Source organism: Manis javanica, chromosome 15 (genome assembly GCF_040802235.1).
Source record: "Manis javanica isolate MJ-LG chromosome 15, MJ_LKY, whole genome shotgun sequence".
NCBI lineage: Eukaryota > Metazoa > Chordata > Mammalia > Pholidota > Manidae > Manis > Manis javanica.
Genome location: NC_133170.1, coordinates 38958269 through 39081115, shown reverse-complemented (window position 1 = coordinate 39081115; position 122847 = coordinate 38958269). Strand labels below are relative to the sequence as shown.

Here is a 122847-nt window from a genome sequence, read left to right as displayed (position 1 = left end):
ATATGAACAGTTTAATAATTGTAATGTTGAATTATGTAACACAGCTCCAAAAACACTGCTCCAAATGTATAAGTAACAGAAAGGTTAAGAAAGATGAGTTTGGCTGGACCAGTATATACTGAAAACGGTCTGATTCTCAGCTGCATGCACATTAGAATCATATGGGGAGCTTTTTAAAGTCCAGTGCCCAAGTGTACCCTGCAGGAGGTGAGTGAGTCACTGGGGCTGAGAGCAGCATTTAAGCTTCCTAAGAGCTTCCCAGGCACAGCAGAGGTCGGGAATCACTCCTCCAACTTAACCGTCTTAAGAAAACCTAGAAGAAATGGACAACTTCCTAGAAGAGTACAACCTCTAAGACTGACCCAGAAAGAAACAGAAAATCTATAAACAGACCAATTACCAGCAATGAAATTGAAGCGGTAATTAAAAAACTACCCAAGAACAAAACCCCCAGGCCAGATGGATTTACCTCGGAATTTTATCAGACATACAGAGAAGACATAATACCCATTCTCCTTAAAGTTTTCCAAAAAATAGAAGAGGGAATACTCCCAAACTCATCCTATGAAGCTAACATCACCTTAATACCAAAACCAGGCAAAGACCCCACGAAAAAAGAAAATTACAGACCAATATCCCTGATGAACATAGATGAAAAAATACTCAACAAAATTTTAGCAAACCGAATTCAAAAATACATCAAAAGGATCATACACCACGACCAAGTGGAATTCATCTCAGGGATGCAAGGATGTTACAACATTCGAAAAGCCATCAACATCATCCACCACATCAACAAAAAGGACAAAAACCACATGATCATCTCCATAGATGCTGAAAAAGCATTCGACAAAATTCCACATCCATTCATGATAAAAACTCTCAACAAAATGGGCACAGAGGGCAAGTACCTCAACATAATAAAGGCCATATATGATAAACCCACAGCCAACACCATACTGAACAGCGAGAAGCTGAAAGCTTTTCCTCTGAGATTGGGAACAAGACAGGGATGCCCACTCTCCCCACTGTTACTCAACATAGTACTGGAGGTCCTAGCCACAGCAATCAGACAAAACAAAGAAATACAAGGAATCCAGGTTGGTAAAGAAGTCAGACATTTGCAGATGACATGATATTGTACATAAAAAACCCTAAAGATTCCACTCCAAAACTACTAGAACTAATATTGGAATTCAGCAAAGTTGCAGGATACAAAATTAGTACACAGAAATCTGTGGCTTTCCTATACACTAATGATGAACTAATAGAGAAATCAGGAAAACAATTCCATTCACAATGGCATCAAAAAGAATAAAATACCTAGGAATAAACCTAAGCAAGGAAGTGATAGCTACAGGACACTCTTAAGAGAAATTAAAGAAGACACTAACAAATGGAAACTCATCCCATGCTCTTGGCTAGGAAGAATATAGTCAAAATGGCCATCCTGCCCAAAGCAATCTACAGATTCAGTGTAATCCCTATCAAATTACCAACAGCATTCTTCAACGAACTGGAACACATAGTCCAACTTAACCGTTTTAATTTTCCTAAAACTGTGTCATTGCTTGGCTTTTTAGCAGCAAAAGTGGAATTATAATTTGAACTGTGGTAATTGGGGCTTAATTATTAGGATCCATGACCTTTATTGAAAATAACAAATGACCACTGCATTCCATGTTCTTCTTTAGGCAACATCAGCTTTTCTTATTTGAAGTCATAGAAAGCTAGACATTTTCTTAAGCCATTTTATTCCACTCAAGTTATTAAGACAAGTACAAAATAACCTTTTAGTTAGGATATTTTATCAGTCATTAAAAAAGGAGAAAGCACTACAGTATGAAGGTTTACAAATGACTAAAATATACAAGCTGTGTCAGAATGGACAACTTGAAATGGTGTTGCTTTTTTCTTTCAGAAATGTGGTTTTCTTAACAAAAAAGGCTAAGTATAATACAGTGCTTTGAATATGTGTAACCATGAAAACAAAGAAAAGCAGTTTTAACACTACTACTATTAGCATAACAGAATCCATTGCTTCTATTTAACAGCCTTTGCCAACACATGCCTATACTCCCTTTCCTAGCTTCAAGGAACAATTTCCTCTAAGAAATACTAGTGCAACATAACTCTTAAATGATTTCTTCATGCTCTTTCTTCTTTTAGAATGAGTCCCCTTGGCTGGTAGGACAAGGTTTATGTTACAGAATCTTCTCTCCCACCACCATTTCCCTTGTATGATATGTCCCTGGCACCCTCATCCCCACCCAGTTCCCACTCTGCCATTTTGCCTTTCCCACCCTGAAAAGTGCAGTTCATGATGACCTTTATAGAAAACGGTTTTAATGGGGGTCCCTACATACATGCTGTTTAAAAAGTCCCTCCTAAACACGATGAAAATGAATTGGGTACTTGGATTTTTTTGAGTCTTCACTGCATCAAAAGTCTATTGTTCTGAATATTTGTGTTTTGCTCTTCTTTTTTATTTGAATCCCCTGGGCTGTGAAAGAGAGAACATCTCCATTTTCCCAAATAGAGAGTGAGAAGGGGGGAAAGAGAAGCAGCTGCTGGCCACGGTGTAGCTTAGCTTCCCCACTGCTTTCCTGGCCCGGGTTCTCTCATAGGAACTAGTTGTCTTGTTCCCACAACACTGTCACCACTAACGCTCCACGAAGGCTGTGAACCTGGCCACAGGCCACTGCAACCACGGACCAGCTCTGAAACACCAGACGGCTCACAAGCTTCCCCATGAGAAAAATCTTCAGCCCTCAAGGTCACTGAAACTTCTTCCATTAGTGCAGTTTAGAGTAAATGCTTAAAATTTGGCATATGTTAAATGATTATTGGCACAATGTTCTCCATACAGTTCCATGTATAACTACTGATATACACTGGGGCCAGGGCCATGGGTGGATCAGCCGATCTGCACCATTTTTATGTCTGCAATAATCGCATCTCTTCCCTTCGAGCACTGGAGGGAGAGCTGTTTCATCCTGTTCTCCAAGGCCAGGCCCTCGCGGGAGGTGCTGCTCTGGCTCCTGCCACGGCCACCACTGCTGATGCTGAGACCCCGATTGTTGCTGGCTTTGTCACTCATTTTATTCTCTGCCCCTTCTGCCCGGTCTCCTACAGAAACATAAAGATTATTTAGTGAACATGGACAGTCCCAGGAGTCACTGGGGCTATCTGCCAGCTCAGCCCTCTAGAATCCAGGGTTGTCCAACCGCACGTCATAGAGGGCTCTCTACCCTGTGATCACTGACAGCCCTTATTCCTTAGTGCTTTATATATTCCTTATCTTTAGAGATGAAAGTTCTCATCCTCATAACAGCTGGGGATCAGCACCGCCCTAGGACGCACTGGTGGGGGGAACTGTTGCCATGAGACGCAGAGCCCACGCTGTACTTCAGAGCTGCTGGTCAGGAGCAGAGCCAGGGGCACCGGCATAGGAGTTGGAATCTCAGATACCAGCTCTGACTGCACAGGCAAAGATGCAGTCACACACACGGGGGGCTCTGAAACCTGGCAGGGGCCTAGAATGGCACAGATCTGGGTGCAGAGACCAGGAGCCCCCTGGTGAGACCACTTGCACTCACCTCGTTCTACCTCACACTCAGGGGAGGAGGCCCCACTGCATTCACTGCGAGGGCCCAACACTGGGAACATCATCCCAAACTCTGATAGGGACACGGGACTGGGAAGGTCCAGGTTGCCGGGCCTTGGCGCTGCAGGGAACTGGCCGGACATCTCGGACGGGCTCGTTGGTCCTGAACTGAAGCTGGACACAGACTGAGTTTCCGAGTCGTCTTCAGACACAAAGTTGTTACAGCTGTCGTCTTCAAAGGCCTCAGAGGCCACTAGGATGAGAGAACACCAGTCACACTGACAGGTAGCAGCCTGGTTGCTTAGATACTCTAGAAGGTCATCTGCTGGTAGGCAGGATGGCATGGGATGCAGAATCCCTACTGCTGTGGGCACCCCATGAAAGCAGTGTGACCATCCCCAGTCTGCATGGCCGGACCAGTGCAGCCAAAGGGAAGCAGCCGGATCCCCTGGACCTTCAATGGCCTCACAGTAGCTCTCAGCCTCTCCTGCCAGGCAGTGCCTCGAGGGGAGATGAATTCGGCCACAGGTCAGGGGCTTCTTCCTCTGTCCTCTGACAGCCCCCACCCCCACCCCACACACATACAGAACGAGTGCTGGCCCTTTCTGAGGCACATGGAACTTAAGAGGTTCCTTCTTCCATAAAAGCAGGAGCTGCCAGAAGAAACAGCCCCGCACGGAGTATCTGCTGGGACCTTTGCTATCTTCCAGGTAGCTTCTCATTGTGTAAAAGGCACACTCAGAGCCTGCCTCGATCACCTCACCACAATGGGACAAAGTCCCCTCGCGGTGCTCTGCACTTGTGCCTCCTTCCCTCAGTGGTGCAGTGACCAGGCCCAGGGCCATGCCGTTCTGGGGGCGGGGAAGCTGCTCCAGCCTTTAGCTATTTTCCTGTCAGCCTGCACACAACCTGCTGCTTCTTCGATCATCATCATCTACTCCCCTTTCTCCTTGCTCATCTTTACCAACAGCCCTGGCAGCCTACCCTAGAGGACTACAACAGATGAGAGGTAGTATCATGTGGGGACAGAAAAGGGGCTCAATTCAGAATTCAAACTCTACCTCTGCTCCTTGATGAGCAGCCCTAGTCAAGTTGCCTAACCTCTCTGTGCTTCATGTTCCTCTCCATACAGGCAGGGATTATGAAATAGCAAGTATTAAAGTACCTGACACATCGCTGATGCTCAAATTACACATTTTTTCCTTTAACCTGGCCTGGCAAACATTTGTTGGGTGAATCAAAGATGTCCTGAGGAAGGATGAGCCGATGGGTTATTCCCCAGGAAAGGCAGAGAAAGCTGGCATGTACAGCAGTGCTGCAGGGGCTGCCGTAACTAACGTGCAGGGGGCATATCAGACTTCCCTACCAGTAACCGGGGGCGGCCTGGGAAGAGGCCTCTGTGGTCAGTGGCCGTGGAAGTCACCCGTGTAGAGTGCTCGCTGGGTGCCAGCATTTCATTTACTTCTAACCACGCCTCTACACAGTAGGTCCTGTCAGACGCCTCATTTTACAGGTGAAGAGGCTGAGACAACTGAAACCTTGCCCACCTCATGTACTAGGGGAAGGTCAGGATTTGAATCAAATCTGATTCCAAAGTAAGTTTCTGTTCTTTGTTCTTCCCAGCAGGACTTCTCAGAGCCTTGAATGTTCTAATAGGTACTTTGGATGTGAGAGGGGGTAGCAGTGTGACATTTTCCAAACTTACTGACCGCAGACTTCTGACTTTGTGGAACACTCAGGAGCATCTAGAGGAACACAGTGGTCCACAAAATGTGGGAAGCCACCAGAGACACCCTCGGGCTTGCCCTTCCGAGACGCTGAGGTGGCCCAGGTAGCGGATGGCACAAGCGGGACCATCTTGCCTGCCCACCAGCCCTGCTCACCAGAAACCGCATCCGGCTCGGCCTTGCTCCCCAGCAGGTCCTCTGCAGCCCCACTGCCCTCGGCGCCAACGCCACAGCCCCGCGGCCCCATGGCGCAGGAGCGCCGCCGCTCGTGGATCTCGTCCGAGATCATCTCCAGGTTCTTCAGGGCCGTCTTGTACTCGCCTTTCGCCAGCGCCAGTCTGGCCTGCAGGTCGTCCACAGTCTTCTTGAGTTGCTGTTCAGGAAGACAGGAGGCGTGGTGAGTGAAGGCTGCCCCTCCTGGCCTTGCAGTGCTTCAGAATGACAGGTTCCCGCATATTTTCCACCCAGCTGCCCCAAAACCATTGCCGAAACATGACTGAGGACCCGACTGCTCTTACCGCAGCTCCACACGCCCGACACAAAAGCCGCCGCGCCAGCCCCAGCTCCGGCACCTGCAAACTGCCCGTGGCAGAAGACGCCCTCCGGCAGGCGGCACTATGGTGCCAAGCTCACACAGAAGTCCACATTCCGGCCATTTGTCCCCACCCAGGGCTGTTTCTCAAACTTGAGCTGGAGGCCTTTTTAAAACCCAGATAGCTGGGCTCCCCCACAACTTGCTATTTGTAGGTTGGGGTGAGGCCCAGGCAGTGCTGTTGGTCCTTGGAGCCACGGGGAACCACTGGCTCAGTGTTACATGGGCCGTGACAGGGCGGCACATTTAGAGGATTTCACAGGCCACTTGAGGCTGACCAAGACCACTCTGAGGCCTGTCTCCCCCCTCCTGCCACAGCGAGCACGCCACACAGACAGGCTGCTTCCACAGACAGTGGGGCTGCAAGTGTGGGGAGGTCCCACCAGTGATGGGTGCAAAGGCCGCACGTACCTCAAGCTGCACATAGTACTTTGCCTTCAGTTCAAAATAAGGCCTGTGGAAGACAAGGAAGGGCCATGAGGGTGGCGCAGTGCCGTGAATGCCACAGCATGCACAGGGGCCAGCAGCCAAGCTGGCCAGGCCACCCTTCCAGGGTTGTGTAAGCTCTGAGGAAGCTCTGAGACGGAGGAGATGTCTGAGCTCCAGGGCCCGACAGAGACGCCAGTTAGCGCTGAGCTCATCCAGGACTGAGCAGGCTGAGCCCATCTCAAGATACGGGGAACCCCCACCCCCACCTCACCCCACCCACCCCGTGTGCAGCTGAATCCTGGGAGCCCCTACCCTGGCTCACTCTCCTCTCTGGGGAGGCCGTTCAAGGCCACACGGGCTGTGTCCAGCAGCAGAGGTGGCCCAGCTTCCCTGGGGAGGTTGGTGCACCAAGGATGCAGAGCAGAGGAGGTGGGGGAGGGGCTGGCTCAGGTTACCTGGGGAAGGGAGCCATGCGACCCCTCACAGAGCACAGTGGGGCCTCCGAAAGAACGGGGCTCAGATGGGTGCTCTTGGACTTTCTAGCCTAGAGGTGTCACATCGCCTGCAGACCCAGTCAGATCATGGGCAAGAGAGAGGACAAGAAATGCCAATAGTCTACTTATTTGGGTTCTAGGTCAGGCTATTTTTTAGAACTTTGGTATCTGAGCATTTAGACCAGTGCTGTATTCTTGAGCCGTTCACCCTCCATGAAGCTCCCAGTCTGTCTCTGGCTGTGGTTTTAGGCCATCTCAAATCTTACCTCTTTTGCTAGGAGGCCCAGCAATTGTGAATGAAGCAGGGGGCTTGTCCCCAAGATTGTTACTGTACACACATATAGTAGTAGTAAGAAGAGCTTGTAAAAAACCTCCATTAAAACCAAATTTGCATAATATCTTCAGCTCTTGGTCCATAGAGAACATGTTTTGTGTATATACAGCTCATCCCTATTATGCTGATAGGTAAACTGAGAGTCAGGACTCATCCACACTGTCCACCACAGAGCCACAGGTACAACCTGAGCATCCCAAAGCCCAGGCCCTGGCCCCAACCAATGAGCCACACAGCAGTTTGCTTCTGCAATTCCTTTCCTGTGTCTCCCAGGCCTGTCATACGTGAAGCCTGGTCCCCTGAGGATCTTCTGCCTTAGAATATTCAGAGCTTGGGGGGCAGAGGGAGCCTGCATAGGAGGCTCTGGTGAAATGGGTCCCTGAGTGCACAGGCCCTGGCCCCAACCAATGAGCCACACAGCAGTTTGCTTCTGCAATTCCTTTCCTGTGTCTCCCAGGCCTGTCATACGTGAAGCCTGGTCCCCTGAGGATCTTCTGCCTTAGAATATTCAGAGCTTGGGGGGCAGAGGGAGCCTGCATAGGAGGCTCTGGTGAAATGGGTCCCTGAGTGCACAGCACATAAAAACTTGAGGGCACATGGAAGACAGTCAGTCATACAGCCCAGGAACCGCATGCCCAGACTTACTTGGACTTGCTGATGGCTCTCTTGAGTTTCTTCTCCAGCTGCCGCATGCGGCCCATGGCTGCATTGTACCTGGCCGCCGTCTCCTTGTGCACCAGCTCGCTCCTCGTCTTCGTCTGCTCCGCCTCCATGACCTGGGAATGACAGCAGACGTCCGCCTGGGCAAGCCCAGAATGGTCCCTTGTTGGCTCATGGCTCATAGCATTTAAAAACTATTCTTTAAGGAAATTAGTGAAATTAGGGCAGACTAAGATTAAACTAAATTCCAAATAGAATAGGATCACTTTTCCCTATTAATGTATTTTGGAAAAGTCTTAGGTAGTAGCCAAATTGACTATGGCAATAAGAAAACAAGGAAAAACAAAACAGAAAAGTATGAAACCAGTCTGATTCAACTGATGTCCACTTCCTTCTGCCAGGTCTCCTGGCTCTAAGCAGCCACCACAGGCTCCTCCTGCTCCTGCCCTGGGCCAGGGGCTTATGGTCAGGCAAATGCCAAATGGCACTGGCAGGAACTTAAGAGACACCAAGGAAGCAGGAGACCCAGCAAAACCAGGCATGGGAGCATCAGGGTAATAAGGCAACCGTCATCCCAGCTGTTTGGCCCTTTCCCAAATATCCTGAATTAGCTGATAGACAAAAAAGAATCCAGGACCCAGAGGACTAAATTTCACATTTAAACAAATTAATATCGAGTCATCCATATTAAGTATCAAGGTTCACAGAAATTCTGGACCAGGGGTCTGGTAAGAAATTCTGGAAGTAACATTTTATCAAGCCTGTTGATAAAAATGAGTTTCAAAACCAACAATCAAGGGCCCTCAATGGCCATAAAAACAAAACAGCTCAAAGGCACATTCCCAGATCTGTGGACAGTGTTGGTTCTTTCGTGCCTCACCAGAGGAAGGGCATCAGAACAAGACCTGCCTTGAAGGAAGATGATGACGGAGATGAACGGCCATTCAGGCTGCAGAAGCAGCTCACATTTGCTTTCTCATCTTCATTTTGAGGTTGGACTGGAGGCTGCACTTAGCTTCCCTGAGGAGCACGAGAGGAGCGTAGTGGGCCCTGGTCACGGTCCCACTCTCTCAGACCCCAGCAAGACCACCAAGCCCTTGACAGGAAGTTGAGGGAGAAGCCCGGGCGGGAGGTGCTGACACCCTATCATCCCCTCCAGGCAAAGGATTGGTTAAGTGTCAGGAAGAATTATGAAAGACTTTGAAATGAGCATAAAAAATTATGGCCTGTCCTAACATCCCTTTCAGGTTCTAGCTTTGGAGCTATTTTGTAGCTCTAAAAGTTGTAGAAAACTAATAGTAAAACAAATAATTTCTATTCTTAGAAATGAAGATTAACTGTGTCCCAGTAGAGGTACATTTATTGATTGCCCTGTAAATATTGACCAGTTTTAAATATATTTGTGAATTTATTTCAGCATTCTTGATTTTCTATATACATTTTTGAAATTCTATTTTTGAAATAATATTAGCTCCCTCGTTCATTAATAAGCTGAATAACATCTTTGAACATTTTATATTCATATTTATCAGTTGGGCTTTTACCTTCTTAAAACTAAGTATCTTTTAATAAAGGCTTCAATGCTTTAGATACCTTTAAACAACAGAATTAAAACAGGGAAGGAAAATATAAGGGAACTGAGCTAAGCTGGCAAGAGGTGACACATTTGCTAAAATGACTTTTTAACCAAGACCAAAAGGCTAGGAGAATCCTTTCCCTTTGTTCTAACACCAAAGATTACACAATGAAACAAAGTGCATAAACATTCTATACTCAGAGAACTAGCAGTAACTCTTCAGTCTTGTATTAAATCTTAAGCTTCAAGGATTTACTCATGTAACCTTTATGAAAACTCAAAATCTCAAGTTTATCAGATAAACAAAGGCAGCATTTTGGGGGAGATCTGTTCCATTACAGAAGGATTCAATACAGGGTTCACTTTTAAGGAACGGTCCAAAAGCATTTTAAATGGACCAATTTCTCTAAGAACTGGTTCTTTGAAAAGATAAACAAAACTGATAAACCTTTAGCTAGACTCATCAAGATGAGGACTCAAAATCAGAAGTGAAACAGAAGTTACAAATGACACCACAGAAACAGATAATTATGAGATTACTATGAAAAATCATATGCCAAATAATTGGACAACCTAGGAGAAACTTAAATTCCTAGACATATGTAATCGTCCAAGACTGAATCAGGTAGAAGACAGAAAACCTGAACAGACCAATTACTAGTAATGAAACCAAAGTGGTAATCAAAAATCTCACAACAAAAATGCAGGACCAGATGGCCTGCTTCATGGGTAAATTCTACCAAACATTTAAAGAGTTAATACCTATCCTCCTCAAAGTATTCCAAAAAATTGAAGAGGAAGGTAAGCTTCCAAATTTATTCTATAAGGCCAGCACCATCTTGAAACCAAAATCAAAGACAATACAAAAAAAAGAATATATCAATATCTCTTGATTAACACAGATGCAAAAATCCTCAACAAAATATTAGTGAACTAAATTAAAAAATAATATTAAAAGGATAATTCACCACAACCAAGTGGGATTTATACCAGGGATGCAAGGATGGTTCAATATTTACCTGCAAATTGTCAATGTGATATACCACATTACCAAAAGGAAGAATAAAAACCATATGATTCAATTGATGCTAAAAAAGCATTTGACAAAATTCAGCATTCATTCATATAAAAACTCTCAAAGTGGGTATAAAGGGGACATACCTCAACATAATAAAGGCCATATATGCCAAACTCACAGCTAACATCATAGAATGATGAAAAGGCTGAAAGCTTTCCCTCTAAAATCAGGAACAGGACAAGGAAGCCCACCCCCACCACTTTTATTCAACATGTGCAGGAAAATGAAATTGGATCACTGTCTTACACTATACACAAAAATAAGCTCAAAATAGATTAAAGAACTAAAGTCCTAGCCATAGCAATCAGACAGAAAATAAATAAAAGGCATCCAAACTGGAAAGGAAGAAATAAAATTGTCACTATTTGCAGATGACATCCTACCATATATAGGAAACACTAAATGCACCAAAAAACTTTTAGAATAAATGAATTCAGTAAAGTCACAGATATAAAATCAATATTCAGAAATCTGTTGCATTTCTATATACAAATAATGGAATAACAGAAAGAGAAATTAAGAAGCCCCACTTATAATGGCACCAAGAAGAATAAAAAACCTAGGAATAAATCTAAACAAAGAGGTAAAAGATCTCTATTCTGAAAACTTCAAGACATTGGTGAAGGAAATTGAAGACAATACATACATGCTCATGCATAGGAAGAATTACTATTGTTAAAATGTCCATCCTGCCCAAAGCAGTCTGTATATTCAATGTGATCCCTATCAAAGTACCAATGGCAATTTTCACTGAACTAGAGCAAAGAATCTAAAATTTGTACAGAACCAAAAAAAGACCTCAAATACCCAAAGTGATCATGAGAAAGAACAACAAAGCTGGTGGTATCACACTTGCTGATTTTAAAGTATACTACAAAGCTACAGCAATCAAAACAGTATGGTACCAGAGAACAAGAAAAAATTCACAAATCAATGGAACAGAATAGAGATCCCAGAAATAAACCCAAGTCTATATGGTCAATTAATACATGACAGAGGAGGCAAAAATAATACAATAGGGAAAAGACAGGTTCTTCAATAAATGTTGTTGGGAAAACTAGACAGCTACACACAAGAAAACTAAACTGGATCACTGTCTTATAGCATACACAAAAATAAACTTAAAATGGATTAAAGGTCTAAATGGAAGACCTGAAACCAAAAAACTCCTACAAGAAAACATATGCAGTACCCTCTTGAACATCAGCATTAATTTTTTTCTGGATACATCTCCCCAGGCAAGGGAAACAAAAGAAAAAATAAACAAGTGGGACTACATCAGACTAAAAAGCTTCTGCACAGCAGAGGACACCAATGACAAAACAAAAAGACAACCTATGGTACGGAGAATATACCCACAAATTGAATATCCAATAAGGGGTTAATATCCAAAAAGACAAAAAGAACTCACACAACTCAACACCAAAACAAATATTCTGACTTAAAAATGGGCAGAGGACCTGAATAGACATTTTCCCAAAGAAAACATTCAGATGGCCAAAAGGCACATGACAAGATGCTCCACATCACTTACCATCAGGGAAATGCAAATCAAAACCACAATGAGGTATCACCTCACACCAGTCAGAATGGCTAATATCAGCAAGACAAGAAATGACAAGTGTTAGTATGGGAGAATATATTCATAAATGACAGATCCGATAAAGGGTTGACATCCAAAATATATAAAGAGCTCACACACCTCAACAAACAAAAAGCAAATAATCTAATTAAAAAATGGGCAGAGGAGCTGAGCTGACAGTTCTCTAAAGAAGAAATTCAGATGGCCAACAGACACATGAAAAGATGCTCCACATCACTTGTCATTAAAGAAATGCAAATTAAAACCACAATGAGGTATCACCTCACACCAGTAAGGATGGCCGTCATCGAAAAGACAAACAACAACAAATGTTGGCGAGGTTGTGGAGAAAGGGGAACCCTCCTACACTGCTGGTGGGAATGCAAATTAGTTCAACCATTGTGGAAAGCAGTATGGAGGTTCCTCAAAATGCTCAAAATAGACTTACCATTTGACCCAGGAATTCCACTTCTAGGAATTTACCCTAAGAATGCAGCACTCCAGGTTGAAAAAGACAGATGCACCCCTATGTTTCACCCAGGTTGAAAAAGACAGATGCACTATTTACAATAGCCAAGATATGGAAGCAACCTAAGTGTCCATCAGTAGATAAATGGATAAAGAAGATATGGTATATACACACAATGGAATATCATTCACCCATAAGAAGAAAACAAATCCTATATCATTTGCCACAACATGGATGGAGCTAGAGGGTATTATGCTCAGTGGAATAATCCAGGCGGAGAAAGACAAGTACCAAATGATTTCACTCATATGTGGAGTATAAGAACAAAGGAAAACTGAAGGAACAAAACAGCAGCAGAATCACAGAACCCAAGAATGGACCAACAGTTACCAAAGGGAAAGGGACTGGGGAGGATGGGTGGGAAGGGAGGGATGCGGGTGGAGGGAGGAGAAGAAAGAGGGCATAGTGCGTTGGGGGGAACGGGGAGGGCTATGCAACACAGAGAAGACAAGTAGTTATTTTACAGCATTTTATTACACTGATGGACAGTGGCTGTGAAGGGGTATGTGGGGGGGACTTGGTGAAGGGGGGTGCCTAGTAAACATAATGTCTTTCATGTAATTGTAGATTAATGATACCAAAATTTTAAAAAAATAAAATAAAAACAGAAATGACAAGTGTTGGCGAGGAAGTGGAGGACGAACAGGCCTCCTGCACTGTTTGGGGGAGTGTAAACTGGTGCAGCCACTCTGGAAATCAGTATGGGGGTTTCTCAAAATGTGAAAAACAGAAATACCATGTAAGCCAGCAATCTCCCTTCTGAGAATTTACCTGAAGAAAACAAAATCCATGATTTGAAAAGGTATATGCACCCATTATCTCATCATCATTTATAACAGCCAAGATATGAAAACAACCTAAATACCTATAGATGAATAAAGAAGGTATTGCATACATATACAATGTAATATCACTCAGCCATTAAAAAGAATGAAATCATGCCATTTGCTGACATGGATGGACCTTGAGGGTATTATGCTAAGTGAAGTAAGTCAGACAGAGAAAGACAAAGAGCATATGATTTCACTTACACATAGAATCTAAAGTCAAATGAAACAGAAATAGACTCATAGAGAACAGACTGGTAGTTACCACAGGGGAAGGGGGAGTGAAATAGGTGAAAAGTGAGAAAAATAGAATGTTTGATATCTTGATCTGGGTGATGGTTACATGAGAGTATACCCATGTCAAAATTCAGGAGCTGTACACTAAGATTTGTGCATTTTATTGTATGTACCTTAGTAAAACAATAAAAAGTAAACAGATTCATAAAAGCTATCATCTGAGGCTCCAATTCAGAAAGGAGCTTCCTCCCCATAAGAAGCAGGGTTTTCACCAGCAGCCTACAGGCCCTCATCCGTCTCAGCCCCTCCTACTCTGCAAAAACAGGCAAAGTCTTTCTAAAATTAAAAGCTCCAAGCACTTGGCAATATTGCCAATGAAGACTGAGGGGGAAGCATGCTGCTGACCCCTGCTTTACCCCTTCTGGGCTGTGTCTACTATACCCTGTCCAAATCTCCCCGACCCCATATTCACACAACCTCCTGCCCTTGCAAAGTCCTACCCCCAACCCCCAGCTCCACTTTCTACTTCTGGGGAGAAAGTCACCAAGTGTGTCCCCACCTTGGCTGTATCTCCTGAGTAACCAAGGAACCCCTTCATCTGAAGTTTGCAGTTAGGCGTGAACTGTGTGGGTTGGGGGGTGGGGGGTGACAGAGGGTTGACGCAGGAACAGGGGCTCTGCTAGGGAGGCTGGAACAGGGGGTGCAGGCGAACACAGAGGAAAGCAAGGACATGAAGGCTTGTGGGGCCTCCAGGCACCACTGCCACTGGCCCAGGGCCACCCCTGCCTCCTCAAAGTCTGGGTTGAGACCTATTTGGTCTGGACTCAAATCTCTGCAGAGATGCCCCCACTGTATTCAACTCAAGAGCTGCACAGCTGATCACACAGCTATCGTGTGCACAGGGCACAGCGCCCTGGGCTGCACGGCCGTGGTGGCACCTGGGCTCCAGGCTGTGAGATGGGGCAGCACAGAGGGTGGATGGGGCAGGCAGCGCCAGGAAGGGTCCCTGCATGTGGCATTTGCGGTAAACAGTCTGAAAGGTGGAAGCACTCTGGCTGAAGCAGGTTTAGCACAAGCCCCAGCTCTCCCCTACGTCTGGCCACACGCCCTGAAGCCCCATTTGCCATCTCTGTGCAGTGAGCCTGCAGGACTCACAAAGGAAGACAGGGGCAGTGCTCAGCTTCAGCCTCCTTTCCTGGAGCTAGAAGGTTCCCAAAGGAAGTAACTGTTCAACATGCACAGCCTTGGTCTCCCTCACAGTGGATGAGAACCTTCTCCTCAAGGTCCCCAGAGGGGACCTGCCCTGGGATGACCCAATGGCTGTGCTAACTTCTGTGTGTGTCAGCCTACAGGACCAGGAACTGGGCATCCCTGGGGCTCCCAAGGCCTGCAGAAACACATGCCCGCCCCTCAGGCCTGCCCCAGGCGTGTCTGAGGCCCATTCAACCTGAATGGCCTCAGCCAGCACTGTAGGGTCTGCTCCAGCCACCGCTCCAAGCCCTGGGCAGGCCAGTGGGCTCAGGCCCGCAGGAGCTCACCTGCCACCTGCCCCCTGTGCACAAGACTCTGCAGAAGCCACAGGCCTCTGCCCCTCCTCCTCAGTTGGCAGGGCAGACATGTGGGTCCAAGAGCACTGGACAGTCCCCTCCTGGGAGCCCCGGAGCAGGCAGGCTGCTCAGTCCAAAGGCTCTGGGGACCTATGCACAACAGCATGCAGGGCACCAATAGCTGAAGCCTCCTGACACCGAAGGCACTGGGCAGAGGCGCCAGCAGGGCCGGGCACAGCCTCCTCGCGGGGCCCCATGCATGCAGAATGGCTTGAATGGGCCTGGACACTCCCACCTTGGTGTGGCTCCTCAGCCTGGGGCCTGGCTTTCTCCGGTCCTCCTCCTACTCTGAGGCGTCGCAGCCTCACTCACAGCCTCACGTCCTGGAGCAAAGATCAGGGCCCTACACTGCTCTCGGGAAGGCACCTTCGGTGTCTCCTCAGAACCTCAGTCGTTCAGGCTGGTTCTTGCATCCTGGGCGAGAGGGGCCTGGGAAGGTAGCTTTTCACCACTGCCAGGGGAGGGGTGTGCACATCGGGCAGGCAGAGGCAGCGCCATCCCAGGCCTCGGATCCAGGTGCCAGGCAATCCCCATGCCAGCTTCTGAGAGGTGGGGCTGGCTCTGCATCCCCTAGATGCCACCTAGATAGCTGAGGCCTACCCGTATCCAAGCCACATCTCCTCCTTCCTCTGTCAGGTCTCTTCCTCCCACCTGATGCCAGGCTTCCTCCCCCAGAGGATGAAGAGCTGTGGCCTTCCCATAAAGGCCACTGCAAGGTCATGACGGCTGAGGCCAGAATTGGCCTCTGCTGCCAGAGCCCGCTGGTCAGCAGCAGGGACTCCAACCCTGCCGACACACACACCCAGAGGCCCTCAAGGGCAGGTTCGCTGCTCTGCCTCACACTGAGGGCGGTGCCCGAGGCCCTCCCTGACCCCAGCACCAAGCAGAGCACTGCCCTTTGCTGGTCTGCGACATGACATGTGACCTGAGAATACCGGGGCCCCCTGCGGGGCCTACCACCTCCCAGTATGCTGGCTTCTGGCGTGGCGCCAGGGGCCGATGCCCAGTGCCACCAGAGGGTGTCCGAGGGTAGGGACTCTGGCCTTCTGCCATGGTGCTGGGGTGGGAGATCTTGCAGCCCAACCACTGCCATGTCCTCAAGACTCCTGGACCTCTCCGAGCTCTGGATCTTTGACTAGACCTTTTATGTAGTACTTTCTGTGGATGAAAGGTGCGATGAAGCACCCTTCTAAAGAAACAGGCTTCCCGGAGTATCCAGAAGTCAGACAAGAGAGGAGACATCAGCCGTGCCCTTCAGCACCTTCACCCACTGGCATTCAAGTCAAGTGAGCCAGGCCCACGAGGTTTGGGGAGCATGCACCATTTGGGGGAAATGCCAAATTCACAGGGTGGCTCACAGCCAGGCAAACACATAAGTGTCTGGCCCGTTCATCACATGCAGAGCGTGTGCCCTGTAGGCTGAGATTCTCAGAGGCAGAGATGTGGCTGTGAAGAGCTCTGCCATCAGCTCTGCCTCTTGCTGGTGTGAGTCTCAAACTCTCCTTCTCTCTCGACACTTCATGGAACAGCATTTGAGGCCTAGGCAACTGGAAAGGAATGTGGGAAACAGGACTGCAGCCCAGGGTGGAAATCCTGGCCTGGGACCCAGAACAGCTGCTAATCTACACTGGCTACTCCCATGACCAAGAAACAAACCTTCAGGGGCCTCAGTGAAGACACACAGCAGACGACCTTCCCTGGGCCCCAAAAGCTGCAGGTGACACCCAGGGCCACCCGGTACAGCCCTAGAAGTTGCACACCTCACAACCCCAAGAAGCACCATTTCCAAAGATGGTGGTATGAATAGTGCAGTCAGAGCTGTGCGATGGGTCCTTGGGGACACCTCTCCCTGACCAGCCAGGCACCATCCACAAGGGTCCTTCCTGACCAAGAAACTTTCCAGCGTCTACCTGGCGTTTCACCAGCTTACCCAGAACAGCTGCCCAGGCACCCCGCTGGCCCCCTCGGCACTGTGTCCGCTAGGGGGCAGGAGGCCAGAGGCCACACACAGGCTCCAGGGAGGCGGTCCAGAGCAGGTGAGGTCATTTATATGTTAGCCTCTCTATTTAAGGAAGCACAAGGCTGTCTTTAATTATCAGATCCCCCAGGACATGAGCCACTGTGGCAGATGACATTGAAAAGGGACAGGCTACTGGCATGAACTTCTGACTTTTCTATTCCAGCCCCACAGGCAGCCTCTCAAGGTGTCTAGACCAGGGATGCAGATCCCCAACCCTTCCATGGCCTCCATCCACGGCCTTAGTTGGAGCTGTTGAAGCCACGTGTCCTCTCACCCATCTACCTTGCAGAAAGCTGGCGAGGGATGCAGGGTGGGGGCACGGTGGTATCTAGAACCTTCTGTATGACTCCTAGGAAACCCAGCAGAGTTAGGTAGGAGTAATGAGTCCAGCTGGTCCAAGAAGCTGCCTCATCACTTCTGATTCTGAGCAATGTGGTCAGAGAGCAGGTCACTGGGGCTGCTGAAGAGCAGTAAAGGCATAACGAGTTCAGCACACAGCCTACTTCCTGCCCACATGCCTGCTCCCCACAGCCCAGCCCAGCTGAGGGCCAGATGTGCATGCCCTCCGGATGCTAGTCTTGTCCACCACATGGCAGTATGTCTGGGAGTCCACTTCCTTGGCCTGGGGAAACCCATGCACACAGGGCTCACCAGAAGCAGGGGTCATCCAAATCAGGGGTCAAGGGGAAAGTGAGGGGCGCACCCATACCCACCCACAGGTGCACAGCACCCCTGATGCAGATGCCCCCCACAACTGCAGACACAGATGTGTGCACACAAGGTCAGCACGGCCCCCAGGCGCACAGGCTGTGGCTCATACCCTCTGGGTGGCGTGGTTCAGCATCTCCTGCCAGGCCGAGTCAAACTGCCGCTTGTCATCCTCCAGCAGCCGCTGCTCGGCCAGGGAGATGGTTTCCTTGGCAGCACGCAGCACTTCTGTGGCCCTCTGGAAGTCCTGCGTGGCTTTCTGAGCTTCCAGCTGAGCCTGTGCAAGAAAGAACCATCATGAGGCCTCAGGAATGGCAGGGGCCCCGCTGGCCCACCACACCCTCCAGAAGGTGAGTGCCTGGCGGCTGGGACACGCACTGCCAACTCCCTCTCCGCTCTGGAACCTGGCCTGGAGCCTTCGGGTCCTTGTAAATGCTGGACAGGGGAGTGGCCACCAGGTGAGCGAGTGGACAGTTTTCACAGCCTGGGACCCATACTGGGCTAATTCCACAAATCTGACAGAGGTGACTCAGTGGTTCTCGTAGCAGAGACACCCAGTAGCACCCTGAGGAGCTGACACTTGTAATAGTATCAAAGAGGAAAATGTTAGCAGAGCTGGGTTTGAGCTGTAGGATGCAACACAAGACATTTAAAATATCTTCATGACTCAGAAACTAACAGCTTTCATGGTAACAGCTCTATGGACAGAATTTTAAAAGGCTGATGATGAATGGATTTGGTAAGTGACCTTCATTAGACATGGGCCTGGGGCCAGCAGTGACTAGGAAGCCCTCAGATACGTGTGGGCATCCCCCAGTGTCATCAGGGGGGGTGCGGCAGCAAGGCCCCCCACTGTCGAGGCTGCCAGGAAAAGGGAGTGGCCGCCCTCACAGCCATCTGCCTCGACCCCCTCCAGCCAGTAACTGATCTCAGGAACAGAACATCTGGACATTTGTGTTGGTTGCAAGCAAGTTCATGGACCATCTGGTTCGTCCTTCAGTTTTCAGGGGCCCAGAGAAGCACAGAGACTTGCCAAATGTCACACAGCTGTTTAACTTCTGGCCAGAGCCAGGAACCCAGGCCCCTGACCCTCGTGGGGCTATTTCTGCCCTACCAGGCAGTGTCTGCCAACCTGGGGGTAAACTCTGGCAATGGCATAACCGCTGGATGGCTGGACTGTGTGCCTGTAACTGAATGGAACTGTAGCAAGGAGAGCCATTCAGGGGCTGACGGTGGAGGGAATTCAAACTGCTGGATTGCTGAAGTCACCTGTGGCTCACGCGGGTGTCCCAGACACACCGCCAGGAGCTGTGGGCATGGTGAGGGGAAAGAGTCTTGCCACCTGGCTGCCCAAGGCCCTGCTCGAGCTGGGGCGGCTCCAGGCACAGAGAGAGTCTGAAGATGAGACTAACCTTGCACCTGACCCCTAGCAAACCTGTAAGAATGGAGACAGATGCTTGTAAGAAGAAATAATCATGGTAGTTACTGTTGGAGCACATTTATTCCGAGTCACATAATGTATATAAGGTGTGCTGAGTACACTGCCTCATGTAAGTCTCAAAACAATATGCTGCTAGTCAAGATGATGTTACGGTAGGTTTATGGAAAAAAACCAATGTATATACTCAGTGTCCATTTATGTAATGAAACAGATTTGATAAGGCCATAAAAAAAAAAAACACTATGCTACAAGGTAAGTCTAATTATCATCCCTGCTTTCTAAGGAGACCAAGGCTTAGAAAGGTTAATACATTTCCTAAGATCACAGTTAACAACAGTGGGGTTAAGATTCAAACCCTATTCAAAACAGAAGCCTTTCTTCCAAATTTATTAAATACCACCTGCTAGGGCTACAAACTCCTGACAAAGAGATCAAGCAAAGTTTGGTCGTCTTCTTCGCCCTAATCAAGGTCACACTGGCCACTGCTAAACTAACCAGGCGGGGAAGGGAGGTCACAGGGAGAAAGACTTCGGCCACCAAGGAGAGCACCGTGCACAGACATGGAGCGCCGCTGCTCTGAGAGCTGTGCTCACCGCAAGTAAGCTGAGCAGAGGGCAGGCTGGGGACGCCGGGCCTGCATGCTGAGCCTTACCATCTCTGCCCTCCATGCCGTGGCGCCCGCTCACAGGGGAGCTAGGGGATGAGAGACGCGGGGCAATGTGGCTCCTCCATCCACAAAAACCAGTCCCCCAAGGGGGCCCAGGGCCCCAACTGCTTCCCCCACTGCCTTCCCAACGCCCCCCATTACCAAAAACCCAGGGGACCCTCGGGGCTGATGTACAAGTGAGTGGGCTCAGTCTGCATGAACCTCCCAGTGCTTGATGGCAGCAATTATGGAGCAATAAGAGGCTTCCAGAAACCTGAAGACACTCAGCATGAAATGGCAGATGGGGGTGCCCCACTGTCCTCTCAAGAGGAAGGGAAAGCAGCAGCCTGGGTGAGGCAGCACCAGTCCCCCAGCAGGCCTGGGGCTGCAGGGCCCTGAGGACAGGGCACAGGGAGGCCTGGCTTCTCCACCGGGTCAGGCTCTGGCTGGCGGGCCCCCACCCCGCAGGGCTCGGGACAAGGTCCCTGCCGCACCGGGCAGCCCCTGGCGGGAAGTCCGCATCCCTCCTTCTCCCAACTCGGTACAATTTTGTCCTTGCCTCCTGACTGAGTGTGGGTGCTGCTGGGAAGACCCAACTTCCAGATGGAACTCATGAAGGAAAGCCTCCGATTCCTCTCCAAGCACCTGAGGAAGATCAAATACTCTGAACGCACAAACAAACCCCCTGCTGGCCCCAGTGGTCAAGGGCGGTCCAGGATGGACACATTCAGGCTCCTGGCTTCCTGCCTGTGTTCGGAGCAATCCTAGGGACCAGCAGTTGCCTTTCAAGTCTGCAAACGTCCTTATCTTTCCACATGTCTTTCAAGATTTTGCCTGAAGTTAACTGAAAAGCAGCCACAGATGGATACCAGCCATGCTGACGATGCTATTTGGCCCTGAGGATGTTTGGATACAAACATTTTAACCAGAATTGTACCAAAATAAATTCATTTTTATGTGAAAGCATTTTCTAGAGAACATTCCATCATGCCCATTAGTTCTTTGATCATTTTTCATGTCCACTCTTCCTAATTTTTTTCATTTTTAGTTACTGAAAATCATTTCTCATTAGGATTTTTAAAATTTCAAATCAATGGATTTGATCCATTGAACAGTTTTATCCATATCAACCTTTACTTATTATAGTTTGTGCCATAGAGTTTTTCATTATTTCTATCAAATGCACTTTTCCTGGATCAATTTTTTTGCAGATCTAAATGTATGTTGAACATATGGGGCATCAATTTTTACTCAGTCCCAATGTTATCATGGACAGTTTGAGTCATTATCAGTTAATATTAAACTATGTAATATACAATAGTAAATAATACATACTTATAAATAAAATAAAGGTCCATGGTGTGTGTTTATGAAAAGCAGGAGAAGGCCATGAGCAGTCTGGAGAGCTGTAATGTAGGGCCTGCAGCTGTTTTAGAAGACAGGTCACAAAACTCTTTAATATTATCACAGTGTCAAAAGAGCCTCAAGGGATTAGAAAAATCAAAGTCAAATAGTTCTGCTCTGTCTTGAGGTTAAAGATGAGCTGTTTAAAAATTAAAATTAAAAAGCTATTATCTGCTTCAAAATAACACAGCTAGAACTAAAAAAGGAGGGCGGGGGATGGGAGGGGAGGGTATGGATGAAATGAGGTCGGTCATGGGTCAGTGACAGTGAGGCCGGGCCTCCATTACCTTATTCCCTCTAGTTTGTATGTATCTGAAATGTTCAATAATAAAAAGTAAAAAGGGAAAAAAAACAATCATTTGCAATCAACTACTTATGATTTTCTAAAACTACACTAATATGGAGCCACTAGCCACCTGTGGCTCTTTACATTTAATCACAATGAAATAAAAATTCAGTTTTACATTTCAAGAGCTCAATAGCCACATGTGGCCAGTGGCCCCCATACTGGACCGTGTAGATATTGAGCATTTCCAACATCACAGAGTCCTGTGGGACAAGCTGCCTAGACAGTGTGCAGACTCTGGAACGGAGGCTGATAAACAGCATCTCCATTCCTGCCTTATCAGAAGTCATCGCACATGAAGAGGCCCCTAAGAGGGGCACCCTGAGGGCACAGCATGGGGAGGCTGTGTGTGGAGACGGCCTGGGCCACCCAGTCGGTTTGTGGCTGTGGCTTATTGCTGGCAGGAGGACCCCCAGACTCCCTGGTCACTGGGGCCTCAGACTGACAGGGATGGGTCTAACTCAAGGGTTTCAGGGAAATTAGTCTAGTCTACGCCTGCCCATCCTCTGTGCTCGGCATCAGCCTGAACTACCCTCTGGACGCAGGCATGAGCATCAGGCCACAGCAGTTCCCGGCCACTGGTACACCACTGGCTCCTCTGCCTTAGAAGGGCACCAGCTGTCACCTACAAATCTCCCCGACTCAGCCAAAGCTGCTGGCACGGGGTGGGCACAGGGTGAGACTTAGCCCAAACCAGCATGCTGAGGCTGGTGCTCCGCCCTCCTACCCACAATTACTGGCGGCTCACGTGGCCTGCCAGCCATGCACAGCGGGGTCTCCAGGAACAGCACATCCCCTGAGCCCCCAAATCAAATGCTGTTACCACAGGGACACAGCAGATGCCCAGCCAGAGGGGTGGCACCCACTTTCCTCCTAGGCATCCTCGTGCTCTCCCACATGCTGGCTGGGCTCGAAGTACAAGCCACTGGCTGCAGAACTACAGATTGGCAGGAGCCGGGGGCCAGGCTGAGGCAGAGGCTGAAGGGCCCCCACCAGTAAGATGGCAAACTTCCGGCTTCTCTTCGGGGTCCTCAGTTCCCGCTGGCACCACCTGAAGCCCAATCACCTCTCGCTCCCCTCCCAATCCCAGCACCTAGCCAACAGCCACCAGCCCGGTAGAAGTGACACCTCAACCAATTCATACCCCTTCCTATATAACCCAGCACCTTTCCCTAATAAAGCGGAACTCTCCGGTGAATTGCTGCTATGTGTCGCTCCTTTCCTTTCATTGGTGCTGAAACCCGGGAGACGGGACACCCCAACTGGGCCCCGTCTTCCCCCCGACACCAGCAGCAGCTTGCCCTCGTCCTCTTTTTCCGGCACTGGTTCATCACACTCACCACTCCTCTCTGGCCTTTAGGTAAGTTTCCCCCCCGGAGTGGGCCACTCTTCCCCAAGCTATCGCAGTGCCATTGACCGTGATGGTCTGGCAAGGCCCTGACGCTTGGGGACGAGGAGGGAACTCTCCCCGCCTCAGGCCTTCACGGCTGCGGTGGACCCTCAGGCCCCTCCCCAAACAGCCATAAATCCCCACCTCAAGCCTTTACAGCTCTGCGGCGGACGCTCAGGCCCCTCCTCCAACAGTCATAACGCATTCACCGTCCCTTCCATCAGTGCTGAAACTTTTTAAGCAAAATTTCCCCGGGGTGGGCCACTCTTCTCCGAGCTATCGCAGTGCCATTGACCGTGATCGTCTGGCAAGGCCCTGACGCTCGGGGACGAGGAGGGAACTCTCCCCGCCTCAGGCCTTCACGGCTGCGGCAGACCCTCAGGCCCCCCCCTCCAACAGCCATAAACGAGGTGACTCCTTTGCGGATGAGAACGCTCCCTTTCCCCGCCCCCTCCTCCTTCTGTTCCGTCCGCCGAAATCTGTTCTGTCTGCCAAAAATGCCTAGCGCTAGGTACCTCGTGACTCCGGCACTCTGCCTTCTTAGGGAAGTCTGGGTGACGACCCATACTTCCTAAGAAATTCCGACTCGTATAGGAGTTTCCGCAGACCACCAAGGATCATCGGGGCCGCTCTTTGTCTCCTTGCGGTCCGCTTCCAGTCCGAGGATCTCCGTTCGTCTTCCCCTGTTTATCTCCTTCTCTGTCCTTTAGCCATGGGAGCCTCCTCATCCCTCCCTGAAAGTTCACCTCTTGAATGCCTGCTTAAGCATCTGGCTACCCTCTCCCTGACGCCTGATATAAAACCAAAACTTCTCCGTAAATATTGCTCCCAAGATTGGCCGACATACTCCCTAGACAATAACAACCAATGGCCTGCAGGGGGAACTCTTGATCCTAACATCACTCGCAATCTCTTTAACTATTGCCAGCACCTGAAAAAATGGAAGGAGATTCCCTGTATCGACGCTTTCCGCCTCCTCCTCCCCCCGCCCCCTCCCCAGTTCTGCTAGCCTGCAAGCCGCTGCCCCCGCAGAAGCCTCCGAGAGTTCACTCCCTTCCCCTTCTTCTCCTACAACAGCCCTTCTCCCTTCCTCCTCAACCATCTCCTCCCCCATCTCACCTCCTCCACCTTCATTCCCTGCAGATTAAGCCTGAGCCTTTCAGCCCCCCTTTAACTAGGTCCCAGGGGCCTCCTCCGTCTTTGCCCTCATCACCTGTTTCTCCCCTGTTAGGGACTGCCTTTGTCTTCTCACATGTTTGTAGAGAGAATGGGAAAGCACCTTCCCCCATGTCTGAATGCAGCATGGGAAAGCACAAGCTAAAGAACAACCGGTGCATTCCTTAGAAGTTATCTGTCCACAAAAACATCTGCAGTCCTTAGAAGTTATCTGTCCACAAAAACATATCTTGCCAAGACTCCTCACTCTGAAAATAGGGAGACCTTGAAGATGTGTAGAAACACCGCCCCTGCTTCTAAATATGCCCTTCCCCCACTTGCAGATGTGGCAGGAATGGAGAACAAAGAACATTTTGTTTACACATTCCATAAGCAATTAACCGGAGCCCTGCTGTAGCTCAGTTAGTAGAGCATGGGACTCTTAATCTCAGAGTCATGAGTTCAAGCCCAACTAGAGCGGCAGAAGTAAGCAGCTGGGCTGCTAGCTGGTGACACGTGGGTCCGATTCTATCTTTCTTTATTTTCTTTGCCCCCCTTCTGCACTTCAGGACCTGCTCGACTAGGCACGGCTAGACCGCGTCACTCCACCACAGACTGAGCCAGAACCCTTCAGTCCCCCTCAGACTCGGTCCCGAGGGCCTCCCAAAATTATCGCCCCCCTCCCAGAGGTAGCAGGATCCGAAGGCATCGTGTGTGTTCACTTCCCTTTCTCCTTAAGAGATTTAGCCCAACTAGAGAAACGCCCAAGTTCCTTTTCCACTGATCCCACAACATACATCAGGGAGTTTCAATGGACCCTCCAGTCTTACAGCCTCACACATCATGACATTTTCATGCTCCTGGCCAATACTCTCCTCCCTGAAGAGCGTAGACGAGTTTGAGACTTCGCCCAAACGCACACTACCGAAACCCACAGGACTGACCCCACCTATCCTCCTGGCCCCACTGCTGTCCCGGAACAAGACCCACACTGAGATTATAACACCGCCATGGGTCTCTGCTCTCGAGATATTTTTGCCTCCTGCTTAATAGCAGGTCTGAAAAAGGCAGCTCGTAAAGTAGTCAATTTTCAAAAGCTCCAAGACATAATTCAAAAGAGAGACGAAACCCCCTCCGAGTTCTTAGACAGACTCACTCAAGCCCTATTACACTATACCAGCCTAGACCCAGAAACACCTGAAAGAAGACATGTCCTTATGACATACTTCCTAGCTCAAAGCTACCCCAACATTAAAGCTAAACTCAAAAAGTTAGAACAGGGCCCCGCTACCCCACAGACTGAGATCCTAACAGTGGCCTTTAAAGTCTTCCATAACCGGGAGGAGGAGAAAGAATGCCGTAAACAAAAGGCTGATCAGGCCAATTTCCAAATGTTGGCTCAGCTGATAAAACCACAACCTGGGCGCCCCTCTACAAACAAGCCCCCTCCCCAGGAGCTTGTTTCAAGTGCAGAAAAGAGGGACATTAGTCAAGGGCGTGCCCCTCCCCCAGATCTCCTACCACCCCATGCCCCAGATGCCACAAAAAGAGCCACTGGGAGTCTGATTGCCCAACCACCCGAAGGGGAGGCTGGACGAACAACCCCCATCCTAAGCCCGCCGTAGTGGGGCTGGCAGAAGAAGATTGACGGGGCCCGGGGGCTTCTCGCCCGACCATTTCCATCACCAAACAGGAGCCCAGGGTTACTTTAACAGTAGACGGTCGCCCCATCTCCTTCCTCCTAGATACAGGAGCCACCTTCTCAGTCTTGCGAGAATACCGGGGCCCTACCACGCCAGCCATTACTCCTATAGTCGGGGTAGGAGGTAAACAGATTTTCCCATTAAACCCCCCCCTTTTATGCACAATCCAAGACAATCCCATACCTTTCTCCCACTCCTTCCTGGTTATGCCCCAGTGTCCCATCCCTTTACTAAGATGGGACATCCTTTCCCTCCTCCACGTTTCCATAACTATATCCACTCCCACAACCCCCAGTACTCCCTTTCTGATGGCCCTCATAGCTGACGACCCCCCTCTACCCAATGAAAGCTCCGGTTCTGCCCTCATACACCCTGTAAATCCCAAAGTTTGGGACATTACAAGCCCCTCCGTGGCCCTATGTCCCCCTGCCTCTATCAAATTATGTGACCCCTCTCAGTATATCTGTCAGGCCCAATACCTCCTAACCACTTCAGCCCTCATAGGCCTCCAACCCATCATTCAAGATCTCTTAAACAAAAATTACCTCAGACCCACTCACTCCCCATTTAATACCCCCATATTAGCTGTTAAAAAAAACCAACGGATCTTTCCGCCTTGTCCAAGACCTTCGCCTCATCAACATAGCCATTGTCCCTATCCATCCCTTAGTTCAAATCCATACAGCCTCAGCATCCCACTTCTCAGTCCTAGATCTCAAGGACCCATTTTTCTATCCCTCTAGACCCCTGCTCCCAAGATTTTTTCATCTTCACCTGGACGGACCCATACACAAAACATTCTGAACAACTCACTTGGACAGTTTTGCCACAAAGCTTCCGAGATAGTCCCCATATTTTTAGACAGGTCCTAGCTCAGGACCTCAAACAGTTTCATCATGATCACTCCAAGTCCACCTTATTATAATACATAGACAATCTTCTACTCTGCAGTCTCTCGTGGAAACAGTCTCAACTTGACACTGCCTCCCTACTTAACCTTCTAGCTTCCAGAAGTTACCGAGTATCCCCCGTCAAAGCTCAAATCTCTTCCCCTCCTGTCACTTACCTCAGATTCCTTCTATCTCAACAAAGAAAGTCCATTACCTTAGACTGAAAATGGCTCCTCTCTGACCTGCCCATTCCCAAAACCAAGACAGAAATCCTTTCCTTTCTAGGCCCTTTCTAAGCCTGGCTAGATATTTTAGAACGTAGATCCCTAACTTCTCCCTGCTCCCTGTTGGCAAGACCCCTATAAGACCTCAGCAAGAGCCCCCCCCTAAAAAACCATTATCCTCCTCACCCCGACACTCCTTCATTAAGCTCTGTCAAGCCCCCCCAGCTCTCCATCTTCCTGATTTGTCGAAGCCCTTCTCATTATACATTCATGAGAGGTCCAGTCAAGCTCTAAGAGTCCTAGGCCAATATTATGGCCCCAGTAGCTTATCTCTCCAAGCAATTAGACCCCACAGTTCGGGGATGGGCCCCCTGCCTACGAGCATTAGCCGCTAGACAGCTCTTGCAGAAAGAAGCTCATAAACTGACATTCAGGGCGCCCCTTAACCATTCTGTCCCCACATCACCTAAAAGATCTCTTAACCTACAAAAGTTTATAGACTCTCCCTCCCTCCAGACTCCTGACCTTACTGTCCTCTTTCCTCCAAAATCCCGTTCAACCCCTTTGCCATCCATACCCGAATCATGACTTTTTCCTCCTTTACTGCTCTCTTGCTTTTTTCCACATTCTTATTGTCTTCCCCGCCACCCCAGCCTCCTTTGTATGGCGATTCAAAGTCAGACAGACTTAAACACAGCATCAAACAAAAGTTACTGCCCTCATTGCCACACCAGACTGCCCTCTGAAAAGCTGCTCTGAGCCTTTATACCTCCACTTTCCTCCCTCCACCAAAGTGTTCACTAGCAGCTACCCTTATTCTCCCTACCTCTGCTTCCTCTATGACCAAAAACAAGCCTATTGCAGGTGATAGCCAGACACCTACAGGAGATGTCCCTACTGGTCTTGTGCCATTCACTACATGAGTAACTTCCAGTACCCACAGTATTACTCCTCCAACCGTTTCATGAAATATCCTAACGGCTCATTCTCCTTGTCAATCCCAGATCCCTGGGGCTCTCGATGGGCTGCCAGAGTCACAGCCTCAGTTTACTACGGGGGGTTCCTCGACCCCCCACGGTACCCTTCATATCTCTCAAAAGTATGTTCCCTCTCATTCCCAGATCTCTCAAGTTGCATCAGATAGCAGACATTCTGAAAAAGTCATTATCCAAACTCTTCACGGCGCCTCTTCATCTTATCCCCGCCCCTCTTCTCATTTCTCCTACTCTTCGTTACAGCTCATTCAGGACACCACCATTTTTCTCAACCACACCCTTAACACCGCCAATTGTTTCTTGTGTGCATCACTACAGCGCCCACTGCTGGCCGCCGTGCCCCTTAATATTTCCAACTACTCCTTCCATGCAGAAAGACAACCCCTCTGCCCCCTGGCAGGCATACCCCTATGGGAACCAGAATATGCAGATAATCTCACCATCCACCACTGTGTAGGCCCAACTCCACCCCCTTCCAGCGCACTTCACTGCCTCTCTATCTACACCCCTACCTCCGGCTCTAAGACTTTTACACAACCGGGACACTTCTTTTGGTGTAATGGCAGTCTTTTCAATTCACTGCCTCTCAACTCCGATACACCCTGCATTCTCGTCACCCTAATCCCACAGCTTACACTTTACAGCATGGCAGAATTTCTTGAGCTCCAATCTCCCTTGCCCTGGCACACAAAAAGAGCTGCTTTCCTTCCCATCATGGTCAGTAGCTCTTTGATCACCTCAGCCATTGGGGCAGGGTTTTCGGGAGAAGCCTTAGGTCACTCTCTATAGGCAGTTTGAGATCTCAACGCCAAACTTGAGGGAGCCCTGACATCCACTGCCGATTCCCTAGCCTCTCTCCAAAGACAGGTCACTTCGCTAGCTAAAGTCACCCTTCAAAACCGGCGGGCCCTAGATCTGCTTACAGCCGAGAAGAGCAGCACCTGTGTCTTTGGGAAGAGTGCTGCTATTACATCAACGAATCCGGCATTGTAGAAACTGACATTACCAAACTCACTGACCTTGCCTCCAGCCTCCACTCTGCTTCCAATTCCAACCCATTCTCTTCAATACTAACAAACCCCCTCCTCACCTAGCTCTGGCCCATTGCAGGCCCCATAATAATCATTCTTCTTGCCTGTCTCTTCTTACCCTGTATAATAACGTTCATCAAATCCCAAGTCGGAAAAATCTCTAATCAAGCTTTCAACCAGCTTTTACTCAGGAACTACCAGCTTCTGGCCACAGAAGATCCCTCACCCTCACTTGAACTCCTCACCACACGCTGAGATGGACCCCTCTCTCCACTGGAAACTGTTCCTGGAAACAATGGCCGCAGACGCCTGGCTCCTGACACCCATATCCTCTTGGCACCATTGGAATCAACAGGTCCTCAACCTACAGTTATACTGAACCTTCATTGATTTCCAAACCTGAAGAGTCCACATCTACTCATCCTTACTGTGGGGAGTCCTATCAACCCTTTCCTCCCAATCCTCAAGCCCTCACTCCCTTCTCCACCCCTGTTCAGCAGGAAGCAGCCAGAGAGAAAGCAACGTCCACAATCCCATTGAGGAGAAAGGGGGGAATGAAGGGCCCCCACCAGTAAGATGGCAAACTTCCGGCTTCTCTTCGGGGTCCTCGGTTCCCGCCGGCGCCACCTGAAGCCCAATCACCTCTCGCTCCCCTCCCAATCCCAGCACCTAGCCAACAGCCAACAGCCCCGTAGAAGTGACACCTCAATCAATTCATACCCCTTCCTATATAACCCAGCACCTTTCCCTAATAAAGCGGAACTCTCCGGTGAATTGCTGCTATGTGTCGCTCCTTTCCTTTCAAAGGCCTTAGCAGCAGTGCCCAGGGGCAAGAGCCACGTGTCCTAACAGCACCTGGCCCACTGCAGCAAATCACGTCATGGAGTCCCTGGGCTCAAGGAGATGGAAACAACGTAGTCTAGCCACTGCACTTTATAGATGAAAACTCGAGAAGCTTCCAAGTAAAATGGCCTGCTTGGAGGGGCAGTCACCCCCGCCCCCATGTCTCACACTGTTTAGCGAGGGCTAATATGGAGAGCTCCTCTGCGGTACAGGACTTCCCCAAACTCAGCGCTGGACCTTCCTCTCTGCAAGTCCACTCAGATTGACTTCCATCTCCACCTTGGCCCAGGACACGCGAGGCATCAGTGCCTCCCAGTCTCAAGGCCAGAAGGACGCACATGCAGCCAGGAAAGCCATTCCAGCCTTCCCTGAGGAGCACTACAGGCCCAGCCCGGACAGGCAGCCTGACTGGTGCCCACTCTAGGGGTGGGGGAGGGCTGCTGATCCAGGGCAGGAGCCAGGACCCAGCAGCAGAAAGAAACGCGCGGGGTCATCACGCCTCCTGACGGCACTGTGCAGCCCAGGGGTCTCTGCTCGGCTCCCGTGAGAAGATGGGAGCTGAGAGCTGCATAATGAACTGGGATCCCAGGGAATAGTATGTCCCTCCCCTCAGCTGCAGCGGGAGTCAAGGACTAGAAGGCATCCGACACCGACACCCTCACCCTTGGGGCAGAGCTCGGAGCCCCTGCGGCTCTCCTGCTCACCACAGGGGCAGCCAGGGGGCCCTTGCCACTGCGTCTGCCTCTGAGGCACAGCCCCCTCCATCTGAGACAAGGAGGAAAGCGCCAACACGTCCAGGGACCACTCTCCAGAGATGGTCCCCTGTGCCCTGCAGACTAACGGGCCCCTGTAGCTCACCAATCCCTCCGACAAGCCCTGCTTAAGGCCTCCCAGCCCACATTCGGTGCCAAGGAATGAATGTGCTCAAGGGAACCTCCAATGATGTCTCTGGCACCACTTCTTACCTGGACTGTTTTAAAAGATTTCTGCCTGGTCTCCTAGATTTAATTTCATATGGCCAATTTAAACTCTACATGGCACAAGTTTAGTCTCACAGGATTTCATTTAGGATACGATACCTCATGATCATCTAAAGTGTATATTTGATGATGTCACTCCCCAACCCCAATACATTTGGGCCACAGCCAAGCCAAGGTTCTTACTTCTCATTAACCCAGTGGGGCCCAACCACCCAGTATGCCTTCAACACTCCCTGATCCTGTACATGCCACTCCCTCTGCCAGCAGCATCCACCTTCCTCCCTCATTGCTACCCAGGGAACTCCTACTCATCCTGTAAAACCCATCTCAAATACCTCATCTTCTGTGAATTCTTTTCCTACCACAGCATGCTGGACTCATTTGTTAAACAATCGTATCTTCTATCTTATGACATTCATAAGGCAAAAAAAAGTTCTTGCCATCCTTCAGTCTCTTCTTTGGAGAGAACACTCCAATTCTCCTCAGGGATTTCCCCCCTTTTCTGAATTCCCATTGGTGAGTTTCCCAGCACTAATAGACAATTCATTCAGATGGACTCTCACTGCTCAACAGCACATGAGCACGTGAGAATTTTTGTAGAACAAAAGCACAACAAAAGGCAGGAACTGTGGCTTATACTTTAGCACCCACAGAGATCAGCACAGAGATGAACACATGCTCACAACCAAAGCCACCTGCTCCTGCGTGCCATCACGCCGAGGCAGGCCGTGGCAGTGCTCTGCAGACACCAGGACACTGATTAACAGGCTGCAGGGGACTGGTTTATGAGCCACCCAAAACAATGACTCCAATGCCTTCAAATCACATTCTCACCACTAGGAACTAATACTATGAGGCCGACTGGTGTCAGAGGCAGACATCACAGGGAACCCAAGTCTCTGGGTCCAGAGCAAAGGGACAGCCAGGAGCCCTGAGCCTCCAGCCGTCCCCACCGCCTGCCCATTCAGCTGGATGTGCCCCATGTCAAGCTTTCACGAGCTAATCTTGGGCTCCACTCATCCCCATTTGGAGACTGCTTTATACCACAACTGAAATAAATGGGCTCAAAGTCATTACATTCCTCCTGCCTCTGAGAAGAAAAGGGAAGAAATCCTGGGAGTATCTGTCCACTGCCCCGACAGGACCAGGCTGGACTGCACACAGGAGCTTCTCACTGGGAGAGCCCCCTCCTGTTGGCCAGGACTACACCCCCACCAGCCAGTGCCTTACCCAACCGCTTGGTGTCACCCCCAAGAGGCTGCCACTACCAGAGGCAGGGGACACACCCCCTCGGGAAAGAGGACTTCCATTACCACCAACTCACTCGGCAATGGGAACGGATAGTTGGGAAAAGGGTTTCCCACTTTTGGCCTGTAAGCCAGGAGAAACCCACAAAGGGGCCCAAAGGGAGAGCATGGAGGAGAGGGACAGCAGGACAATGTGCCTCCAGGGCCACCAATACGTGCAAATGAAGAGTGACAGCTGGCTGGCCCCGGCCTGGAGCGGAGCTCCTGTGACCTCTGCCGCGCGGCCCAGGGAGCCTTATGAGAGCAGGAACTGTGCTACTGAATTTTTTAATTCCCAAAACCTAGCCTAGTGGTTGATACGCTGTAGATGCTTAAGAAATATTTAATTAAGATACCAAGCTAGGGTATAAATGGTAAGCCGCAAACTCCCTTGCGTCAGCCACCATAACACACCTTGGGATTTCTTTTCTCTGTGGCACACACCTTCAGATTAATGTCTCTCTGGGTGCACTTACCCTTGGAAATGCCCATTTACATGATGTGAAAACTCACCTGAATAATGGCCTAATTGCACACACTAAATTGTGGGGTGTGAGTACCATTTTCTCAAGATCTGAATAATTCCACTCCACCTCTCCTCCTCCAAACTGAATGATACATAACCCAGTAGGTCTTCAGGAAATTCGGTCCTGGGTGAAATCTTACCCTCTCTGAATTCACAGGACCAAGTTTCTATACTTCTTTCAGCAGTTTGCCACTTTATAAGAGAATGTAGGTAGAAAAGCACTTCAAAAACTGCCCACCAGAAGAACATACCGACATGCCTTAAATTACTGTACCATTCACCTCCCCTTCTCAACAAGACTACAAACTCCAGAGGGCAGTGACCATGTTATGGGAGTCCCTGCCAGCAGGATGGTGACGAATCTATGCTGACAAAGGTCCTCTGCTAAGCCCCACACCAGCCAGGGCCCCTGGCTGCCACTCCCGACTCCCCGGCGTTCAGACCTTCCTGACTTAGTTGGCACTACGTGCTGCCCGGCCCACGTAGGCACAGCCGAAAGAGCACTGACTCACTGAAATGTCAACCCCCTCCTCCAACCCATTTTCTGGCTATGGGTCCACATGATGAGGCTTAATTTTTACTACCCAGCAGACCTCCACAGGAACACGAGGTCAGGGGGACACAGATGAAAATGAGGGCTTAATGTAAGTAAGAGTCAGCCCAACATGCCTTACTGCTTAGCAGGGTCTGCGTAAGAGCCAAGGGATCTGTTGCAATCCAAGGGCGAAGATATGAGTGTGGCTGTGGGAAAGGGCAATGGGCACAGGGCACACACATCCCAGGCCCGTCTGGCCTCAGGAAGCAGCACCACTTTACGCCGGACCTCAGAAATAGATCTCTGAAATGACAGGAATGGCCTTGTGACAGGGCTGGAGGCAGGGCAGCAGCTGGGCCCCAGCTCAGGGAGGTGTGCTCAGACCCACTGGCATGGCAGAGGCTCGCCGAGAGAGCCTGAGCTTCTGGCACACCCCCACCTTTCCACTGGGCACTGCCAGGCAAAGCAGGTCTGAGGACTCGGGGGCCTGTCCCGCTCTGAGGGGTCACGAACAAACTGCAGCCAATGTAACTAAGAAAGAAAAAGGGTAGGACACCCAGGAGGAGAAGGCCAAGGTCCCAGGGCTGGAAGACTTTGCCATAAGCCTCCGCAGTAAGTCAGTGTTCCCCTTAGCTTTCCTCCTGCCGGCATGTGTTCCCCTTAGCTTCTCTCCACCCCATGGTCTGCAATGGTGAAGGCAAACCTCTGCCCTCAAGGAGCTCAGATTCCTGAGTTGGGTCCACAGACCCTGGCTCAGAGATAGGGGCACTGGCCTGGGACTCGGGCTGCTGGGTCAAGTCCCAGCTGGCCACTCATTAGCTAGGAGACCCTGAATACTTCTGTTCTCTGAGCCTCAGTGTCCTCATCTGCAAAATGCAGGTAACAACAGCTGCTGCCTCCGGGGGTTGCCTGAAGGACCAGTGAGTGAGCCCGCATACAGCGCTCAGGACAGGCATTGGTAAGCGGTGCAGAGGTGTCAACTATTCCATAAGTAAGCATGGATGGCCTTTCAGGAGAGCATGTGACCTCAACTCTGTTCATAATTCATGCACACGTGTGTTTTCATAGCACACACCTGTCATCAAATTCTCAAAGCAGCAAAGCTGAAGGAAAGCTTAGTGAGGGAGGGGTTTCAGGGAGGGGCTGTAAAGGGTCCATTGACCCTGCACCCTTTGTTTAATTAGGCGGAGGGTAAAGGCTAAGCGGTGCTGTCCAACAGACTATTTGCAACAACGGAAATGTTCTCTATCTAATAACAGCCATCAGCCTTGTGTGGACAGTCAGCGTTTGAAATGTGGGCAGCTAGTGAGACAGAAAAACTGAACTTTTAATTCTACTTAAGTTTATTAATTTAAATGTATGTAGCCATATATGGCTAACGGCTAACCATTCTGAACATCATAGAGTCAGTCCATCTGGGGAGGAACACATCACGGGCAGAGAACAGAATATGCCATGATGTCTGCGTACGTTGTGTGTGAACAACACGGCAGCCGCAGTGAGGAGTGGCAGGGATGGGAAAGCACCGTGGGGCACAGGACAGAAGAGTGCAGGTGCCTGTGGATGGTTCAGACTGGAAGGCCTTGCACGCTGCCCGCAGACCTGGGTTGTCACTACAGACGGCAGCAGGGCTGTGTCAGGTTCTCTGGAGACACAGAGCCAACAGCATGTGCCCACAGAGAGAGATGAGGGATAAGGAGCAACTCACATGGCTAGGGAGGCTGGCATGTCTGAACCACAGGGCAGGCCTGCAGGCTGGACACCAGGAGGGGACCAAGGCCACACGTGGGGTCTGACAGCTTCTGCAGTAAAATCCCCTCTTGCTCAAGGAGGCCCTTCACCTGGTTGGAGTAGGCCCACCCATATTACCGAAGTCAATCTGCTTTACTCAAATCCCATCATTTAAATGTAAATCTTGTAATAAACACCCTCACAGAAACCCAGTCACTGTGACCCAGCTGAGCTGACACAAAATTAACCATCACATGCACTGGAGTTTTTGAGCAGGACTTTCTGAGTACTGACCTTGGCAAGAGTCAGCTGGGAGGCAGAGGGGAGGGAAGGGCACGAGGCGGCAGGGATACCAACCGACAGCTATTTCAGGAGTCCAGGCCAGATTCGAGGGCTTCCACCCAAGAGGTGGCAATGGGAAATGAGTCATTTAATTAGCATTTGTTAAAAGCAACTGTGAAAGGATTGTGTGACTTGCGCACGTGCGTGCACACACACACACAGACACACGCTCATACCTTTTCCTCACTCACAGGCCTCCAACACAATATAAAGGATAGGAAGTTTTCCTCATCATAAAGGGAGGAAGCGATACAGCTGGTAGAGAGAGGGTTTACTCAATTCCCTACTCCGAGGGGTCCTGTGTCCAGTTCCCATCCAGAACCTTTCTAGAGGACAGGTAAGCCACAGCACAGTCAGTTACCTGCCTGCCAGTATCGATCCTCCCCTCCATCCTTAGAAATAACTGCTGCCACACCAAGTCCCCCGTGAGCTCCCCATGACTGTGTGACTAGGGTCTGGCAAAAACAGAAGCAGTGTGCTAAGACTTCCAAGTTCACTCTTTAAAATAAAAGGGGCATTATGTCCCTTCCCCCCACCTTTTCCTCCTTCTGTCTTGAAATACAGATGTGATGGCTGGAGCTCCTGGAGCTACAATGGACCTTGAGGTGACTTTGAGGATGGATGGGACTCACATCCTAGGACTGAACAATAAACAGGACACTGGGCTTCAGATAATGATGGAGTCACAGCACCAAATTAGCCTGCTTAAATCAGCCTGCTTAAGTCTTCTTTTAGGTGAGACAAGTTATCCTTGTGTGTTTTAGCAACTGTTTTTGAATCTTCTGTTACTTGCAACCAAATGCAATTCCTGGTGGGCCCAAGATGTAGGCCATTACTTCATGCACAGGGCATTGCAAACCTCAGAATTTCAGGCTACAGAACTTCATCTGCACATTTTCTGACAGCCTTGGGTACTGGGATAGGGCCAGACGGAAGAGAAACTCGCATCGGCTGACACAGTGTCTTACAGCCTGTGGTTTCCTCTCACAGCTGCTCGTCCCAGGAGCCCAGTACAGGCCTTCAGCCGCCCTGGGCGAGGGTCCGGGTCCATGCAAACGGACCTCCCAGTCTGCTCGGCATGAAGAGAAACTGCTCTCAGCTGGCCTGAGCCCAAGATGGAGACTTACATTCAAAGAATGAGAGAGCCTCAGAAGATGGATATACCACAGTTTTCAGAAACGAAAGGCCCACGGCCTTCTCTGAGGTCCAGTGCTTTGCCAGCAGCTGGGAAATGCACCTGACTGATGAATAACTAGTATCTTTATTTTACTTCTATTTACACCACTTCTTCAAAGTGAAACATACAGTGAGGCTTCCTAAACATAAGTGACCACTGCCTTACCTGGAGCAGAGGCACTCCTTCCTCTGTGAGAATGAATGCCTATGAGGCCCTCCCTGGCACCTAAGTTTTAAATGAAAACATGAATATGCAAATAGCTAAATGATTCAGCTGACCAACAAAGGCATTCAAGAATGGGGAAGAGGAGGAAGCTGGAAGGAGGCACATGCCAGGCAGCGCTGGGGACAGACATGGAAGAGCAGGTCAGGAGCCCCCACCCTGGAAGAGCCTTCAGAAGAGACCCAGTCAGCACGGCTCCCAAGACGCCCCACAAGAGTCTGTCTGGAGCCGGCCAGCTCTCAGCAGTCTCGCCAGGAAGGGTTAGAGGGGAGAGGAAAGGTCAGACTCCGCGCTCATCTTAGAAACCCCATTCTTCCCTAAAACACCAGCTTAGCAGCAGCTATGACAGTAGTGTGAGCACACTGAGTCCTCTTCACGTGGGCTGGACACTCCCACGTGCGCATTCACACATCCTGCCCAAGGCCACAGGCTGAGGAACAGCAAAGGCAGACCAGCACCTGCCTGAACTCCGCACGCGATGACCCCGGGAACCCTGGGCAGCAGCGGCTGACTCCAGGACTACCTTTTCCATCTGGTGGACACTCAACCACAGCTTCCTTCTTCTGCTGGGCTGCAAGACTGAGCAAATAAAATTACAGGACTCCCAGTTAAATTTGAATTTCAGGTAAACAACGAATAATTTTTACTTAAGCACATCCCAAGTAATGCATGGGAGAGTCATACTAAAAAAAAAAATGACCTGAAACAGATTGAACTGGCGTCCCGTGTTCTGCCTGCATCCCTGCCCCTGGCTCACACTCCGCGGGGACATCCCAGCACACGGAGGTGGATGTCCACCCACACCTGGACTTCTCAGCTCTCCCATCTCGGCGATGGGTGTGGGTCCCTAGCCCACGTCCAGAGCTCCTGTTGTGTGGTGAACCCTGAACTTGGGATCAGCAGTCTCCAACCAGGCCGAAGATGGTCCTGAGCAAAGGGAGTATTTTTAAAGCAGGACTACTTGAACACCCAGTGAGAACGTAAATCTCTAAGTCTCATCAGCCACCTGCTTCTCAGCATGAATACACCCACCGCATCCTGCAGGGCAGATTCTTGTGGAACAGGAGGGGCAGAACACGACGTCCCACTGGGAGAGGCCTGGCAGGGTGGAGAGGAGAAGGGCAGGAGGGCGGGCCGGCAGCGTGTCCCACAGGGGACAGAAAGGGGAGCCCGAACTGCGCCCAAGAAGCAGAGGCGTCACCATTTGCCCAGGGACCAAACCCTGTTGCCTGGCAACATAAAAAAAGCCTATTCATGTTGACAGAACTGGCGGCAAAAGTATATCCCTTACTCTGATATTCTTCAGCTGAGAAACCAGTCACCCTGGGGCTCCTTGCAGAGAACGTGGCAGGTGCACACGGGGAAGGAAGGGACGGTCACTGTCAATGCAACGACTTTACTGAAGATGGAAGAAAGGAAGGAAAATCAAAGAGAAACATCCAAGGAGCCTCTTGTTTTCGGGCACAGTACAGAAGTTCACCTCCCCTCTAACCACTAACCTGCAGCGACAAACCGTGTTATCTTCAGGAAGCATGTCACCGCACCTACCAGGACCCAGCCCCGCCTCAGGGGAAAGCAAAGGAGACAAGGAAAAGGGAACCGTCCTGACCAAGCTCCCAGCTGACAAGGTGGCGGGAAGCACCGCGAGCATGCCACACCTGGCCAGGACACTGCCTGGAACCTGCCCCCCATTCCCGGCTTCCTGACACCTGCCAGGCAGGGGAGGGTCAAATGCAAGCGGCCACTGCACCCAGCTGAAGGGAAAAGCTCAGGGCCACACCACTCCCTGCCCACCCAGCAGGGGACTCTGCAGGCAGAGCCAGTCAAGCGGGCAGAAGCCCCAAAGACGGCCTCTGCTCTGTCAGGAACACTTGCCCGGTCATCTCCCCACTGACCCCACCTCGATTCAAGAGTCTAGGCTTCCAAATCGCAGCTGCTGCCCCTACAGAATGCCCAAGCAAGGCGGGACATGGTCCTGCAGGCGAGGGAGGGCTACAAGTCCACTCCGCTTTCCTGCTGTAAATCACCTGGACCTCGGCAGTGGGACAGGGGCCCCATCACCCACATGCCTGCCCTTCCCGTGGGCGGCGGCTGACGCAGTTCCCAGAACTGGCCTGTGGACCCCCAGTGGGACGCGGTCAGGGCTGTGGGGACAGACGTCACTGAGCCGACCTCCTCAGCCCAGGCCCCAGCAGGCAGGCGGGCAGGGAGGCGTGACAAAGTCCCAAGAGAAGGGGGCTGGAGCGCCCGAGGGGAAGAAGCTCCAGAGGGCCGGCACTACTTGGAACAGGGGCCTCACAGTCACCCCAGGGCTGCCAAGCAGGGATATGATGGCACGGATGAGCTCAAACCTTCCCTCTGCCCCACAGGTCGGCCATCTCTCTCCCACCTGTTCCCCTAAGATGTATCAGACTCTCCAACAGTCACCAAATGCCTCCCGAGGGCCAAGCCCCAGGCAGCTGGAAGCAGGTGGAAGGGGAAATCTTCCCTCTCCTGCTCATGAGGGCTGCAAGCCGGGCCCGTGACCTCACCACCTTCCTCCCTGGGAGGACCGTGACAGTGACCCCTCGCAAAGCCTCACTGTACATGAGGGCCCTACCAGGACAGGCCCAGAGCCCAGCGGGCCCTCAGAGTATGAGGACTGAGGGGACCCTCGAGTCTGCTTCTTCCTCTGACTCCCGACTCCCCTCCCCCAGAGAACGCCTCTCACGCATGCGAAGCGCTCAGGGAAGTGTCTGGAGCACAGGGTGTTAAGCTCGGCCCCTCGTCTCCCTCTGCTGACTCTGACTCAGTTCTCCCCATGTTCCCTCCTCAGGGAACTGTTGCCTCCACGTGCTGACTCCAGCTCCCCACCTTCAGACTACCACGCTGCTGTGCCCACGGCCTTCCCGGAGAGGCACCCCGTCACAGCCTGACACTCAGGAGAGGAACCTCGCCACCTTTTCCCCAGGCCAGACCCCCACTCTTTCCACTCCCTATTGGCCATTCAGGTCAGACCCTGGAGTTCCCTGCAACTCACTCCTGACCTAGTTAACCCCAAGTCCATCAAAGTCTCCCTACATATTCTCTCAGCACCAGAACAGTTTTTGTAAAGACCCCAACTGTGGTCTTCAGGGCCTAAGAATAGTTTCCTCATCTGTAATATGGGGACAAAGGAGAGGACAGGCCACACCACGGCAGAGCAGCACACACAGGGCCGGCTTGGTGACGTCCCAAAGGCTGATGCTGCTCTCAGTGTAGGGACACAGGCCTTGGTGTCAATGCCTGAACCACTTCGCAAATGGCAGCCCCACACACGAGCCCACCGGGGCAGCTTGTTAGCTTGGCAGCCTGTCACCCCTGCTAGGGGCCAAGCTGAGGCTGCCAGGCCTCCATCGGCTCCTGAGCCCTGTAAGTACCCCAGTTACATGCTGGCTTCCTGAGGTCTCGGCTCTCTGTCCTTTCCACCCAGACTCTCTTGTGCTTTGGAGCTTGAGCGTGCCCTTCCCTTGGGCTTTACACACACAGACAGGATGTCCTCGCACCACTGGCTTCTTCCTCATACCACCCACCCTGTGCTGTGTTCGGCCCTCTAACAAATGAGCTCCCCAGGGCTCTGCTTGCTGAGCAGAGGTGACCCTCATCACTCAAGTTCTACATTTGCGAACTTGGCTACTCACTACCATTTACTTGTAACCCCCCCAAATCAATATTTACAGCACTTCACGGTTTCCAAGCACCCATACACACAGAGCAGGAACAGATTTTGAGTCACTCAACGTGTACCCTCCCAGCTGAGGTATATTTCAGCTCCCATACTGTTTACAACTGTCCGCCTCAGTCTGTTTAGTGCCACGTTCTTCACAGTTTTGTGCTTCTTGGTGATCCAGCTGTTTAAACTGGCCCTCAAGACAAGAGCTGAGTGCTGTCTGTTCTTAAGAGCAAGAAGGTTGTGATGTAACTTCCGGAGAAAATACGGGTTAGACAAGCTTCGTTCAGGCTGAGTCATGGTGCCATTAGCTGTGAGCTCAATGTTATTGAATCAACAGTTTGGTTCACCCAGAAAAAGGAAGAGGAACTGTGCAGATCCATACAAAAGGCCACTCCAGTAAGGGCTCAAGTCAGGTCCACAGTGCATGACAAAGCAATGGGAAAGGGGCTACATGCGTGGGTTCCATTCAGCATCAATGCCTGAATGGTCATGACAATTAAAAAAGCATAGTGGGGACGAGGATGCAGAGAAAGGGGAACCCTCCTACACTGCTGGTGGGAATGTAAACTAGTTCATCCATTGTGGAAAACAGTGTGGAGGTTCCTCAAAAAACTAAAAATAGAAATACCATTTGACCCAGGAATTCCAATTCTAGGAATTTACCCAAAGGAAACATGATCTTAGATTCAAAGAGACATATGCACCCCTATGTTTATAGCAAGACTATTTACAATAGCCAAGATATGGAAGCAACATTAAGTGTCCATCAGCAGATGAATGGATAAAGAAGATGTGGTACATATACACAATGGAGTATTATTCAGCCATAAGGAGGAAACAAACCCTACCATTTGCAATACCAGGGATGGAGCTAGAGGGCATTATGCTTAGTGAAATAAGCCAGGTGGAGAAAGACAAGTATCAAATGATTTCCCTCATTTGTGCAGTGTAACAACGAAGCAAAACTGAAGGAACAAAACAGCAGCAGACTCACAGACTCCAAGGAGGGACTAGGGGTTACCACAGAGGAGGGGTGAGGTAGGGTGGGTGAGGAGGGAGGGAGAAGGGGATTGAGGGGTATTATGATTGACACACATCATGTCGGGTGGGGGGCAGCCGTGGGGAATGCAGTGCAGCACAGAGAAGACAAGTGGTGACTCTGTAGCATCTTACTACACTGATGGGCAGTGACTGCAGTGGGGTATGGGGGGTGGGGATAATATGGGTGAATATAGTAACCACAACGTTTTTCATGTGAAACCTTCATAAAGTGTATATCAGTGATACGTTAACAAAAATAGAAAAGGAAAAAGAAAAAAGTTCTAACACGAGCTATACCACAGTTGAACCTTGACGACATTATGCAAAGTGAAATAAATCTGTCACAAATACGGTGTGATTCCACTTCCATGGGATACAGAGTGGTCAAGTTCAGAGAAACAGAAAGAGGAAGGCTGTCGAGGGGTGTGTGCAGGGATGGGAGTCACTGTTTAATACACACAGAGCTGCAGTTTGGGAAAATGAAAGAGTTCTAAAGAGGAACTGGAGTGGGTTTGCATAACAATATGAATGTATTTAACACTACTGAAATCATACATTTTCGAAACGGTTAAAATGGGTCCTTGTGTAGCTTATCATAATTTTTTAAAAAGAAAAAAAAATAAGCATTGGGATTTGCGTTGATAAAATGACAGGCCCAGGACCACTGTCAGACCAGTCAGAATCCAGACAGCAAAGCAGGCAAGAAAAAGGCCGCCCGTTCTTGAGTCACGCAGCTCCACCCCCTTGTCAGAACATCCCCCGCACTAAGGGCCAGATGGGCTACCGACATGTCAAAGCAGCCTTAAAAGCAAGCTCTGGCTTCAAGGGCAAAAACCCTCAAATAAATCAAAGCCAGCTCTCAGCCTCCACCCCTGCCCAAGGGGTAAAAAAATAGCTCTCTTCTACCTCCTATTGGCAGAATTTGGACTGGGTTTTTGAGATCACAGGGCTGGATCTGACTCATAGGTAGGAAACGGAATGGAAATCAGGAACAATAAAGTTACTGCAAATTTCTGATGAGCAGATATGATTTCTTTACCAGCGCAACAACTGTAGATCTCTGTAAACTGCCTAAGGAAAACCAACCTGTACAAGATGTCTGTTGTCCCGTTGGGACTCTACGGACGGAGGATGGACGCGGGCATTCCAAACACTATACACACCACTACAGGGTGAGCTCTTAAACAAACAATGAACATTGTTTGAATGGAGAGATGGAACATTGAATAGGAGAGATATATCAAGTATCAACAAAAGATATGGGGTTTTTTTTCCTAAATTTTTTACAATAAAAAATTTTTTTAACAAAGCTGAGACCAAAGCTCATGCAGGATTCTGTTGTCAAACACTGTTCTCACTTGAGTCCTAAGGGTGACCTTGTGACAGGGCCAGAGCTGGTCCGTGACCGTCACTGTTTCATGGATAAGGATGCCGGGGACCGGGGGCCGGGGACTGCATGGGCATACAAACATTCAGGAGATGCTCTGAAGGCATCTCTCAGAGACCACTCCTGCTATATCCAGTCAGAGGGCTTGAAAATACAGAAAGGAAATGGGAGGGGATAAGACCAGAGAGGAAGACAGGAAGCCCTACTTGGCAAGAGCTGGAAGGGGGCCTGCAGGTCAGAGGGCACCGGTACACAAACACGCAGCCACACAGAGACAGAATGTGGCACCGGTGCCAGCCTTAGCCTTCGGGCATCCTTCCAGTACCCTGGCTACGGACCAACATGGTCCCTTGGGGTTGAAGGTAGGGGTCGCTTTGAGCCTTCTCTGCCCTTCTTCCTGCCCCCCCCTGCAAAAAGCCAGGAGCTTAAGGAGAGGCTTTGCAGGCAGAACACCAGGCAGCCTTCAACATTCATCTTGGGTTCTGCCAGCTGACAGCGAGTCAGTCACCGGAGTCTGGGCACTATCTGACCAGATCTGAGGACTCAGTGGCTTGCCCAGGGACTCAGTCACTGTCAGGGTCATTCTCATGGCCCAGAGAAGGGAGGCAAGCAAGGAGTCACTGCTGCCCAGCAGTGGGGCTCTCCTCACCCCGTTTCCTCCCTTTTCTCTCATCAAAGAGGACTGGGGTACAGAAAAGATGCGAGTGCTATGGAATCTGTTCCAGACGTCACAGCCAACTGGGGACGCATCCACCAAATGAGATTTGGGTGAAGCCAACCCAGACAAGGCGGGATTTGCCTGTTGCACTCCAACCCCCTTCTTACATGGCCAGGCTGCCAGGAAAAGGCAATGGCGACAAGAAGCCCAAAATGCCAAAAGGAGGGCCTGGGGGCTGCTGGGCCACCGGTGGCCTGTCACCCTCCTCATCCATTCCTTTGTTCATTTATTCATGTGCTCAGTATCTGAACACCTCCCGTATGCCAGCCCTGCAGACATGGCAGTGAAGCAAACAGACGCAATTCCCTGTGCTTGCAGAGTTCGCTACTATAAACAAGCAACCAAGAGCAAGTCGGATGATGAGGGATGTTGTGGAGAAAAAGGAGATCACAGGACGAGGGATGGGGTAGCACAGGTAGCGGGCAGCCTGGGAAGGCCCTGCTGTACGGTGACGTTGGAGCAGAAACCCGCAGCAGATGGCGGAGCATACTGTGCAAATTCTGGGGGTGACGACAAACAGAAGGGCCAATGAGGCCAGACTCGAGAAGAAGCATGTCTGACATTCGCACAAAGGAGGCCGCCGCACATCAGCGGGGCCCGGAGGCCCAACTCCACAGGCCCCGAAACGAAGGTCAGCTCTGTCTGGGACCCAGGGGGAAACCCAGGGAGGCTTTAACAGACCACTCTCAAAGCACCCGGAGACATGGGCACAGGGGTGCTTTCAGGAGGTTTCTGCGGGCTCAGAAGAATCAGAGAATTATCCATTCAAGGGCTAAAGACTTTCAGAAAAGGAGATTTCGTGACCTGAGTATTGACACAATGGTTTTATTAAGTTACAAGAAATTTCTCTTCAAATCTAACCTGAACTCTTAATGCTGCAATTTCAGGTCAAGAATTCTACCCTGGGCGACAGTGGGGGTCACACCCCAGGCCTAGGGTGCCCTGAAGATGGGGGGACACAGCACTTTGGAGGGAGGTTGCCTGGGCTGGGGAACTCCTGGAGACTGAGTATTGTTGGGGGAGGGCTTCACCTTGCTGGAAATCTAGAGGCCCAGGTGGGCCCAGAGGAAGGTGGAGAGGCTGGTGGCCACTCAGCCCCAGTGCAGACCAGCGGGTAACTGGCTCCATGACGTTGTACAGTTGAGCTCAGCAGGCCAGGAGTGGAGGAAGGGTTCCAGGCAGCCACTGTGTTGAGGAACAGAGCCGCCTGTCTAGCAGTTTCCAACCAGGAAGCAGCGCCAACGGCTCAGAGTGCAAACCCAGGTACGTAGCTAGGATCTCAGCTGAACTGCCAAAAGCAGTGACAGGCTCCCCTGATGAGAATCTGAGAGGTGCGTGGAGGCAGGGCAGACAAGAGGAATGCTCAAGCCCTGGCCCCTCACCCTCCATGGGTCTGATCTTAATGTGTTCCCCAATTTCTGGGTCTTAATTTCCCAAGAGTTCACTCTCCCGTCATCTCCCCTACCAAGCCCAACACGCAGCCAACGGTGGGCAGAGGCATGTGAAATGCCCCAGGAGGGGCTGGGACTCCCCTCCTCCCTGCGCAGGGGGCCGGGCCAGAGCAGGGATGGGACACAAGCAGGGACGGTCCAAGGAAGACACACTCCGAAACGCAGCCCGCCAGGCTCCCTCTGCCACCCCTCTTCTGCTCCTCCTCCCTCAGTTGCCTATTTGGGATCTCAGGACGAAGAACCAACATTTCAAGAGAAGCAAATGGCGAACCACTCCCCATTCAGGAGGGAGGCGTGAGGGAGGGCATATGGCCCCTGATCCTGACAGGCGGCCACTGAGGGAGGGTGGGGAGCAGGCCGTGCTCCGGGCACATCGTCTCCTCCGCACTGGCCGGCCTGGCTGCCTGCCAGGCGAACGTGGGCCCCGCTCCAGGAGCGAGGCGGTACCAGCACCCACTCACTGGGCCTCCAAACGCCAGCACCCATGCTATTAATAGCACCAAGAGCTGGAGTCAAGGCAGACTGTGGGGAAAATAGGCTGACTTCAGAGGCAGCTGCTCACAAAGCCCTGGCTGTTCCGCACCGGTCAGGACTTGTGCTTCTAGCCTCCAGTGGGAGACACAGAAGATGGCGTGCACCCAAACACAGGCACTGCTGTGGGGCCACCTTACCTGCCTTGCCACCCGCCGTGCCTCCCAGTAGGGCTTTGAGTCCTCCACAGCTTTGCCAATTTTCTTCACCAGCTCATCCAGCTTCACCGTCGCTTCCACCAGAACTGAGCGGAACTTCTGGCGCGCATCCTGCAGCGGGAAATGGAGGACAGCGCAGGCTTAGCAAGGGGGTGCCAGTATGCTTTTCCTCACCAGAAACACCAGGGAGGCCCGCACACCTGCAAACCCCTCAACTCACACCTGTGGGAGGCAGTCCAGAGCGGCACCACCCAGAGCTTCCCGCCACACTGGACGTGGGCCACCCAGCACGGCGGCTGCCAGCCACCTGGCTGAGCTCTTGAAATTGGCTACTGAGACTGAGGAAATGAGACTGAGATGTGTTTAATTTAGGTCACACTGGATGGCGCAAGTTAAAAAGCTCTGTCCAGGTCCCCAGGGAGGGTGTCCAGCCCAGTCGGCCCTGGAGGCTTCAGTCCTTCATGATGGCACCGTTTCCTACCCACCCCATCAAGTCCTCCACCATACAGCATGGGCAACATTACACACTGAGGGCAAAGTTCCCACACGCCAGTGCCTGTGTGGGCCTTGTGCTTGGTCTCTGCCTTCGGGCATGCCCAGTGTGGTGGCTAAGGCAGGTGTTCACAGCCACTGCAGGATCTGTGCAGGACGGGGACAGTACAGGTGCCACAGAGCCTGGCGGCAGGGAGCTCGCAGGGCAAGGCAAGCGATCAGTGGGAGGCCCTGGAACACTTCAGAGGGGCGACAACCACACAGAAGCCTGAAGCCTGAGTAAGCACTTGGGGCGGCGAGAGCAAACACTGATGCCCGAGCAGGCAGCACAGCCATGCTTGGCCGCAGGAGAGGGAGTGGCACGGTGCGGGCCAGCGGCTGAGGAAGGTGGGGCCTGGACTATGGAGAAGGGTCACAGGTCAGGGTGGGCTCATGCCCTGGAGGCAGCCACCAGCAACTGCGGCCTTGGGAAGAGTTTGCATGGGAGGTACAGGCAGGCAGGGCATGCCCTGCTTGCCATATTGTGAAAGTAGAGAAACCAGATCAATGAACATCACGAAGAGGAAAAAATTGAGATGTAGCCCTAGGTCTAGGGAGACATACTGGAGGGTCAGGTCAGGACTGCACAGATCCCACCGCCCCCTTTCTTTCCCTTCTGTATTTGTCAGACACAGCCACACCTCGGGATATGCGTGTGCGCCTGAGAGGGGAAACCGGTACACAGAGAAGGACCAACTCATGACCACTGGCAGTGGGGCTGCCACAGGACCACACAGCCACCCTGCTGGTAAAACACATGTGTTCCATTGGCTGCAAAGGCCAACCCCACAAGTAACTATCTGAAAACTATTTCTAAGAAGCCATGTGCAGGGCTTCTTGAGCCAATGGACAGCTCCCAGGGGTGAAGGAGGCTCTGAGCACTTCTAATTTCCTTCCCCTCACACCGGGCATGGGCTTGCAAGATGGGTTTGCAGATTATGCCCACACGCCAGCATGTGAGCAAATGGCCTCTACCTGGGGCAGGGGTATCTCAGCTCTGAGCCCCATCTGATGTCTGAGCCTGGCGTTGGCCCCTCTCCAGTCCTGTTATTGTTGTCTTCGCTTTCCCTGCCTTCACTCCCATCCAGCCAGGCCTGCAGTCATCCACTGCAGCTCCTGAAGACAGAGAACAAGCCCAGGCCTGTCCTGTAGAGGAAGCACCTCAGATGCATTGGTACAGCCCAGGGGCTGCCCAGGGCTTCTGCGGGACTGGCCTCCCAATGCAGGGGGGCACGTGCTGTCTGAAACCCGGGATTTTTACCAGAGACACAGATCCAATCTCCCTAAGCCTCTGTCTGTGATGTCTTAAACCTAATCTGTGAGGTATCTTCTTTACGAATCATTTTTATTACCCATAAAATAGTTATTTTCCATCTCATAGGGAAGGCTATTTGGAGTAATAAAGGAAAATGTGAATGTAAAACACCTAATAGTTGCTAATAGTGCATAATAGGTGCTCAAAAATGTACACATTTTCCCCCTGGCATAAAGAGACCCATGTTTCTATTAGAAAACATCACGAGGTCTCCCTGAGGCAGGGGTAGCTGACAGGATGGGAGTGAGAACCACCACACTGTGCAGGCAGACTGACAGGACAGGAGAGGGAACGGTTACACTGAGCTGGCAGATGACAGGACAGGAGTCGAACCGCCACACTGTGCAGGCAGAGTGACAGGACGGGAGTGAGAACCGTCACACTGTGCAGGCAGAGTGACAGGACGGGAGTGGGAACCGTCACACTGTGCAGGCAGAGTGACAGGACGGGAGTGGGAACCGTCACACTGTGCAGGCAGAGTGACAGGACGGGAGTGGGAACCGTCACACTGTGCAGGCAGAGTGACAGGACGGGAGTGGGAACCGTCACACTGTGCAGGCAGACTGACAGGACGGGAGTGGGAACCATCACACTGTGCAGGAAGAGTGACAGGACGGGAGTGGGAACCGTCACACTGTGCAGGCAGACTGACAGGACGGGAGTGGAACCGCCATGCTGCACAGGCAGGCTGATGGGACGGAAGAGGGAGAGGGAACCGTTACACTGGGTGGGCAGACGGACAGGACGGGAGTGAGAACCATCACACGTTGTGGATAGAGACTGTGGAAACACTCACATGCACAGCTGAGTCCTCGCAGTCACTGTCCTGTGAGAGGCTGTACCCAGATCACAAGTGAGAAACTGAAGCTAAGTCAGCGTGTGCCAGGGCAAGCCACACCATCACTCTAGACCTCCTTCATAAAATGAGAATTAGGCCCTTAGCCAGTGGCCTATAGGCCAGTAGGCTCAGGGCCTTTGATCTGTGTGCCGTATACAAGCAGTCAGAAAAATCTGTATTTAAAAATATATGAGTTTATAGTTCATAATGCGTGATCAAAACTGCAAGTTTCTGTGATGACTGCCCTTGTACTGTTCACCATGTAAGAACTTATTCACTATGTAAGAACTTGTTCACCATGTAAGAACTTGTTCGTTATGCTTCAGAAGATTGGAGACTGACGAGAATTAGGCTTGGGGTGGATTAATGATTGTGCATTGAGCATTGAGTCCCCTATACAGAATTTTATTGTTGTTAACAACCATTTGATCAATAAATATGAGAGATGCCCTCTCTAAATAAATAAATCAAATAAATAAATAAATAAATAGATAGATAGATAGATAAATAATAAATGAATGAATGAATGAATGAATGAATGAATGAATGAATAAATGGATTCTCAAATATCTCAAACACACAGCAAATCAAGTGATCTGGCAACCCTGGGCCCCATTCCTACCTGCCGACCAGTGGCTAGAAGTAGAGCAGAAGATGCTGCGTGAGGGCCGGAATCACACTGCCTGCTTCACTCACTCAGGGTCCCTGCCCAGCCCCTGGAGACTTCTGCTTTGCCAAGAGCTATTCTGGGCACTGGTGACTACAATCTACCAGCTCTGCCTTTGAGAGAGAGAGGAATGCTGAACACAGATAGATAATTTATTATGGGACAGTCACTATTGCTTTACTTTAATTACTTTAATTCCATCAATGTGTATAATTGATAACAACCTTATCAGGTAGGATCTATTGTTAATATTCACATTTCACAAATAGGGAAACTGAGGCACAGAGTGACTATAACTTGCCCAAGGTCACAGAGCTGGGAAGTGGCAGAGCCAAGATTTAAAGTCAAGCAGTAAATAAGTAAGTACAATGCAGTGTGGTCAATGTTAAAGCCTCGGTGTACACACTGTGCACTGGATAGATAACTGGGCAGGCTCCCCGAGGAAAGTGCCATCCACGCCAAGCCTGAAGGAGGGGGGATCTTATCAGACCCAAGCGAGAGGCTGCGAGGCCAAGAGATCGGCACGAGCACGGTGGAGGCAGGAGGACTGGTGGCGGCGGAGCAGGAGCATGGGTCCCTCACGAGGCGGGTGGGCTCTGTCTCCCACAAACAGTGGGCTTTTCAAATTCTCAATCTGCTTCCCATGTACCCTTGGTCAGAAATGACTGAAGAGTGTGTTTTACCACAAAAAGGAGAAGTAATAGCTTGCTGGTCAGCCCAACTTGTGAACAGCACTTCTGTGACCAGGGTAATGTGAACACAGATGCTGAGCACAGCACCATTCTGCTGTGAGGACAGGGCACGGGAAAGGTGGCTAGTGGTGGGGACAGAGGGAGGAAAGGCACTTAAATCCCACCTTCCACAGGGGATGTAGGCAGATAATAGCTACAACTGGCTAGTCAGCAAGTAGCCACACAAAATCTAGAGGCAACCTAAATTATTGGCTAAGATATGTTAAACTGATCTAAAACTGCCCCTTAAGGGACAAAAAATGGGGGGTGGGGGTGTCAGGTAACAGGATGGGATGGATACCAGTAGGGTTTTGTTTATTTTGGTTTTTGCCTTTTTTAATTGTGGTAAAATGCCATGGTGGAGTTTTGGGCAGAGGCCTGACCTGATCAAATCTAGGTTTCACCAAACAGTGAACTGGGCTCCACAGTGACTTTGTGGGAGGATTCAGGGACCACTGGCCTGTTAAGTGTGTGACCATCAGGGGGCACTGACCCCAAGAGCCTTGATGGGACATCAGCCTTTCCTTCTATAAATGAGGCTGTGTTGCAGGGGATGATGATGCATGACTGGCTGACCTCCAACCACCAACAAGCCTATTCATCCAAGATACTAAAAGCCAAGCCAAGCCAGCCTTCTCCTGGTAAGATACAGTGGACCCAGTTCTTCAATCACGGCACACAGGATCACAGCTACTAGAGCAACAATTCTTGACAATAGTGTGGTGTGGTGTAGGAGCCCACAAACCAAAATCTTTTTTGCCACAAAACATTTGTTACCAGTGTTAATAACCTTGATTTTATTGGGGTCCGACCCTGGTCCTGAAAGGTTCAGGTGACCCAGGCCTGGCCTATCAGATATGGACATTCCTAGCCTCTTGGTAGTTGAGGGAGGGCACATGTCTCACCAGAATCATGTCAGACTTCATTCTGGGACTTTTCTAAAAAGGGACTGTCAGAAAGAGGAACATTTTTCCACTGAGATGGCTGAGAAGATGGAATGAAAGCCTGGCGCAGATGGCAGCCATACTGGCACCATGAGGGGAGAATCTGATGGAGGCACGGAGGAAGTCCCAGTGACACTTTGAGCTCCTGAACTTAGCAATGCTCTACAGTCTAACCTTATACTTCAACTTCCCCACAGCCTTCCCCAACACACACACCTCCAACTGTCACAACTGCTTTATGTTTTGTTTAAGCTAATTGGAACTAGATTTGTTATTTGCAATTGAATTAAGCATTAAACAAAAACTGGAAAATATACCTTAAAGTAATATTAATGTAGACAGGGAGGGGAGGGTCAACTTATAGTCATACCACAGAAAAGCACTGCGATTAAATACAGTTAACTGCTGGAGGGCTTCTGCCCCTAACAAACCATGTTATAAAGGGCAGAGTCTGGGGAATGCAACTCAGCCTGACCTGTATAAAGCAGTCCTTGAAATCCACCTTAGTACTGGTTAGCCACATCTTAAAGCCAGCGTGCCACAACTGCACTTGTGCTTTTTGCCTCATCACCAAGTTCAAGTAAAGATCTGCCTGTGGTTCTTTGTCTCTTACGCTTATAGGCAGATGTGTCTCCCAAGATCAGAGTGGGAGTTGCTTCCAGGAATGTCCAGGGAGGAGAGAAAGACGGTTGTTTTCCCTGGGGTAAATGATCCATAGAGCAAAGCAGTTCAGAAGTACAAACTCACCTCGGGGAAAAAGGACAGACCTTTTACCAGTTAAGGAAAACAAGCCATTTACCACCCAGGGCTGTTCACCAGCTGATTTTTAGATCAGCACTTGAAGGAGTTCTAAAAGGGTTCCCTCTGCCTGGATGAGCCTCAGGTCTTCAAATCTGAAAACCACATCACATCCATTAGGTGACTCAGACTAAGGGCAACTATTTCAAGCAAAGATCTGCTGAGGGTGGCACTGTCTCCTGTCTGGATGTGTCAGTGTGTCAAAAATACAGCCTTGTATCAGCTAAGCACTCCTGCTGAACCAAACCAGCCAGGACCAGTGTAGTGTGCCTTGGAAACAGGGGGTCAAGTGTCCCCACACAGGGGGCAGGGCCCTTTCCTGCGCTTCAAGCATCTCACCTGTAAGCCAAGAATGATGGCACTCCACTCCACAAAGGCGCCCCCAGAACCAAGTGAGACTGAGATGCGGTGTCAGTGTTTAAAAATAGCTGTCCTACAATTAGAGATGACACCATACCTCAGAAGATCCTCAGTCATGGTGTTTATAAATACACCATTTTCTGTGTGTATAAACATTTCACAGCCATTATCTGAGCCTCAGAAGGACCCTGTAAGATGGGCTCAGCAAGACTGATGTTTACAGATAAGAGAACTTGAGCCCAGCAGGGGAAGGGCTCACTTGGCCTGAGGCCCTTAGTCTTTATGTCTAAAGTGTCTTTTGTTTCACCTGTGGTTCTCAAAAGTGTGGTCCCCGGGTGGGGGTGGGGACCATTTCTGGGAGTCTGCAAGCTCCAAACCATTGTCATAATCAAATCCAACTATTTGCCTTTTTCACCTTCATTCTCTCATCCTTCAGTGGACTTTTCTTTCAGGGACTACCTGATTCGCAACATTACAAGGGACAGGATAAAGAAGCAGAGATGAGAATCTAGCTCTTGTGTTAAGCCAGACACTTGAAAGAGGCTTGTGAAACTTGAAAGAGGTTTTTGCAAAAGAGACTTGGAAAACAATAAAATGATTACTTTCTTTTCCTGAATTTTCTGTTTGGGGAAAATAGCTATTTTTATAAAATGTGTTATTTATGTTGACACATAATGTTTATTATTGTCACTTTTATGAATGATGCAAGTCTTTAAAACTTAGTTTTAATTTCTAACATGGCAAATATTATAGATATTACCTGCAAAAACAGAAGCTCTTGGAGGTCCTCAGTGATCATGAGGATCTAACCGGAACTTGTGGCCAAAAAGCATCAGGTTGGCCCACATGGCCAAGCCACAGCCTTCCCGCAGGCCTGCCCTGCAGGCCCTCCCCAGGGAGAAACACCCATGTACTCACAGTGAAGCACTTACTCCTCCCGACCTGGCCAAGGACAAAGCCGTCCTTTGCTGTGGAGTCTTCATAGCACTCTCAGCACTTCTTTGCGTTTGCTAACCTCCTTTTTAAGAATGGGGGAGGCATTCCAGGCTCAGAGCCTTCCAGAGAAAGGGGGCTGCTAGAATTTGATAAGCAAAGAAATTAATTCACACTGCTGGCTAAGTCATCACGCTGTGTTCTTGGGAGCTGGGCATTTGCAAACACAGGCAGACCATCGTCTCAGGCTTGGTTCATCGCACTTCACAGACACAGCGTGTTTTACAAATTGAAGGCTCACGGCGTGTGTTGAACATGTCTATCAGAGCCATTGTTTCCAACAGCCTTTGACCACTACATGTTTCCATGACACATTTTGGTAGTTCTTGAAATATTTCAAATATTTCTTTCTCTTTATTATTATATTTGTTATGGTGATCTGTGACTTCTGATGTTACTATTACAATTGTTTTGGGGCACCACAAATAAATGGGCATCTTATATGGTGCCCATATAAAATGGAGAACTTAATAAATGTTGTGTGTGTGTTCTGACTGCTCCACAGACCTGCTGATCCCCCACTTCTCTCCCTCTCCTTGGGCCTCCCTATTCCCTGAGACACAATGATACTGAATTAGGCCAAACAGTAACCCTATAATGGCCTTTAAGTGTTCGAGTGAAAGAAAGAGTCCCACATCTTTCACTTTGAGTCTCAAGATGATTACCCTTAAGGAGGAAGACATGGCAAAAACCTACATAGGTCAAAAGTTAGGCCTTTTATGCCAAACAGCCATATTGCAAATGCAAAGGAAAAGATGTTGAAGAAAATTAAAAGTGCAAGTACAGGGAACACATGAAATACTAGGAAAGCAAAACAGCCTTAGTGCTGACTCATGACAAGAGGTCAAAATAGTAACAGGAGTTTGTAATAACTTGATTCCAGCCCTCATGGATGACCTTGAGGGGTTCAAGAATTCAGTGGACACTCCAAAGGTCAGATCAACAAGACAGAAAATAAGTAAGGACACACGGGCACTGAACAACACATTGTATCAGATGGACCTAAAAGACATCTACAGAACACACCACCCAAAAGCAGCAGGACACACAGTCTTCTCAAGTGTACATGGAACATTTTCAAAATAGATCATACACTTGACCACAAAAAGAGACTCAGTAAATTCAAAAAGATTGAAACTGTACCAACCAGCTTCTCAGACCACAAAGGTATGAAACTAGAAATAAATTACACAAAGAAAATGAAAAAGCCCATAAACACATGGAGGCTTAACATGCTCCTAAATAATCAATGGATCAATGACCAAATAAAAACAGAGATCAAGCAATATATGGGTACCTGGAACCATTGATAACCATGAATCTAAAGCCTGCAATGGCAATAGGTACATACCTATCGATAATCACCCTAAATTAAGTGGTCTGAATGTACCAATCAAAAGACAAAGTCACTGAATGGATTAAAAAAAACAAGACCCAACTATATGCTGCCTACAGGACTCACTTCAAACCCAAAAGACATACACATACTAAAAGTGGAAAGGATGGGCAAAGATATTTCATGCAACTAATAGGGAGAAAAAAGCAGGAGCTGCAGTACTTGTAACAGACAAAATACACTTCAAAACAAAGAAAGTCACAAGAGACAAAGAAGGACATTACATAAAGATAGAGGAGTCAATCCAACAAGAGGATATAACCATTTATATGCACCTAATACAGAAGAACCTACATATGTGAAACAAATACTAACAGAATTAAAAGGGGAAATAGAATGTAATGCCTTCATTCTAGAGGCTTCAACACTCCACTCACTCCAAAGGACAGATGAACCAGACACAAGGAGACAGAGGCATTGAACAACACACTAGAACAGATGGACCTAACAGACATCTACGGAACTATCCACCCAAAAGCAGCAGGCTACACATTACTGTCAAGTGCACACAGAACACTTTCCAGAATAGACCACATACTAGGCCACAAAAAGAGCCTCTGTAAATTCAAAGTTCTAAGTTGTACCAACTTCTCAGACCACAAAGGTATAAAACTAGAAATAAATTGTACAAAGAAAACAAAAAGGCTCACAAACACATGGAGGCTTACCAACATGCTCCTAAATAATCAATGGATGAACGACCAAATTAAAAGAGATCAAGCAATATATGGAAACAAATGACAACAACACAAAGCCCCAACTTCTGTGGGATGCAGCGAAAGCAGTTTTAAGAGGAAAGTATATAGCAATCCAGGCATATTTAAAAAAGGAAGAACAATCCCAAATGAATAGTCTAAAGATACAATTATCAAAATTGGAAAAAGAATAAGGCCTAAAGTCAACAGAACGAGGGACACAATAAAGATTAGAGAAGATATGAATAAAATTGAGAATAAAACAATAGAAAAAAATTAATGAAACCAAGAGCTGGTTCTTTGAGAAAATACAATAGATAAACCGCCAGACTTATTAAGAAAAAAAGAGAATCTACACACATAAACAGAATCAGAAATGAGAAAAGGAAAAATCATGACAGACACCACAGAAATACGAAGAATTATTAGAGAACACTATGAAAATCTATATGCTAAAAAAATGGATAACCTAGAAGAAATGGACAACTTTCTAGAAAAATACTACCTTCGAAGACTGACCAAAGAAGGAACCGAAAATCTAAACAGACCAATTACCAGCAATGAAATTGAATTGGTAATCAAAAAACTACCCAGGAACAAAACCTCCCGACCAGATGGATTCACTGCTAAATTTTATCAGACATTTAGAGAAGACATAATACCCATCCTCCTTAAAGTTTTCAAAAAAATAGAAGAGGAGGGAATACTTCCAAAATCATTCTACAAAGCCAGCATCACCCTAATACCAAAACCAGGCAAAGACCCCACCAAAGAAGAAAATTACAACCAATATCCCTGATGAACATAGATGCAAAATTTTCAACAAAATATTAGCAAACTGAATTCAAAAATACATCAAGAGGATCATACACCACGACCAAGTGCAATTCATCTCAGGGATGCAAGGATGGTACAACATTCAAAAATCCATCAGCATCATCCACCACATCAACAAAAGAAGGACAAAAACCACATGATCATTTCCATAGACGCTGAAAAAGCATTCAACAAAATTCAACATCCATTCATGATAAAAACTCTCAACAAAATGGATATAGAAGGCAAGTACCTCAACATAATAAAGGTCATATATAACAAACCCACAGTCAACATCATACTTAAGAGCAAGAAGCTGAAAGCTTTTCACCTAAGATTGGGAACAGGACAGGGATGCCCACTCTCTCCACTGTTATTCAACACAGTATTGGAGGTCCTAGCCACAGCAATCAGACAAAACAAAGAAATAAAAGGCATCCAGATTGGTAAAGAAGAAGTCAAACTGTCACTATTTGCAGATGACATGATATTGCACATAAAAAACCCTAAAGACTCCACTCCAAAACTACTAGAACTAGTATCGGAATTCAGCAAAGTTCCAGGATACAAAATTAATACACAGAAATCTGTTGCCTATACACTAACGATGAACTAGCAGAAAGTGAAATCAGGAAAACAATTCCATTCACAATTGCATCAAAAAGAATAAAATACCTAGGAATAAACCTAATGAAGGAACTGAAACACCTATACCCTGAAAACTACAAGACACTCCCAAGAGAAATTAAAGAGGACACTAACAAATGGAAACTCATACAATGCTCTTGGCTAGAAAGCATTAATATTGTCAAAATGGCCATCCTGCCAAAGCAATACAGATTCAATGCAATCCCTATCAAAATACCAACAATACTCTTCAATGAACTGGAACAAATAGTTCTAAAATTCACATGGAACCACAAAAGAACCCGAATAGCCAAAGCAATCCTGAGAAGGAAGAATAAAGCAGGGGGGAATCTCACTTCTCAACTTTAAGCTCTACTACAAAGCCACAGTAATCAAGACAATTTGGTACTGGCACAAGAACAGACTCACAGACCAGTGGAACAGAATAGAGAGTCCAGATATTAACCCAAACATATATGGTCAATTAATACACGATAAAGGAGCCATGGATATACAATAGGGAAATGACAGTCTCTTCAACAGCTGGTGTTGGCAAAACTGGACAGCTACATGTAAGAGAATAAAACTGGATCATTGCCTAACCCCATACACAAAAGTAAATTCAAAATGGATCAAAGACCTGAATGTAAGTCATAAAACCATAAAACTCTCAGAAAAAAAAAAAGGCAAAAATTTCCTGGACAGAAACATGAGCAGCTTCTTCATGAACATATCTCCACAGGCAAGGGAAACAAAAGCAAAAATGAACAAGTGGGACTATGTCAAGCTGAAAAGCTTCTGTACAGCAAAAGGCACCATCAATAGAACAAAAAGCCACCCTACAGTATGGGAGAATATATTCATAAATGACAGATCCTATAAAGTGTTGATATCCAAAATATATAAAGAGCTCATGCACCTCAACAAAGAAAAAGCAAATAATCCAATTAAAAAATGAGCACAGGATCTAAATAGACAACTTCTCCAAAGAAGTTCAAATGGCCAACAGACACATGAAAAGATGCTCCACATCACTTGTCATCAGAGAAATGCAAATTAGAACCACAATGAGATATCACCTCACACCAGTAAGGATTGCCACCATCAAAAAGACAAACAACAATAAATGTTGGCGAGGATGTGGAGAAAGGAGAACCCTCCTACACTGCTGATGGGAATGTAAATTAGTTCAACCATTGTGGGAAGCAGTATGGAGGTTCCTCAAAAAACTCAAAATAGAAATACCATTTGACCCAGGAATTCCACTCCTAGGAATTTAGCCTAAGAATGCAGCAGCCCAGTTTGAAAAAGACATATGCACCCCTATGTTTATCGCAGCACTATTTACAACAGCCAAGAGATGGAAGCAACCTCAGTGTTCATCAGTAGATGAATGGATAAAGAGGTGGTACATATACACAATGGAATATTATTCAGCCATAAAAGGAAAACAAATCCTACCATTTGCCACAACATGGGTGGAACTAGAGGGTATTATGTTCAGTGAAATAAGCCAGGCAGAGAGAGATAAGTACCAAATGATTTTCCTCATCTGTGGAGTATAAGAACAAAGAGAAAAACTGAAAGAACAAAACAGCAGCTGATTCACAGACTCCAAGAAGGGACTAGCGGTTACCAAAGGGAGGGGTCGGGGAGGGCGTGTGGGGAGGGAGGGAGAAAGTGATTGAAGGGTATTATGATTAGTACACATGGTGTGTGTGTGTGGAGAATCACAGGGAAGACAGTGTAGCACCAAGGAAACAAGTGACTCTGTGGCATCTTACTACACTGATGGACAGTGACTTCAATGGGGTTTGTGGGGGACTTGATAATATGGGTGAATGCAGTAAGCAGTGTTTTTCACGTGAAACCTTCATAGGAGTGTGTATCAATGATAACTTAAAAAAAGAAAAAGAATTCAGTGGAGGAAGTCACTGCAGATGTGGAAATAGCAAGAGAACCGTACTTAAAGTGTAGTGTGAAGATGGGACTGAATTGCAGCATCTCATGTTAGAACTTCAATGATGCTCCTTACGGATGAGCAAAGAAATGGGTTTTCCTGAGATGGAATCTACTCCTGGTAAAGACGCTTTGAAGGCTGCTGAAATGACAACAAAGGGTTTAGAACTGAACATAAACTCAGCTGGTAAAGCAGAGACAGGATTTGAGATTGACTCTATGTCTGAAGCAATTTCCACTTTGGGTAAAATACTATCAAACAGCATTGCACACTAAGAAAAATCATTCATGAAAGAGTCCGTTGATGTGGAAAACTTCACCACTGCCTTCTTTTAGGAAATGACCACAGCCACCCAGCCTTCAGCAACCACCACCCTGGGCTGTCACAGCCCTCAACAGCCAGGCAAGACCGGCTTCCAGCAGAGATGGCGGCTCACTGAAAGCTCAGGTAGATAGTTAGCATTTTTCGGCAATAAAGTATTAGATTATAGTACATGTGGGGGGTTTTCTGGACATAATTTTATTGTACACTTTAAATAGACTACAGTATTGTGTAAGTGTAACTTTTATGTGCACTGGGAAACCAAAAAATTCACTTGACTTGTTCTACTGTAGTCATTTATTGTAGTGTCTGGAACTGAACCTTTGTGATCTCTGAGGTCTGCCTGCGTATATATATAATTCTTCCATAAAAAGCTTACTTTAAGGGCGGGGCTGGGAAAAAAAAAAGCTTACTTTAAAAAGATGTATTTCCTTTTGATGGTTTTCCACTTACAGTCATGAAGTCTCCTTTTCAAACAAGTAAAAGCATGAATCAAATGAAAGGAAAATATAGAATGAATAGTACATAGCCTAGGATTAAGCAAAAATCATGACAGCAGGAGAAAATGTGGAGCGGGGAACACGAACTCTTTCAGCAGGAACATTACATAACGAGGCACCACCGGGAACGTTCTGGAAATGTTTTCAGCGTGCCATGAATGACGGTTTCTTTTCACCCATCCAATCTATCGTTTATGAGTGCTTGGGACAGCTACTAAAATACACAAGAAATCACTTTACTCCGCGCTTGGGTGAGGAGGGAGTGCACGCTCTTCAGCGTGTCCTCTCTGCATGTGGTCCAGTGCAGAGGCCACTGGCCACTTGCAGCTGAATGAACACTTGAAATGTGGCTGGTACAAAAACCTGGACTTGTTATCAGACTTTAATTTTTAAATTACAATTTGAATCGCCACGTGGGGTTGCCGAAGGGATGGCAGAGGTCTGGCTACCCCCCCCCACCTGTGCTTCCACTTCCGCACTGAGAGCAGCATCCCTCAGGGGTCTTCCCTCGGCTCCCGCCCCTGCGGGAGTGCGTCCACCGCCGGCGGAAGAGGGCCGGACCCCCGACGGCCTTCAGGGACGGGCAGCGAAGGCGGAGCCAAGACACTGCCAGCGCCTGGCCGGGGCCCTGAGCAGCCAAACCCGCGGGCGGGCCTGGGGGCGCGGGGGCCGAGGGCACTGCCCCCTCCCCCACTGCGCAGGCCCTCGGCGAGGTCCCGCAGCGGAGGGGCCCCAGAGGGGTGGACACGTGTGCGGACGAGAAGGGGAGAGAACCCGCCAGGGCCGTCCAAGTGGAAGCACTGAGAACCACGCACAAGCCCGGCGCCTCGCTCCCCTCCCGCCGACGACTCCTCTTTCCCACCTGGAGCCCCGACTTCAGCTGCAGAGACTCCGGGGGGGCCTGCCGACCCCACGGCTCCCTTCAGCAGGGACGGCCCCCTGCAGCAGGCAGACCTGCCGCCACGTCCCCGACACTAGACACTCAGGGGAAGAACAGGGGGCCGGGGAGGGGAGAAGCTAGGCCAGCCGAGGGGAGGGCAAGTGGAGGCCGCAGGAGGCGGCGGGGGCGGGATTCCCTGGGTCCTGCCAGCGAACTGGCAGGGCCCCGGGACCGCAGACAGACCGAGGCGCCCGCGGGTGGGGGGCACCAGTAACTACACTGGGGCAACGGCACAAACCAGGTTGCCCGGCGGCGGGCGTCTGCCTCACCGTGCTCAGAGCTCCACACGCTTCCCAGCCTGGGCCCCTTGAACCTTTCAGAAACTCCTCCCTTTCACTGAAGCTTATTACATGGTTGTGGGACAAAGGGTAGGGGATCCTCATCCCAGCTCAGGCCCTGCTCAGCCCGTCCAAAAGGCAGGCCTCACGCCCACGACAGCCTTGGTGACAAGGCCAGATCCTGTTTCTTCTCTCCGCAGCCCCACACCATCCGTCCTGCTTCCGAACCACCGAGAGAGGAAAAAGGAAAGTAAGCGAAGACAGCGGTTAGTATGGTTTCCTCCTGCAAGCGTCCCTCTTCTGAGGTTAGCAAAGGCTTTGCAGCTCTTTTAGGCCAAAGTGGAAGCAAGTTCCTCCGAGGCAGAAAGGCCGTTTCAGAACTCTGACTTGACTGGGAAGTCCCCAAGAAGCTGGTGAGCACCCGGCCCGTCACCACCCAGGCTGCAGCTGCCCTGCCAGACTGGACCCCGCGCCTCTGAAGATTCCACCGCAACGCAGGTGCTGACATTCAGAGGCGGTTAAGGAAGCTGCCAGGTGTGGGGGGAAGGAAAAGCTTTTTTTTTGGTTTAAACTTTTTGACTTAAAATAATTTCAGACTTAAGAAAAATGCCCCTTTCCAGACATGATGCCCTTTACCCTGAAATACTTCAGTGCATGTTTCCTAAAGAAGAGGACATTATCTTACATAACCAGAGCACAGTGATCAAAATCACAAAGTTAACGTTGATATAAGGCTATTAATCTGGTCTATGACTTTAATCAAACTGCACCTGAACTGTCCCACTGTTCTGCCAATGGGCCTTAGCCCCAGGCAAGTTCACTAGGTTCAGTGAGATCAAAGAAAATGACAGTAAAACGCTCTTGGGGTGAAAGAGTTACACCCAACTTTATTTCCATGGTGGCAGGTCAATCACTAAAAATCCCGTTCACTTAGAGTAAGTCCGCACGCAGCAAGCGGGTCTCTGCCTCTCAGCCATGACTACCACAGAGCCGTTCCGCACAGCCGTCCTGTGGGCCTCTCTGCCCGAACAGCCATCCCACGCAGCTGTCCTCTGGGCCTCTGTCCTCAGCACTGCCACCACTCCAGTCTCTGCTCTGCTCTCCAGCAGTCTTGCAGACCTGCCACCTGTCGCCCAGAGCACTGGGTGGGGCTCTTTCATATAGAGTCAATAGTAACTACTGCCCACACGTGTGTAGTGAGCTAGCCAACCAGGGCCACGTGAGAATCTTGGCCACAGGAACTTTCATTTTATCCACACCCACTAATGTCCTTTATAGTAAAGGAAAAAAATGTTTTTCCTGGCCCAGGATCCAATCCAGAATCTGCACCTTGATTTAGGTGTCCTCTCTCTCCAGCCTCCCTTTAATTTGGAACAATTCTTTGGTCTCTTGTCTTTTAAAACCTTGGTCCTTTTTAATAAGAGCCAGTTATTTTGCAGAATGTCAATTTAGAAAAGACTTTTAATTCATCATTTTTTTGTCAATGTTACATAAAGCACAAGCCACCAGAATGGAAGTTAACCAATTACAAAATGCATGTTTAAAGAGCCCAAGGTCCAAAGTATAAGGGAAACAACCCATTTGCCCATTAAGCCTTCAGGCACAAGGCTCAGTCCTGCCTGGCTCTGGCAGCTGCAGGAGGGGCTGAAGGTACACAACAGCCCCACAGGCACAGCAGTAGGGAGACCGACAGGACCCACTGCTTTTTCATTCATGGCCAAACATATGTTTTTAAATTTGAAAAATTCTTTGTGTAAGAGAAGGCAGATTTGCTGAAAGAATGGCATTTTACTGAGTTCAAACACAAGTGAACTATTTCCATGCTCATGCCAAGAGGCTTAATGTAGTTCCTCATCTTCAAGACGCACTTAAAACAAATTGCAAATATTAGATTTTAGACACATTATATAATTAATGTGTGTGTGTGTGTGTATCAGGGTAGTTTCAACACTACCTAGGATGTTATCCATGAAAGGTGCGCTTTATAATTAATGTAAGTTTTAGAATCAGGGCGACATGAATTCCTGGCCCAGTCTTGGAAAGCTCTAGAGATCACGCCGTGCAGCCCCCATTGGAAGCACGCTTCCATGCACCACAGCCTTGCAGGCAAGCTGGCTGTCTCCCTCTGGATAACCTTCCTCTGACTGCAGCACATCAGAATGGACAGGAAGGACAGGACACCTGTGGATAAAGTGAAGGTTCCTGTGGCCAGGATTCTCACCTGGCCCTGGCTGGCCAGCTCACTACACATGTGTAGGCAATATATCGTTATTGACTCTATACAAAGAGCCCTGCCCAGTGCTCTGGGCGACACAGTGGCATGGCTGCAAGGCTACAGGAGAGCAGAGCAGAGGCTCGAGTAGTGGCAGCGCCAAGGACAGAGGCTCAGAAGACAGCTGCGCAGGCAGAGAGGCCCAGAGGCAGAGACCAGCTTGCTGCGTGCAGACTTGCTCTGAGTAGACAGGATTTTAGTGACTGACCTGCCACTGTGGAAATAAGTTGGGTATAACCCTTTCACCCCAAGAATGTTCTACTGTCATTTCTTTGGTCACACTGAATCCATAGTAAACTTTCCCGGGGCTGAAACCCACTGGCAAGACACTGGAGCTATGGCAGCGACTGGGACGGGAGCAGCAGTTCTGGCTGCTGAGGACAAAGCAGAAGGTAGAGATAAAGCAACAAGATGGGCCTGTGTGTCTGCAAGACTTTTTGCTGGAGAGGTTGGAGAAGATTATGGAATTTAGTTACAATGTTCCAGCTTCCTTGCAGAGGGACCATTACAGAAGACTGAGGGCATGTAGATTGAGAGGAGAGAATCCTAGAGGGATGGAGTGTGGACCAAATGAATGTTCCTGTGGCCAGGATTTGCACCTGGCCCTATGGCTAGCTCATGTTGACAATATGTTGCTGTTGACCCTATATAAACTACTCTGCCCAGTGCTCTAGGTGGCATGGCTGCAAGGCTACAGGAGAGCAGAGCAGAGGCTGCAGTGGTGGCAGCGCTGAGGACAGAGGCCCAGAGAAAAGCTGTGCGGGCAGGGAGGCCCAGAGGACAGCTGTGGGGGCAGAGAGGCCCAGAGACAGAGACCAACTTGCTGCGTGCAGACTTGCTCTGAGTGAACGGGATTTTAGTGACTGACCTGCCACTGTGGGAATAAATTTGGTATAACCCTTTCACTCCAAGAACATTCTACTGTCATTTCCTTGGTCACACTGAATCTATAGTGAACTGCCCAGGGCTGAAACCCATTGGCAAGACAATGCCAAAGAACCGAAGTCAAAATCCACTGCTGTAGCTTAGAGACACGAAGAAGCCAGGAGAAGGAATAGCTAACATGTTACCAGTGGTTCCCTCTGAGAGGGGGACTGAGGGTGAGAGGGTTTGAGGCAGCACTTCCATTTTCAATGAAACTTCTCAGGGGCTTTTCTCTAACTACGTGCAAGTACTGCTTCAACAAAATTAAAATTTTAGCTCTATTCCAGCAGAGAGTAGCCGAAGAGCTGTTTTATTTCCCTTATCGCCAAGACCGAGGGCCGTTTCTTCAGCACGTGAGCTAAGTTCAAATGAGTATCTCAGTCATACAGTATAAGGGCTGGAAAAGACTACCCATCATTTAGTTCAGATCTCTTTTCACAGATAAGTTTCTCTCAATGAAGATGAGGTAACTGAAGCCTCAGGAGGCAAAGGTCCTCTCTCAATTACGTGTAGATGGTGAACATCAGGGCGAAGATGGAAAACCTGATCCCCTGATGTCCTAGACCACTATTCTTTCGTCACACCTGTCTTGGTGGGGACCTCAGAACATGTATCCTCCTCGAGTGCTTACGGGCCTGGGCTCCAGCTTAGATCCTGGATTCCAATCTGGGCTCCCCTGCCCACTGGCCATGTGACCTAGGAGCACTGTCTCAAACTGTTCATGCCTGTTTCTCATCAATGTCCCCAAGAGCTGTTTGAGAATTAACAAGATAAACTATATAAAACACTAAGGTGTTTGTTATGAGGAATTCTTTCAATAAAAAGGAGTGATTTTTTTGCCGGTGCCATTATTCAATAAGTGGCCAAGGGTAAAAAGGGAAGGACGACCATTTGTTGAACATTATATGCTAGGTACTGTGCCAGGCACTCTACAAACATTGCCTTATTTTAACCCTTAACCCTTAACGGCCCTGCAAGATAAGTACTGCCCTTCCCATTTTAGAGAGAAGGAAATTAAAACCCAGAAAAGCTAAAACACTTGCCAAGACTGCACAGCTTATTAAGAGGCGAAGGGAGACTCCAAATCCAGCTCTCCAGAACTCCAAAGCCCATGTCATGTGCCCACCACCGCATACATGTAGTTTTAGTCTATGAGCCCCAAAACAAATCCTGTTTTTCTGACCCCATGTTTCATAACATTAAAGCAAGTTCCAACTCGGGAGAGCAGCCCAATTTTGAGCAAATGCATTCACTACCAAGGATCTGTATCCCCAGTGGAGATGCTAGCAAAACCAGCGGCAGGCAAAGAAAGCTGGGCGTCAAGACTGCCCAAGGAGCTTTAAACCCTTCCCCCCTCTCCCTGCCCAAATCTGTAATGTGTCCGCCTCGCTGCTGTGCTGTGGCCTTAAGCTCCACTCATTTAGAAGAAAATGAGCACTGATGCTATGGAATAATCTTCTCTCAAACAAAATTTTTAAGAAATGGGCAAGGCAGCAAAGAATTCCCCATAACAAGACCCACATAACTGCTAAAAACTGCTCCTCCTTGCTTTTATTTTTGCCGGCTTGTTTTAAGGGTCACTGAAAACCAAAGTCCTTTCTTTGCTGGCTGGCTAACCACTAAAGCAACTCGGACAAGGCACTGTGAAATGCAGTTATTCATGAAGTAGACGAAAATGGACGCCCCGCAGGCCTCAAAACGAGTCACTGTCTCTACATCACACCATGAGTGTGGCAGTTTCGAAACACGCTCCAAGTTCTTTGGCAATGCTCCATCAAGAGATGGCACTTATGCCCCCTGCTTCTGAATTTGGGTGGCCTCGAGACTGCCAGGACCAACAGAATATGGCTGAAGTGCTGCTGTGGGTCTTGCAAGGTTCAGACAGAAAAGGACATGACGCTTCCACCTGGTCATCCTGGGGGTAAGCCAGACCCATGAGGTCAGCATGCCGAGACCACCAGGCTGGGAAAGCCAGATGGAGGCATTCGGCTGACAGCCCGGCCAAGGGCCCAGCCAAGAGCTGGTGTCCACTGCAGACATCTGAGTGCAACCACATGAGGCCCCTCAACCCCAACCACCCAGAGCTGAGTGAGCCCTCTCCAAAGTCCTGACCCACAAATCATGAGCAAAATAAAGCAGTAGTTTTAAGCTCTGAAGTTATGGGGTAATTTGTGAGGTACAAAGAGCAAGTAGAACACTGACGAAGGACAACACCCCCATTTCACTCTTCTTCCAATAAAGCCAAAAACCAGGCAGGGCACATCAGATCTACAGGCTTCCAGTCTATCTGAATAAACACTGAATCCTTTCGTACGCTGATAACAAAAAGGGTAAAGTGGATGATGACGGCCAAACCCCATTTATTATGCTTCAGTCGAGTTTGATGTCAAACAATAAGGGAGTTTATATTAAGTGGGGTTGGCTGCAATTATAATAAACAGCGGATGTTCCTCTCATTGTCTCCCCACCAGCAGTTTCTTTCTGTCAGAGCAAAGGAAAAAAGCAGTCAAGAATAGAATAAAATTTTTCCATTTTCCTTTAAGGAAATGAAAAAAGGCCATTTCTCCAAGCTCTCTAAGATCTGCTTTGCAAATTATCATGAGACCCTTGGTTAAGACATGTTGCATAGAGGTGATACAGTCTTCTCCATTGGAAACATCTATGCGGCAAAAGGCAGACTGACTCCCAAAGAGAAAGGCTGGGCAGAGATAACTGGGATGCCTGCCAAAGGATGAGGTTCAACAAAGGTCTAATTCAGCCAGCCAAAACACACACACTCCGCTATGTCAAAAAGCCCCACAATAAATGCTAAGAAAAATAACAGCTCAATATTAAAAGGCGACCATCCATAGGGATCATAGCTCCCTGCCAACTGGGTGATTTGAAGGTTCTATCAACCTCTGAGACAGCAATGAACCCATCTACCTCCACAGCCTATCTTCTTTTGAGGCAGGGACACATGTGGGTGGACACCTCAGGGTCAGGGCGACCTGAGGATAATGTCACTGAAGAAAAGTGCTCAGACTATAGGAGCAAGTGCCTACATTCCTGTAATGGGCTCCTGCTGAGGGGCCAGGGAAGTGTATGCAGTATCTATCTCACTGGTCTTTATAGCTTGAAAGGAAGACTTCCAATTTTTTTAAAGGCAAGAGAGTACATTTCAATATTAGAGGGCTTCTTCCCTGTTCTGACCAACAGCCCAGACGGATGGCTTTTTGGTCATGCTGCTACAGTGAATGAGGTAAAAGACAGCCTGTATGTGACCACAAGTCTTTATTTAGAAATGATGCTAATATGCAAATTCATATAGTAACTAAGTTTGAATATCTAAATATTCTTAACATTTGAAATGTTCTCCACTATTGTACCTTAGTGGGGGTTTTTTGGTATTTCATCGTAAGTGTATAAATGAGGGTCTCTTGGCTGTAGGCGATCCTAAGATGCCTCTAAAGCACTTTTCTTCCCTCCATGAATTCCCACAACAAGAGCTTAACAATGCGGTAGCTCCGCAAGCAAACCCAGGGACATCAGGGCTTATGTGCAGAAAAGGCAAGGACCACAATCTGAGCACTTTGCCCACCAGACTTCACAGTGCCTAAGATTCCTTCCTTAGACACTTATTTGGCTCATAAAGACATCTTAAGGAGTGCTTCATTCTCCACCTCCATCCCCTGCTTATGAAAATGTGATAATATGGTCATTGTGACTAGTTCAGGGAACACCGGAAGCAAAAGGGAAAAATCACCAGCATTCTAGCAACTAGCAATAACCACTAGAAACATCTGGGGATACATTTTCTAGAGCTATGCTTCTCCAACTGCGTGTAAATGAAAATTGCTTTTTTTTTTTTTCCCTAACAACTGTGAATCAACACTTTGGCAGAATATAATAAAAATAAACTAGAAAGTGACATGCTGAAGTCAGCAATGTCAAACGACTAAAAAGTTTCTCAAGTCTTACTCTCAATTTCTGTAATTCACCTGAATTGGTAACAAGCTGCTTGTCGTCTGAGGCCTACACTGAATCACTCTGTTCTAGACTTTTTTCCCTCGCATGCACGTACTCATACTGTATGTAAATGGGCTTAACACATATACTATACATTCTACAGTTTTATCATCTGATTTTTCCCCACTAATTAGATCATGAACATTTATCTGTACCTACATGTGCCATCCATTTATAATGTCAGAGACCACTTTAAACCCTACCATCTCCAAGCAGGGCAGAATCTCATACAGTCATGAGCTAAGACCTCTGTAAGTGAAGGACTCTGGGGAGGGGCTAAGGAGAACACAGGCTGTTTTACCTATGTCACCAATGTGCCCAAGGTTGGCCCTAAGAATAGCCTGGGGGCGAGGGCAGTTCTCGGGTAGACACCAGAGAAAAGGACAAGTCTGTCTGGAAGGACACTGTGTGTGACAACACTGAGAGTCTGAGCACACGAGGGTGTTTGAGTCTTACCATAAACTAACACCCCTCATTCTGTTTTTTTTAAATTTTTTATTAAGGTATTATTGATATACACTCTTATAAAGGTTTCACATGAAAAAACAATGTGGTTACTACATTTACCCATATTATCAAGTCCCCACCCATACCCCAATGCAGTCACTGTCCATCAGTGTAGCAAGATGCCACAAAAGTCACTGTTTGCCTTCTCTGTGCTACACTGTTCTCCCTGTGATCCCCCACACCATGTGAACTAAACATAATACCCCTCAATCCCCTTCTCCCTCCCTCCCGACCCACCCTCCCACACCTCTCCCCTTTGGTAACCACTAGTCCCTTCTTGGAGTCTGTGAGTCTGCTTCGATTTTGCTCCTTCAGTTTTGCTTCATTGTTATACTCCACAAATGAGGGAAATCATTTGGCACTTGTCTCTCTCCGCCTGGCTTATTTCACTGAGCATAATGTCCTTTAGCTCCATCCATGTTGTTGCAAATGGTAGGATTTGTTTCTTTCTATAGCTAAATAGTATTCCATTGTGTATATGTACCACATCTTCTTTATCCATTCATCTACTGATGGACACTTAGGTTGCTTCCATATCTTGGCTATTGTAAACAGTGCTGCGATAAACATAGGGGTAACACCCCTTAATTCAGACATTCATCCAGCGTGCAGATGCCTCATGGGCCCTGGGAAACAAAAGACGGGGAGGCCTGGCCCTCCCTACAGGGGCCCAATCTGGCGGAGGAGTAAAGGTCACTGCTGAACATGATGAGACAGGTAGTGCTGGTTAAGACAGACTCCTGGGCCGCACTCTTAAGACATTCGGATTCAGTAGGTCTGGCTGGGGCCCAGGATCCTGCCAGTCGTACAAGCTGCGATGTCATGCTGAGGCTGCTGGTGTAAGGACCACACTCTGAGCAGTGGTTCACAACCAGGGGCAGTGCTGCACCCCCGGGGACGTGCGCAAGTCTGGAAATGTGCCTGGTTGTCACAACTTTGAGAAGTGGGGGATGCACTGCGAGCATCCAGTGAGCAGACACTGCTAAACGCCCCCTGCACGGGACAGCCCCATGGCAAATAATTACCCTGCCCACAGTGTCAACAGAATCAAAGTTGAGCAACTGCTCTTGAGCAAGACACTTGGACTCTGCCTCAGTTCTGTTATCGGCAAAATGGGGATGAAAATACTGATCTCAAACCTATTCTGAGTTCAGTGAGTTTGTGTAGTAAAGGGCTGAGAACAGGCCCCACACACAATAGCAACTCATTATTATTATTTGCTGTCATTTTTATTGAGGAGCAGTTAGGAAACAGAAACAGGAAAGACATTCCAGGAGGGACACACGTTCTCTGTGCAAGTAGCCACGGCACGGCAAACCTCGCCCACCCGGGTCTGAGAGCAGCAGCAACATCTGCCGATGGCTTGCTAAGCACCATCACGGGGATGCGAAAACCGAGGCCACTCAGCCCTAAGAGGCAAGCTCTGGTCATTCATCCACTCAATTACCTTTTGAGCACCTACTATGTGCCAGCCGAAGCCCAGAAGACACAGCCTCACACAGCAGAGCTCACTCAGAAACAAGCCCATTTCCACACCACAGCAGACCAGCCACAGGGCAAAGCCCCACTGCTCCAGCTACGGTGAGTGCCCACAGCTGTAACCCTGGCCGGTACAAGCCCTCTCTCTGGCCACCTGCCCAGGGCCAGGCTCTGACAAGGAAACACCATGGTGGGGTCTCAGGAAGCAGAGCTGAGCAGGGCCAGCCCTGGGGCCAGGGGACAACTCCCCGGAGCTTTCCCTGTGTCTGACGCCCAGGGGGCCTCTGCACTGCCTGCCAGCCCACCCGGGAGGCCTTCACCAGGCGGGGCAGCTGCCAGAGCACACCCTCACGCAGAAGCCCCTCCTGTCCTCCCAGCCACCCAGGGGCGCGGCTCCTGGGCCCCAGCTCACAGACAAGGCGACTCAGGCTCTGAGGGGCCAACCGCCCCAAAGGTCAGCAGACCATGGGCTCTAATCACCCCCGCCCACACCCCCCAGGCCAAGACCCGCCTTCCCTCCCCCACCCCTCCCCATGGCTTTGAGTTTGGGTTTTCCCTTGACCATAAAATAATAAATTCAATGCAAATGATTCAGGAAGTATAGAAAGATATAGATAGTAAGTATCAGTCATCTGTCACCAGACATAACTGGTGTGTAATCTTGTTCAGTCATTTTATGTATATAAACATACATTTTAAAGATAGCATCATATTACATGCTCTTTTGGAACCGGCTTTTTTCCATTCTGGTGTTTTCTATCTTAATAATAAGCTGTGTCATCATCTTAAGGTCTAGATTCCATCAGCCATGTCCACAGTATTTACTTCTTCACCCAATAGTACAGCATTTGAATACAATGCTAAAATGATTATTAGACCTGTATAGTTGCCCAGTTTCTCCCTTAGATAAATGCTTATAAGAGCAACTGCTGGGTCAAAAGTTACTTTCCTTGCCATCTCAGCAGCAATGTGGGGGAGTTGTCACTGAAGCAAGAAGCCTGACATCCTGACAGCTAAGGGCCAAACTTCAGGTCAAAGCTGTGGGGACCACAGCAGCCCCAGGCTGGGTCACCCAGTGGCACCCAAAGAAGATCGCACATGTGTTCCCCTTTACAGTCAGCCAATAGCTAGAGTGTCCCGTCAACAAAGCCCCAGCCCAGCACTGCTCAGGCCGCAGCCCTCTTCCTCCTCTACTTCCAGGCCCCTTGGGATGTTTACTGACCCTCCCAAGTGAGCTGGGGTCTCCAGGCCTCAACGCCAATGCCCCCTCTCCCAACAAAGCATCCCTGGCTCCCCAAAGGGCCTGCCCGCACCTCACACATAACTGCGTGTGAAGCAAGCCTGGTGAGGTTCAGGGGCACCCACATGGGACTCAGCCCACAGCAGCCTTCACAGCTTGTTGCAGGAGTGCCTCCAGGCCACAGTTTACTTGAACCAGACCTTGCTTTGGTACAAAGGTCCCAGCACGGACAGCAAGCCTGGAATTTGGTGCCTGTTTCAAGGAACAGTTCTCTCTCAGTTCCCCTTGTCCACTTCCACTGTGAACGTTTCCTAGCACTTTCTTCCAAATATATCTGGAGTCTTACAGGGCCTCCCCTGGCACGCAGGTGTGCTGGCCCCTCCCCCTAAGACAGACAGACAAGACACACACACAGCACCTTGGAGCAGAAAGTGCTAAGATGTGACAACTTTGTCCTTTCCGGAAAGAATTTCTCTCATGTTCTGACCAGTGCTAGTAATTCATTAGAGAGGCCATGCTGCTTCCAATTCACCCCCACTTCCCTCTCCCACTCCAGTTTCCAAGCTCAAAACAATCTTTTTTGTTTTTTAAAGAAGAAAATGTTTACTGGTTTCTGGAGGGGGGTAGGCAGATTCTGGGTGAAGCCTTATGTAAGTTTTGGGGACACAAATGTCCACAATCAAATGCTTTTTCAAACTGTTCTACAAGGCAGCCCAGAAACCACCCCCACCTAAGCAGTGAGGGAAAGAGCACAGACGTTTACAAAGAACTGCTTTTGCCTCCCTGGGGAAGGGCAGGCTGAAAAAGTCAGCTTTTCATTACGCAGAGCCAGAACAGCTGCACGCGGTCCTCAGCCTGGCTGCGACCTTCCTCGCTCTCCTCCCTTTGACATTTCCCGGGTCCTAGAAGAACAGCCCTCCTTCACAGGGAGCTAGGAAGAGAATGAAAACAGTACCTAGCGTGGTAAAAAATAAATAACTGGCATGGAATATTGTAAATCTTGATTACAATCATCTAGAAATTCTCTGTGCTGCATCTTGTTTTAACAAACACCTGAGAAAAGAGAGCTCCATGTAAGATGCATCAGACAAGCACACGAGCCCATTTACTGGTGCCGCCTCACCTGGCAGAGCTGCTGGCGCACCGCATCGCCCTTCCTTTCTCTCCTCTCTCCCTCTGCCTGGGCCTGAGGCTCCCAGACATGCTTTCAGAGCCTTTCCCACCCATGTAAATAACACAGCATGCCTCACCTCTGCCGCCCCCAAATCTCCACAGGGTGAGGCCCCTTCCAGCCCTGCTCTTCTCCTTGGCACAAATCCCCACGTGCCCCACTGCATGTCTGTTTCCTCCCTCCCTACACGGTAAGCTCAGGAGGCAGGGGTGCTGTCCATCCTCTTCACTGCCCTCTCCATCACCTACCACTATCCCCAGCATGTAGCAGGTGCGCAATATTCATGGAATAATTAAGGCTAACTCATCAATGTGTCCGTGGGAAAATACATTTATTTTCTTAATTTCAAACATCAGGCTTAGATCCAAGGGCCTTTCTGGGTAAAAGGTTACTTCAACAGCTCAAAAAGCCTGGCCCTCTTGATATAAATCAGAGAGCAAAGGGGATATGGTGCTGCTCCAACAAGGCCAGAGGCAAACTGAGGTTGGAGGAGGAGGCTGATATCCATCTGACGAGGCGGCAGCTGGCTGGCGTCGAGGCCTCTGGTACTCTCTGTGTAGAACAGCAGAGATGAAGAACAGGGCATGTGGCGACTCTAGGCCTGCACCTGGGCCAATGGCTGCCCGGTGACAGCTGCGTCACATTCTACGAGTGAGGTGGCAGCTGCCACAAACCTGGTCACCAATGTGCTGCCATCAGAGTCAAAGTCAGGAAAGGTGCAGGGCACTCCAGGTCAGAATCAAAAAGCAATGGGAAGGAAATGTGCACACCGAAGCACCTTCACCTAGAGGCTCCAACATCATACCCATTCCTCATTATTTGCAGATTCCACAATCACTAAATTTAGTCATAACTCCAAAATCAACACTTTATAGAAAACTACCACAAAGAACGAGAATCAACCTTACATTAAAATGACTGTTTCCCGCCCGTGTCCCTTGGCACCCTCCTCTCGCCACTGTGCTGCTTGGGCCATCTGTGCTCTCTGCATGTGGACTCTCCCTCTGCAGGCCGCTGCGGGGCGCTGTCCAGGGACTGCTTTCCCAGACCTGGCCACATCTCTCTCCTGCTGCAGTTCCGGCTGTCAGTCAGCACCAATCTCCTCTCCACTCCTCACCCTCCACTAAGATGGAAACTCCTACGGCAAGGCCTTTGTCTTTCTCATCACACATCTGCAGAGGCCAATACAGAGCCTGACACAAGACTGGTGCCCAGTGGGCCTCACCTGACACACACCCAGACAGCATGCTCTCCTCCAGACTCCAGCAACAGGTCAAGCGGCCAGGAGCCTGGCTGAGAGTGAAACCTCGCCACTACTCTGCGCGTTGGACAGGGAACACCTATTAGACAGGGACTGTCTGGTGCCAGGTAGCTGTTGAGCACATAAACTGTGGCTAGTACAAACTGGGATATGCTCTAGATATAAAATATGCACAAGATTTTGAAAACCTAGTGCAAATATACATGTAAAATATCTCATTTTTATGTTGATTCCATGTTGAAATCATCTGATCTTGGACATTCTGGGTTAAACAAGATTAAAATTAATTTCAACTGTTTCTTTTTAATGTGGCTACTAGAGATGTTTTAATGACCTCTGTAGCTTGCATTACACCTCTGTGAGCCTATCTTGGTTATACCATGAAAAGGTCAGCTAGTGACAAACCAGCTCTGACCACCTCTCTTCACTGCCGCCAGATGTTCTTCAGAGCAAGGCAGGAAACACCTGTCTGAGGGCTTCCTGTGACACGCAAATACTCACATGAATTGAGAAATGAGAGCTAAAAGGAGTTCAAGAGATGAACCAATGTTACCCTCAGAAGCTAAGTGCCCTGCAAAGTCTTCCTGCCCATGAACCAGATGGCAGCCAGCACAGAGTAGGCATACAAATACTTGTTGAATGAATCAATCCTTTGCAAAAAAAGACTATTTCCACCATGTCTACCCATAGCTGGGATGGTGAATATGAGAGCTGGAGGGGATGTGGAAAGGGACCTGGCTCTGTCATGTCATTGCACCGTGAGACACAGTACCGCTGGGCATCCCGATCTGGAGGAGAGGCTGTCCCTACTTCCAGGCCTTGCTGTCCAGTAGAACTCTCTACGATGATGGACGTGTTTTCTCCTCTGTCCAATATGGTGGTTGCTGAGCTCTTGAAATGTGGCTATTGTGACTTAGGATTGAATTTCTTATCTTATTTGCCCGGAACTGAGTAGTGACCGCATTGGACAGCACAGCTCTAGGCTACTGTGACAGGGTAGGGGATGAAGCTTGTAGAAAAATGCTCTGTAAGCTCTACAGCTCTACAGATTCAGTAGGGCTTTTGTTGCTGTCTAATACAGTAAAAATCAGATTCTGAGAGATTTCAATTGCCCAACAAAGACTTGATTTGTTAGAAGTCAAAAAAACTTAAACATGCAGTCTGACTTAACTGGGGGGGAAGGGCATCCAGTGTTCATGGACACCTAAAATCAGAATAGAGGGGTGAGACTCCTTCCCACACAGCTCAGAACAACTTTGAATCCCCACTGCCTCATTCACATTTGATACCTCCAGGGCCTTGCCATGCAGCCAGCACACTCCTGGTGGATTATATCCCCATGTCCCACACCCTCAATCTGGGAACCAGATGTTTCCTGCCCTTTCTGCTGACCTCCCTGGTACTTCTCCTGCCACAGAAACAGGGCCTGCCAACAGCTCCCTGTATTCCCTCAGCGCTCTGACACGGTCACTCAGGCTCTCACACATACGCAGGGTTGTTCAAATTTGCCCATGGATGGTGAAAAGAGCTAGTACTTGAAAAGGGATGGAGACTACCTGGTGCCTGTGAAGAATGCTAATCTGTTTACACCCACCTTGGGAGCTCTAGTCTCCCAAGAGTTTTGCCAGCAGGAAAGCTCTTCCCAGTGTAAACAGCTCTTCATTACCATTAGATAATTATATTCTCTACACAGCAGGATAAAGAAATGAGCAGGGAAGTGAAACAGGTGAATCATTAGGACAGAAAATCAAAAAAGGCTTAAGTCTGAGGATACTTACAGTGTTTCCAAGTACAAATGTAAGGAACCGCCCTAAAATACTCAAGAGATTTTGTGGGCTCATCCACTCTTTCCCACTAAAGACAGCTAACCTTTCCCTCAGGCCTTCCACCTTCTCCACACATATTCACTTGAGGGCTTAAGCACACGCAGGGCTCCACACAGCCCTGGGTTTGACCCGTTGGAACTTCCACGATGAGACTGGATCCACACGTGCTCTGCCCACAAGCTGGGCTCGGGGGAGTATTTTACTCTGCCAGGGAGCTGTTGCTCAACTCCAGGGAAGGGACACCAGCAGTCACCCTGCAGCTATTAAAACAAAATAGCTGGTGGTGTCAGGGAGACGGTCAACCACACCATAAACAGAGACCCTGCTTTCTGTACCTCAAGTTCAGTCTCCCGTCTGTTGATATCATCCGTGGATTGATTTAACTTCTCCAATTCTCCCTAAAAAAAGAGGGAGAAAGAAAAGATTCAGGGATTCGAATTTTGTTTCCAGGATGACTCAGCCTATTACCTGCAAAATAACTCCAGCACAATTTATAGGAAGAGGTAAGAGTCAGTATTAATTCTCAAGGAAAGTAGTTAAACCTTAGCTAGAAGAGCAAGTGAATGTCAGCATTTCTGAAACCTTTTCCTTGCTGTTGTCTCTTTTGAAATGTCTTCAGGTCCTAGGACTTGTGTATTTCCTTAGAAGGGGAAGGCCAAATATTTATATCAGGATGTGCCTTCAGGTAAACCTACCTGTTACAAACAATTTAGGGTGGATCAAAACAGGACCTTTTGCCTTAGAGCAAGAATTTACAGAAAAGATAAGAGAAAATAACACCAAGCTAAAAGGATAAACGTAGTGTACAATTTCGGCATTAACCCATCAGTGGTTGAGTATTTTTCTGTAGAGATAATCTTCTCAAACTGCCAATTACTCAGTCTACCTAGCTTTTTAAAAAAAGCTCTAACAGATTGAATACCCAGCATGAATTTAATTCATTTTACTCTGCAAACAAAGGATCTTAACAGAATCACCATACTCAAAAAAACAAGATTTAGTAGCCCAAGCTGGTAATTTTAATTGATAGAATTCCAAATCCAAAGATTTTTCTACCTGATCTTTTATCTTGCTAATGTGCCAAAACAATTCATTTAAACCACAATAGCTGAGTTAAATGAGCTTTTAATTGATTTGTGTACTGAAAAACCAATCAGGGCTCCAGAAATCGCAGAGGATGCTTAGAAGCAATATTTAAAAATAAAAAGATTTATGTAAAGGATAAAAAAACAGGTGTGAGAAAAGGAATTTGACGCGCTTTTTGCTTAGAGGGTGAAGAGGCTAAGCTGATACTGGGAAATCTTGGTTTGGAAATTGTTTTTTAATCATCTCCCTTAGAAATGGAGGTACAGAAAGCCAGGCCAATCCCCTCGCTTGCGCCCCCATCGGCTTTGCGCATCGGTTTGCCCCTATTTCTGTTCACACCCGACCTCATACCAAGGAAAAGCTGGGTTTTAAATCATTTGAGGCCAAGCACAGCGCTGAGCCCGTGGCAATAAGCCCTTCCGTGCGCTAAGAGGAGGAAGACGGCTTGGCCCGGCACCTCGGCCAGGTGGGGACAGGGAACCCAGGGCTCGGGTGTCCGTCCCCGCTGCGGGACGGACAACGCCCACCGTGCTCCCCGGGCCGGGCCCGCGCCGCCGGGAGGCACCCCGACACCGGCCCGGCGCCCCCGCCCCCTTCTCCCTTTGTTGCTCCTGCGCCCGAGCCAGCGGGCACGCTGCGGCGAACCCCACATCCTGGCGCGGGTCCGTGGTGACCACACAGTGCAGTCCGGCCGCGCCCACGCACCTCCCCAAGGCCGGATGAAACGGCTTTCAGACCCTCTCCCCGCGCCCGGGACTAGGCGGCCGCCCCCGCCCGCAGGCACTGGGCGCTGCGGGGCCCGAGCGGACCGCGCGCCTACCTGGATGCGGGGATCTACCTCCTCCTCCTCCTCCTCCAGCCCCTGCTCCATGCCCTCTTCTGCCGCCGCCTCCGCGCCCCGGGCGGACGGCACGAGCTCGGCCGGCTCCTCCGAGCGGCTCCGCTTCAGCGCCGCGTCCATGAAGGCAGCCGGCAGGCGAACCGCGGGGCCTGGGGCGTCCAGGGACGCAGGCGGGCCGGAGCCGTGGGGACGCCGCGACGCGCGCTTCCAGCCGCCCCGACGCGGCCGGGCGGGCGCAGCGCAGGAAGTGCGCGCGGCCGCCCCCTCCCGGCCGCGGCCAGCAGCGCAGCGGCGCCCACCCGCCCCGCCCAGCGAGGCCGGCCGCCCAGCTGCCCGCACAAAAACCCAGCTCCCGGCAAGCTTCTAGAGCCAGGAACAAGGGAGCCCTCTTGCCCTCTCCACTCAGCAGCCCTAGCCTGTCACCACCCAACGGTGACCGCGGCTCCGGGGGCAGCTTTCTCCTCCCTCCTCAGCCAAGGCAAATGGGGACTGCATGAAAGGCAAGTTTGGGGTACTTCCACCGTTTGAAGTCACCCTCAGCATTTTGTACTCAGACACCCAGCACCAGTTTCAAGACCCGCTCAAACGCCTGTACACACCCAAGCCCGTTGCTCCCCTTGAGGGAGCCTTCGGAGTCGCGTGCCTTGACGATTCAAGTAGAGGGAACTGAAACCTGCCCGTACAGACACAAACGTACGACCCGCCGCCACCTGCTGCTCCGGGTGTGGATTCTTTGCCCAAGGGCTGCAGCCGCCGCTGGGCACAGCTACGTACCCAACACCTGGGCTTTCATGGTGTGGGGTGGTCCTACCTGAACAGCCAGGAAGAGTGGAAAAGCCATCGATCAGGGACGTGGGGGGTGGAGTGGGGACAGCCGTGTCAAGGAGGTGGCCGGTGCATCCCCTGTTACTGGGCATCCTCTGCCCAAGGACGTATGAACTGGTGGGGTTTCCTGCCAACTCTAAACAAGTAGGGAGCCACAGCTTGCCTGGCAAAGTCAACATCACAAAAGGCCAAAGAATGAAGGGACATGCCTGTGCTTTCATGAAATGTCAGGGTCACTCCTATGTCAGGGGAGCACAAGGCCAGTGACCTTAGCAAAGCTGGTGCTCACATTGCCACTGGCCACTGCTCCTGCTTCCTTCACTGCAGAAATGCAGACCCGCCCACTTTCCACAGGGAGGCTCGCAGCCCATTGGCTGAGTTTGGTGGACTAAGTTGCTTGAGAAAGGAGCTTCTTTCTGAAAGCCTATCTTTAAAGCCACCTTGGAGGGCTACTCCTTGGACAAGGTGCCACACTACAAATGCCAGGGCTCTGGTCCACCATCAGAGGAGATTTGTTCTGTCTTCTGGAGGTAATACAAGTGGATGCCACAGGTTTTTTTCTGAACATGTCACACCTGTTCATTGTTCTTTAAATCAAGGGAGAGTCAGCAATTTCTTGAGATGTTCTGAAGCTTCATGCTAAAGACATAGTTGCTTTTGATTTTCCTGTGATGAAGACAGGGATAAGATGGCCATTAAGGATCACTTTGGGACACAAGAGCCACCACTGTTACCCCTGGTGGCTTGGAATCAAGTCTATAATGGAGCAATTTCATCCTAGCTGTGGATGAACTGAGGTTAAAAACAAAAGTGAGGCCAGCCCTTATTCTACTGCTTCTTGGCTGCTGGAACCCCATCCTCACCATTCTAAACAGCATTTTCCAAGATACATTTCTATTTAAGCTTAGATCTGAGAGTAATAGAGTGGTTCTAACTGCCTCCGTGGGACATAGGGAATTGCCCTAGAACATCAGTTTACACTTTTGTTTTTGTTTTTAGAATACCTGAGCTATAGCATTAATCACATTAGTGTTCTGAAGTTAAAATAAGGAAAATAAACCACAGCTGAACTATGTATTTTCTACTAGTATGTGTATATGTATACACACATGCACATAAATGCATAGAAAAAAGCCTAGAAGAAAGGATTCATACCCAACAAAGAATGGCTACCCCTGGGAAAGGGGCCCAGATTGGTTAGGATGGGAGGGTCAGGGGGGACTTTTAATCTCTCACATTTTCATTTTTTACAAGGAGGTTGTATTTATGACTGTGTAATTTTTAAGTAACTTTATACCATTTTCTATTTCTGTGTAAAAAGTTACCTCAAATATAGTGATTTAAAACCACAATCATTTACTATCTCACAGTTCTGTAGGTCGGAAATTCTCACAAAGTGTGGCTTACGTTCTGTGCTCAGGGTCTCCCAGGATAAACCAGGATGCCTACCAGGCTGTATTTCTTTCTGGAAGCTCTGAGGAAAAAATCCTCCGAAGCTCATTCATGCTATTGGCTGACTTCAGTTTCTCGTGGTTGTAGGGCTGAGGTCCCTGTTTCCTTTGCTGATAGGGCCCCCTGTTTCCTTTGCCTCCAAGGGCCAATCTCAGCTACTGGAGGCTCCCTGCATCTTCAAAGGCAGCAACTGAGAATCTCGCTTGTGTTGAATCCTTCCCACATTTCAATTTCTCTTCAGGAAGAGCCCTGTTGATTAGATCAGGTCCACCCAGAACAGCCTCCCATTCTTAAAGTCAGCTGTGCCGGATACAGAACTTAATCATGGAAGTGACTATGACCTCATGCACAAGTTCCCAAAATTTTACAGAAGTCTGTGTACCAGGGGACAGGAAATGGGGCAATCATATAATTCTGCCTCCCACACATACTAAGAAGGCAAGCCATATAGGTGGCTTGTAGGCCAAGCAAATATGTAACATTTATTTTAGTTGGCATATTGATCTGAAGCCGTGGCTCTAAAGGTATGGGCTGGAGACCCCTGGAGATTGCTGAGACCTTTTAGGATGCCCATGAGATCAAAACTACTTTCATACTAATACTAAGCCAATATTTGACTTTTCCACTAATTTTCCTACAAGTGTTCATTAGTTTTCTGGAAGCTGCATGACTGGTTGTGGTTAAACAGTATTTCCAGAATCTCTAGCCTGGCCTTAGTGCATCTCCACATATAGGTGTTTCCAAGGGGTGGAGAGAAGTAGCCATCTCCATGTCAATAGGTGTGAGGAAGTTGAGGTTGCTGTGGCCAGGATCCTCACTGAACTTAAACCACCTGATGATGTAAGTGGCCTGTTGCTAGGCTACCGCTTCCACACCTTTAGGCAATAAGCTATTGCACTATATAGAGAGCTCGGCCCAGTGCACTGAGCGGAGGTAGAGACACTAGTGCTCCACCTACCCCAGGGAGAACAAGCCAGCTAAACTCTTTCACCCCAAAGAACATTTTGCTGTCAATGTCTTTGGTCACATTGAATCCATAACAAACTTGCCAGGGGCTGAAACTATTGGCAAGACAGTACAGGTAATTACAAGGGGGAGCTGGGGCATATCTGGACCTGAGAGTTTGGGTAGGGCCCCTTTTTCTGCCACCAGGTCTCGGGAGACATGGGCTAGTAGAAGTGGACTACTGCTTGTAAACAATAAACAGCTTTCTCCCACTTTATTTCTCTCTCTGACTGATTTTGGTTCAAAGGTGTTTTGCCCCGGGCATGGAAAATACTTTCCCTCCCAGAGTTATCCCCATGAAATCACAACAGCTCAAAAGCAGATGAGAATCCAGCTGTCTTCTGTTGAGGCACACCTTAGATTTGCAAAACTCTTTAATTTTTAAAAAAAATTTGATTTGCAAAACAATGTCTTCTCACTGTTTGTTTTGCTTTAGAAACTATTTTTTCATTTCATTTTCATTTTCAAACTGAAGTTGTTTTTCATAAAATGATATTTATGACCTATTGTTTAGATGAATTAGTTAAAATGTTTTTAAAATTGTTTTAATTTCTGCACAATAACCACCAGTAAATATAACCATATAAACAACAGCTTTCTGAGATCCTCAATCATTTAAAAAATATGTACTATTGGCACCGAGAAGTTCGAGAACCACTGCCTTGCCAATGGGTTTCAGCCCCGGGCAAGTTCATTATGGATTCAATGTGACCAAAGAAAACGACAGTAAAACGTCTTTGGGGTGGAAGGGTTATACCCAACTTTATTATTTCCACAGTGGCAGGTCAATCACTAAAAATCCCATTCACTCAGAGCAAGTCTGCACGCAGCAAGCCGGTCTCTGCCTCTGGGCGCCTCTGCCCGCACAGCAGTCCTCTGAGCCTCTGTCCTTGGCGCTGCCACCACTCCAGCCCCTGTTCTGCTCTCCTGCAGCCTTGCAGCCATGCCACTGTAGTCCAGACCACTGGGCAGAGCTCTTTATATAGAGTCAACAGCCATGTAGTGCCCACAGGTGTGCAGTGAGCTAGCCAACCAGGGCCAGGTGAGAATCCTGGCCACAGGAACTTTCATTTTATCCACAACCACTGATTTAGAGGAAATGTATACTCTAGTTTGAGTTATCCTTTCTCATTTGTATTTAAATATTCCACTTCCTGCTTCACTCAAAAGATGTATACCCCGCTCTCAAGACCCCTGCCAGCCATTGGTGGAGTATTTGTAGCACATTGCATTTTGCCCATTTCAAGATATTTTAAATATAATTTAACAATTTTGAGTGTTTGGATCGTTAGAGAAGGTTCTGCTCATGTGGCCGATCTTTGCTTATTTCCTAGGGTCTGTATCTTGTCAATTCCTATGAAGAACTCGTTGCCCAATTATAACATTGCTCCTTTGGACAAAACAGCTGTATGATGCTTTGTGATACATTTCCAAGGACGCGCCTCTGCCTTGCAGGCTTTGGTTGGGGCCCAAGTGGTGAGGTGCCCACGGGAGGCACAGCTGCAAGTTCTCGGCAGGAGCGTGATGGCACAGTGTCCAGTGTGGGCAAAGAGGGGGGGCTGACATCCTCAGAAAAACTTTGAGGACTGCTTTGCTTGGAGCCCATACTCCCTGTTCAATTAATTTTTATTATCTCCTTACAGTTTGGTTAATCCCAAACCTCTATTTGCTCCCTGCCCCACCCCTTCTTCAAGTTGTAAATTCAAGTTCATCAGTGAAAATCGTATCCTCTGTGCAGGTTCAGTTGCGCCTTAAAACAGCGAGCTGAAGTTGGGAGAGAAGGAAGAAAAAGTTGTCTAGCCAAAAGAAGCCTGTTTCACATATTCCCTCATATAGTGGGTCCTTATTTGTCCATCTGGTTTCTTTTACTGGATTAATATTAGCCACCTCCTCGCTGATGTCAGGCATTCACAGTCCAAGCCTGTCCTCCCTGAACGAAAAGCAAGCAAGTCTCCAGCAAAGAGGGAGTGATTTCTTATTTGGTTCCCCCACTGGGCCAAATAAGACTGATGAGTGAGCATTTGGAGCGGTGAGCATTGGCAGATGTTTCTTTTTCTGTAGGCGTGGAGAGAAATTTATATGTGTTTAATAAACACAGAAAATTCTGCTGTATTCAAGGAGCATCACTTTCCTGCCTTCAGGTAAGCAGGGGGGTCTCCAACTGTGTCTAAAATGTTTCTTAGCCTTTTTTGTGAAAAGCGAAACATCATTTCTCCAAACTGGTGAAAACCCGGGAATGGAGGAAGGAGAGGAGGGAGGGGATGTGCTGACCCCATGGGGGGTGGACGGAGTCTGGGCAGAAGGAGGGAGAGTGGGAGCCCCCGACATGGGCGAGGGGGAGGCCACTGCCTGCCGGTCCCAGAGAAGGGCCGGGTCACACTCTGTGGGCACCCAGGAGTGGCCCCGCGGTTCTGCCTGCGGAACCAGGGTGGCTGCACAGAGACGGCACCAAACCTTCAATAATAAACTCAAACAAGGGAGGAAGGTTTTATCAGAGAAAAAGAGAGACACATAAAAAGGAAGGAGAGGCAGGGAGAGAGCGAGCAAAAACCCTGCGAGCTCAGCCGTTGAAATTGAAGAAAGCAGAGACAGCAAAAGAGAAGGCATCACATACCAGCAGGCGGGGTGCTGAGTGACTGGCCATGGCATCACCCCGGCTTGCGTGGGGGAATCCGCTGGGGCACTGAGGAGCAGGGGGCAGAGGTCACACGGAGGCCGGCTAGGCTGATGACCTAGTGTGGGGGGCGAAGAACACCTCTTCTGCTTGCTTCCTTTGCTCAGTGAACTCCGGAGCTGGCGTACCAACTGAGGTAGGGAGGCAGCATCAGAGTGCAGGAGGGAGAGGCTAGGAAGGTGGGTGGGTCAGGGAGAGTGGTGGAGGGGTTGACGGAGGAGCACACTGCAGTTGCCAGGCCGCACCGAGGGCCCACCTGTGGTCTGAGGTGCTCGATGGGACCAGTCCGCAAGAATGAGCTGCTTCTCCTACCAAGCTCAGCTTCTGACACAGATGGTAAGTAATAATTACGCAAGCTTTAACCAGGGTTGGGATTATTTAACCAAGCTTTACAATGGCAAGGGCGGGTGTGAGGGAATAGAGGGAGACTGCAGGTGTAACCCAGCTAACAAAGGCCCAGGGAATCTAAACTGGATCAAACAGGAGTGCAGGCTTGAGGGGCTGGGGAGAGATTGTTAATTGTTGCAGGGAGTGAGCATGAATCCCTGAAGCAAGGGATAGACAGATGGGAATGACTATGAGACTTTGCAGAAGTTGTGCCTGATATCTGGAGGGAGAGAGGGAGCTAAAGATGATTCCAGAGTTTCTAGTTTTTGTGACTAGATGATCCCATTATAGGATCTATGTTACGGAAGTTTTGGTTGGGAAGATAATAAATTTGGTTTTTAGGACATACTGATTTTAAAGGGAAAGCCCTCAAAGCTCAACCATTTTCCTTAGAAACTGGGATGTGGGTTATCCAAGGGTTGATTAAAATTCCCTGGAAGGTCTTTCTTGTTGCAGTAATACACTTCTTGCCTTCACAGGAGTGTTACAGCTACTCCCATCTTTGAACAGTATTCAGACTTTATCTCTGACATTTGGTGGCCTCCAGGACAAAGGCATCGCAGAAATCTCTTCTTTTGGGGGTGCTTACGGATAGTTATGACGACCATAGATCTGAACTGGGTTCAAATCCCATCTACACCATTTGTGAGCTGACTTTGGGCAAGCTGTTTATTCTCTCTGAACCTCAGTATCCACACCTCTATGGAAACTAACACCGCTGTCTCCCTGTAACCAACAGAGATGGAGGTTAAAAAAATTACTAGAATTACTGACACCAAAAACTAATTCTTGGTGGGTCCCTCGTCTTTGTTCCCTTCCGCTGCCCCAAGGCTTAAATCTAAGGGAATCAGGCCATTTACACAGGATATTTTCTTAAAATGTTTTTTAAAGGGAAATTTGCAAGCTAAAGTGATCAGCAACATTAATTTAATACATTGTTGAGCAACTATAACATGTACACACTATTCTAGGTACCAGTTTGAGGGCCCCAAACACATAGATGACAAAGTCATAGTGTCTTTCTGCTTGGGGACACCACACGTCCATAAAACTGTGGTCCAAGGCAGCAACCACATGAGTTCCTCTTTCTGAGGTTAACACTCTTCCTGTCAAACTTCAGTACTATTTAAATGAAGATTCCCTGCAACCCTGAATTTTTTTTTAAATGCTTTGCATCTGCTTGCTAACCCCAGTAAAATAGGGACTGTCCTCTGGGCTAAGGAGGAATGGATCTGCATTCCCACCACATCCTGGCAGCAGTGACAGAAGAAACTGACAATCAGCATCTCCTCTTGGCCCACCTGTAATCTTTTCACAGTGCCTTGGGCCAGAGATTGCAAACTGGGAGCTACTAGATGGACCAGACCTGAGGACATGTGCTACATGGCTGACACAGTGCTTTGTAAACTTGAGCCAGCAGTTAAAATTCAGTCAACACAATATGAAATTTCAGACTAATTTGCTTGGCAGGAGTCCAGAGAAGGTGGACTCCGAGCAGTGGCTGACCCTTTAGAAAGGGCATGTGCTCCCAAGTTAACCTCAGAGCCCTGTTGGCAGACCCCTTCCCTCAGCAGGCGGCACACAGGGGAACATCCCGCCTCTCCCCAGCCTTGCTGATGGGGTGATAGGGAAGCTGGTTCCTTCTGTTCCAGACTGGGTTTGTTCTCCTTGGTTCTTGTTCCACCATGACAAGGAACTGAAGGGCAGAGGCACAGTATCAAAGCAGAGCGAAAGTTTTGTTTGAATGCCCTTCAAGGGAGGAGCCGGCCTGAGTCAAGGTGGACAAAGGCCCGAACTCCTAGGAAGGAGGCCTTTATGTTACATTCTGGCTGGGAGGTGCCTCGGCGGCTGACAAGGGGGTGCTATTTGGCCGACAGGTCCATCTGCACAGCTTCCCTCCCGGTGAGCCCGTCCTCTCCCACGCTGGTGTGGGGGGCAGCTCTTAGTTCCCTCCAATTGTGCCCCGCTGGGATCTGGCTTGGGGGGAAGTCATCCCCCTGCAAACCTGTCTCCACATGGGACCCTCCCTGGGCCGAGTTTGGGCGGCTTTTTCTTTGAACCTTAACTTCGCTCTTCCGGCTGCCCGTGCCTATCTATCTAACATTCCGAACAGTTCTGTCACCCCCCACTCTCTCTTTTCTTCCCACAGACCCCAAGGGATTATGACATGTAGCAAGACGGAAGAGCACTTAAACTTAAAATAGACCTCAAACCCTTCAACAATATATTTTGGGCCCAGATGACTGGTTATCAGAACTCAAGGAGCTGTAGAAGCCACTTCTTTGGAAGGCATGCAGGCCTTCACATTAATGAGGCAACTCTTTAATTCTGTGATTCAGTGACATCAGTGTGTTGCCAAATTGTCTTGCACTGTGGCCGCTCCTCTCTAATGAGAACCTTTATTCATGTCCTAAATAGAATTAAATTCAAGTGTCCTGACCCAGATGAATTATAGGCCAGACTACCCAGAGAACCCAGGAAAAGGACTTACAATGTTCGTCTGTGGTGTTAGAGCAATTGCAGATAGATATTTAAAACAGAGGTGGAATCTGGAGACAGAAAAAATATTCGTTAAAAAGAAGAGAGTTCCATACAAACACAGCAAACCTGTGAGCATGACAGATTGCAGACACAGTTCTAGAATGGATTTTAAAGGGGAAAGGGCACTCTGTCCACTCTGCAAGAAAAATGATTGATCCTGTGACCTAGCTTGGGTTAACCACAGACAAGTCATGTCAGCCTCGCCCTCCCTCCCTTATTCTACAACTCTGCGGGTCTAGCTGAGGAAGGAAATATGCAAGAGAGGATATCTTCATTGTTCAACAATAACTGGTACAGGAAAAGGCCACTTATGTAAGTCCACTTATAAGGAAAACCAAAATTTCATGTTAAATAATGCAAAAACATTTTAGTGGGACTTTATCCTGCAAAATGAAACTTGAAATCATGAACTTTTTCCTTCTATTTAAAAAACCACTTAGTAGACAAATATTGCACAACTATTATGTGACAGTCCCTGGTGATGAATACACAGCAGTGAACAGATTAGACAAAGTCCTTGCCCTTATAATCTAAGGGAAGGCAGGAAAACATTTAAACACAAAACTAAGCAAAATAGTTGCAGTTAGTGATAATGATGGTGTTACAAGGAGATAAAGTAGCGTAACCACGTAGAGAAGGTTAGATGGGGGATGGAGAAGGCCCTTCTCTGGACGTGACGTGGAAGCTGACATTTGATGAGGAGTCAGGCAGCCACAGTCTGTCGGAGAGAGGGGCCTGGACTGCAGAGACCCCGCGGAGAAGCCAGCTGGGCAACCCCTGCAATGGCTGGAGAGTGAGCAAGGAGCATGGGGCCCTGAGGCGTGAGCTGTGGACACAGTCAGATGAGGCGGGCCTGGGAGGCCCTGGGAAAGGGTTTGGATTTTATAAATGTGACGAGAAGCCACTGGAGGGATTTCAGTGTGGAATGACATGATCTGATTTGTGTTTAAAAGGTGACAGTGTAGTGCATAATGCGTGATCAAAACTGAAAGTTTCTGTGATGAATGCCCTTGTACTGTTCACCATGTAAGAACTTATTCACTATGTAAGAATTCGTTCACCATGTAAGAACTTGTTCGTTATGCTTCAGAAGATTGGAGACTGATGAGAATTAGGCTTGAGATGGATTAATGATTGTGCATTGAGCATTGACCCCCCTATACAGAATTTTATTGTTGTTAACAACCATTTGATCAATAAATATGAGAGATGCCCTCTCAAAAAAAAATTGTATATCAACAATACTTCAATAAAAAAAGATTTGGCAATGGAAAAAAAAGAAAAAAGGTGACAGTGGCTGCTGTGTGGAACGGGGCGACCATGAAGCAAGAGCAGGAGCCGGTGTAACGTCAGGAGGCCGCCTGATGAGAGACGTGACCCTGTGGCTCAGTGGCAGCGGGGATGCCGGTGAGGTGTACACAGGGTGTGTTTTGAAGGTGGGCCCAGCAAAACTCGTTATGCCATCAGATGTGGGAGTAGGTGGGGTCAGCAGCGTCAAGAACGACTCTTGAGATTTTGTTTTGAGAGTGGCTGAATGATACTGGCTTTTACTGAGCAGGGTGGGAAGACTTGAGGAACAGGTTTGGAATGAAGAGGTGTGTTTTTGGGCACCTAAGTCTGAGAGGCTATTAGACAGTTCAGTACAGATATCAAGCAGACAAGTAGGATATACATCTGAAGGCCAAGTCTATATATCTGAAGACACAAATTTAAGAGACAACTGCATGTAGGTGATGTTTAAAGCCAAGGCCCTGGGTGAGATCACATAGGAAAGGGGAGATGCTGACGAAGGCCAGGATGGGCTCCAGACACCCCAGCATTTGGAGTTTGGGCCTTAGAGAAGAAGCCAGGTAAGAGCACTGCCACCAGCTCATTCTTAGAAGATCAACACCAGCCAAGCTTTGGGGGCATAGTTTTCTGATAAAATTATGTGATCATGTAATATGAAATTCTTCAGTAAAGATTTGACTTCACAGCACAATTGCATAACTTTGGTAAAAATATTTGAGACATTTGCTAATTTTCCCAGCTGTCTCTCTTACCCCTTTGATGTTAAAATCATTCTCATTTGAATTGTCTTTTTGGGTCTTCAACCTCATAGATTTTCTCTGCCCTAACCCTACCCCTTCCTCATTGGTCACTAGCTTTGCAAATGAATAGGGCAGTTCCCTAAAACTGCTTTCCTAATCTTGAAATCTTGCTTATTTTGCAAGACTGACAATTTTGCTGTACCATCAATATTTTTGTTATTTGCACTGTATTTTCATTATGCTGTTGTTTTGCCTGACAACTACAGAGGGAATAATGGACAGAGGCTGACCCAATAGATAGGACAGAAGCTCGGTTTTGAAAGGATCAGGTGTGTGTGTGGTCAGTTTTTTAATGATTAATTTTGTGCCATGATGATGTTACTTGCCTATGGTGGAGGCTGCTACCTCTTCCCTGAACCTGTTCTCCCTTTCTTTAAGCACTTTCTTACCTGCTGTTCACCTGGGCGTGGCTCGGTTGACTGAATGAGCAGCAAGGATAAGCCATTTTCAGACTCGTCCTATGAAACTGCCCGCATGTGCTCCTGAATTCAAATTGTATCCGACCTCCATTCTAAGAAGATCTGCTCTGGGCCTGGGTTACAGGAGGGTGAAAGTGAGAGCACAGAGACCAGGAGCAGACTATGGAGAGATGATAGAGCAGAAACCAGGAGAAATAGATGAATCTGGCACATGTATTGAGGAGAGGAAGCCCACGGAACTTGCTGAGCCTCTGGATATGGAGAGGAGAGAAAAGAGGAATCAAGCATGCCTTCTAAGTTCTTGACGTGAGCAACTAGGTTACGAATGGTTCCATGAATGGAAGAGAGAAAGACCCAGGGAGGAGCAAGTTGGCGGAAAGGGGACGAGCACTCTGTTTTGCACACACTGAGTTTGAGATGTGTGCAAAGCCAAGAGGCAAAGTCAAGGAAGCAGCTAAACGGTGAAGTCTGAAGCTCAGAGTGTAAATTTGAGAATCATCAGCAAATAGGAAGTATTGAAAGCCAGAAGCCTAGAAGTATCCCCAGGGAAATGGTTTGGAGAGAGGCCTACGATAGGCAAAACTAGGTCATCAGTCACTGGGAAGTCAGTAAAAGATTAAGGTGTGGCTGGTAAGGCAGGAGGGCTTGGAGACACTGGTTTCATGAAAGCCTGGAAAGAAAATATCAAACTGGAAGGCGTGGTCCACTGTGCTGAATGCTCCTGGGTGGGGGAGGAACAGGTGGACAGACAAGTAACCACCGAATCTGGTGATACGAGGGCTCTCTGAAACCTTGACCAGAGCGATTTCAGTTTGTAGTAGGTATTGAATGCTGGCTGGATGGGTTTGAGGAAAACATGGGATGCGGGCAATCAGAGACAGCAAATACAGAAAGGCCTCTTTTGAGAAATTTTGGTGCAAAATGAATGGGTCAGAAACACAGGCTCATGGCCTTTGAACTCCCTTTCAATCCTGAGGAGCCCATGAGGAATTTCTTCCTGATAGCTCACTGGAAAGCTGGATACTGCATAATAGAAATCCATGCTGTAGCTTTAAGACAAAACAAAATTAAAAAGAAAGATTGCAGCCAAAGAGAGGCAAGGGTAGATTTTCAAATGGGTTCCTCCATGTTGTAGGAAGAGCTGCAAACCCGTAACGCCCGCAGTTTCCTTTCTGCGGGGTGTGCACACAAGCTCTTCCTTCCATACTTGCCCAAGGAAGCTTGTTCATGCAAACTTCTGAATTTGCTGCCAAATATAAATGTGGGACCCAAAGAATTGTTACAGAAAAAACTGGAAAACCTGGACTGAATCGCTCACGGAAGAACCAAGCGGCACTCGGAGGTCCTAGAGTGTTGAGGTTTTATCTTACACCGGTGGGCTCAGAGAGGAGTCATCTCCCAAGGTCTGAGCTCTGAGCGCAAGCAAGGGGAGCAATTTATATTATTTTGATATGTGGCGTTGTGGCATGTGCAGGGCAAAAGGGGAGCCTGGAGGAGGGGAGGAGGGGGCTGGGAGTGCTTTGCTGACTGCCAACCGGAGGAAAAAAGCGGTTTGCTGACCTTGACAGCTGTGTTGAATATTTTCCTTATCGGAATAAGCAGATTTCTGTAAACAGGACACAAATGCATCTTGTAGAAGGATACAAAGTATCATTTTTGTTTCAAATTTTGTATTTCTTTTCTGGAAAACATTTAATTTGTTATTACAAAACAGTCATGCACACAAACCCTATTGTTAGTTTTTAAAAAATATTTAACCACAGACTGTAAGGAAGACATGGAGATAATTTTGTATCTAACATGATGGTCTTCAAAATAGATTACATGATGCCAAAGTCTGACTTGGAACCATTTGCTCTCCTATTTCACAGAGCAGCATCCTGGCTCCTGAGGTTGCATGTCTTCCTGGACCTATAAGAAGGTGGGTATGTAATCATAGCAGGAGCCGCGTTTCTGTCTTCACACAGGAGCTGGTTTATAATCTGAGGTCTACTCCTTACAAGGCAATGTGACCCCAGGAGTCCTTAACCTCATTTGTCACCTGGTGATAATAGGTCTACTTTGCTATTATGTTTTAAATAAGCTGACTTAAATAAACATGTGTGTGTGTATTCTGAGTATGATGAATAGTAGATGAATACTTTACACCTAATCCATACTGAAAAGGACAAACTATGTCATGAACCGTTAAGATACCCTGAGTTCCCACAGTCCAGATTGCCTGTCTGTATGTCTGTCTGGTCTTTCTGTTTGAAGAACAATCTTGGTGCTTTGGGAATCCTGTAGTCGACAGCATAATTTTAAGCAAATACTTTGAAGGGTCAAGGCTTTAGAAGGTGATCTGTTGCAATGAAGTGTCTCCCATAAGTGGCACCACGAGGGGCTCTCGCTAAGCTGCCCAACCCCTCCTCTGCTCAGCTCCAAAGTCTGCAAAAGTCACTGGACTTGCCCTGGGTGCCTCAGTGAAGACTAACTTCTCCCCTTGTCCCTTTCTGCATTGATGACATCGTCATAGGAACTGCTCTGCTGTGGGAATTGCTGCATTCCTGGTTGGGACCAGCATGCTGCTTGGCTTTGAATGTTCCCAAAGCCTCAGCTTGTCCAGGAGGGGAAGGCTTCTGTCCCCACACTCTGCGTGCCTGGGCAACAGCCTCCTTAAAGACTCCGACAAAGAGTGACAACAGGACTGGGGACGACCACATTTTTGACCTGACTTTAGCTAATGGAACACATCTAACATAGTGACATAAGGAGCTCAAAGATAAGGCACCCCTATAAAAGGACCCGGCTGGGCCATGTAAGCCAGCTGTCTTTGAGGATTCCACTGCTTGACATGAAGAAACAGCTGCAGAGGAGATATCAGGTCTTGGGGATATTTCCCTTTAAACGTATCTTGTTTTTGTTTTTTTGAGGTGGCTGAGGAGGATAGCTTTCAATTACCACTCATGAAAAGTAGCTGTTGCGTTCTGTGTTCCACACCACCTCCCCTCAGCCCCCCTGAGGCCTCTGTGGCGGCCAGGAGGGCACACCCTTCAGCTCCCTGGCAGCGCCCACCTCCAGCTGCTGTGGAGCCCCTCAGCATTTCCAGCTCAGGGCTTTTTGAGGGTTTGGTAGTTCACTTCTCCTAGACACAGGCAGCCCAAAGTGCCAGGCGTGTTACTGGGGAACTTCCTGCCATGGAGGACGGAAAGTGAGTGGGAAAAGGCTGCCTTCTCTGGTTCTTCAGAGCTGCAATTCTGGGGGTGCTCTCCACCATTCCTCAGAGGGTCCCAGTTGCCCACGGTAATAACCAGTGGATTGGTGCTTCCTCTACTGTCTTCTTTCTCCTCTCCTCTCCCCTCTGCCCCACTTGTGCATCCTAGGATCCCTTCCCAAAAAGGCCACTTGGACCCAAGACACAAGTCTCTGTCTGAGGTTTTGGTTTGGGGAGAACCTAAGCTAACTCATACATCAGTGAGTATGATGGGAACTGGTTTTTCTTTAACATTAAGAAATAAAGCTGCTCCTTTGCTGAACAAAGGGAAAAGGGAGACTGCCACCATTGGGAAGAGGAGCTATCCTTGAAGCTGAAGAGGTGGAAACACTGTTCTGATTGTTAGTAACTAAGTTAAGCCCCAGTGTTGCCTGTTAATATAGGCCAGGGGCTGCTGGTGGCTGGGGGAGGAACAGCTGGGCTCATTTTGAGCATGGAGGGGGTCCACAGAATGTGGAGGCGGAATGTGTGAGTGGGGAGACGCTAAGGCAGGTACAAAATGTCCAAAGTAGACCATGAAGGCCTGGGGAGCCCAAACTGAGGTTCCAGAGTCAGAGAACTAGGTGAATCAGTGAGGTAGCCTTGTGAAGCAGGGGTGCTCTAGATTAATTGCAGAAACCAAGAGTGAGGCCAGGTAAAAGCTTGTATCCATTCCCGGCATTTGTGTGAGGGACCCTGGACGGAGCCATGACCCTAATAAACCCATGTGTCTAATCACAGCGCCCTCCGGGGCGGCAGGTCTGTTAGTATGGAAAAGAAAAGGAAATGGAGGGGAGACAAGAACACATGCATCCCCAGGGCATGAATTCAGTCCACAGAGAGGAAGGGCAAACAAAGGTCACGGGCAGCAAAGCTGGACTTCCAAGAACAAGCAACAGAAACCAAGAAGCAGACGATCACCTGCCTTCCTTTCTGCGGGATTTTTATGAGGTTGACTTTTTCTCATTTATTTCTGGGTCTACATAGAAAATGTAATTACAGTGTTTCTGGAAAAAGGACTATTTTTCCTGGTGCTACAGCTCGGTAACAATTTTAATTCCACAAGAACTGGGCAGTCAATGACAGGTACAGCTGTCAATGTTGGGCAGCAGATACCATGGGATGAGTCAGCATCTCCTGTGTGGGAGGCAGCGATCAGAGCACGTCCTGGACCTGCAGTGTAGGAATCTTGACAGGACTTCAGATGGTTGTATTATTGCAGCCTGGACAACCCGTATCCTACCCCCAATCAAACCAAACCAAAAATCCTACCTGAGACCCCCCCGCCCCAAACTGTAGGGATTTATCTGTGATCCTGTAATTTCTAGACAGTTCCTGGTAGTTTTAGCTCAATAATTATAATAATCAGACAGAACTATTATTGTAAATCATCACAGCTGTTATTTTGTAAGGATAGGATGCAGTTTCCTGATTAAGGACCTAACCTCTAATTTTAACAAAAATACTTGTTCATAATTCCTCTTCTCCAATGGCTCCTTTGCAATGTTAATTTCAAACACTGCTGTACGTGCTGACCACAGGGATTTAACTGCCAAGACCTAAAAATGAAACTCACTGAGTGCATGAAAACGTCCCTCATGACCATGTGAAAAATTAATTTGAAACAAAGCTGAGGATCCCAGAGATGAGTGGCCATTTATAGAACAATTCAATGTACACCTCTACATGCTTTTTAAATTAGCAGTAGGTGTTAGCATGAAAACTACTCTTTCTCTACAAATAATCCAAAGCCTTTGGATTATCACCAATAAACTAGGTGCCTCTAGGCCTGTCTGCCCAATACAGTAGCCACCTGATGCCATGGAGCACTTGGAAATGCAGCTAGTCTGAACTGAGATGTATTGTTAAATATAAGACATATCATATTTCAAAGATTTGCATGAAAAAAGAATGTAAAACATCTCATTAATCATTTTTTGCATTGATTACATGCTGAAATGGTACCACTTTGGACATACTGGATTAAAGAAAAAATGCTATTAAAATTAATGTCACCTGTTTCTTTTTCTATCAAGAATACATCTACCAGAAAATGAGGCCAGCACACATGTATGGCCACCATGGTATTCCTGTTGGACAGGCTGCCGGGACAGTCTCAGGGACAGTCTCTTGGAAAGGTCAGGAGGCTGGTCTGGGAGTTCCTTTGCGAAGCCAGTGCACTTTCCCCCTGAAGCATGTGTTTGGGAGATTCATTTGTGGGGGCCGCTGAGGTTATGCGTGAGGGAGATGTCATAACCCTTCTGGTCTTAGTGAGCTCATCTTTTCCACAGTAACCAGTGTTTGCTTACATTTCCTCACATGTAGAAATGGTGTGGCAGAGCACAATTCCCAGGGCGTATGCAAATCATGCAATTGATGTATCATGGTTTGATGAGTTTTATTACATTTATACAGTTGTGCAACCCTACCACAAGCCAGCTTTAGAACGATAACATCACCTCCCAAATTTCCCTCATGCCCATTTAGACTCAATCCTTGTTCCCACAGCTACTGGGAAAGCACACATCTGCTTTCTGTGTGTATCACTTTCCTTTTATAAAGAAAGGTCACAGCAGTAGGATCATCTGTGGTCCTTTGTGCCTGGCTTCCTCCACTTACCATACTTTTTAATGTTCATCCTGTTGACAGTGTTTCTCTTGCCAGTCCCAAATTTTTGGCCTACTTTTAGAGGAAGCAAAAATGGGTGGTAGGAAGTTTTGGGAAATTCCTCAGTAATGGTCTGAGCTTGGAAAAGATGCCAAGGGTAAGTAGAAGCACACGGACAGTCTTATGTCACACTGGGATTTGAACACAGGTGACTGCTGATCTCTCTTTCTTCTGTTTTTAAAAGAAAATCAACTATATTGGCAAGACAATATGCATTTCCCCACTTTACCTGCCTGTCTTGTCTATAAACTTATATATCCATATGTTTTTGTGCTTATAGTATAGATTAAAATGCAATAGTCCACACTTTACCACTGAGTACTTTCTATAAAAATGATGATGTTTGTGGATGGAGCTGGAGAGTATTATGCTCAGTGAAATAAGCCAAGCGGAGAAAGAGAAATACCAAATGATTTCACTCATCTGAGGAGTATAGGAACAAAGGAAAAACTGAAGGAACAAAACAGCAGCAGAATTACAGAACCCAAAAATGGACTAACAGGTACCAAAGGGAAAGGAACTGGGGAGGATGGGTGGGCAGGGAGGGATAAGGGGGGGGAAGAAGAAGGGGGGTATTAAGATTAGCATGCATGGGGGGGAGGGAGAAAGGGGAGGGTGGGCTGCACAACACAGAGAGGACAAGTAGTGACTCTACAACATTTTGCTAAGCTGATGGACAGTAACCGTAATGTGGTTGTTAGGGGGGACCTGATATAGGGGAGAGCATAGTAAACATAGTATTCTTCAGGTAAGTGTAGATTAAAAATTTAAAAAAAAAAAAAAAAAGAAAGAAAGAAAGAAAAGGGGGATTACTCCTTAACAGGATAAAACTATTGGTAAATCAAAGATCAACGCATGCTTTAAATATCCTTAATGTTGATCACTTAAAGGGTGTCAGATGATCAGCTATGGAGGTACTCTTTTCTGATAATATTCCTTTCTCTTAATTAAAAAAAAAAAAAAAAAAAAGCAGTTACTGTGTGCTGACCTCCAATGAGTTCTGCACAGTGGTATAGAGGGCATGTCAAAGTGTGGGCAAAGGGTCTGTTTGTTTCTACGCAGAAGATCAAGGCCTAGCTTGGATACCCAGAAAATGAACTAAGATACGATATGAGGAGGAGCTTCCGGCATCAGCACTCTCTGGAGGACTCGTGCCGGGGGATGATCATCAAAAAGCCTCCACAGGGATCCGGACGATGCTGCGGTTGTGGCTGCATCCAGCCCACCATCTCCTGGACTTGCCATGAGAAGGAGGAGGGAGATGTCTAGGCTGGCATGTGCATACAGTGAGACAACGAATTTGACCGGATCTGTCTGTTGGAACTCAACCAGGAGTTGGGAGGGGTGCAAGTTGTAGCACCCCAAAATCTCATGACTATAGACTATCTATGGTTAAAAGAACATATGGGATGTGAACAGATCCCAGAAATGGGCTGCTTTAATTTGTCTGATGGTTCAAGTACAGTTGGAAAATATCCATCATATCATAGATAAATTTTCACAAATGCCTAGGGTGCCTAAATGGTTTTCTTGGCTTCACTGGAGATGGCTGGTAATTATAGATTTGCTTTGTTTATGTCACCGTATTCCTATTATGTCAATATGTGTGTGCAAATTAGTTAGTAGTTTAAAACCTATACATACTTAAGGTACTATACAAGAAGATATGTCAAAGAAATAATCAATCCTCCCAAGTTTCCTTCATATGCTACATCTATAGCTTTTCTTCTTCCTTCCTAATTACAAACTTTAAATAGAATTCGTGCCTCATATCGAATTTACCGAGTATCATAATTCCTCCAGGTGGTAAAGATACCTCGAGACAAGTGCTGGGCATAGAAGCCACAGGGCATAAATCTGCAAAGAAGTAAAAAGCTAACCTTTGCAAACAATATGGCTTCTCTCTCACTTACCAACTTTACATTTCCCTGTATGGCCCCGGAAGATGACTGGTTAGCCAGAGACGGGTAAGATTCCTCAAGGGAGGAACAACCTAAGACAGGCACAGTCGCAGGGGGGCCATCAGGTGAGAATTTGGGGATCAACAGAGGTGAGGCTCAGAACCTCACCCCCCCCTGTTTTGAGAGAAATCTTCTGCATCCGTGGATGTTTTGCTGCCCTTGTCTAGCCTGGATTAATACTTAGTCCATAGGCACACACCTGATCATCTGATCATCTACATTTGCCTTCTTACAGCACTAAACTATGTTTTCTACCTTTATCTTGCATCTACCTACCACTTCAGCATTTTATTAAAAATAAAAATAATAATAATAATAGGAGAAATGTGGGATCAACATATAAATCAAGTACAAAAATCAAATGAATATTCATATTTGACCTGATGGTTTATAGGTCATATTGCATGATCAAAACCGAAAGTTTCTGTGATGACTGCCCTTGTACTGTTCACCATGTAAGAATTTATTCACTCTGTAAGAATTCGTTCACCATGTAAGAACTTGTTCGTTATGCTTCAGAAGATTGGAGACTGACGAGAATTAGGCTTGAGATGGATTAATGATTGTACATTGAGCATTGACCCCCCTATACTGAATTTTATTGTTGTTAACAACCATTTGATCAATAAATATGAGAGATGCCCTCTCAAAAAAAAAAAAAAAAAAAAAAAAAAATGATGATGTTTGCTCCCAGCCTCCATACTATCTCACCTGGAAACCGAGCAGATGTAACTGCTTTTTAAAGAGTTTAACACCATCACAGTCTTTCATTTATTCAACAAAATGCAAACTCTTATGGCTCTGCTTACATTGAAATCCAGCCAGATGACTCTTAACATCCCACAATCCTAAGATTTTACATGCAATCATGGTATTTGTTTTATTAACAGACAACAGCAAAAACAAAACACTTCAGGAACTCAATTTTCTTTGCTAATAAGATGGTACCAAAATAATAAATATCTTCTGACACCACCCCCATCAAATCACTGGAAAGTTTATCCATAATAATATGGGGACTTTGCAGAGTGGGTTAGGATTTCTGACAAATGCATTCATTAAAACTACATCACATGTTAAAGAAGATGTGGTACATATACACAATGGAATATTACTCAGCCATAAGAAAAAAACAGATCCTACCACTTGCAACAACATGGATGGAGCAAGAGGCTATTATGCTCAGTGAAATAAGCCAGGCGGAGAAAGACAAGTACCAAATGATTTCACTCATATGTGGAGTATAAGAACAAAGAAAAACTGAAGGAACAAAACAGCAGCAGAATCACAGAACCCAAGAATGAACTAACAGTTACCAAAGGGAAAGGGACTGGGGAGGATGGGTGGGAAGGGAGGGATAAGGGCAGGGAAAAAGAAAGAGGGCATTATGATTAGCATGTATAGTGCATGGTGGAGAACGGGGAGGGCTGTGCAACACAGAGAAGACAAGTAGTGATTTTACAGCATCTTACTATGTTGATGGACAGTGACTGTGAAGGGGTATGTGGGAGGGGGGACTTGGTGAAGGGGGGAGCCTAGTAAACATAATGTTCTTCATGTAATTGTAGATTAATAATACAAAAAAAAAACTACATCACATGTAAATTGCTAAAGGAACCACCTGTGAAAAATGACGGACTGTGACAATGAGACAGGGACTGTGGGTGTAGTCAGAGCAGGGTGAGGGCCTCCGGAAAAAGCAAGGCAGGATATTTACAGTGAGAGCAATGTAACTCTAAAGGAGTGCAGAGAGCATTAAGAGTCAGGAAGAAGAACTAATAAAACTTAGCTAAACCTTAACAGCAGACCATTCCGGAATAGTAAGAGATTCAATGTCTAAACTTAGAGAGAGACCAGATCAAAGGAAGAGAGAGCGAGAGGCCAGCCAAGGGCTATTTGAATCCTAGTTTACTAAATCCCCATGGTTTACAACCCTGATATCCACCCTGGCAGGGCCCTTGCTTATTTTTATACTGCTTCTCACTTTAGGTCCCTGTATCTTAAACCGGCTAATAGCCTTTGTTAGGGAAAGAGTGAGTGCTGTTCAGGTGCTAATGCTGAGACACAGTATCATTCACTCACACAGCAGGAAGAAACAAACATTCCATGATTGGAATGGTCAAAGGAAAGTGGGGAAATGTAGAATCTAAGCATTAGTAAGATTAGTAAATTAGCATAAGCATAGCCATCTTAGAAACCTAGAAACCATTTTCTGAGAGTGTGACTCAGAGAAAAAAAAAAAAAACAAAAAACCCTGGGCCTGGGTAAGGCCTTGAAAAACAAGTTAATCATGAGCACTGGGTGGTGGGCAGCTGTGACCCTTGGTCAGCTAAACTTGGTCAGTAAATCTTACATACCAAGCTTATCGTGCAGAACCTCCCTAACCATTGAGGAGTAGTCTTACCCTGCCCTTGCTTAACCCCAGGATATATGTCTTGCAAGAATAATGTATAGTTATAGAAAATTGCTATGAGTTAAGTGCTTTGAAATTGCTATATAAACCCTTGGCTCTGAGTGCTCGGGGTCCTTGTTGAGACCCGCTGCATCGGGCTGACTTGGACCTCAGCTAGCTAGCTGAATAAAGACTTTGCTTGAATTTACATCTCTATGCCTGTGTAGTTTGTTCTCTGGGGAAGCCTCGGAAGCCTGGACCCTAACAGTAACAATGGGCAAAGAAGTCCCTATAGAAACTCTGTGCTCAGCATTATTCAAAGTCAAGGTCACACTAATTCTCTAGGGTAAAGATACCAGACTAGGAATATAGACATCTTCAGTGAGATCAGTTAAAGCTCTTAAGGCCAGGAGCAACTTGGTTTGGAATGTTTGAGTGTTCTGCAAATGAAGAAGGGTATCTCAGCAAAACCTGTGACTTCACCGTAAACAGCTCTAGCAAACAGACAACAACCCAGCCCACGGTGGTGGCAGGGCAGGTGGTACAAGTTCACACCCTAAGCCCTTTATCAGTTCCCCCAAATCCTCAACTGCCTATAAATCCCCTAGACAATGCACCATCCCGGGCTCTCTTGTCCCCTCCTGCTTGTCTGTCTTCTCACTGTATCTCTCAATAAAAGCCTCTACCTGGCTCTCCTACCTTGTGTGTTTGCTAAATTCATTCTTTGATTCCGCATCAACAAATTGGGCTGGAAGGAAGAAGTCAAAAGGTCCAGGCTAAGGTGAACCTCTTTCAGTCACACTTTTCATCAAATAAAGCACAAATGAGTCTGTTTGCTTATTATGGACAGGTGTGTTTAACTCACCTGTCCCTCCCGGAAGGGGACTTTGCTAGGGGGTGAGTCATTGCACACACGGGCTTTCTCCCTCGGGCACCTGTGTCTCCGGGGGCTTTTTCTGCTGTGCTGCATCTGGGCCCACCCGGACCAGCCAGCAAGGCTAGGAAGCAACACCCCAGGGTAGCAATCCAGACATGAGGGACAGGGGCTGAGGGCTAAACCTGGTGGGTTCCCTGCAGGTGTGCTCAGACTCTGGGAGGGTCCCCAGCAGGACCAGGCCCAATTGCCCTCAAAGGTAAACTCCTCATTAACTTAACCATTCGGCTTCTTGCTCATCCTTATCTCACTTCCGCAGTTCCTCGCTTTGCTTTGCTTCCAGGACCACTTCCCAGATATATGAGGCTCCAAATCCTTGCCTCAGGGTCCACTTTGTGGGTACCCAACTTAAAACATCTATCAAAATTTAGACAAGTTATAGACTTCAAAGTGTGGGTAAAATTGCAACATTTCCATAATCTCTCGCCTGGCTTTAGTGCATCCGCATATCCTCGGGGGTGGAGGGAAGTTCATCTCCATATTGATGGGTAATTACCTGGGCAACTGAGGGCGTGTCTGAACCTGAGAGGTTATGGGGAGGGGCTGGCTGGCTTGCCTGCTGTCTTCCAGGGCAGAGGAGAGACGGCCTGGGACTGCAGTTGGTGAGCAATAAATGGGTTTTAAACGTTATTTCTCCCTTTGACTAATTTTGGTTTTTAGTGGTATTTTACCCTGGGATTTCCTCTCCCTGGACTTACAAAAGGAATTCTACATTTCTTTTTAGCAGAATTTTCCGGGCCATTGTAGGAAGACCCAGAAAAAGAAACCAAAATGATGAGAGTTACACCAAAGAGCAGTTTTGCTCTTTGCAGCCGCTGAGGCCAGGGGGCCTCCCTAGCTGTGCCAGAGGCACTCAGGCCTGGCGCCTTGGGGCAGGGGCTAGACTCAGGGGCTAAGGCTGGTGCACATTAAGTGGTGCAATTCTCACAACAGCCCCCGGAGTGAGTTCTATTATTGTCCTCTCCCCCCCCCCAGGAGGAGGAACGGGAAGATCAAGGTAATTTGACCCACGTCACACAGCTCGGAGGGGACAGTAGGATTGCAGCACTGGGAGCCTGGCTTGATATTCTGGGAGCACAGCCTCTACCATAGCCCTCAGGTGTGAGAGGTGTTTGATAAATGCTGGCTTGATTTGGGAATTACAACATGTAGAGAAAGGAAAGAGGGTGGTGTAAGGCTGACAGCGCTGACGGGAGGAGCAAGCACAGTCGGACCCTGATGACGTGTCAAAGTCCCCCGCTGTTGCCCCTCCCAACCTGAAAAATGTGCCTTACATTAGCCAATCCTCACACCGCTGTAAATCTAAGCTCTGCCTCCCCCTGCCTTCTTTAAAAACTCTCTGCCTGTCTGCTTAAGTGCGTGAATTCTCCAGCCTCTATTTCTGTAGACTGGAGAAATCTCGCGCAGGTGTTCACATTCAAATAAACTACCTGGCCCTTTGTTGCCTCTCTTTGCCTGCTTATTTTGGCTAGAATTTGTCTTACATTTGGCGCTGAAACCCGGGAGGGAGTGTGAGCATTGGGCCCTGACCGGCCATCGGCGGCCCTGCCCGCTCCTTCCCCGACCCGGGACCTCAGCCTGCTCTCTGCTGCGTGGACTATTTCTGGTGAGTCCCTCAGTTTTCCCCGGTCTGCTTCCCTTCCTGACTCCATTTCACCTGGTCCGTCTGAAATCGTAGCTACGTCCAGGTCTGGGCATTCAGCCCATCTGTTGTGAGTATCTGGGATACTCGCCCCTGGCCCTGCAGTGGGGGAGACGTCCCTCACCCAGGCTCCCAGGCCGTCTCCCCTGACTTGGTGCACTTGGGTTGCTGGGCGTGCCTCTCAGCGGGATTTTTTTTTAGGAAGTGGGCGCAGACATGGGGAACCAGTCCTCCAAAGCAGAGGCTCAGACCCCACTGCAGTGTCTCATTTCTAATCTGGCTACTCTATATTTGTCCCGGGAAATTCGCAAACGGAAGTTAGTCTTCCTTTGCTCTCAGGCCTGGCCTCAGTATCCCTTGGACAATCAATCTCGCTGGCCCCCCAAGGGAACTTTTGATTTTGGCCTCCTCACGGACTTAACTAATTATTGCCACCAGGGCGGAAAGTGGAGTGAAATCCCATATGTGCAGGCCTTTTGGACTTTGTGCACCTGTCCCAATCTATATGGTAAGTGTTCTTCTTCCCAAGTTTTGTTGGCCCAGGCCTCTGCCAAGGACCGCCAAGCTCTACCACTCCTACTACTGGGAGGCTCTTCTCTGATGGACTCAGTGGAGGATCTTGGCTACCCCTCTTCCCACTCCTCCAGGCCCACCCCAGGGGTCAGCTCCCTTCCTCATTGTTCATGTCCTCCATCTTGTTCTCCTTCTTTCCCAGTCTCTCCTCCACCTTGCTCTCCTTCTCTTCCGGTCTCTCCTCCACCTTGTTCCCCTTCTCTTCTAGTCTGCCCACCATTTTACTCCACAGGTGCTGACTCCACTTCAGATAAAACTCCCCCATATCCTAATCCCCTGCCTTCAAGTTCTGCACTGATTCCCAGGTTGTATCCCCCACTACCAAAGTCGCCTCGTCCGTCCCCTCCTTCAAATCCACCACCGTCTTACTCGCCGCAGCTGGCGCCCAAATGGTCTAGCCCTCCTGTAACTCATTCTAAGTCACAGCAGTCTCAAGCCGACGTGATAGCTCCTCTAAGAGAGGTAGCAGGAGCTGAAGGAGTAGTGCAAGTTCATGTTCCCTTTTCCCTGACAGACTTGTCCCAAGTGGAACAGCAATTGGGATCCTTTTCCTCCAGCCCTGTAATGTTTGCTAAACAGTTTAAATATGTTACTCGAGCTTACAAGCTCACCTAGCACGATGTACATGTAGTCCTCCAATCCACTCTAACCCCGGAGGAATATGACTGTGTCACATCAGCGGCACAGCACTGTGACAATGAGGCCCATGCCACAGATGAGCGGGAACCTATGGGCAAAGAAGCTATTCCTCTATAAGAACCCCTGTGGGATTATAATTCTCCAAAGGTTGAAGCTTGCTGGGATTGCATGGTTTGCTACTTATTGGCAGGTATGAACTCTACTGCCCAGAAAGGTATCAATTATGATAAGCTTAGAGAAATTACCCAGAAACCTGATGAAAACCCATCAGAATTCCTCAAGCACCTCAAAGAAACTCTAGGAGCTTTCAATAAGATTGACCCAGGCTCAGCGTTAGGTTCCTCTCTCCTGGCCATGCATTTTATAACTCAGTCAGCTCCTGACATCAGGCGCAAGCTTAAAAAGGCTGAAGATGGTCCCCAAACCCCTCTAGGAGAACTAGTAGATATGGCATTTGAAGTTTTTCATGCCCAAGAGGACGAGAGCGAGAGGAAGTCAGCTGCCCGAAAGGCAGACAAACTCGTGCCATAACAGCTGCTCTGCGGCTGGCTCGTAGGGATCATCGGGGTGTCCCTGAAGATCGATTCGAACCTCCGGGCCCTTGCTTTTGGTGTGGTGAAGAAGGGCACTGGGCACGGAAGTGACCCAACCCATGCAAACCAACCAAACCATGCCCCAGCTGTGGTAAGCGAGGTCATTGGAAAGTAGACTGTCCTCTAGAGGGTGGTCCTACCCCGACAGCAGAGTTCCGCAGGGGGCAGATGTCCTCGAAGGACTACCCTTCAGACCTGCTGGGCATCCGTGAAGATTGAAGATGCCTATTCTCAGACACCCCGATCACCCTCGCCGAGCCCAGGGCTAAGCTGTGGCTAGCGGGTAAGTCCATCTCTTTCTTGGTGGACATGGGGGCTACCTACTCTGCTCTCCCCTCCTTTAAAGGGCCTTTATACCCTGCCAAGGTCTCCGTAGTTGGAGTCATGGGAACCTCCTCCAAGCCTTTAGAGATGGGCCCAGTAGCCTGCACCTTTCAAAGCATCCCATTTACTCATTCCTTTCTAATCATGCCTTCCTGTCCTACCCCTCTGTTAGGACGAGATTTGCTCTATAAGTTAGGAGCCTCTATTTCCCTCCCACCTTTTAAATGCTTACAAAATGCCAGAAACTCCCTCATTGCTTTAGTCGGCGAAGGAGAGTTAGATGACAGAGACCTAAGTCTCCCAACTCCCTGGACTGTCGCGCGCCCCGTTCTCGCCGGCAAGAACAGCACGCAACAACAGCAGGATTCTTCTGCAGAAAGCTTTAATCTTCAGCTCTTTTGTGATACAATCATCAAGGGAAGGACCCAAAGGGAAAGACTGGGCTAGCTATATAGTTCTCATGCTCTAAGCTGATTGCACGCTGCTTGTGATGCTTTATTAGCATAGCTGCTATGATACACCAATTGGTTAGCAGGGGAAGGTCTAATTAGCATGTGGTATGCGGCCAGGAAGTGGCGGGATTGTCCAGAAGTAGTCTTTGTTTTACCTACAACTTTTTCTCAAGCTGGGCGCCATTTTTGGGTGCGGCAGGTACGGCTACCAACAGCTCCCCCTTTTCTGTTTTGTTGAAACTCGGGGCGGAACTTGTCAGCTGAGGTGGAGATAGAGGCCTGATCTCCAGAAACATTTGATGTCCTATTTTCGGAGAGGGGTTTGTAGACATCCACCCCCATGCAATCAGGCATGTCTCACAGAGGGGCCCATGACCTCTTGCAGTGCAGTGCCTCGCACCCTCTAGCTGACGGTGGGACCGCCCGGTACAACGGGCTTGGGCCTGTGCAGTGACCCTCTTGTACCGAGTTTCGTATAAGAAGCTTCGGGTAAGCGAACAGGTACCTTAGCCTGGTGCAATGCCACAAAGGCTCAGGGTGCAAGGGCTACCTCAAGCTAAAGCTGAGCTTCTTTGTTGAGCATATTGAGCCATACTTGGGGAGAGGCGCCAATATCTACCGCCATCAAGGCTTGAGCAAGGATCACTTTATCTTGCCTGTGTTGGGCACGAAGCCTGCATAACAACCAGAGTAGGAGCATGAGACCTCCAAGCATGAATACACCCATCCCAGCCATGCCCGCCCACTCTTTAACGTGGGAGAGAGCTCTGTGGAACCAGGAAGAGAGTCCTTTTGCTACGGAGATATCTAGCCGGGTGGAGTTGATGTGGGTTATTTCTTGCCGTAGCTCTTCTAACGTTCCATCAAAATCTTGGGACCAGTTCCCTGAAAGATATTGGGACAGGCTTCGTGACAGATTAGCTGCTCGCGTAAAGTTTTCATATTGTATGCTAGTAATGCAGAGAGCGCGAAACTTTCGCTCACATCCCAATTGGGCTAACTGCCAGAGCACATCTAGTTGCTCTTCCACTAGATCTACCCTCTGATTGAGGACCATAATTCCTTCTTTCATCTTTCCATCAAGTGAGGATTGGCGGTCCAGAGCAGTGGCTACTGAATCCGCAAGATTATTCAATTCTGCAGCCGCTTTAACAGAGGTGTCCAAGGCTATGGCAGCTGCAGTGGCAGCCACTGCAGCCAGAGATATTAAGGCCACTATGGCAGCAGTGACACCAAAGTCACGTTTCTCACGAAACAAGGTCATGGAATCAGGTGAATCTACTGGGACAGGGACCCAGCGAGGAATGCGGGCCACTAAAGCATTGGAATGGACAGTTATATTCCAGCACTGAGACAAGAAACAAGTGTCATTGGAGCAAGAGTCAAAACTGTTATTGGATAAGATAAATAGAAATGGGGGATACACGCATACCGGAGTAGGTGGATATTGGCCAGGGGCTGGTGCAACTCTTTGACATGAAATATTATAAGTAGTCTTATTCACCTGGTATACAGTCTTGCCGTTTAAGGCTGGGCTTGTAGTTTCGTAGGTACAGGAACTATCAGACATCCCGATCCCTCCCCCTTGTAGGACAATAAAGGGATAAAGGTCTGAACATGAACCATTAACTCCACACAGCAGCCATTTATCGAAGGGGTTCCGGCCTACATCTTGTTGGAACTCTCCTCTTTCTGCCACCCTTCTATAAACACTGCCGGAAATTTCCTCCATATCTGGGGACAAGGAAAATTTGTGTCCCTCATCTGCCCAGGTTGTAGCATGTGACTGGCAATCAGTCCAGGGCCATTGTTCTCCCTCATAATCTCCCACACAATGGGGAGCATATTTGGGTTGACGGGGACGGTAAGGGAAGAATATGTTGCTATAGTTAATCTGCTTAATAGGAGGTTTCATAAATGTACCATTAATCCAAAGGACCTTTAGGCTTACTACTGCATTAGTGTAGGTCTTATTCTCACGAAAGGACTGACTAAATTCACCTGATTTCCTATCACGGCTAAACCACCCGTACATATGCTGTTTAAGGGACAGGCAATTTGAGTGGTTACGAGTGGTGAAGCACAAAGATCCATCGGTTTCAAAGGTTCGGTTTTCTCCTAAAGAAGCTGCTAGGGAATCTAATGGCAAATAAGGCAGGTTCATGCTAGAGTTAGTAGTAAAAAAGCGTGGAAAAACTGCTGCATTATAGCGAACAGGCATGGGCTTAGGGAAGACTGACAATATTCCCCATCTCAGTACTCCCTGAGTCAGGATTCCCATCGACAAGATCAGGATCCACAGGCACAGAGACGCCATCTCCTTTGTTCAGGACTTTCCTGGTCAGGCGTTCCGGGATCCAGAAGGGGTTTTCTTCACCCTGGGGGAAAACACACACAGCTCCCCTGGATCTTATTATAATTGGATCCAGGCCTTTCCATTGGTTAGATAATACATCCTTCCATTTTACCAGTTCTTGTGGGTCTTTTGGCCACTGATTATGGCGGTCTGCCGCTGTACGGCCTTGAGTATCCAGGTTCAAAAAATTGAGAGTGAAGAGTGCTAGGGCTATAGCTGTTTTGGGTGTGGGGGGTATGTCCTCAACTCCCCCTTTTTGTTTAATTAGATAGGATTTGAGAGTGCGGTTCGCGCGCTCCACAATTCCTTGACTTTGTGGATTGTAAGGAAGACCGGTGATATGTTTAATTCCCATGTGATGACAAAATTGAGCAAATTTGGCAGAAGTATAGGCGGGACCATTGTCTGTTTTGAGGATTTGGGGTAACCCCCATGCGCTCCAAGCCTCAAGACAGTGGTGAATGACATGGGAAGCTTTCTCTCCAGACAATGGGGAGGCAAATATGACTCCCGAACAAGTATCTACAGATACATGTACATATTTCAGCTTCCCAAAGGAAGAAATATGTGTTACGTCCATTTGCCAAACCTGTAAAGGCTTAATACCTCTAGGATTGATCCCAACATGAGGTGTGGGAAGAAAACTGCAACAGTGTTGGCAGCTAAGAACAATGTTCCTAGCTTCGGCTCTGGTTATGCTAAACCGCTTGCGCAGCGTATCGGCAGTGACATGAAATTGTGAGTGGAATTTTGAAGCTGTGGCGACAGGATCTAGCAGAGGGAAAGCTATACTTCTAGTTGCAATGTCTGCTAAGTGATTGCCTTGGGTCATAGGCCCGGGAAGGCCTGAATGTGCTCTAATGTGAGTCATATATAAAGGAGAACGTCTAAGGAGTAATTGTGATTGTATTTGTTTGAACAGGGTAGCTACTGAACTAGATGCTTTGATCAGTCCTGCTACTTCTAGGGAATTAACTGCATTAACAACATAACTAGAGTCTGACACAATATTTAAAGGTTCATGAAAGGTTTGTAGTACTTCTAAAACTATATGACATTCTACTATCTGTGGAGTATTGGGTGTATAGTTTTTCGTTACAACTTCGCCATCATGGACATAGGCGCCTGTACCTGTCTTGGACCCATCTGTGTAGACTGTCTTTCCATGTGGTAGCGGGGTTAAGCTAGTGACTCGAGGGAACACCAGGGGATGATTTCTAGCAAAATTGATGAGGGGATGTTTTGGGAAATGATTATCAAAGGTTCCTGAGAAGCTATAAGCGAGTATGGCCCAATCATCATTCATAGCACATAATATTTGTATCTGCTCCATATTGTAAGGGGTTATGATTGTTGCTGGAGCTTTCCCAAAATATGTAAATGAGTTTTTTACTCCCCTTAGAGCGAGATTGGCTATGGCAGCTGGGTAGTATTCTATCGTTCTAGCCTGAGAGGCTTGGGGATGGATCCAGAGCAGTGGCCCTCGTTGCCACAAAACTGCAGTTGGCAGTCCCAGAGTAGGAAGGATACATAATTCAAAGGGTTCATTTAATTGTATCCTATTCAATTGTGCTGTCATTAAGGCCTGTTCTACTTTATGGATAGCTTGCACTGCCTCAGGTGTAAGGGAGCGCGGAGATGTTAGTTGTGAGTCTCCTTCTAGGATTTTAAACAGTGGTTTCAAGTCAGTAGTAGGTACCTTTAAGAATGGCCGCAACCAATTGATGTCTCCTAGGAGTTTCTGGAAATCATTCAAAGTTCGCAGCTGATCATGTCTTATCTTAAGCTTTTGGGGGCAAATTACATCTGTATAAATGGTGGCTCCTAGGAATTTGCTAACACTAGATTTTTGAACTTTCTCACTGGCTATATTCAGTCCCCAAGTCTCTAGGGATTTAGTGAGCTTCACATAGGCCTCTTCTACTTCTGCTGATTGTGGGGAGCAGAGAAGGATATCATCCATATAGTGAATAATTTTCAATTTGGGGTAGTTTTCGCGAATTGGTGCTAGCGCTTGCTGAACATACAGTTGACATATGGTGGGGCTATTTGCCATCCCTTGAGGGAGGACTTTCCACTGAAATCTGGCGTCTGGTTGCTCATGGTTAATAGCTGGCAGGGTGAATGCAAACCTTTCTTTATCTTTGGTGTTTAGGCGTATGGAAAAGAAACAATCTTTGATGTCTATTATGATTACTTTCCATTCTTTGGGTAGAGCAGAGAGAAGTGGCAGTCCTCGCTGGACAGGTCCGAACAGCCTCATTTGAGCATTTACTGCTCTCAAGTCATGAAGCAGTCTCCATGATCCTGACCTTTTTCTGATTATAAATATGGGCGTATTCCATGGAGACACAGAGGGTTCTAAATGTCCTAATTGGAGCTGTTCTTGTACTAAATGGTGAGCTGCTTTTAATTTCTCAGAGGATAGGGGCCACTGAGGAACCCATACGGCCTCCTCTGTGAGCCAAGGTATGGGCATGGCGTCTTCAATGGCCCCTAGGAAAAACCCAGGCCATGACGGTCATTTTTTACTTTGGGAAGGATAGGCTCTATGCGTCCCTGTTGGTGTTTCCCTAGTCCTTTACCAGGAATATATCCCATATCCATCATCATGCCTTGGGCAGGGGTGGAGTACTCATTAATAAGTTTAAGGCCTAGGCCCTGCATGACATCTCTCCCCCACAAATTGACTGGTAGTGGGAGCACATAAGGGGTAACTGTACCTTTTTGCCCTTCAGGCGCCTGCCATCTCAATGGTTTGGCACTAATGGCAGGACTAGACTCATATCCTAAACCTTGTAAAGAGTGTGAGGACTGGGTTACAGGCCATTTGGAGGGCCACCAGTTTGCAGAGATAATACTTTTATCTGCTCCAGTGTCTAGGATCCCTTCAAAACTCTTTTCTTCTATTTTGAGGGTCAATTTTGATCTGTCTGCCAAATCTAATACTATAAAGGCTGAGTTATAATTAGAGGAACCAAAGCCCTTTTCTCCTCTCTCCGTGGTGGTAGCTGGATAATTGGCATGGAGACTAGGCAACACTAAGAGTTGGGCTACGCAGTCTCCTGGGGATATAGGGTAGATTCCCCTGGGGGCTGAACACATGATTTTTACCTGTCCTTCATAGTCTTGATCAATAACCCCGGGGTGGACTACAAGGCCTTTCAAGGTAGTAGAAGAGCGCCCCAAGAGCAACCCTACTGTATCTGGTGGTAAGGGGCCTTTAAAGTCTGAGGGGATGGGTTGAACTCCCATCTGTGGGGTTAACACTATTCTGGTGGTGGCACGGATGTCCAATCCTGCGGAACCTGGAGTGGCTCTCCTTGGAGGGCTGTGCTGCTCCTGAAGGACACTGGTGTGCTGGCTGCCCCATATATTTGCGGGCCCTGGCGGCGGGGGCCCCTCTGGGAGTTTTTTGGCGACTCTAAGGGTTTCCCTTCTATGTCTTTAACAGATCGGCATTCCTTAGCCCAATGTCTGCCTTTCTTACATCTCGGGCACACTCCAGGGGTTTTCTGGGCCGTCTGTTCGAAATTTGGGCTTCTACAGTCTCTCTTCATATGACCTAGTTGTCCACATTGAAAACACTTAACATTCTTATTAAGGGTTTTTGCTTGTCTATGACTCTGTAATATAGCGGCAGCTAGGCCTGCATTGGTGAGGGGCCCTCCTACCTCCCTGCAAGCTTTCAACCAAGCAGACAATCCTTTCTGCTTCCAGGGGGTAATTGCCTGTCTACATTCTCTGGTGCACTGTTCAAACACTAGTTGTTGGACAAGGGGCATGGCCTGTTCTTGATCTCCAAACACTCGGCCTGCAGCTTCCATCATGCGAGCGACGAAGTCTGAAAATGGCTCGCTTGGTCCCTGAATTATTTTTGTTAAATTACCTGACACTTGTCCTTTATTAGTGAGGGCCGTCCACGCCTTAGTAGCACACGCATTTATCTGTGTGTACAATGGTACAGGAAAAGCGATCTGGTTGGCTACCCACTGTCCCTGGCCTGTCAACATATCATAGGACCAATGACACGCGGGTTCCCCCGCAGCAGCGTTATCACGCGCCTGGGTCATGCTTATATCATGCCATAGTGCCTTCCACTCTATATACTGTCCCATGCTAGAAAGACAAGCTTTTGCTACATATTGCCAGTCTGAGGGTGTCATAGCTGATTCTGCCAGCCTTTCAATCTGCGCTAGGGTGTAATTAGCACTGACTCCATAGGTCCGAACAGCCTCTGCGAGGTCTTTAACCTCTTTATGGGTAAGGGGTTGATGGGCACGTGCTCCATTGTCTTCGATTACGGGGAACATCCGTCTAATTGCCCTTAAATCCTCTGGAGCACAGAAGGAATGTGCGCCGTTCGCATAGGGCGGCGGGGCTAAGGGCGATGAGGAGCGTCTCACTTTCATTTTCCCTTTAGTTTGCGTCTCCGTTTTGCTGACATCTGTACTTTTGCACTTAGCAGTTCTAGAGACTCTGGTCTCTTTCTCCTCTTCCGGGGACATTGATTCATCTTCTGACTCCCTATTGGAAAGTTGGAGTTCCCTCAACTCTTTCCAGGGGTATTTGCTATTTTCTCCGAGGCGGTCGTCACCTGCTTCTCGGGGCTCTTTCGCTTTTGCCCTAGACGGGCTCCCTCCCTCACTCTGGGGATTTTTAACTTTTGTTTTAGCGGTCCTCTTTCGGCCGCGAGCCAGCTCTGTCTCCCGTTCCGTTTCTGACATACTTTCTTGGATGTCGGACAAAGCTCTCTGACCTGCTTTTATCACCTTTTCACATTTCTCATCTTGTAGGCAAGCTCTAATCAGTTTCCATAGCGGTCTAGTGCCTCCTCTCAATTGTCCCTCTTCTTCTTCTCGATCGAGATCTTTCCCTAACTTGTCCCAGCTCGGGATGGAGAGGGACCCTGAACAGATAAACCAAGGGGCAACTCGGTCTACTTCTTTTACAAAGGAGCCTAAAACTTTGGTGGAAACTTTCAAATTCCTTTCCTTGAGAACTGCCTGTAAGGCTGAAACTAATGATGGTGCATTCCCCATGGTGTCTCTTTATCTACAGAGAACCATCAGCCGCCACCCTTAAAAGCGCGTCTCTCGGAACTTACCTCTCCGGGCTTTCTTCCGTCCTGCAGTTCTGAATCCTCTCCAGATGTCTGAAGGGTCCTCCCTGTGCCGGTGATGTTCTGATTCCCGGGTTTCGGCACCACCTGTCGCGCGCCCCGTCCTCGCCGGCAAGAACAGCACGCAACAACAGCAGGATTCTTCTGCAGAAAGCTTTAATCTTCAGCTCTTTTGTGATACAATCATCAAGGGAAGGACCCAAAGGGAAAGACTGGGCTAGCTATATAGTTCTCATGCTCTAAGCTGATTGCACGCTGCTTGTGATGCTTTATTAGCATAGCTGCTATGATACACCAATTGGTTAGCAGGGGAAGGTCTAATTAGCATGTGGTATGCGGCCAGGAAGTGGCGGGATTGTCCAGAAGTAGTCTTTGTTTTACCTACAACTTTTTCTCAAGCTGGGCGCCATTTTTGGGTGCGGCAGGTACGGCTACCAACACTGGACTGCTGTCAATTCAGTTGTATGGGACATCTCCACCCCCGTGGTGGCAACCCACCACACCCCAGTTTTAATATGCCTTAAAGACCCATCCTGCTTCCCTTCTCGGCCTCATTTTCCTATTCGCAGCCTCACCAAAGGGGACTACAGCCTATTGTTAACCGTCTACTCTCACAAGGGATTTTAGTACCGACTAACTCTCCATGCAATACTCCCATCTTGCCAGTAAAAAAGCCTTCTGGAGCGTATGGCCTTGTTCAAGACCTCCGAATAATTAACTAGGCTGTTATCCCTCTACACCCAGTAGTGCCTAACCCATACACTCTTCTATCTCAGGTCCCATCCAGTACCTCTCATTTTACTGTACTAGACCTTAAAGATGCCTTTTTCACTATACCCCTCCACTCACAATCGCAGCCGCTATTTGCCTCCACGTAGGAAGACCCTGATACATGTCGATCTAGACAACTGACCTGGACTGTTCTACCTCAAGGTTTTAGAGATAGCCCCTATCTTTTTGGACAGGCCCTGGCAGAGGATCTCTCGCAACATTCAACAGGCAAGAGTACTCTCCTCCAATATGTGGATGACCTTTTACTTTGCAACCCCTCAAAGGAGGCCTCGGTTCTAGACACCACATCCCTTCTCAATTTCCTGGCAGACCTAGAGTACAGAGTATCCCCGGCCAAAGCACAGCTGTCTCTACCTCAAGTTACATACCTTGGGTTGACTCTAACTCCCACCACTAAATCCCTAATGGTGGACCGAGTGGTTGCAATTAAAGCTCTCCTGCCACCTACTTCAGGAGCTGAGATACTATCCTTTCTAGGATTAGTAGGGTTTTTCAGACACTGGGTGCCTAACTTTGCCCTTCTGGCCAGACCGCTCTATGCAGCTGCTACAGAGACTCCTACTAGGCCGCTAACTTCACCCACTGAAGTAGCTTCTGCTTTCAATCAGTTGCGGAATGCGTTACCCTCATTCCGCCCTCCCCTGCCCCAATTGATGCTCCCCAATCTAACCAAGCCCTTTACCCTATATGCAGCAGAAAGGGCAGGAGTGGCCACCGGAGTGCTGGTACAACCAGTGGGGCCAGGGTGCCATCCCATTGCATTTCTCTCCAAACAGTTGGATTCCACCGCTAGAGGGTGGCCGCCTTGCCTCTGAGTCCTGGCAGCTGTGGGAAGTCTGGCCCGAGAAGCCCTAAAATTAGCGCTCCAACAGCCCATTACTGTGTATTCCCCACACTGGTTACAAGATCTTTTGAGTCATAAATCCCTGGCCTCCTTGAGTCCTTCAAGAGTATAAGAATTCCACCTCCTGTTTATTGAACATCCACAGGTAACCCTACAAGTCTCTCCACCCCTTAACCTAGTCTCCTTGCTTCCCATCAGTGATCAGGCAGATCCGCCCACTCATTCCTGTGTAGAGATTGTAGAAGCTCTTAGAAAACCTAGAGAGGGCCTACAAGACATGCCCCTTGAAAACCCTGACTTGACCTTTTTCATAGATGGAAGCTTGGTTAAGGGCAGTGATGGAGTACAAAAGGCAGCCTATGCAGTGGTAACTCTGTCGCAAGTGATAGAAGCAAACCTACTCCCATCTGGGACCACCTCCCAGAAAGCCGAACTAGTAGCTCTTACCCGAGCGTTACAGCTAGCAGCCGGGAAGAGAGCCACAATTTATACTGACTCTAAATATGCCTTCTTGATTACACACACTCATGCAGCAATTTGGAAGGAAAGGGGCTTCCTCACCACCAAGGGAACCCCAATCATCAATGGCAGGGCTATCAGCCACCTGCTACAAGCCTTATAGGACCCCAAGGAGGTGGCCATTGTGCATTGTAAAGGACATCAAACTGCAAACGATCCAGTAACCAGAGGTAATGCGTTGGCAGACACCACAGCCCGACAGTTAACATCCGGGTCTACCCCACCCTCTGTGTTGTTTCTTTCCTCCACTCTACTGCCCCAATACCCCGATGATGAACAACAACTTCTCCTACATCAAGGGGTAGTGTTAGGGGATCAGGGATGGATATATCTCGGGGGATGAATTGCCCTCCTCCAAGCCCAAGGCAGGGATGTCATATCCAAAATTCATCAGTTTCTACACATTGGGCCGGAAGCCATGCACCGGTTTCTCTCCCCCATATTTGCCCCTTATGGTCTCCGCGAGGCCATAGATGAGGTACACCAAGGCTGCACTACTTGTCATCGCGTCTCGTCTCAAGGTGCTCTGAAAATCCAGATGGCCCTCCACCAGATGAGAGGAATCATCCCCAGACAGGACTGGCAGGTCGATTTCACCCACATGCCTAAACATAAAGAACTCAGGTATTTACTAGTTCTGGTTGATACCTTTTCAGGATGGATTGAAGCCTTCCCCACCAACCAAGAGACAGCTTTGGTGGTTTCATAGACATTGATAGCACGTATCATCCCCCATTTTGGCCTGCCTGCCTTGCTACAGTCAGACAATGGGCCTGCTTTTGTCTCTCGAGTCACCCAGCTAACAGCCAAGGCTCTCAATATCACCTGGAGCCTCCATATACCCTACCACCCCCAATCGTCGGGTAAGGTCAAAAGAGCTAATGGTCTCTTAAAAGACCAACTAACTAAGTTGTCTCAAGAGGTAAAACTGTCATGGCCCGATCTCCCCATTGCTCTCACTCGGCTGCATGCTGCCCCCTGGGGACCAGCAGGACTAAGGGCATTTGAGCTGATGTATGGCAGGCCCTTCTTACTGAACACAGGCCTGCCTGCTGCCTCTCCTCCTTTGGCCTCCTACCTTCCTTACTTTACACTGTTGAGGCATCTTCTTAGAGAACATGCAGACCAGCTCCTACCCCAACCTATGTCATCCAGCAACCAGGGATCCTTCAGCCAGGAGACAAAGTGCTCCTAAGAGAACTCCAGCCAAAATCTCTCCAACCCCGCTGGACAGGGCCTTATACAGTGATCCTCACTACGCCCTCAGCAGCCAAACTACATGGGCACTCCTCCTGGTATCACCTTTCTAGGCTCAAACGGGTACCCAGACATGATGAGTGGGTGTCTCGTGAGGTGGGTCAACTTAAGCTATGGGTTAGTTGTGTCAAGTACAGCCAGCCAAATAGATGACCCTCAAATCGCCAGGCAGAGCTATTCGGCATGGAAATTCAGGCTTAACCTAACCCTTCCTCATGGAACTGAGGCCTGAGAAGTAGGCACCCAAAACTGCTGGCATGTGGGCTGTCAGGCACCGGCTCAAATACCGATATACATAGACATCTTAAATACCTTCTCAAACCCAACATTATGCTTCCCTTATGACCAGACCTCTAGTACATGTACATTCCAGTCTGACATGTATGGAGGATGTCATCCTGAAGCAAACAAATGCAAAGTCCATACAGTAGGAGACACGACAAGGGGAGCCAAAGAGAAAATGTTTACCAAGATACAAGATAGGCTATACATTACCATTAGTGACCCATGGGACCAAAGCTGGGAAAAAGGAGTACGGGGCAAGCTGTATGAAAGTGGTCAAGCCTTTCCACGAGGCACGATCGACATCAAAAGAGAGTGGACCACTGTAAACCCCACTCTCACGGAAGTCTTAAACACCCAGGCACAGGTATCAAGTAATATTTTAAAAACAGAACAGGCACTAAAACAGAGGATCCAGTCAGACCCCTACCCCCACTCTCTACGACCAGCAGGAACACAACTTTCCTGGGCCAGAGTCATTAGGGAAACAGTGCAGTTTGTTAATACTTCACATATCCTCAGCAATGTGTCTAATTGTTTCCTCTGCACCTCCCTCCAATGCCCCCCCGGTGGCTGCAGTTCCCATTAGTTTTTTCCAGGTTCAACCAGTAAACTCTAAAAAAGACTGCGGCCTCCCTTTAAGTGAAGTACTGATGTGGAAAACAGGCCTTGAGCCCAAAGCTCGGCATAAGCCCGGAGTCACCAGAAAATGGCATGAAAAACCATCATCCCTGCTAACCTGCTACCTGACTCAGCATTCCACTATCTCAGAATGTCCAGTGAGAAGCCAATGCCGATGACGGGTGACTGTGCACACTCCAATTTCCCTTCAAGGAGGAGGATTCTTCTGGTGCAACAGCACGCTTACCCAATGCATCAACAGAACCACAGTAGGACCCTGCTTTTCAGTAATGCTAGTGCCCCAACCAACTTTGTACAGCAAACCTGAGGTAAGACAGGCACTAGACGAATGGTCTATATATCAAAACACTAGACAGAAGAGGGCAGTTTTTCTACCAGTACTGGTGGGAGTGAGTCTAGTTACTGCAGTGTCCGTGGCTGCCACAGGGGCGGGAGCGTTAAGCCATAGCTTAGTGAGCTCTCAAAGTCTAGCAAGTCAATTGGCAGCATTAGACGATAGAGTGAGCCTAACCTTTGGAGAAACCTCAACCTCCCTTATTTTCCTACAGCGACAACTTACTTCCCTTGCCCAGGTCACCCTTCAAAATCGGCGAGCCTTAGATCTGCTTACTGCAGAAAAGGGTGGAACCTGTATTTTCTTGCAAGAAGAATGCTACTACTATGTCAATGAGTCTGGGGTCGTAGAGCAAAGCATAAAAAAACTGCAAGAATTACAAAAAGACCTCCACAGAACACAAGTACCTGAAGGCGGCCCTTATGGGTGGCTTCAGTCTCCCATAATGGCCTGGCTAATGCCTCTGCTAGGCCCCTTAATAACAGTTTGTGGTATACTCTTAATCGCCCCATGTGTTTTCAAGCTCCTTCAACAGTGCATAGCAGAAATTTCACACATAAAAATTAATCAACTGTTGCTGTGTGAGTACTCGCCCCTCCCAACTGAGCCTCCAGCCATCAACCAGCCTTAAACCCCACCACGTTGCCCCTCCTCTGCCAGAAGTAGTCAGATTGAGTTGGTGCCCATTATAACCAAAAAGGCTAAAATGTAAGGCTGAGAGTGCTGACGGGAGGAGCAAGCACATCGGACCCTGATGATGTGTCAAGTTCCCAGCTGCTGCCCCCTCCCACATCGAACCCTGATGACGTGTCAAGTCCCCGGCTGTTGCCCCCTCTCAACCTGAAAAATGTGCCTTACGTTAGCCAATCCTCGCACCACTGTAAATCTAAGCTCTGCCTCCCAGTGCCTTCTTTAAAAACTCGCTGCCTGTCTGCTTACGTGCGTAAGTTCTCCAGCCTCTATTTCTGTAGACTGGAGAAATCTCGCCCGGTGTTCGCATTCAAATAAACTACCTGGCCCTTTGTTGCTTCTCTTCGCCTGCTTATTTCAGCTAGAATTTATCTTACAGGTGGTTCACATTATCTTCAAATGTTTGAAGGCTTTGAGTTGTGAACCCCTTAGGCTGTCTGTTGAAGTCCAGGGAGTCCTTACCAGAATAACGTTTTTAAATGCATGAAAGAAACCACAGAGGATTAAAAAGGAAACCAAATATATTGAAATGTATTTATCAACATACTACCAAGAATTGCCACATTGCTATCTACACATTCATTTTATTGGTGGTTGGGGATAGGGGTGAGTTACCTGTGGAAATGGGCTCATTAGATTGACAGGCAAGGGCTGGTCCAGACGGCTGTATGGTTTCAGGATAGACATCAATGTGCTGGGGGGAGAGTGTTGAGTGTTCTCCTCAGTTCTTGTCCCCGCTGCAGCAAAGAATTGAAGTGCAGAGACATAGTAGTGAAGCAGAGTAAAAGTTTTATTTAAAGTTACTTAGTTCATGCAGCGATCTCAGAGAGAGGAGTGCCCTGAAAGGTTGGGGGGTCTCCCTTTTAAGGATTTTTTCAGGAATGTGAAAGGGCTAGGGGTGAGGGCTTGTTACATGGTCTCAAGTATGTGTGATGAGATGCTAAGTTTCTTATCAGTTCTCTAGGCAATTCTGCAAAATTCACTTAACACAAGAAATTTACTGCTCTGGTCCCCATTCAGGATAGCAGCTTCCTGGTTTGGGAGCATATCAATCAAGACTGTCTGCCCTTCCTCCAAGGAGGGCAGAGTTATTTGTTTGCTAAAGAGTATGTTAGGAATCTTACTTCTGAGACAGGGACTGTGGGTGTAGACAGAATAGGGTGAGGGCCTCTGGAAAAAGCAGGGCAGGATATTTGCAGTCTGAGAAATGTAACAATGGGTGAAGAAGTCCCTACTGAAACTCTATGTTAAACATTAAGCTTTAGAACCATTCTTCAGTGAGATCAGCACATGTTTTATTATGCTAATCATTTGTAACCATGTGTAAGATTCACTTTAACATACTAAAAGGCCCAGGCCTATGTACTGTCTTTCCTCCTTCAGATCTGATCGAGGTGATTTTGCAAACTGACCAACTAACTAAGCATGCAGTCCCAGCTGTAGATGACATGGTAAAAGGCAGGAAGAATTCCATCTTAAAGATAAGATTACAGGAAAACAATTCCATTTATAACAGCAACAAAACGAATAAATAAAATACCTAGGAATAAACCTAACCAAAGAAGTGAAAGACCTATACCCTGAAAACTATAAGACACTTTTAAGAGAAATTAAAGAGGACACTAACAAATGGAAACTCATCCCATGCTCCTGGCTAGGAAGAATTAATATCGTCAAAATGGCCATCCTGCCCAAAGCAATCTACAGATTCAATGCAATCCCTATCAAATTACCAACAGCATTCTTCAATGAACTGGAACAAATAGTTCTAAAATTTATATGAAACCACCAAAGACCCCGAATAGCCAAAGCAATGCTGAGAAGGAAGAATAAAGTGGGTGTGGGGGGGAATCTCACTCCCCGACTTCAAGCTCTACTACAAAGCCACAGTAATCAAGACAATTTGGTACTGGCACAAGAACAGAGCCACAGACCAGTGGAACAGAATAGAGACTCCAGACATTAACCCAAACATATATGGTCAATTAATATTCGATAAAGGAGCCACGGACATACAATGGGGAAATGACACTCTCTTCAACAGATGGTTCTGGCAAAACTGGACAGCTACATGTAAAAGAACAAAACTGGATCAATGTCTAACCCCACACACAAAAGTAAATTTGAAATGGATCAAACACCTGAATGCAAGTCATGAAACCATAAAACTCTTAGAAAAAAAATAGGCAAAAATCTCTTAGACATAAACACGAGCGACTTCTTCATGAACATATCTCCTCAGGCAAGGGAAACAAAAGCAAAAATGAACAAGTGGGAGTATATCAATTTGAAAAGCTTCTGTACAGCAAAGGACACCATCAATAGAACAAAAAGGTATCCTACAGTATGAGAGAATATATTCATAAATGACAGATCCGATAAAGGGCTGACATCCAAAATATATAAAGAGCTCATGCACCTCAACAAACAAAAAGCAAATAATTCAATTAAAAAATGGGCAGAGGAACTGAACAGACAGTTCTCCAAAGAAGAAATTCAGATGACCAACAGACACATGAAAAGATGCTCCACATCGCTAGTCATCAGAGAAATGCAAATTAAAACCACAATGAGATACCACCTCACACCAGTAAGGATCGCCACCATCCAAAAGACAAACAACAACAAATGTTGGTGAGGTTGCAGAGAAAGGGGAACCTCCTACACTGTTGGTGGGAGTGTAAATTAGTTCAACCATGTGGAAAGCAGTATGGAGATTCCTCAAAATAGACATACCATTTGACCCAGGAATTCCACTTCTAGGAATTTACCCTAAGAATGCAGGAGCCCAGTATGAAAAAGACAGATGCACCCCTATATTTACTGCAGCACTATTTACAATAGGCTAGAAATGGAAGCAACCAAAGTGTCCATCAGTAGATGAATGGATAAAGAAGATGTAGTACATATACACAATGGAATATTATTCAGCCATATGAAGAAAACAAAGCATACTATTTGCAACTACATGGATGGAGCTAGAGGGTATTTGTGGGGCCACTAAAAAGTTAGCTTGACATAACTTACTCCATTTTGTAAGCTTAGCCTAACACACCCCATCTTGTGTAAAACCTTAGTCACGAGCAAAATGAGTATAAGCACAGTCCTAAGCAAAATAGGAGAAAGGAAGTACCCCATCCCTGGAGAAGCCACAAGCTAGAAAAGCACAATGAGCAAATGTCCATTTTGCTGAAACTGTGATTTAGAAACTGTGATTATCCATTTTTGCTGAATCTGCCCCTTAGAAAGCCCCTAACCATTTTAACCATAATTGCTAACTGTTTTTGCTGTATTTGCTGTTTTCCAAAGTGTAAAAGCAAAAAGGGAATTTTGTTCAGGGTCTCAGATTGTGTTCAGTGTTCTGACAGGCTGCTGAGACCCTAGTTCGAACTAGCAATAAAGACCTGTTCTGTTTTTGCATCTTGTGACTGAGATTGGTGACTGCGACTCCACATGGGGACTCAAAGAAATGGGGCACAACATTTGGGGGCTCGTCCTGGAACCCTGTGAGGAGCAGCAGCCTCCAACCACCAGGTAAGGTCTTTATTGAATCTGAAAGGAACTAGTTACAGTAGCCCCTGGCCAGCAGGTTTTGGGCAACATGAGGCCGGGGCTGGTGAGTGCGCCAGAAGGCAGTTGACCAGGTAAAGGGTACTCAGGAGGTAGTACTCCTTCCGCAGGAACTGCCTCCGTCTGGTTTTGGGCAATGTGAGCTCGAGGCTGGCAAGCATGCCAGAAGGCAGTTGACCCAGATTTAAAGCAACTTGAGACCGGTGCCGGTGGACATGCCAGAAGGCTATTGCAGGCTCAGGACCGTTTCATCCGGTTCATGGATCTCTGGGGTCAGGATTCTCTAACTGGAGGATATTCTTCCCTAACTGAGAGATACTCTTCTTTGATGGAGGGATATTTCTGTCAGACCCCTGGGAGAATTTGTTTCCTGGCTGGTTTCGTTAGTCTTATTGTCTTGGGTTGTGTTGTTTTCTGGCTGGTTTCGTTAAGCTTATTGTAAGGAGCTCCTATTGTCTTGATTTGTATTGTCGATATCTACTTTTGCTAGTCACAGTGTTTTGTTTTAGGCTGTTGTGAGTGTCTGGCCAGTTTTGATTTTTTTCCTCTTTATCACTCTTGCTCTCACTGTCATCAACCATGGGGCAAGGGCAATCTTTGCCACTGACCCTCATGACTGACCATTTCCCTGACTTCAGAACCGAGGCTCACAAGCTCAGTTTGGAAGTCCGAAAGAACAAACTCATAACCTTTTGTTCCGCAGAATGGCCCACCTTTGGTGTGGAATGGCCCTGAGAGGGATCTTTTGCCTTTTTTGTGATCCAGGCAATTTGGGACAGAATCACCAACCTGGGGCCCAAAGGCCACCCTGATCAAATCCCTTATGTACACACCTGGCAGTCCCTTGTTAAGAACCCTCCTCGCTGGTTAAAGCCTCTTCTCCCTTCACCCGTTCCTACGGTGTCTAACCCCCCAGGACTGCCGCCGCCAGCAGTCCAAGCCATGGTAGCCTCCACCTCAGGTGACAATAAGCCCGTTAGCCCTAAAGTTCTCCCAGAATCAGGCCCCTATCCTAAAATCCTTGATTTAGAGGCTGAGGCAATCCAACCCACTGCACCAGCATTGCCACCTCTGCCTCCCCCTTATCCGCTGGCTGACAGTCCACTCCTAGAGGGCCCTGAACCCAGACGGGCTTGCCCCACCCAGGGCTGGCCAAAAGGGGGGCTGGCTTTTGGCACCAGAACAAGGGGTAGACACCAGACTAGCAAATCCACTGCCTCCACAGACACGGATTCGGACGACTTCAACATCCAAGCCTTTCTAGTCCATGCGATCGGGCCCCGGAGGCCCAATGGAGGTTGTAACTACCAATATTGGCCTTTCTCTTCTAGCGATCTCTATAATTGGAAAACCCAAAATGCCCCTTTCTCTGAGAAACCTCAGGGTCTTATTGACCTGGTAGAATCTATCCTTTTTACTCACAGTCCTACTTGGGAGGACTGCCAACAGCTCCTCCAGGTACTTTTCACCACCAAGGAGAGAGAGGAGATCTTCACGGAGGCCCGCAAGCTGGTGCCAGGCATTGACGGCCGGCCCACCATGCAGCCCCACCTCGTTGATGAAGGATTTCCCCCTAATGCACCCTGACTGGGACTTTGAAATGGCAGAAGGTAGGGAGCGTCTCTGAGTCTACTGCCACACTGTGATGGCTGGTCTCCAGGCAGCTGCCAGGAAGCCCACTAATTTAGCCAAGGTAAATTCTGTTAGACAGGAGCCCCAAGAGAGCCCAGCCGCTTTCCTCGAGAGAATAATGGAGGCATTTAGACAATATACTCCCCTAGACCCTTCAGCAGATGAGACAAGGGCCACCTTAGTCCTAGCTTTTGTCAACCAGGCAGCCCCTGATATCAGGAGAAAGTTGCAGAAGATAGAGAGACTTGGGGAACAGACTATACAACCTACTCCGAATAGCAGAACGGGACTACAACAACTGAGAGAGCCCCGAGGAGAGAGAGGACAGGATCTGGATAGAAGAGAGGAAAGTTAGGGCAGAAGAAAACCGGAAGAATCAAAATGAGCTAGCCTGCATCTTCCACTTGGGGGCTCAAGACAGACATTTGCCCCGAGGCCCCCTGGGTCCCTCAATGAGAGAGAGATGGGGAATAGAGAAAGGACATGGATTTTGGAAAGGGGTTTCTGGCTGCACCTGCCCAGGAAGCCCAGGTTGGAAAGGTTGGGAAAAAGAAAGAGAAGGGCTTGAAGGACCAAAGCCCACCCAGTGTCACCACTGCAAAGAAATAGGGCACTGGAAAAATGAGTGCCCCCATTGGCACCACCCTTACACCCAGCGAGGACCGAAACCCAATGGGGCCCCTAAACCTTGGGTGATGTATGCAGGAGAAGACAGTGACTGAGGGGGTCAGGATTTGGGCCCCCTCCCCGAGTCCTGGGTAACTCTACAGATTGAGGGGGAACCAATGCGGTTTTATGGTGGACACTGGGGCTCAACACTCTGTTATGA

At 48.2% G+C, this 122847-nt stretch overlaps 1 protein-coding gene and 2 long non-coding RNA genes across 10 annotated transcripts; 2 read left to right on the top strand and 1 right to left on the bottom strand.

The window, feature by feature from the left end:
* Window positions 1–1737: 1737 nt before the first annotated feature.
* Window positions 1738–77420, bottom strand: SH3BP5 (SH3 domain binding protein 5). Of its 5 annotated transcripts, none has more exons than XM_036995492.2 (9): window positions 77156–77419; window positions 75585–75647; window positions 45834–45962; window positions 18120–18284; window positions 7829–7983; window positions 6338–6380; window positions 5491–5707; window positions 3600–3860; window positions 1738–3129 (listed from the first exon to the last, which is right to left on the bottom strand). In XM_036995492.2, exons 1-9 carry the CDS (start codon window positions 77294–77296, stop codon window positions 2918–2920), a joined length of 1386 nt encoding a protein of 461 aa, XP_036851387.2. In that variant the 5' UTR covers window positions 77297–77419; the 3' UTR covers window positions 1738–2917. The 5 variants fall into 5 exon arrangements, with proteins under 5 accessions (XP_036851387.2, XP_036851391.2, XP_036851400.2 ...); XM_036995496.2 differs by having other exon boundaries at window positions 7829–7959; XM_036995505.2 differs by lacking the exon at window positions 45834–45962 and having other exon boundaries at window positions 77156–77420.
* On the top strand, window positions 75656–93811 carry LOC108390861 (uncharacterized). Of its 4 annotated transcripts, none has more exons than XR_012125964.1 (5): window positions 75656–75752; window positions 82520–82599; window positions 83999–87910; window positions 90441–90490; window positions 91085–93811. It is a non-coding gene; the product is annotated as an uncharacterized lncRNA (long non-coding RNA). The 4 variants fall into 4 exon arrangements; XR_012125963.1 differs by lacking the exon at window positions 75656–75752 and adding an exon at window positions 77463–78531; XR_005055148.2 differs by lacking the exon at window positions 75656–75752 and having other exon boundaries at window positions 82484–82599.
* A 6529-nt stretch (window positions 93812–100340) lies between these two features.
* On the top strand, window positions 100341–120653 carry LOC140846560 (uncharacterized). The gene is made up of 3 exons (XR_012125776.1): window positions 100341–101361; window positions 111396–116100; window positions 118200–120653. It is a non-coding gene; the product is annotated as an uncharacterized lncRNA (long non-coding RNA).
* The last annotated feature ends 2194 nt before the right edge of the window (window positions 120654–122847 follow it).

Coding starts and splice junctions, on each gene's coding strand:
- SH3BP5 (XM_036995492.2), bottom strand. CDS start 77,296: ATGGACGCGGCGCTGAAGCGGAGCCGCTCGGAGGAGCCGGCCGAGCTC. Junction 5,708..6,337: donor AGTACTATGTGCAGCTTGAG/GTACGTGCGGCC, acceptor CTTCCTGAACAG/CAACTCAAGAAGACTGTGGA. Junction 3,861..5,490: donor CGAGCCGGATGCGGTTTCTG/GTGAGCAGGGCT, acceptor CTCTCATCCTAG/TGGCCTCTGAGGCCTTTGAA.